Source organism: Desmodus rotundus, chromosome 1 (genome assembly GCF_022682495.2).
Source record: "Desmodus rotundus isolate HL8 chromosome 1, HLdesRot8A.1, whole genome shotgun sequence".
NCBI classification, from domain to species: Eukaryota; Metazoa; Chordata; class Mammalia; order Chiroptera; family Phyllostomidae; genus Desmodus; species Desmodus rotundus.
In genome coordinates, this window is record NC_071387.1 from 27,948,703 (window position 1) to 28,070,598 (window position 121,896).

Sequence of the window (121,896 nt, forward strand, 5' to 3'; positions counted from 1 at the left end):
AACATACCAGTTCTTACACTGTAGCTCCCAACTATCGATTGCACTAAGAGTTGGGGGGCCTTGAGAAGGTCTCCTGTTTGGTTTCTCCATAATCGCATGGCTATTAAGAACCTGCAGCCCCAGGTAGGATTAGGACCCTGGCATCCAAATGTCCAGCCCTTTTAAGCTGTACAGACACTGGGTCATCTGTAAAACCCCAGTAGGCACCCAGTGATCAGTAAATGTTTGTTGAATGAATAAACATTAAGCTTTTTCTAGAACCAAGACAGTCTCACACAATGAACAAAGCTCAGAAGCACTGAAATAGAGAAATCAATTCCTTCTGTGGAACGGAAAAGCTCACACTAAAGCAGTGCACCAAATGACTGGGTGGCACTTTCTGGGAACTGTTATTTTTTCAAAGTTGCGTTGTGGAACCTCTAATGTTGTGACACCCCTCCCTCGCCCTCACACCAGGTACCAACGGTCTGGAGGTAGGGAAGTCAGAGATGTGGAGGCAAATCCCAGCTCATTCACTTACAAGCTCAAATGATTTCAGCTTCGGCTTCCTCTTCTGTAAATGGGGCAGAGTAAATTCCTCATTAGATGGTCGATTACATAAGAACCCTATATCTCTACAATTATTGAGAATAAGCAACTTACTGTTAGCTAATTAACAACACACTGTTGGATCATTCTTCTCATTTAATCCTCCTATTTGGCAGAATTATCATACACATAGTCATTTACATGTAAGAAAATCGAGACCCAGAGAAACTGAGCCCCTCACCCCACCCCCGCCTTCTCACAACTGGTGAATTGCAGGGCCAACAGCTGAACCCACGTCAGGCGCACGTCCCAGCCTGGAAGATGGGTGGGAAGTGCAGTAAATCCGGAAGTTCTGCCAGCACACCAGAAGAGTCCCACACACTTGGTCCTGGCCCCTCCCCACTCCTGCAGCATCCAGGGGAGGGGCGAGGCAGCACTGAAGCTCCCCGAGGGCAGCTGGAGGGGATCAAAGAGCTTCTACGCACCACGCACCACCCGTAGCAACTCCACACATCGTGTCTTCTGTTGAATGAAGCCAGCTTTGTAGGCCTTCTCCTCCATCTTCCTTGATGCCGGCACTGCATGATTTCAGAATGTCTCTGCAATTCCTCCCATGAGGACATTAGCACCTAGAAGAAAAACTGGAGTCCAGACTAGCACGGTGAGCAAAGCAGCTGTGGTGTGTTTCGCCCAGGAACAGATCCCGTGACCGCGCTTTCATCAGGAGGTGCTCAGGGCACTACTGTGCCCAGAGACCCTGGTCTCCCACCCCCCAACAGTCTCAGGAGCTCGCCCCTTCCCTATGCTGGCTGGTCCCCAGTAACTTAAAAGGCTCGGTGCAAGCTGCATTAAAATGTAATTCATTCCCTAGTTTTAACCACTTAGAGCCTCTGCTCAGCACGTGCTGGCTGTGTCGGCCACTCAGAGGTGGCTGGAATGACAGCCGACGTCAAAGGACCTGGAGGATTCTCTGGGCCAAGGCAGCCTTCGTGCAGGTAAAGATCTGAAAGGTTAGGCTGTCAGACTTACTATACATGGCTCAGGAAACAAGTCCAGCAATCCCTATTTAGAAAGAAAGGGACACAAAGTGTGGTCCACACATACAATGGAATATTATTCAGCCTTAAAAAGAAAGGAAATTCTGACACCTGCTACAACATGGACCTTGGGGACATGATGTTAAGGGAATAAGTCAGTCACAGAGAGAGAAAATACTGCATGATGCCGCTTACAAGAGGTACTGAGAGTCAAGTTTAGAGACACAAAGTGAAATACGTGGTGGGGCCAGGGGCTGGGGGGCAGGCAGAGAGGTTGCTGCCCGGCCGGTTTAGCTCCAGTCGGTAGGACGGAAGCGTACAGGAGAGGGCGGCGGCAGCGGCTGTGCGACACCACGAATGTGCCTGACACCACTGGTGCAAGCACTGAAAACGAGTAAGATGGTGCATTTTATGTCATGTGTATTTTACAATTTTCAAAAATTGAAAAAGAAAGGAACAGCTTGAACACAAAGATTGTATTAGCACTCTATCATCAGAGCCAAAAGGACATTTCTGCCCAACCCCCCCGTTTTCCTTCTGCTGAACGAAGCATCTCCTCGCTCTGCCACTACAAAATAGCACTTCTTATAAATCACGAGCTCAGAGAACTCGGCGACTTTCCGCTCTCAGTCCACGAGAGACCACTGCTAGGCAGGCAGGGCTCTGGCAGCACCGTGCAGTGAAGAAAAGGCACCCCGGGCAACCCAATAGCTCCCCCAAGTGGCTTCAGCTCCCCGGGCGGAAGCAGACCCCTCTGGTCAGTGGAACAGATTTCTTTCCCAAATTAAGAGCATAAATTTTAGCTGTTTTATGTAGCACCAACCTGAATATTGGGGGCAGGGGGGGTGGGGAATCCATTATAGAATCTATCTTTCATCTTAAATTTCTTCCAAATGAAATGGAGACATTTTCCCCTGAATTTCAAAATGAAGACACTTATCTCATACAATAAGCAATTCCCAGGACCCAAAGGAACCCATTTTTCATTATTTTTTCCCAGTGCCCCACTTGTCAGGATTTGTAAGAGCACACTCACCCATATACTGCCCTAAGAAATCTTTTTTTAAGATACATACTTTCATTATTTAAATTTGATACTCTGTACCTAATTTACAGCTAGTACTTAAGAAAAACATGATGAAACTGCTTAACTGTTCTAGGAGTTTTTTTTAAACTTTGTTTACAAGAGAGCCATTTTCAGAATTACCTGTTTTTCAACTAATACACCTCTTTATCTTGCTGTGATTCTGCTGGACCACTAAGGGGATTTCACATGGATCTCTTACTCCTCAGAAAATCTGGCTTAGAGCCCTCGACTCGTGAAGTCTGCACCCGTGAGCTCTTCTTGGTGTTCCCTAGGGTCTACCAGAAACTGAATGCTTTTGCCCAAAATGGCACACATGAGCTAAGTGAGACCTCAACATTTTTTATTTTTTGGATGGAATTATATCAATCAGTTTAGAAATGCTGGTATCTCACTCTGATTAGAACAGTCTTTAATTTTCAAAATGAAAACAAAATTTTATTTGAAAAATCCAACTTATCAAATGTATTCTTTCAAAATAGGTTTAGCAACAAGTGATAACTATATGGAATCCCCTGGTCTACACTCACAGAATTAAAAACTGAGAGAGAGAAAAGGCAAAAATATTATCAATGGTTTTAGAGACAAAGAACAGAATGAGCAAACACTTCATCCAAGATTTCTGATTTACGACTTCTAAGACTCTTCCCCTGGGTACCGGCTGCCTTGGAATACAGACCTGCCTGCTGGAGTCAAAGGCACACTCCTTGAAAACCACACAGTGTCCAAAAAAGACAATCACCAGACAGAAAGACCTAGAAGAAAACAAGCCAAGGCCAATTACAGTGCCTTGGGTTTGAATGACTACATGGTCCTATAAAGAATGGCCAACCCAACAAAGGAAACAATCTCCACAAAACATGTTTTCTGCATATTTACTTGTAACTGGAAGGCCCAACAGTCAGGCATCGACAATCACACTTGGTATAAATGAATTAAAAAGTTTATTAGCCATACAAAAAAACTGATTCCTTAAAATCAATTCTCGTTAAGTTCCCTGTAAAACAGTAAACTTACAGAAAATTTCTTTCTCATGAACAGAAAATCACTATGCTTTTGGTCCAAGGTATATTGGGGGTTTTTTTCCTTCTTCAGCTGACAGACAGATGGATGTAGCCAAATCTACGAACGAGTGTACTTGCCCCAAATGTGCAACATAAATACAGAAGCGATGAACAGAAGACTCATAACCAACACTGGAACAGGGCCACTGAAAATAAGAAGAGAAAGCATGCTTACTTTAATAATAACGCATTACTGTACTTCTAATACTAAACACTGCCTGGTGGGGGAGGAAGAGCATCCAAGAATATTATTTACCTCACTCAAAATATCTCCAGAATTACTACTGTGGATATTTTGAAGGTGTGAAGACAGCATTGTGGTTATTTAGGTAGGAGGAATCTTTATCTTTTAGTCAAACATAACTAAAATTACACAAATAAAATGATCTAATGTCTTGAGACACTCTCTCTCTAATTTCACGTATTCAGTATTTTCCATAATAAAAATCAGAACAATTTCCCAAAACTCTTTAAGTGCAAATGATCCAATTTTAAAACTATTTCAAAGTAAGATTTATTTAAAGATAGCCTTCAATGTCTAGCTTCAATATACAAGGCCTGCAAAGACGAGGATCGTAAGTTACAAAGTGTTTTCAAATATAGGAGCCCATTGATAAATTCATGGCACAGGCAAATATTTATCTCATAAATAAGAAAAACTGAGGCCAGAGAGGTTACTACTTGCCTAAGAACACAAAGCCAGAATGAAAGGAGATCTGAACTCAGGTTTCCTGATTTCACGTATTTCTCATTTTACCGCTTTTAGATTCCCATCTCCAAAGAGCAAACATTTTAGACAACACGTATTAAGTCTGATTCATACTTATGAGTTCACTACAGGAAGGAAATAGGTTTTCCTCTCTGGCCCACGGGCCCCGCCTTCTTGACTCTTCCAGCCAACACCAGTTTTGGAGAATTCAAGATGTCACTTCACCTCCCAGGTACAACCGGGGCATGCACAATGGAAAAGACCCCAGAAACCTTTGCAACCGAGGCAGTGGATGAACCCAGCGGCACAGGGGAGTAACAGAGTCCACTAGTGGACGACAAACAATGCACAGAAATCAATGTCCTTGCTACTCTATTTTGTTCTCTCAAAATCTGTGCAATTACAGGAGTAAACAAATTTAAAAATACATGGGAAGAGATCTGTACCCCTACGTTGCAGCAGCGTGAGAGCGACGTCAGCCATAGGCACAAAGCTGAGAGTGCGGCTCCCAGGGCCCAAGGGCCAGAGTGCACAAACCACCCCTGCCACACATGAGCTGTGACTGCGGCCCGTTTCCGACCTTCTCGAAGCCTCAGTTTCCTCATCAGCAAAGCACGGACAATCAGAGTACCTCTCTCCCAGCGTCACGAAGGTACTAAATAAATTAAAGCACAGCCAATGCAGGCTTATAATAAGCTCTCAGGAAATGCTACTATTTTTAACCTGAGAAAAATTCTAAACTCCTACAAAGAGCCAAGAACAAACTCTGAGATGTTACTTGACTGCTCCAAGATGTGAATCTGTGGATACAAATCCTCAGCTGTGTCCTTTTACCATCTCTCTGGTGTGACGACACCACGCTTTATGACACTTCAGGGAACAGTCTCAAGCGATTCCTGGGAGAGCTCCAGCAGCAGCCCCGAGCAGGCAGCACCGCAGCAGAAAGTGCAGGGCCAGCACCAGCCAGGCTCGCCCGCGGGGCAGCAGCTTTACCACCTTCTCAGAAGGGTTTGAAAGGAGTCTCCCGCCCCTGGAGACCCTGAAGAGCAGGGGCTTCAAAACTTCTCTCTGAATACTCGGAAAAATCACCTTTAACAAAGACCAAGAGGCTGTCTGGATGCTGACGACTCATAAATCCGACCCCAAGAACTACTTCCCGAAGGCATTCTCACCTTGCCACGCAAGTCTTTAATTTGTGGTCCAAGCCAAACTATTGGTCAAGTTAATTAAACTAATCCAAATAAATCTAATTTTGTCCCCCTTCTACCAGACAGATGGAAAACAGGATCAAACGGTCAGAATATCTGATTCCAGCCCCTGCTAGCTTATCTTGGACATAGCTTTGCCTCTCTACACCGGAGCTTCTGAGTCTTTAGGTGACTCGAGGAAGAGCTGCCGCCACTCCTCCCCACCCACTGGGCTGGGTTGGGAAGCAGCTCCAGGCAGTGTCCTAGGGCCTGCTTGACCAGAAACCTGTGGGGCTAGGTGTGCCACGCAGTACTAGACTCTGGAAAGTGAGGTGAGCCCGGCACGGGCACAGGCGTCCCCCAGACGCCCCTTTCCCACCACCTAAGGAACACTCTGAGACCAAGAACTTGGAAAGCGATACGTTCACCCCCCAGGGTCGACTCACCAACCACAAAAGGCAAGAAGGCCAAAGAACTCTGGGAAACACAACGTAATGCAGAAACTTCCATCAGGCTGTAACAGCATCAGCTTATGCTTCCAGGAGAGCTTTGAAAAAGCACCCAACTCCTATTCAAATGGTTACTCCTATTTCCCAGTGTGGGACAAGAACACCCACACTGAAGAAGAGCAATTTCATCTAATTAAGTGGTTTTCCCTCCAGTGCTCTCTGCTCCCATCAGTTACCCTGGTACAGCTACATGACGCTCTTCCCTTGCTTTCTCTCAGCCCACGAAGGGATGCCATGGCAGGCCCCAGACTACTCGGGGGACTCGTGGGCAGACCCAGCCCAGCGCACCCAACACAAATGGAGCTGCCCTGTGGAGTGAACTCCATCACAGCCGGCACCACGGGGGGCAGAGGGCGGCAGCGCTGCCACACAGCCCTGCAGTACGGGACAGAAACACAAGGTCTGCCCCCGAGACTTACACTTTGAGGCCAGGCGAATCCTCCGTGTAGAAGCGCCACATCCCCCCAGTGCCTGCTGAGGTCGTGCGGCCCGCACTCCTTGTCCCACAGCTGGCATTTTTCCTGTTAAGGGAAAAAAATGTTACAAACAGCCTTTTTTGGAAACCCTCATACTGGCATTATAACATAGACTACCATCACATTGCTTTTTTTGTTTTTTGTTTTTAATTTTTTAATTTTAATTATTTATTTATTTATTTATTTTTATTTTACATCACATTGTTAAAGACCCAAAACAAAAGGAAACTTTTCCTTTGGTTAGCACACCCCAAACTGCGTTCACGCTACCATGAACTGAGTGAATGCTAGGCGTACAGTAACCCTGGAAAACAGTTACCATTTGTTTTATAGAAGAGGAAAAGGAGGCACAGAAAAGGTTACACGAAGTGCCTACCTAAGACCACATGGCCAACAGGTGGCCGCGCTGGGCTGAGGACCTGCTTCTAACTCCAGAGCCCATCCGGCTGCCCAAACACATGGGCAGTGCACTGGAACCATGCGTTTCAATTTCTCTTCACGTGAATTTTTGTGAAGTCCAGTAACAAACGCCTGCTTTAGAAGGCCCTGAATCTACATACAGCCAGCCTTGGAACAACACAGGTCTGGTTTCAGCTGTGCAGGTCCACTCACACGGAGTTCTTTCCCCCCCAGGCCACAGATGTATTTTCTCTTCTTATATGATCTTCTGAACAATGTTTTCTTTCGTCTAGCTTACTTTATTGTAAGAATACAGTATATAACACATGTAACACACAAAATATGTGTTAACCAACTCTGGTGTCGGTAAGGCTTCTGGCCAACTGTAGGTTAGTAGTAGTTGGTTTGGGGGGAGTCAAAAGTTATTTGTGGAATTCTGACTGCCCCTAACCTCCATGTTGTTCAAGGATCCACTGTAATCTGATTTTTAAATTACTCTAAAATGTTTTAAATTACTGTATTTGCAACAAAAGAGACAAAAAATATCAAGTTTTAACTATAACCCAGGTCCCAAAATGGAACACATGGTTTTTACAAAACCTTATTTGGTAATCCGTTTTCACTGTTGTGACAGGCCGCAGGTCTTGGGCAGAGAGGGAGGGGTGAAAATGCGGGGCACCCCCCTCCAGAACCTGTCTCTCACCAGGGGACTGGGGCTGGGGAGATGGGCTGTGGGACGCAGGCAGTCCTGGCCCGCAGGCACAGCAGACAGCACCATACCGCCGGCTGGGACGGCCCCGGCAGCCCCTTCCCTCCCCTCCTCAGTCACTGCGGGGCCGCCAGCCCGCTGCCCTTCCACCAGGTGCTGCTGTGATCCACTCCTCCTCTCCCCTGGTGCTCCAGTACCACAGCCTGTGAGTAAGTGGTGCGAGTAAGGCGGCAGTCAGAAGAAAGCTTCCTCAGCCCGTCTGTCACCACCCCAGAAACCCTGTGAGGGGAGAGGGACAGCCCTGTCCCATCACTGCCCCTCATTGTTTCCCGAACCCCAGTACGCCCTCCCTTAAAATCCCATTCCGCTTACCTGAGGGCTACTGATTCTGGATTTTTGGTAAGAGAATGGCACACGGGGGGAAAACAGACGTGGAAACCTTACCCCTACCATCTCCTCGCACTGCCCTCCCAAATCGGATCCTAACCCCCCACCTCGCCTTGCCACGCCCTTTACCCCACACCCTAACGCAAGAAGCACCTGTCTAGAGCTGGGGCAGCTTGCCCTGCTGCATGGGGTGGGCGAATGGAGTCGTGGCTCCGCCTGGGGTTCCAGAAAAAGACCTGTGTGAGTTCATGCTAGAACCTTGGGAGCCGTCAGTGTCACATAATGATTCGGGGCTACTGCTCCACAAAGATCATATTTCGGCTACATCAATTACAGGTTACGTGGTGGCCTGGGAACGTGTAACTCACCTGCATGACCATTTGTGATGGATGGAATGGGAAAACTGATTGCAAACTTCAGCAAATATACTGTACAGGGGTTTACAGAGTAACCCACGCACCGGGAAGAGCTTCATACAGATACACACATCCTTTACTCTGGGGGGGAGGTCCCTGAAATTTTCCTCCCTGTTCATGAAAGGGAATTTGAGGACAGTAAGCCCAGTGTGGCCTGGTAAGTCATGGGCTGAACCAGAAGGACTGGGACCCGTGGGCTGCCCACTATTCTCGCAACCTCCCATCCCCAGGTCCTGCCTTCAAAGTCTCCTGGAACTACAGCAGGTCGAAAGGATTAGTCTGGCCTTTTTAAAGATTTCTTATATCTACTAGCACATGGAACACAAAGAGGCTTTGAAAGCCGGGACCCCTAGAAATACCGAAAGTACTCAAAATATCTCCCATACCCCGCACCCCTCCCTCCGCCCACTGGGAAGTAGGCTGAGGTTAATGGAGCCCATTTTAATCCCTACTTGGGGTCTATTTTATCCTTTTTTTCTGGCCACTGTGTAACTGCCTCCCTCTTCCTACACCTTAACATGATGGTTTTCATAACCGACCTTTTACATACTTTGTTCTAACGTGACGGCCTCCTGGCTGTTCCTCAAAGCCAAGCTCATTCCCACCTCAGGGTCTTTACATTTAGCCATTCCTTTTGTCTAGGTGGGAGCCTATTCCTCCCCTGACCATTGCATGACTTCCTCCCTGGCTTCTTTCAGGTGTCCACTTAAAGGTCACCTACTCTGAAAACCCTAGCTAAAACAGCTATATCCCCACCCCCAAGCCCCACCGCTCTCTACCCCCCACCCAGCCTTACTTTTCTTCATAGCTCTTCTTGCCTGAAATTACATTGTTTATTTCTTTGCCAGTCTCCCACACTGGGACATAAGGTTCATTGGGTCAAACCCTGACTAGCTGTTCACAGACATATCCTCAGAGCTAGAAAAGTGCCTGGCATGTTCCCTCAATAACTATTCGATGGCTGACTTAATATCCCTGGCCATTCTCTCATTTTAATATCCCTGATTCCCGTTAATCCTGCTTGAACGCTGTGGAGCTTTTTACAGCTTTACAGTTTACAATGCACTGTCGCTGCTTTCCCTCCTCCCAGCAATCTTCTTCTATGCCACGCTGAAAAGAGCAAGGACTTCTCCACCCCCGACCTGACTGAAATCCCTCACCGTTCCTCCTCCAAGGTACTGCCCCTACTGCACCATGGGGCACGGAGAGAGAATGCACATCTGCACACTTCATGATCCAAAGCCTCATCTTCAACTTTTTCAGCCATTAGCTTCAACTTTTTCAGACAGACTTACAAAGCAGGGATGTATTCTTAGACAGCCCACACCTGTTACGTTACACGCATTACGTAACACTTAAAGAGTGTGCCAAAATTGTAGAAGTGAAGGCTGTTGTCTTTCTCAATACCTACAACCATGATCTGTCTAGTGACATCAGTCCCAGACAGACTGGACCCCAAAGGCCACCAACACCCACAACTTGAAAAAGCTGCTTCTGTCCTCAAATGTTGAAGGTTCTCCATTTCATTTGGGAAGCAGCTATTTCACTTTTATCAAGTAAATCTGTTATTTCATTATCTTTACATTTGATAAATATGTGATTTCTCTTTTTTTCCTCTTTAAAAATTCTAAGATGGCCAGGCTTCCCTGCCTTGGTACTACCAGTTCTTATTAGCCAGCCCACTGCCACAGAGCCCTGCACGCAGCACATGTTTTCCATCCCAGCACAAAGGATCCCTGAAATTCAGGTGGAAAGGGGACAGCAACCCAAACCCACAAAACCTAAACTGCGCACAGCCTGGCATACTTCCCATCGGGTCCATCCCGCCTTCCCCTGGCCATCTTAGTGACAAGGACTCTCGATTGCTCGGGATGCCCCCACCATTCCTCAGAGTTGTGTCAGACTTGCTTTCCTCTGAGCACAAATCTGTCTCCTGCAAGTTCAAATTGTTAGTTTTGTATCTACCTACTGGAGCCATCAAGAAGAAATCTCCCCATTCTTCACTTCCTTTTGAAGAGTTTTCATGTATCCCCTCGAGGTCTTACCCTCTCAGGATAAAACCCCACTAGTGCCTTCAAAGGTCCCAAGACAGCATGGTTGCTTGACTCCTCCCTTCCTTCATTCATCATTTATTGTGCCAAGCCTCACAGTGGCACAGAGATTGACTTGGGCAGTTTCCACCAAAGCCTAATACAGAAATAAATGCTGTTGCCACTAATAAATGAAATGCTTTGAGAGCAAAAGGGAAAAGTAGCTACTGCTACTTTTGGAAACAGGGAGGGCCTCAAGAGGAAATAACCTCTGAGCTTAGTCTTGAGAGAATAAATAGAAATTGGGGGGGGGGGCGCAGGGAGAATATTCATAAAACAGTAATAAGTTAAGTATTGCTGGATCACAGGAGAGAGAAAAGAGGCTGTTAGGCTGAAAAAAAAGATCAAGAACCTTGCTATCCTTTTGTTTAATAAAAAGAAACTAACAGAGAAACTAAGCAAATGAGTGACAGAACCAGAGCACAGCATGGACTGGCATGGAAATAACCAGGAGCATTGAAGAGTTAGGGACAAAACGCCAAAGTCTAAATGAGAGAAGTTGAGGGCTAAACCGGGGCAGTAGCGATGAAGAAGAAAGAAATGATGAGCAGGTTTTTGTGTGTAACTTGAAGTCTGACAAATAGCTGGACAGGGAGAGTGAGTAAGAAAAACTCAAGATGCCGCTGAAGTCTTGGCTTTGGGTGACCGAGTGCAGAGCAGTACCATATGGAAGTAAAGAAACGTCACTGGGCGCGGGGCCGGGAGGATAGGGCAAGTCCTGTGAAACTGAGCGTGCATGGGACCTCCAGGTAGAAATGTGAGTGCAAAGCTCAGGGCCAGTGACACCAGCTCAATGACATCAGTTTGCTCAGAGTTGTCTCTGACCCAATTCCAGGTTTAGTCTTTTTTTAAGTGGTAGCCATTACTCCCACGACTACGTACGTCACTTAAGGCTCGTTCGGTCCTTATGAATCTTAATATCCCGGCGTCTCCTTCTCAGAACCAGGGGATTCTTGGGCCCCATCTCTCCCGGCCCACAGCCCAGAGGGTCGCAGGAATCCTTACCTCTGCCGGACCGTGGAACCCGCCGCCCGGGCGGCCACTGCTTTACTAGGAGAGCGTCCTGAGGAGCCCACGTTAGTGCCACTGGGGGTCGGGCCAGGCTGTGGAAGGAGACAAGGAGACAGACAAGTGAGCGCCGCCCGCCGGCCCCCAGACCCCAGGCCCTGACAGCCAAGACGGGTACCTGCACGGGAGAGTGGGGGAAGCAAGGGAGACTCGAAAGAAGGGCAAAGCGTAAGGGAGAAGTCGGGGCGCCTGGGAGAGACGGGGACTAAGGAGGAAAGACTGAGGTCGCCATACCATGCTGGAGACGGGAAGGTGGCACGAAAAGAGACTGCTGGAAAGCGCTGGAGCAGTCCAGAGGACCAGCGGCTGGAGGAACTGGTTCAGGAGCGGGCTCAGGCCCCGCCCCCAGGCCTGCTGGCAGGGTCTCCGACTCCAAGGACGCCTGGGTTGTCCTACTATATGCCTGTAAAAATTTGCTGCAGGCGACTCGGTCAGCGGCTGTGTGGGAAGTGCAGACCTTCCGTCTTCTCCCTTTCGATCACAGCGGCCTTCACAGAGTCCAACTGCTACCAAAAGGAGGCTGTGTACGCCCACGGTCGGACGAGAACTTTCCTCCGGCAGTTACTAGGCGCCCACGGATTTGCGCTGATGTGGCCTAAGCAACTCAGGCGCCGCGGGGCGGAGTCGGGCGGGGGCCAGCTGGCTGACTGGGAGGGAGTCTGCGCGCACGGGCCTGGGGGCGTGGGGAGCGGGCCAGAAATCTGGCCATGGGGACCCACAACAACATTCAGGGTAAAGGGGGTTCCCGTCCGTCGGTGTTGTTCCTGCACCCAGACCTGGGCGTGGGCGGCGCGGAGCGGCTGGTGCTGGACGCGGCGCTGGCGCTGCGGGCGCGCGGCTGCGGTGTGACGATCTGGACCGCCCACTACGACCCGGGCCACTGCTTCGCCGAAAGCCGCGTACTGCCGGTCCGCTGCGCCGGGGACTGGCTGCCTCGCAGCCTGGGCTGGGGCGGCCGCGGCGCCGCGGTCTGTGCCTATGTGCGCATGATCTTCCTGGCGCTCTACGTGCTGTTCCTCGGCGACGAGGAGTTCGACGTGGTCGTGTGCGACCAGGTGAGGTGACTCGGCGGGTCCGTCGCCGCGCCTCCGTGTTTCACTTCGGAGGGCACACTGCTTGACCTCTGATGACTTCTTCCGGTCTGCGGTTCGGAAAGATTGGAACTGATCTGGAGAGATCGGAGCTGGGAGTGATTGTAGTTCTCGAACTTTAGTGTGGACACATTTAAGTTGCACGTTACAGGGCCCCACCCTGAGAAGTTTTCATCCTTTCATCCAGGAGCCTGAGATGGGGCCCAAAATCTGCATTTTTTCACTGGCACCTGGGGTGATTCTGAAGCAGGTGGGCCTTGGGGCTCGCTCTAAGAAACACAGGCATTAGAAGTCAGCCTTCAGTCACCTTTTACTTCTGAGGAACTCGTTTACGCTTTCATTGCATTATCTCTGTTGACACTACTTCTAGGCCACGTGCACCACTCCGTCTATAGCCTTTGCAGCCAGGTCACCCCGCTCCTCAGGGTGTCAGGTGTTAAAATATCAAGCTAAACGTGTCCATGTCCCCATTAAAATTTTACGTGGCTCTTCATTAGTCCTTGTTGAAAAGTTCAAATTCTTTTGCTTGATACAGAATCCCCACCTGGATCTGGGCTGTAACTCTTCCCCTCCCTCCCCCCAAAGAACATTTTTATTTTAAAAAGTAACATTTACTAGGACTAAAAAGTCAAATAGTATAAAAGAACACAACATAAAAGCCCCATCCCAGTTCCTCTCCTTAAAGAGAGCCACTGTTAGTTTCTCCTGTACCCTTGCAGAAATTGTCCATGGCTACACCAGCGTACATGTTCATAGATATGCTGTTTGTAGATCAATCTTATTTGTAATAATTAGGATTATAGCATATCTACTATTGGGCAACTTGGGGGGTTTTTTCCCCACCAAAAATTTCTATTTTGGACATCCTTATATATCAGTATTAGAGATTAACTTCATTCTTCGTAGCGGCTGGAAAATCTGCCTTTTTTTTTTTTAATGTACCATAATGTACCCATTCTTTGACGCTAACATTGTGACCAGTGATTTGTGAATAGATCAGTTTTGTAATGAACATCCTTGTACCTTGTTTTTGTACTTCTGCAAGTGCCGGTATGCCCTTTAGGTGACTCCCCAGAAATAAAATCAGTAGGTCCAAGAGTTCGTTTTAAATGTCAGTCGCTGTTGCCGGGTTTGCCTTCGGAAGGTGTGTGTCACTCTACTCTCCCACACGCAGGGTGGACCTGTGCTCTTGTGCACATTGGCTGTTACCGACCGCTCTAATCTCCACCGCGCTGCAGGGGGAAGTGGCATCACGTTTGTGTTTGTGTTCCTTTAACTATGACTCATGAGTTACTTTTGATCATCCTTGCTTGTGTGAGAGATACTTCGTTTTCCAAACACCCTGTATGTCTGACTAGTTAATAAACATGAGGCAGCTAAGACTGCAGCGGGTAGAGAAAAAACTGAGCTTGGAAGTAGGGGAGACCTAGATTCAAATTCCATTTAGCTGCTACTTTCTCGCTAAGTAACTGTGGATCAGGGGTGTCAAACTCATTTTCCCCGGGGGCCACATCAGCCTCACAGTTGCCTTCAAAGGGCCAAATGCAGTTTTAGGACTGTATAAATGTAACTACTCCTTAATAGTTAAGTGAGAGCTCGGCGCTGCTGCCGGGTAGAAAGAAGGTGCCGGGCTGGATAAAACAATGTGGAGGGCCGAGCGGGCCTTGTGCTTGCCACCTGTGCTGTAGATAAATGCCTCAATATCCCTAAAGCTCTCCTGGTGTTAAATGAGCTGGAGATTAAGTGATTTGTAAAATTACCTAACAGGAAAGTCTAGTAATGCTAGTGTGTAGTTAATGCTCAGTGATGATTGTGATTAATATTTACTGAGCACATACTACATGCTAAACTCTTAAGCCTTTGACTACCCCATTGCATTTGATAATCATAAAAACCATACGGGTGTTTGGTACTACTATCGTTGTGACCATGCTACAGAAAAGGAAGTTGAGGCCCCGAGAGTAGATTACTTGGTCGTGGTCACATGCTAGTGCAGCTAAGGTTCAGACCCGGGCGATCTCGATTGCAGAGCCTGCACTCTAAACTGTATAGTTCATCCAGTCCCTCAGGAGAAATATACTGGAGCTGCTTTGTCCAGCGTGGTAGCCACTGGCCACTGGTGGCTGTTGAGCACTTGACACGTGACTAGTCTGCACTCAGATGGGCTGTAAGTGTAAAATACACACCTGGCTTTAAATATTTAATGTGGAAAAAATGTAGAGTATCTCATTAACTTTTTTAGCATTGGTCACATTTTGCAATGGTGAAATTATAGATAAGTAAAGTATCAAAATTAATTTAACACTTTGAAAATGTTTCGTGTGGTTATTAGACGTATTTCCATTGGACAATATTATTTTAGAGGAAGCACTGCCCTTGTGGCTTTAAATATTTAGTACACATCCAGAAAATGCCTGCCAGCCTTTGATGCTGGGTGAGCATCTGTGGGAACACAAAGCAGAATGAGACGCTGCCCACGAGGAGCCCACAGACTAGTAGGCAGCGTGGGTGTCTGTTCCTCTGATTTAGTTGAGGCTTCGGAGACCAGTCACTAATCTGTTGTTGATTTTTGCCTTGGCTAGGTGTCCGCTTGTATCCCAGTGTTCAAGCTGGCCAGGCGGCGTAAGAAGATCTTGTTTTATTGTCACTTCCCAGATCTGCTGCTTACCAAGAGGGATTCTTTTCTTAAACGCCTCTACAGGGCCCCGATCGACTGGCTAGAAGAATACACCACAGGCATGGCCGACTGCATCTTGGTCAACAGCCGGTTCACAGCGACCATATTTAAGGAAACATTTACATCCCTGTCTCACATCGAGCCCGACGTTCTCTACCCATCTCTGAATGTTACCAGCTTCGATTCAGCTGTCCCTGAAAAACTTGATGACCTAGTCCCCAAGGGAAAAAAATTTCTGTTCCTCTCCATCAACAGATACGAAAGGAAGAAAAATCTGACTTTGGCACTGGAGGCCCTAGTAAAGCTGCGTGAAAGATTGACATCCCAAGACTGGGACAAGGTTCATCTGATCATGGCTGGTGGGTATGACGAGAGAGTCCTGGAGAACGTGGAGCACTATCAGGAATTGAAGAACATGGTCCAGCAGTTTGACCTTGGCCAGTCTGTAACCTTCCTGCGGTCTTTCTCGGACAAGCAGAAAATCGCACTCCTCCACGGCTGCACATGTGTGATTTACACACCGAGCAATGAACACTTCGGCATCGTCCCTTTGGAGGCCATGTACATGCGGTGCCCAGTCGTTGCTGTTAATTCAGGCGGGCCCTTGGAGTCCGTTGTCCACAGGGTCACGGGGTTTCTGTGTGAGCCTGACCCAGCACACTTCTCAGAAGCAATAGAAAAGTTCATCCATGAACCTTCCTTAAAAGCCGCAATGGGGCTGGCTGGCCGAGCCAGGGTGGAGGAAAAGTTTTCCTCTGAAGCATTTACAGAACAGCTCTACCGGTATATCACCAAACTGCTGGTATGATCAGACTCTTTATGCTACGTTCATTAATGTCATTTTTATAGATTGTAGACTCAATTTTGAAACCATAAAAGAAACTTAGAATTTAGTGCAGAGGAGCATTTTAAAAATGCACTTACTTTGAATCCGAGCCACCTTCCTATATACCACGCCTTTCTGTCTTGTTTTCTCAGAAAAACAATATCTGATGCTATAGTAATTCTGAGTCTTGTCAGTGTTAGGATATAACCCATAGCCCTGGCTGGTGTGGCTCTGTGGATTGAGCGTCAGCCTGTGAACTGAAAGGTCGCTGGTTCAATTCCTGTTTGGAACGTGCCTGGGTTGCAGGCCGGGTCCCCAATTGAGAGGCAACCAATCAATGTTTCTCTCCTTCCCTTTCCCTCTCTCTAAAAATAAATATTTTTTTAGAACGATACGATATAGTCCCATGTGTTGATTTTATTTTCTCTAGATTATTGCTGCTCTGCCTATAAAAATGAGTCATATTGTGCCTTAATTGGTTTTGACAGTTCGTGCATCCTCATCCAAGTTGAAGAATTTGGCTTCATAGCAGACTGAGAACAGGGTCACTCTCGTTCCCAGCATCAGTGCCCCTAAGTGTTCCTTGTCCTCTGCCGGGGAGTTTCGGTTACTCTTACCTTTGCCCGGGTCCACAGCAAGAAAGTTCTGGGTTGTTTTTTCATAATAAAGATGATTTTATTGCATCATAGGAAGAGGCAATAAAATATTAAATTTTGGCTTCCGTGATCCATACGTAGATGAGGCAGCCAAGCCTGAAGTCGGAAACTGGGAGTAAACCAGCTGTTGAAGTCACACATGCAGCGTGTGTGTTGCTTAGGGCTTATTTTGTAATGTCCCCCAATTTGTCAGCTTTCTTAATATTTGTGTTGTGTTAAGTAAGATCCTACTAAGTATAAGGCACAGTGCTTTTTACCCTTCAAGGCCTGCCTCACGCCACTGCTGTGGAGCTTTCCCGACCCTCCACTCGCCTCCCAAAGTGGAAGTGATCCCCTTCCACATAGTCATCCCCTTTCGTGGCGCTGACCAGTCTCACAGTCCATTCTTTACCTGTTCATCTAAGTACAAGTAAACACAGAGCACTTTTCCACAAACCTTTAAAGCTAAATTCATTTTTTAAAATTTAGCAAAGATCACTGGCCGACAGTTCTATGTTAAGCCACTGTAAGAGCACAGACCTGAGAGCTTTGGTCAGATTATTTAATCTTTGCCTCCACTGCTTCATCTGTGAAGTGGGATAACTGTACTGGTCTACTTTTCTCATAAGGTGGTTGTAACGGATTATAATACCAAAAAGGAGTTCTTTCAAATGAGAGCGGCAAATACATTGAGTCTTATGGAATATGTTGAGTGTTTTTCCCTTTGGCGTTGTGAAATCTTAACCATCCATTAGAGCAGGCCACCCCCATTCTGTGGCATGTGCATGTGATTCTCAGGGAACCGCAACCTGAGAGAGGCGTGGCGGCTCCAACTGCTGGGTTTAGCACAGACAGACCCCGTTCTGATCCGTAAGTGATCGTGCCCTGATTCACAGCCGGTGCTTACCCAGTCCACGCACTAAAACATTTGCCTGTTCGACCATTTTTTGCAGATCCTTCCAAAACAGGCTACCTGGGTTCGTGGGCCTCAACTTCCCCTCCGCTGTCCTAAGCCCTAACAGGTGACAGTAAGACCACAGGTCTGGGAGAGATGCAGGGCCCTGCCTGCCGGGAGCTTCCAGCCTCTGGTGCACTGACCCCTGGCTCTCAGGCCTAGGAAGGAACTTTGTCCACAGGAGGTGTTTACAGCTGCCAAAATTAAGCTGAAATTAGGGAAAATGGAAGTAGGAAACACTGAAGGGAAATGTCTGGACCTTATCAATAGTAATTCTTCTAGCACTTGATTGTGCTGGGCATGATGTAAGATGCATAGCAGGCAACTCACTGAATCCTAGCATTTGTATGAGGGTAGGTGGTCTTCCCTTTACATATGAGCGTGGTTTAGCACCTTGCCTCTGTCACACAGCCTTGGGAGGTGGGCAGTCTCAAGTCTCTGATTGAAAAGTCCATCCACTTTTCCTTTCTTCAGTCTGCATGGGTTCAGTCTGCTGTGTGGTGTTCAGGGAAACCCCATCCACAGCACTGCAGTTGCACCATTTAGGTCCCCAGACTTAAAAGGGCTTTGCTATTCATTGTCCCTTTCCATCTTCACAGCAGTATTGTGAGGTGGGTATGATTATGCCCCATTTTATACACGAACAAAGAAGCTCAGAGATGAAGGACTTGCCCAAGAGCACCCAACTGAAATGTAAGTGAGCCAGGGTTCAACCTGACCCATCCAGGACCGCACGCACCAGAATTTCTCAGCCTGCACCCTTTGGATAGCGTAAATGTTCTTCAGTACTTGATGAAATTCTAAAGTACAGCCTTGAGCCAGCAAAGTGAGCAGACACAGTGCTCATCTGTCTTCAGATTAGTACCCTGATCCTAAAAGATGCTAATGCCCCACACCCACCCCATTGCTCTATCCCAACCCCGTGAGAATCACTGCCCTCCCTGGAGCAGCCATTGGGTCATTGAAAGTCCCGGTAGTTCTCAGGGCCATTTATTTGCACAAAGCAGAAGTTCAGGCTAGCTTAACTGAAAAGGTTTTCAGTTGGGTCTTTGAAAAGGATTCAAGCCAGAAAATACAGTCACACTCTATCCTTGTCAAGAGGACTGGGGATTGGGTGGGGCTCACAGTAAGGGTGACCCCACCTCGTCACCCAGAAACAGTGCCACAAAGCACATGGTGAAATAGCTTGCAGGAAGCACTATCACTAGGCCAGTCACAGAGGTCATCCGAGACAAATAGAGTCTAGAAGAGCTGCTCAGGGTGTGTGTGTGGTGGGGCGGGGGAGGGGGGCGGAGGGTTGTGGGTTCAATAGGCACGAATGTGGCACAGGTGTGACTGACTGTTGTGGCCTGCCACTCTCCCCAGTTTGTCAGGCAGAATTAGAGCAGTCTGCGAAGAGGATGAACTCAGATTGGCCTTTGGTTTTCTGTTACTTAACCTAGAATTCCAACTTTCGAGAAGGTGTCCTGATGCTGATAATCCTAAAGTCTAAGTTTCCTCCTCTGCCTGAATGGGTATAATCAGGTCTAAGTAGCCCGCCCCACGGGGTGCTGGTGAAGAATGGACAGAGAAAAGAGTGCAGGAGAGGCACTGAATCAGTATGTGAATGACTGAGACAGAGGAAGGGAAGCCGATTTGGAAACTCAGAGGGTCATGAACTTGTGAGGGAGGGAGGCAGCCTTTCACGGGCCTGGATGGATTGCTCCCATCTGTGGGCACCCAGTGAATGCAGCAGTGGGGGGTAAGGAGGGGAAAGTCGCACCGTGGGGACATGGAAGATGGTCTGAACAACCGGGACAAGGAGCATTTCCCTCTCAGCGTGTGCATGGCTTCGCTCAGCATCAAGAGGTTTCCCAGCCGTCAAGACGGGGGCCTGAAATAAGGATAAACAGAGAGACCAAGCCAACAGAATAGAGCCCCAAAGTACATCTGCACATAGGTGGTCAACTGATTGTCGCCAAAGGTACCAAGGTAATTCAATGGGGAAAAGACAGTCTTTTCAAGAAACGGTGCTGGAACACTTTAATGTCTGTATGGAAAATAATGAACCTCAATGAACATGAAGTGGATCGTAGGACTAAACATAACAGCTAGACTGCAGAACTTAGAGAACAAAACAGAGAAAAACCTCCACAGCCTCAGGGTAGGCAATGATTTCTTAGAACACAAAAAGCAAAAAGCATAAGGGGAAAAAATGGTAAGTTGAATTTCATGATGTTTCTCTCTCACATCCCATGCTTCTCTCCCTTTCTTCCTCCTTTCCCCTCTCTCTAAAAAAAATTTAAAAATTTAAAAAATTAAAAATTTTTAAAAAGACAAGCCAGACTTGGAGAAAATACTCATTTTTAGTATATGTGATACAGATGTGCATCCAGGGTAGGTAAATAATTCTCACAACTCAAAAGAGGACAAACAACCCAAATTTTTTAATGGGCAAAATATATGAAAGGCCACTTCACAGAAGACATCTGAACAGCCAAGAAGCACATGTTAAGACGCTCAACATCATTGGTGACCAAGGAAATGCAAATGAAACCCACAATGAAATACCAATACACACCCATGAAATTCAAGACTCTAAGTAAAAATGTCGATGAGAATGTGGAGCAGTTGCAACCCTCACACATTCCCAAATGGTAGAACCACTTAGGAGAACAGTTTGACAGCTTCTTCCAAAGTTATACATAGCACCTACCACCCAACCCAGCAATTCTACGTCTAGGTGTATTGCTTAAAATAAGGGAAAACATATCTAAACAAAAACTTGTATGTAAATGTTCATAGCAGCTTTATTCATTAATAGTCAAAAGTTGAAAACACCCATCACCCATCACCCCAAGCACCCATCGAGCAGTGAAGGGATAAACCCAGTGTGGTGCGTCCGTACAATGGAACTCTCCACAGTGAGAGGGAGGGAACCCTGACCAGCACACTGACACCGATGAATCCCAAAAACACACTGAGTGCCATAAATCAGACACGGAAGAGTCCATATTGTATCATCCCGTTAATATGAAACTGTTGAGGAAAAAGCTACCTAATCTATAGTGACAGAAAGCAGATCATCCTTTGCCTGGGGCCCCAGGCGAGAGAGAGGCTGACGGCAAAGAGCACAGGGGCATGTTTCGGATGATGGACGTGTTTCACGCCTTCATCGTGGCGGGGGTGAAACGGTGTGAAGTTTGTCAGAACTAATTAAACGTATGCTTAAAGTGAGTGCGCAGTACTGTATGTAAATTATACCTCACAAAGCTGAGGGTCTTCTTAAAAATCACATGTGGCTCACTCCCATTTTTATAGGAAATCAAAGATTTTTTAAATGAATAAATGTCCATATATATGTAACTATATAACTATAAAAGTTTGTAAGAATATATACCCAGGTGTAAAAGTCTTTTAAGCCTTGAAAGCTGAGTGCAATTATTGGTATGGATTAAATTCTTTTGTTCGCTTGTAGTTTTTTCACATTCCAGTAGTTGGTTTTCTCATCAGAAAAAAAAATTGAACATAAAAGGAAGTACAAAGTAATCCTATTGGTCACATACATTTTGACGAGATAGTTCTGGACATTTGTGTTTCCACCTCTTGTCACATTTGCTTGGGATGTATAGTTTGTTCTAATTAATATATTTAGATTACTCCAAATCTTTGGTACTACAGAAGCCTAGATGAAAAATAATTGACTTTAAATTCTAAAAGCAAATATTTAACATTTTAAAAAAGAAAATTTAAAACAGCACACAAAAGTCCTGGCTGGCTCTGGCCAGTGAACCTGAGGGTCACCACTTGGATTCCCAGTCTAGGGCACATGCTAGGGCCACGTACCCAGTAGGGGGCGCGTGAGAGGCAACCACGCGTTGATGTTTCTCTTCCTCTCTCTCTCCATCCCTTCCCCTCTCTAAAAATAAATAAATAAAATCTAAAAAAAAAAGAAATACAGTAAGTAGACATATGGAAAGGTTGCAAATTGCCTAGCAATACAGCAAAATATATATGTATATATAGTGATTTTTTTAAATCACTGATGATGTTTATTTTCAAACCAAATTGCCGTGTTGATCAGCTTGTCATCAGGTAAATTGTATGCCCTTTGCATCATAGACCCCAGGAACCTGACTTCATACTTCAATTCAATAGAGTAAATACAATATCATAAGTCAGGACATATGTACCATTCAAATTTTTAACAAGGTAACTATTAGTCAGGACTCTTGTGGTTGCAAGCTAGGGCTGGGTTTCTGAATAATACAGTTTATAACTGTAAAAGGTTAAAAAGCATAAAAAGAAAATTCTGCGGAAGCTATAGGAATGAATCACATCATTCAAGGAAAAGTTGCATAATAGAGACAGGGAAGTGCAGGGATATGGTGAGACTTGAGGTTCAAATTGAACCAGGAATTCGAAAGCCCCCAGAGCAGCATTTTTTTTTTAAATATAAGAGTTCATTTTGTACACTAATATCTTCCTCTTGCCAGGAACATGACCTCCAATAGCAACCAAGACCTCCATCCTACTGTTTGTAAGAGGAACCAGCCCTCTTCCTCAGAGTTTGAAAAGACATCAGTGAAGATTCTTCCCTTAAATTAATGAAGCAAGCCAAGGGGCAAGGTACTGTAGTTCCCCTGGCTGAGGTCGGCTCCCATCAACCATGGCCAGGATCCAGGATCACACGTAGTGGGAGGAAAGAGCCCGGGTGCACAGAGGAAGGAAGAGAAAGCAGTCCCCAGAAGAAGGTGAGTGAGGCAGATACAGGACGTGTCCTCCCCAGCGTTCAAAGAAGAGGTTCCTTAAAAACGTACACCCAAGGGGCCCTGGCAGACGAGCTGTCCCTTCTCACACACCATTTGCCCCTTGCTTCCCCCTCCGCATTAATTCTTGCTGTATCTACTTAGGACCTGCCTTGGGCAATTGACTGGGGCTAAAGAAATGAAACTGCTAACAGTTGAATACTCTTTGACTTGTATAATTCTACATTGCTTGATATTAGTATTCCCAGACCTTTTCGTTTACATTTGAATAATCATGTTTCATCTATGTTTTAATTTTGAATATGTCTTTTGGGGGGGATGTCCAATTAATAAGCAGAGAAACCTTGGGTTTATGGGGTTTTCCTCACATCTGTGAGTATCGGCCACTAGTGCTTTATTAGACATTAACAAAGATTACTGGGGTTGCTCTTCTACCTTTGTAGATGGACAGATATCCTTTCTACGTACCTTCCTTTTTTTTTCTTAAAAAAGACACTTTCTCTTCCCTCTTTATTCTTTTGATCTGCACTGATATATGCTGGTACCCCATTGTTTCCATATAAATAACTTCACCCTGGCCACTGTGGCTCAGTTGGTTGGGCACTCCCATAAAGCAAAAGGTCACCGGTTCCATTCCCAGTCAGGGCACATGCCCAGGTTGTGGGTTCTGTCCTCGGTGGGGTACATACAAGAGACAACCAACTGATGTTTCTCTCCCTCTCTTTTGCCTTCCCTTCCCCTCTCTCTAAAAATAAAATTAAAAATAAAAAATGTATATAAATAACTTCTTTTCAAATACTTTAATCATTTGATGTCAACTTAGACAACGTATTTGCCTCCATTGTTTAAACTTACTTAAATACGACCAACTGGTCCCACTGCTTCCTACAAGTTCTTAGCTGCCCTTTGCAAGTTCCTGCTTTAGCATCATCATCCTCTTCACGTGGTATACACCTCTGAGCAACATTTTTTTCACAGAGAATATATGCATTTGCATAATGCATCCCCACTGCCTTTACATACAAATAGCGTGACTGTATTGTATATATCATTCTTGAATCCTATGTTTTTCTTTCAAAGCTTTGCAAATGTCGTGTGTTGTGTATCACCTTCTAGAGGAGCTTTTCTGAGAGTACGTTCTGGGGTAATGAGCTGCAAAAGATGCTTTAGGAAAAAGGCTTCTGTGGTCTGGAAAGTCCAGGAAATGTTCCACACAACCAGAAATGGACCACGCACCGTAGCGTAGGAAAGGCCATGCAGGACACATCCCGAGGTAATGAAGATGCCTTATTTTACTGCTAGTGTATCCAAGCTATTTGACCACAACAATATTGAAAGAAAGCAAATGACCAATAATACAGTAAGAGTTAGCATCCGCCGAGCGTTTGTATAAGGCAGGCATTCTTCTGCGACTTACTCTTTTCTGTCAACTCATTGGACCCTCACAGCAGCTCAATATGATCGATAAAAGTTTTCAACCCATTTTTAACACATGAGAAAACTAAAACACAAAGCCCTTCAGAGAACAAGCTAGAAAATGGCAACTTCAAACCCGAGGAGTCAGCTCCGCAGGACTCACAGCCCCGCAAGTTGGCAGGTAAGAGTGCCATAAAGGCAACTTCTGTGCCTTGCCCAAGAATGAAAAACATAACGAGACATCTTATTGTACCAAAAAGAAAGGGGAACTTTCCACCCAACAGGTCTCTGTAACAGAATTTGCCACAGAATTATGGCAGAGGCACTTTGCGGGCGGGGAGGGGGCGGTCATCAGATTATCGCCAGCACCAGTGCTCAAACCCTGCCGTTGGCCGAGGTCCAGGACCTGTCACTGAATGCTCATCAGCCCATCATTGCAGCTCCTGGGCTGACGGGCAAAAAAAATACAAATATTCATCGCACATCTGTGCTGGGCAGATTATACATTAGCAATTCAAATCTGGCCTGTGTGCAGGCCGTTCCTGAAAATGCGTCTGTTTGGGTGAGATGCCTCGTTGTCTGGGACGGATAATAAGGCAACTCGGTCCAATCTTGAAGAACAATCAACCCATCTTTCGAAGGTGACTGGCTGTGTGTGTTCTTGCCCTGGCAGCATTGGAACAATGGCCCCATAATGCACTCGACTCAGCTGGCAATGAAGTCCCGTCCTGATTAGTAGCCCTGGCTGATGTCAATCACTTCGAGGTGCACCATTGTCCTCTGGTCCCCAACACAGTTTATTTACAGGAAAACAAAGGCTTTGGGGAGCTATGGCTGCTTCCCAGAGATTGCAAAATAGATTGAGCTGTCAAGCGCACAAAGTAGATGAAGATTAATGAGTTGTGCGGACAATAAATATGAGGAGATGACCATGAATATGCTAATGGGCATTATCCATATACACCGTAATTGCTACCAAAATTAAAAGGTGGCATGAAGGAGATGGGTCATGAGGTGACAGGGAGATAATCTTGGATGCTTGAGGCCGCTCACCCCAGATAAGACCCTCTACAGGTTTCCTTTCTCCATTAAACCATCCCGAAGCATCATTGTTCACAAGCTGTCTGAATAGGCTCCTTTTAAACAGGGATGTAAGAGGTCGGTTGAGGGGGGGTGGGTGGAGCTGGAAAAGTTACTTTAGGGAAAGGTGTAATTAGAATAAGAAAGGTGCTTATCAAAGGCAAGAAGTGATCAGCTGTCAGGTTCCCTCCTCATCCCCAGGGACAGAACTGATGAGGGATGTCACTTCAAACTTCAGGCCCCTTCCCACCCCAGAGCTACAAGGATTAGCGTAACTATGAGGATGTAATTTAGAGCAGTTGCTCGGAGGACCGAGTGACGTTTTTCAAAGTATCCTGATACTCTGATGGTTTTTTAAAAAATAAACATCATCAAGCAATTTGAAAAAAATAATGTTTAAAAGGAGAATGACATTTTGTCTTCATGGATGATTTGATTTGGGAAAACCTATATCCTGTGGGAATCCAGCCTGGCTGTGGCATGACTGAGTCCCATCCGGGCTTGCAGCCTGTTGTCCTCTGACCCCAGTCACCCCCGTTCCTCCTGCCCACCCTCATGTCTGTGGGTGGCGGCTAAGTTAGCATAGTGATACACTGAAGTAACGCTGGAAAGCCACCAGTACTAGAAAGAGAAAGGATTTCTTGTTTCATAGTTTCTCTCCTCTGGAGGGACTGGGAACTAGGGCCTCATCCCCTGGACGTCTGTGGAGCATCACCCCCTGGTTGTAAGGACTCGCCTTTGCTCCTTCAAGGACAGAGACCAAACACATACTCTTGGCCTCCACCTAGTGAAGGGAAGCAGGATGAAGCCGGGGTTTCAGAAAGAGGACGGAAGGGTGAAAAAGAGGAAGGGCAGCCGGGAGCAAGAAGGGGTTGTAGAGACTACCTGAAGCTCTACATGGGCTGAAATCCACCTAACGGGGAAAAAAGAATTTGGTCTAAATCTATGAAACAACCCCACAGAAAGGAAGAAAAAGGTGCCACCCTAAGTAATTGTGCAAATTAGTGTCTGTCAAATTAAAGGCAAAGGAATGTCACATAACACTTTATTCTAGCCGACAAGTTGTTTCCCATGGGGCTGAGGACTAACGGTCTGAAGCCACTCTGCATGTGTACCAGAATCGAACAGTTAAATGTGCATGGAGAGCAGACGGCGGAAGGCAGCTTTCTTGTTGTTGGAGTGGGAGTTTACAGGCGAGCCAGGGGGTAAGGCTTAGAGTGATCAGTGTGGGAATGGAGTTAGTCGGAGACAGCAGTACGAGTCCATGCTGAACTTAATATAAACATGGATGGTTTCCCGTAGAAATAATTACAGCCATGTGTATGTGCACAGGTTAGCGCGCACACATATGTCCTTAGCTTCCTGGCTGGCAGGGCCTACAAGATGGCAACGACACTTCAGTAGCAGCAAGCACACCCAGCACCCAAATCTTGGTTTCTAATACTATTCTCCAATAGAAGGAACCAAGGCTCCCTAGGGAAATGGCTGATTCTAGGATGGCACAGAAAATACACGAGAAACCAACCCTGAGAGCACCTCGACCTTGGATTCCCAGCCACTGGGACTGTGAGACAGTAAAGGTCTGCTGTGTAAGTCCCCAGGTCTGTGGCACTCTGTTATGGCAGCCAGAGCTGACTAATACAACCAGTTTTCAGGGAGTTACTCTTTAAGCTCTTGTCATGGTGTCCGTGGGATGTGTGCGGAAAGTCATCAGCATTGAGAAACCACCTACCTTGAGCGGGGTCCGTTTCTTGCTTAGGTGTCAGAGTTGCTCACCTGGTGGTGGCTGTGCAGGGCAGAAGGTGCAGGGGAAGAGGGGCAGAGTTCCAACTTTGTAATCAAGCAACTCAGATTTTGAGTCTCTGCTCTGCCACTTTCTAGGTGGAGACGCTGGGCAAGGTGACATTTCTGAGCCTCAACTGTTCACGCTCCTCTTCTGCTCTCACACACCAGCTCCATGGAGCGCTTTCCACTCCGTACCTGTTGATGCATCCGTGAGCCCACGGGACTGCATCCTCCTCATTCATCTCTGGACCCCTGCTCGGCACACAGCAAGCACTCAGACATGTTTGGATACGTGTGTGCATGGGGATGGTGGCAGTTATGTGCCTTATCAAGTGCCCTCAGTTAATAAAAATTGCTAATTTAAAAAAACCTGTGTGACCTTGAAGCCAAAAAGATATGGATTTAAAGCCTTCTCTTCCACTTAGCAGGGTGACCCTTGAGCAAATATTAACTATGCAGAGTCTCAGTTTTCTTTTGTAAAAGCGGGGTGGATAAAGAAGTAGACATTGTTAAATGACTGCCCCGTGGACATTCCCAACTCTCTTCTCTCTTCTTATCACGGCAGAGGCTAAAAAAGCTAAATACTCAGTTTCCCAGCCTGCCTTGGGGTAGTAGTGGCCACATAACTCCTTTTAGGCCAAGGAGTTGAGAGGGGTAAGTTTGCAGGTGAGTTCTTTGGAAAGACATCTTTCCCCTAAGGATAAGTGCAGGAAAAGAAAGGCTCTCACCACCCAGCCCCTGTCCTGCTTCCTGCCTTCGAACAGAGACTGAGCATCCAGTAGCCGTCTTGCCATCATGAAGGAGTAAGTCCAAGGGAGGACCACAGAGCAGAAGGCTGGATCCTTGATGTGACCATCAAACAGATGAATAAGAACAGCAGCATCCTCCTGCCGACATCCTGTTAAGGAAAGGGTGAAGGTCCTAGTGGTTCACACCACAGTGGGTTGGGTTTCTTGTTACTTGCAGCCTAAAGCATCGTAACCAATCAACTTGCCTCGTGTGGTCCCTGTGAGGACTGATTAGAACCCTCCATGTGCCTGGTGTGTGGTGAGCACACAATGAGTGGGAATTCACTGTTCTGACTGAGGACAATAGCTCTATTGTTAGGGAGCTCAGTGCAATTAAGAAGACAGAGGGAGGGGTGAGGAAAAGGGGTGAGGGAGGGAACAACAGAGGGTAAAGGGAGGGCACAGAGGGTGTAGTGGGGAGATGGACAAGCGCAGAACTGAAGAACGGAGAGGAAATGAAAGAGGAAGGAGGAGAGACAGAGAGGGGGTGGGGAGAGAAGAAGGAAAGGAGGGAAGAAGACAGAGAAGGGGAACCCTACTAATAACTGAAGCAGAAAGATAAAATAATCACAGTAAGAGAACTCAAAGAGTCAGAAGTTGACTGAAAGGAAATAAAGAACAGGACTGTTTCATGGACACCTGGATTTCTGGACTGAGACCCGTAACCACTCTATTGCTCTGCAGAATTTCTGTGAACATGTAACTCTATAATAAATGGGACAAGACACTTAGTAAGTGTTTGCTGAATCGAATGGTTTCAGTGTGAAATTGGCAGCGGCAGAAGGAAGGGTCCAAAGGACCTGATTGGTCGCAGCCCATTTCCTCCTACCTGAGTGAATACAGCCCAGGAGACCAGAGCCTGAGCTCTTGCTGTGGGAGAGAGGATCCCAAAGGGGCCAGCTCTCCTTACAGAAGGTGGTACTTGTTGTCACTTAACAAGAAGGTGCAGGGCAAGCCCCGCAGAGCCTGGTGGCTCCTTTCCTAAAGGGCTCTGCAGCACAAGGAATTACTGTGTGAGGAATGGAGGTGCCACGGGCTGCACTGGTCCGAGGTAAATAAACAATAACACCCACCAAAGCAGAGCAGACTGAAACCAACTGGCTTTAAAATATCCGTGTTGGAGGCATTTGAATTCAGACAGTATTAGACATCACAGACTTTTTATTAATTTTCTTAGTGATAACGGTATATGGTGATGTCAGAGTATGTTGTTATTCCTAGGAGACTTCTGCTGAGATATACAGGGGTGGAGAGTCATGTCTGGACATTCCTTTCACATAGTTTTGCAAAATAATTTTAAAAGAAGTGGAAAGCAAATAAAGCAGGTATGGGAAAATGTTAAAGTTCATAATAAACTTATTAAAATTGGTGACCTTGATTTACTCATTGTTGTGTTTCTCTTCAACCACTCACCACCCCTCAGCCAAACCCATTCTCTAGTCTGCCTGGCACATGGGGGACATTCAATATATTTGGTGAATTAACATTAAAAAATAAAATTCACTTTGGCTAACATTTGTGTAACTAAGTAAAGAGGTGGTTTCCAGCCATTCTCAAAAAAATATCCACAACTAATTGCTTTCTTAAATAAACATAACCTGCTTAAAATCATCATTGAACATAGATTTTTCCTCCCAGAGTCTAGGAGCAAGCAAGAGCTTACTTGTTCTCTGTCCCAAGACGCTCCAGCCTGCCCCTCCATCCTCAGACGGTCGGACCCTGCACCCCACACCCCACAGCCCCTCCCCCAGGGCTGCGTTCCTGCTGCCTGCGCTGAGTCCCTTCCACGTCAACACCTTGGTAGCAAACCATGTGGCCAAAGGCAATCTGATGGAAAACAGTGCACATGTTGTCCATTTTTTAAAATGTTTTAAAAGAACTGGCAATGGAAACCATTTCTTTGCAACTAGGTTGAAAAAATAAAGTAATGAAAACATTACCCAAAAAGCAATGAACTCTAGCTCACTGTTTAAAAATGAATTAGACAGGGTTTTTTTATCCTCACCCAAGGACGTTTTTCCATTGCTTCCAGAGGAATAGGAAGGGAGAGAGAAAGAGAAACACCCATGTGAGAGAGAAACACGGACTGGCTGCCCTCTCCTAGGCGCCCAGGCTGGGGAACAAACCCGCAGCCCAGGCGCATGCCCTGACCGCAAGTCGAACCGCTCTGGGATGACGCCCCAACCAACTGAGCTGCACTGGCCAGGGCTGAAGTAGGTGTTTTAGAAACCACGTTTCTTATTCCAAAGGAAATTTTGTCCATCATAGAAAAATCAGAAAACGAGGATGTGAAAAACGAAGTCCTTCTCCCCCTGAGGTGACCGCCATATCGTTGTAGGTCCTTTTGTATTAAACAATAACAACAATAATTAAAAGTAGTAGATATTACCATTCAGTGGGTGCTTACGCTGTACCAGGCATATTTTAGTCCTCACAACGAGAATGTAAGATACAGATGAAGAAACTGGGGCTTAGAGAGGGCATGGCCCCTGCCCAGGATCACACAGCTGGTGAGCGTCCACCAGAGTCAGACCCCCGGATCTGGTTACCCCCGAAGCCCAAACTTACAACCACAGCTCTATACTCCCGTCCATAAATTTCTGTCATTTTATACAAAAACAGGAGTCGATAACACACAGCCCCTGTTGTTGTATCATTATATTGCTTTCAGCTGTGTTCATTTTCTGCTGCTGCTGAACAAATGACCGCAAAATCAGTGGCTTAAAACAGCATGTTTACTCTCCAGGACCGTGTGTGTCCTCACCACTGCAGGGCATCCTGGGTCGGGGTCTCCCTGGGGGTGGCTGGTCCTGTGTGGTCTGGGGGTGTCAGGCTGATAACTGAAGACCTTCCCTGGTCTGAGGTCCCAAAGGCCTGAACGTTGTAGCTTCCCTGTGCTGATCTCTAACCTATATAAACCCCAGAATTCTCCCAGCGCAGCTCTGCCCCCAACCCGGCATGCGAGAGACCTAGATCTGTGTGCGAGAAGCAGGCACGCATCCAGGAGCACTGGCTCCGCCTGTGTCTCTAGCCTGCTCGTCCGTCTGGTGCAGCCCCATCTCTTCTGTGCCACGTGAGACACGGTGGGGCGCCGAAGGTGGATTCTCCGAGAGGCTTTAGTAGTCTTTAATTCCTCCGAGCTTAGTAAGTAGCTTCCTCTCCACACTGTTCCTCTCTGAGGTTGAAGCCCAAAGCGCGATGGTGTGTTTGCAGGCTCCTGCCACACTGACGCCGCATAACAAACCACCTCAAAGCTCAACGCCTTCCGATTTCTGTGCTTTGGCTGAGGCGGCTCTGCCTCCACTGAAGGGCAGCTGGGGTTGGCTCCCAGGTGTGGGTTAGATTCAGATTTGCTCCATGTGACTCCATATTCTCCTTGGAATAGCAGCGGTCAGAGACGCATTCTTCTCTGGAAAATCAAAGCAACACCGGATATCATAAAACACACATTGCCTTTCAAGACCTTGGCTCTTCCATTCACATCCCACCAGTCTAAACAAGCTCCTTGGTCAAGCCCAACACCAGTGAGGCAGGAAAGAGGTTCTATCACTCTGTGCTCTGTGAGGTCCTAAGACAGAAGGAGAGAGCGACGTTCAGGGTGTATGAGAACATCAGAGGAAGGAGAAGGAACCTCTCTTCCCAGGAGCCTTGAGAAGACTTCATAGAGGTAGCTTTTATTGCTATTTTGTTTAAAAATAGCCGTTGTTTACCCAATGGCTCCAAGAGGAGGGACATTCCTGGCAGAAGTTGCAGGTTAAGGGCCCAAGATGTAGAGAGCGTGTGTTGAGTTACAAAAGCCTGGTGTGATTGGAAATGAGCCTGGAGACAGGGGCAGAGTCAAATCTTGGAGAATTTTAGAGGCCAGGCTCTGGACTCTGAGGGCTGCACTTTGTTCCAGAAGCCAAGGGGGCGGGGTCCGTGACGGAGGCCTGACCACTTCTGCGCGGGGCTGACAGGCAGGAGGCGGACGTGGGTCTTCTCCCCTCTAAAGCAATGCTCTTCCCTTGAGGGTCCCCCACCCGACTTGCAGTCATGCCAGGCTCCAAATACCAACACGTCTTCCTCTGCCGCCCTCACGTTCAGCACCCCCACTAGTTCCTCCCCTTAATGGGGCACGAATAAGGGAGGAGAGGCCACTTCCAATGACCCTAGAAAAAGGAACTGCCCCACTGCACATGACCTACTTACAAACTTGGACGGCTGTAGACCATCGCTACAAACGCCAGTCTTCCCCATTTATTTTAGTGGGCGACTAGGAATGTTTGGGCAGCATGCAAATTTACGGCCAGAAAATATTAGCTCCTAAACACTGCAACCCTGTCCCCAGATCACCTCTTTAAATTCAGACTGTTTTCCCATTCCATCGTTTGCAATCAGTTTCCATCACAGACAGATTTTTACAGGTCAGCCTTAGACCAGGGATTTATTTGTGCCCATAAACAAAAATGATATTAATCGCAAACTATTTCTGATTCTTGGTTAACACTCTTCAACATCTTGCATCCCAGGGGGCTCTTTGCCCTGTCGCATGAAGATGATATTTCAAGATTTATATTTCCCCGAAGAAGCGAGGAGACCATAAAAGCTAATGTATTCCGTGGTTTGGAATGATAATTTGGCCCAGAGGTGAGGGAATGTTTCACCGTGGATCATTACAACATCCATGTAAGTTGTTAATATACTACTTACTACTTCCCTTTAAATATTCATCCAGCTCCTGTTTATGGAACGGCTCCCGTGCCCGGAGGGGGCTGTGGGTGGCATATATATTAGGGACCGGGGACTGGCGAGGTCAAAGCTGTGGACAGCTCCCCGACTTGAGGTAGGAGGGATAGGGATGGAGATAGACGGGAAGAAGCTGTCAGAGGCAAAATGACCAGTCATGGGCAGTGTACAGGAGACCAGAGTGGGGAGAGCTTTGGCAAGAAGTAGGGGGAGCAGCAGGGTCCAGGACTGCTGAATGTGGCCATAGAGATGTCCGTCCTTGACGACTTGGCCAGCAGAGGCATGTGCAGAGCCCAGACACAGAGAGGATGAGGAAGAGAGTAGGGAAAGAGGTGTGCAGTGCAGGGAAGCTACTGGGATGGAGGATGATTCAGTTTAACCAACCTTTTCTGTGTATCTCTCTCTACCTTGATCCTGTACTTGAGTTGCTTCCAATCTAGTAACAGAGCAGAGAGGCACAGAGCAAACTGTCTTCTAGGGGGGACCTTCGTAAGGGAACCTGGCGGCAAAGATGAGACCTTGAATTCTGTCCCTTGGGAAATGTCTCAGACAGTTTCTCAAAATGATAAGGCATTCAGGGACAGCCTTTGAAGCCAGGGTTCAAATTCCGGTATTCCCCTTCCTAACGAGGTGACTTTCGGACCTGGGTCTCTTCTCTGTGCTTCAATTCTCCAATCTGCAAAATGCAGATAATATGACCCACCTCCTTGGGAATGCAGATTGGTGCAGCCACTGTGGAAAGCAGTATGGAGTTACCTCCAAAAATTATGACCCAGCAATTCCACTCCTGGAAATACACCCAAAGAAACCTGAAACACTAAAGAATATGGGCACCCCTATGTTCATTGCAGCATTATTTATAACAGCCAAGATTTGGAAGCAGCCCAAGAGCCCATAAGGAGGTGAGTGGATAAAACAACTGTGGTACATTTACACAATGGAATAGTACTTGGCTGTATAAAAAAAAAAGGAAAGAAAGAAAATCTAATCTTTCACAACAGCATGGATGGACCTGAAGAATATTATGCCAAATGAAATAAGCCAGTCAGAGAAAGACAAGTACCATATGATTTCACTCATATGTGGAATCTAATGAACAAAATAAACTAAGAAACAAGATGGAAACAGACTCATGGATAGAGAACAGACTGACGGCTGTGAGGAGGGAGTGGGGGTGCAGGGCTGGGTGAAAAAGGTGAGGGGATTAAGCAAAGAAAAAAACCCTGCACAGACACAGACAACAGTATGGTGATTTCCAAGGGGTAGTGGGAGGTAGAAGAGGGTAAAGGGGGGATAAAGGGTGATGGAAAGAGACTTGATTTGGGGTGATGAACACACAATACAATATACAGGTGATGTGTTATAGAATTGTATCCCTGAAACCTGTATAATTTTATTAACCAATGTCACCCCAACAAATTCATAAAAAATTAGGAATAATAAGAAAAAAATATGATCTCCCTCTTGCAATGAGGATGGCATAGGATAGCAAACACACCACACTTAGCGAAGAGCCTGGCGCAGAGGGAAGCTCAGTAAGTGTCGGTCTTTGCTGTCATTCCAAGGGGAGCTGCCCAAGGGCACGGATGCCGGGGTTCACTCACAGGCCCGGAGGAGCCTTCTGCATCTTCAGGAAAGGGAGAGTCAGCCTGGAGGCAGGTAGGCTGGTGTCCTAGCTGGGACAGGGCAGCAGGGTCATATCCTGATCAGGCACAGTGGCCATGGAAGGATTATTTGAAGGGGGGAAGAACCGCACCTGTATAAAGCAAAGAGGAGGGAGGTGGAAATGGAGATCTTGGGAGAGCAGTGGGGGCGGGGCGGGGGCGATCACAGTTCCATGTGGGGAATTTTTGGATGGATCCTCCTTTCCTACACTCCAGAAACTTTAGTTGGCTTTTAATGTGCACTGCAATGTAAAAATCAGTGGTGGCGTTGGAGGGTACACATGGGCTGCACAGGGCATCCTACTGGCAGCCCACACGTGAGCACCCCACGTGTCCCACTGGCCACAGCAGCTGCAGCAGGACCATGTGGCACCAGGGAGCTGCCCAGCCCCAGGCTGCTGGAGATTTAGGACACCAAAGGCTGGACCGGGGGGGCCCCGGAGCCAGTGTCGGGGAGGCAACCAGATCCTGGACCCCAATGCCCACCTGTGTTCGTCCTGATATCTGCAGGGTTGAAGAATTGACCATCCTTCCCCGATGCACAGTGCGGGAAAGGGCCACGTGGGCATCCACGGCTATGTTCTCCAACCATGACACAGCTGGGACACTTTGGGGCACCATAGGGGTCAGAAACGGTCAAAGGGTGACGTGTTTCCTTGTTTAACAGAATCCGGATCAGGAAACTGTAGTGCCCCCGAGGGCTCTGTGTGTGCTGATTGAGACACGTGGGGAGGAGGCAGTGCTTAGAGATCACCTAGTCCAACCTGCCCACTCACTGGAGAGCAAATCCACACCACAGAGCGAGAGGCATGTCCCACAGGTCTCCTGTGGATCGGGGGCTACTCTTCACCTTCTCCTGTCCCTCCGGCTCCCCATGTCAGCGATCTTTCTCTCTCAAGTCAAAGCAGCTCGCAGGACTCTGAAGGCTGGGAGATTCTGGAACGGCAGAGCTGGAAGGGCATGGAGAGATCCCTTCTCTTGCCCATTGTACAGACAGCAAGACACACCCTGGGTCACGCAGGGAGGCGGCGTGGGAACCAGGCCGGAGCTCTCAGTCTGTGAATGGCCACCAGCTCTCTCCCAGCTTCCCCACCTGGCCTCCCTCTTCTCCCCAGGGTCTGAGATGTAGGGATGCTGCTCTCTGCCTCTGACCCCAGCGCAGCCACCTTCCATGACAAGAGGCAGCTCCACCCTGAGAGCATCGTGGGCTCCTCAGTCTCTGCCTACCCCCATCCAGACGGAAGGATGCTGGCAACAAACACCAGCAGAAGTGGCTTTGATCAAAACCTCTTGTCTTCCTGCACTCTGTCTCCCAATACAATAATTTTTATAAACGCTCTTGTCTTTACACACTATGTCCTTTAAAGTTCCTTCACTTCCTTGTCTCACTTAAACCTCCACAGACAAGACAGGATTGAGGCAGTATTATTGCATTTTACTGGGGGGCAGGGGGTGCTCACAGCCACTGAACATCCCAGCTGGAGTTCAAACACAGTTCTCTTGGCGTCCCAAATCAAGTGTCCTTGTACCTAAGCAGCCATCTTTAGACTGCTTGCTAGGATTGGAAGATGACACTTTAAAGGCTTTAAAAACTCTGTTTAAGTGGGGGGAATCCTTATCATCTTTCTTTTAAAAAGTTGCCTTTTACCACTTCCCAGATCTGCCAGGCCCCTATCCCAAGCTGTCTCTACAGGAATATCCCATGTGTGGGTGACCATCGCCCTCTGGTGGCCAGTGAACAAAGTGCATTATAGTCTTCACACCCAGAACAAAGACCCAGCAGCCGTCACAGCCTCCTGTCACTGGCTGAGATAGTGACAGTTCTTTACTCTGGGGACCCAGACTGACGGGCTCGACTGACTAATGAGATGTACAGTAGCTCACGAAAGAGCTATTGAGAGCTTGGCTGAGCCACTGCGTCTGAGGGTCTGAGGTGAAAATCTAACTTGGTCGGTTCTGCCAGCAGGTGTTTGAGCTGCGCCAGTGCCCACGAAGGTGATGCATGAGTATTGGTTCCCCCGCAGAACCCACCCCAGCCCAGCCCACAGCTGCTGCTGAAATCCAGCCTCAAGGCCCAACTGTCTCACCCTCCTGCAGAAAGCCTTGCCTGCTCCCTGCTGCCCTCCTGAAGCTGGTGACCGCCCTGTGCCCTGGAGTGAGGCCCCTTGTCCAAACAAGCCGGGACTGTGGGGGATGTCTGCTCAACTTTTACATTTTTAAAAGCAGACGCCGTTCTGTTCCGGTCCTGAAGTAAGGCCAGGCCCGGCCCAGATCCAGTGAGTGAGTGAGTTTGCTGGGTCAGAGAAAATTGCAGCGCAGCCAGCGTCTCGCAGGCCCACAGTGGGAAACACAGGCTTTGTAGGTCTCGTACCAGTTCGGTGCTTGGCTACAGGTTCAAGGATGAGGCCAGCGAAAGCCCTTCTGGGCAGAGTGGGGCGGAGTGAACCCCCCACTCTGCCCAGAAGGGCTTTCGACCTGCAATGCTTGTCTCCTCATGCACTTTTGCAGCCTGCACTTCTCCCAGGAGTCCTCCCAGCAGAGCCTGTTTGGGGTGTGTCCCCCGGGCAGGCCTGGGGCTGATTCTGGGCAGTCATCTCAGCACCTCTACTTTCTCATCTATACAGTATGAGCAAACACTATGGGGGAACCGTTTTCAAACATAAAATCGTACAATTGACAAAATCCTGTTTGCACTACAGTCTTTCTAGTTACTTCTGGGTCCTGAGCCCCCTGGGTAGGCATTTCTACCAAGTCATTCATTCAGTCACTGCGGCAACAAGACAGGATAGTGGCCCGGAGTCTCGGCGCTGGAGCCAGACGGCCTGAGTTTGAGCTCTTGCTCTGACACTCACCAACGTTGCACCTCAAGCATTTTGTCTAATTTCTGTGTCCGGACAGCGCGTCTCGAAAAGGGAATGACAGCGGCATTTCCATCAAAGGAGTATGGTGAGTGGTGAATCACTGAACGCATATAAAGACAGGAGAACAGTGACTAGCTCTTAGGAAACACTCAGAAAAGCAAGCTCTTGCTGCTTTATTGTGTAGAAGCTGCTTGTCAGGAGGTTGGCTCAGCCTGGAAGGGTGTATCTCAAAGATGGAACTGAGCTGCCATTTACATAAAAATTGATCTTTCTAATGCACACATTTGGTATAAAATTCTTTACCCTGTGGTCAACATGCCAGTGCTGTGAGAGAGAAAACAGAATATGCCGTAAAGACATCTGTTGCTCTAATGTTTATTGAATTAATTAACAGGTTCTATTTTTTTCTGCATAGATTTGCACACCACGCATGGCTTTGTAAATGAGGGAGCGATAACATACAATGGAAATGCTGGGCAGGATCTCCAACCCCTGACTGCACCAAGCAGAGGCCAGTGGCCGAGATGGGAGCCATACATCTGCCGAGAGCCCTGAAGACCTTCATGCCAACCCAGGACCATTTAATATTTTCATTAATGACTTGAAGGATGGAATTGAGACCCAGCTAATCAGATCTCTGCGTGATATGGAGCTGGAAGGGATCTTAGCTACTTTGGAGGACAAGAATAAAATACAATCCAAGCTTGACGAATTGTAGAGATGGACCTAAATCAATAAAGAGGGTGGCAATAAAGATAAATGCGCACTGCTCTGAACAGGGCCCAGCAAATTACACAGCTTCCAAACGGTGATGAGAGGAATGAGTTTTGAGGAGGCTGGGAGGAGCTACCTGGATGTAAATGCATCAAGTATTTGTAAAGTGGAGGCTCAGCTCCGTCACCCGGTGGATCCCAAACTCCAGTGAGTGTAAGAATAACCCAGAGAACTTGGCAAAATCCACACACTCAGGCCACAGGCCCAGGATCGTGATAAGTTGGTCTGGAAAGGGCAGTACTTGGAGAGAGCTAAGCACCTAGCAGGTTAGGAAGCAGCCTTGACCACACTGCGATTTCCCAGATGTTTACCCTGGGATGCTTATTCCATGGGATGCTATGCAAGAATGAACGTCTGTGGTCACATAAGCTCAGGAATGCTCCCTTTCTGAAAAACAAAAGAAAATCATAAGGAAAGTGAGCATGTTCGTGACTCCAACCTTTTCTGCCATGAAATAAACCTCTTAATCCCAAATTTGTTGACCAGGGATCCATTTCTTCATGTAATATCCAGCAGCGTCTTGTGGTACACACTTGGGAAACTGTGATCCCACACGACCCTCTTCCTCTGCAAATGCTCTGGGATTTCTCAGTCTTCTCACTGACTTGTGTTCAAACTTATCCACGGGGCTGGAACTTGAAATCATCTTAAATGCTGCTCTGCCTCCTCGACTTCCCTGGATCTGAACTTCCCTCTAACATTTAAAGAGAAGGTGGAAGCAAATTAGCTTGAGCTTCCAGGCTTAGGTTTTTCTCTTGCCTGGTAACAGTGCGTCATGTATCCCAGGTTGGGGAGGGCAGGGAGAGTGCTTTTCCTTCTTTGCTCGCTGCTGCTCCTTGCCTCCCCATTGTCTGTTCTCTCCTCTCCCTTGGTAACATAGTAACAGAATCCCCTGTTATTGAATGTGGCCCTGGGCCCCATTACAAAACCTCACTTCTCAGCCTTCTTTGTAGATGAGGTGGAAAGTCACAAATACATGGAAGTCATTGGGGGATTTCTGGGGAATTACTCTGATGGGGGCTGATACATTCCAAAGGCACCCTTTTTGCACCCTGCTTCCTTCTTCCTAGTAGGGGCTCCACAGCCATGTCGGGCCAGGAGGCGAACTGCAGAAGGGAATCATTCACTGAGGAGGGCAGAGCTGGAAGACTCTGAGCGCCTTGTGAAGCCACCACAGCAACCCTGCACTGCCTGAAAGAAAAATGTGCAGCCCTCTTTGGTTGAAGCCATTGTTTCTTCAAGTCTCTGCTGTCAGCCGTTCAATGCAATTTTGAGCTCATACAGAACAGAACTAGCAAAGCCTTTCTGTTACTCTTCCACAAATCTCAGCCGTGCTAGGCTCCCACCCTGACTACGCCCCTACATGTCCTTGCTGTGCTTCCTGCGTGCGTGCGCGAGTATGTGCGCATGCGTGCGTCCTCTTACCCCCTCCTTGGCGTAAGACAGTTTTGTCGCTTGAGCCCAGCCCAGTGCCCGCACAGCCACACCTAGGTCTCTGCCTGCCTCTTTCTCTTTTTCCTGTCATTGCAATTAACTCAGAATGACTTTTTTGAGACCCTGATATGACATGCCTCTAGAATGAACTTCCCTTTTGAAGTCTCCGTCTTTAGACCATTTTTCTCTCAAGTTCTGCAATCTCCATTTTTGTCGGAAACCAGTGAGTGGCTCCTGAGAAGTGGGTTGTTGAATGGAAACTCCATCTCAAGAACTCCCTTTACATCAGCGACCAGACTTGCTGGACAGGAAAGAGAAATCATACGATTGCAAAGAAAAGCAAGAAATGAGCATCATCCGAGTCAGGAGGGTCCAGGTGACTCACTGCAGTGATGGGTCAAAGGGCAGAAGGGTCTCCTCTGCAGGGCAGTCCCCCCCCCCCCCCCCCCCCCCCCCCCCCCCCCCCCCCCCCGCTTGGCCGCCTCCCAGCTCCAAGGGCCCGTGGAGATTCCGTCTGAGATGCTCCACCCTGTCAGGTGTCCCTCCTGGCCCGGCCAAACGTTGCCACTCGGGTACCTGCCAAAGAGAAGCAGACTCACCGCAGTGTCTTTCTGCTTCTGGCCCTGTGGTCCCAGAAGCAACACAAAGGTCTTTGACCTTTCCCCTCCAGTTCTTTGACAGGGAGCTTTTCTTCTTTCTTTTTTTTTTTTTTTTTTTGCAAGGAGGTTTTTTCCAAGTTCAAACCTAGTGAGGCTGTTGCATTTTCTGAGAGATTCGAATGGGAGACTTTCCTGGGAGAAGGAACCTGCTTCCACTGAATGCCTACCCGCTGACGGTGGGAACCCGTCACTGCCATCTTCAGCTCCGCCCCTTCTCATCATCTTCCCGCTCTCCGCGCTGGCCGCAGTGGCTTTCACCGAGGTGCGCACTAGCAAACCTGCTCAAAGCATCTGTTTTTTCCCAATAATACAGGTGGCGTGTATGTGTTTTAGAATGAGCAGAAGCCATGTGCCATGCGCTCTCCATCCCCAGTGCCTCCCGCGACTGAATGAACAAATGAATGAATGCTGAATCAACATTGGACAACTTAAATATTTATAAATATGTGCACACCGTGTTACTCCCCTGGGGAAGGAGTTTAAGGTGAAACTCACAGGATTTCACTTGAGAATAATTGGACTCTCACTCCCTGATACACTAAACAAAAACGACACTATTCTTTCCTGAATAGCTCCCAGATGACATCCTCTCCTTGTAAAGAAAACTGTTCCCCAGAAAACTTCCTGACATAGAAGAGGTGGGTGTCTGTAAAATGTCAAGTCAGTTTTTCCATGTTCTCCCTGGGCTGCCAACCCGTGCCCGGTGCCTGGTGTTTCATCTTCCCCTGCCTTTGGCCAAACAACCAGCCAGTGCTCGATTCTCCAATTGACTGGATGGCTCAGGGAACAAACCCTCAAATCTGATTACAGGAAAATTCATTACTTGAAGTCCTCCCTTAGGGTTCAGAGCTCATAAAAGAAACCTCCAGAGGCCCCTGCTTAGGGGAAGAGCCCCCCTCCCCCCAACCAGGCTGTGAATCTGCAGATGGGCAATAATTAACCTGAACTAATTATGGCCAAGCCGCAGGTCAGCCTTCCCAGAAGGAGGCTGCCTCCTGACAAGCGGGTTTTCAGAGAAGAGCTTTTCCCTCAAACGCCAAAGGAACACTGAGCAGATTTTAGCATAAAGGAGCCTCCCTCGAATCGCATCCTCTACCAAGCAAAGATGGAACTGCACTGCTGGGGAGGTTCCGAGTTGGGGTCCCAATCACGCGAATGTGCAGGGCTGCTCCCCCTGGAACCTGCTCCCAAGATTCTTAAGGACTTTGAAACAAATACAACCACAGATATCAACACATAAAGACAACCAGCAAGCTAAGAAAGCTGCGTTTGATTTAACATATTAAAAGATGACATGGCAAGGTAAGGGGAAAAAGTGAATAAAAGGAAAAGGAGGAAATTTTAAGGAAAGATAGTTTGCCACAGAAACAACAGCCAGTCAACAGAACATGGTTTTTGAAATGTTCAACCTCATTCTAGTAATTAAAAAAAAAAAGAAGCAAACAACAAGAGAACTTTTTGTTTCATGAGATGGGTCGTTTCTTCTGTTAATGGTAACACTTGTGTTCATAGGGGTGGTGAACTGGGCCCTTTTATACACTGTTGGTGGGAGTAGATCGTGCAACTGTTGGAAGGTGAAAGATAACAAAAGTCTGAAAATATGCATATCTTTTAACGTTTTCACTTAAGAACTTTATTCTCAGCGCAGTGGTTCTCAAGCACGGGCCACGATGCCACCTAGGGACGTTTGGCAATTTGGAGATACTGACAGGGCACGGGGGTTGGAGGGGTGTGCTGCTGGCATCCTGTGAGTAGGGGCCAGGGATGTCGCTAAACATCCTGGGTACACAGGACAGCCCTCCCTCCAAAGCAAGAATTGTACTGGTCCGAGTCATCAAGCGTGTCACTGTTGAGAAACCCTGCCTTCAGGGAGGAAGCCAGGGGGGTCACAGGGCTAGAGATGGGGGACATCCAGGACAGCACTGCAGAAAGGGCGCCAGCGGTCAAAATGGCGCTCATCAGTAGGGGGCTAGTTAAATAAGCCACACTCCATCCTACACCAGAGTACCACCGAGCCACCAGAAACTACACAGCTCCGTGTTTCTTGATACAGACATGCATTCATCACGTGGTGCTGAGTGAGCGTATCTGGTTCCAGAATCGTGTGCCTAACGGGATAGGATTTTTCATGTGCGAGTTTGTACAGAAAAGTCTGAGCACTTCGAACCACCATCTCACACATTCAACAGTGACTTTCTCCAGGTGGGAACATGATAGGTGATGTTAATTGTTCATTTTTAGCTTAGCAGTGTTTTCTATTTCCCTTCCAACAGTGGGGCTAACAGGGGCCTTGTGACGTACTGCTGAAGACTAGTCAGACACCGAGTGTTCTGGCTCTGTCCTTTCCAGCAATACGTAAACAGAAAGCTCTGGAACCAGGGAGCCTGTATTCCCACTGCCGAGCATCTGGGGCTGCCCCCTTAGGTTAGCCCCAAACCCCATAAAGTCACCTGACAGCATGATGTCAATAGTTCCCTTTCCCCTCCCTGGAAATCACCCCAAAGGAACAATTTTTATTGGAAGGGCTGCCCAAAGCAGTGGTAATAAAGCGGGAGCCTGGACAAGGGAAACAGGAGAGGAAGTGGGGAGGCTAAGCCCCCAAATGTAACTGAAAACTGAGGGCCACCCCATGACACGCAAAACTGGAGCCGCTGGTTTACACAGTGGGAAAGGAGGGCTATGGCCCAGCATGAAGACATTTCCTGGACATTGTTTGGTTTTAAGCAGCAAGGGGAGGTGGGGCTAAATGAGAGATCACCCAAATTAGCCATATTTGCAGGAAGCAGCCTTCCTCTGAAGTAACTGAGGAACATGAATTTACATGGCAAAAACAAGCCATGTAAAAACCACCCCCACAAAATATCAAATAAAAACCAGCTTCTCACTGGCTTGGGAGCACCAAAGGCTAAACAAACCACATACAATACCTTGTATCATTTTTGTAAAAAAACCATTGTGATGGGGCCGTAATGGTGGAGCTTGCAGACATGCCTCCCCCCGGCTGCAGAGCCCACAGTCGGGTGGGGGAGCCAGAAAATAGTCAAATGATGCCACAACTTGCAAATGCAATATTGTGGGAAAGAGCTTCAACTTGGGGAGGTAGATAAGCCCCGGATCTAGCCCCTACTCCCCAGGAGACTCTTTGCAAATCTGCCAAATGCAGAAGGACTGTTGTGGGGTTTACCAAAGGTACTGTATGCAAGTACTTAGCACAGTGCCCCGCCCAAAGCAGGTGTTTGCTATTGTTGTTATTAATACGGCTGACATTATCCACAGCAGCAGAATAGTAAGAGAAGGATGAAGGGAGAACAAAAGTTGTAAGGACTCACAGTGCGGTGGGGGTGGGAGGGTCCCATGGAGAGGCGGATCACGAAAGCTTCTCTGGGGAAGAGCTAGAGGAAACACCAAAGCACATAAGTCTCCAGGAATTTACAGAAATCTTGGGGATGATTTGGGTTCTGCCAGTGCGCAGCACTGGTATGATAGCCGAGCTTAGCTGGATCTCTGGGGCCAGGAGACCCCGGCTGTCACCTGAGCCCATTATGGCACAGAGGGCCTCCTCCCCCACCCCATTCTGCCTCTGCTGACAGCAGGTGTGAGCAGCCTGGCAGGAGCTAATGAAATGTTTACTGAAAAGATTAGCTTGTCAGTGGAGCCTGGACAGATGGCTATTGATCCTCTGCTGTCCGTGATCCCTATTCCATCTGAAACTAGGTGTGGGAGCAAGTTCCCTCTGACCCAGAACTCAGGATGGGGGCTCAGGCTTCAGGCACAGCCGCACACAGGAAGAGATGTTTGCAATGTGAGAAAGTCTCTTAGACTGTGGTGTGGTCAGCGGGGTCGCTGAGTCCCTACAGCGCTCTCATGGATTCTCTAACTGTGGAATCATGGGCAGAGCAAAAGAAATATCGGACTGAAGTTCAAATCCTGCCTTTATGATTTTGTGGCCTTGGACTCTGGGAGACTCAATTTTTCTCATTTGTAAAATGGGGACAATAACACCTACTTCATAGAAGTGTTTAAAGACAAATCAGAAAGTGGGTCCCAAAGTTCTAAGAACCAATATTGTTGATGGGATATTTGTTTATTTTTAAACGAGAAAATTGAGGCCAAGATGAGAACTCTTGTCCTAGTCCATGAATTTTCCTGAGGTGTACTGTAATGCCAGTTGCGGGTCTTGAGAAGTGTCGCTTGTGGGACAGTCCAAAAAGTGTGACCTTTAGCACGTGGGCAATGCTGAGCCACTAAAGGGTGTGACTTGATAAAATATGAGTTTAGCAAGATCACTCTGGCTGTAGGGAGGTAAGACTGCAATTTGTCTACAGCTAGTGCAATGGCAGTGGGAAGACAGAGGCTCCTTGGAGATTGCAAGTGTAGGGCTGAGAGATTGATTGATTGATTGATGGGACATGAGAGATGGGGGGAGGGATGACTCCTATGAGCGTGGCAATACTTTCAACCAGATGAAAGTCCTAGAGGAGATGCTGACAAGGGGAGGGCGATGAGCTCGTTTTGAAAGCAGTGAGTGTGGGACGCATGTAAAACTCCCAAGTGAGGTGACAGCCTGGGGGCTGGGTGGGATCCTGCTGCTTGGGGCCATATCTGGACTCAATGTAGAGTCGGGAGCCATCTTCTTCATCTTCATCATCATCATCATCTAGTTGGTAATGGAAGCCACCAGAGTGGCTGGGGCTGTCCATGGAGGAGGCATGAGGACAAGAGAAGGGGCCTGAGGGAACAGGCAGGAAGCAATACCTTCCCATAAAAGGAAGAGTGGTTTCTTGGAGGCCAGAGGAGAGTGAGTCCCAGGAAGGAGGGAGAGAGTGATCAATAGAAAATTCTGGACTTCTGGCCAAGACAGAGGCATAGGTAGACACACTGTGCCTCCTCATACAACCAAAAGAAGAACAACAACAAATTGAAAAAGAAAAAACAACCAGAACTGACAGAAAATCAAACTACATGGAAGTCCAACAACCAAGGAGTTAAAGAAGAAACATTCATCCAGACCAGTAGGAGGGGCAGAGATGGGCAGCCAGGTGGAGAGGACTCGTGGCAAGGCCGTTGTGACAGCTGGAGGACCAGGACAGGAAAGGTGGCAGCTGGAAGAATGGGCGGTCCCGCATTCACATGCGGATAAACTGGGAGGAACAAGTGGGGAGCAAGACAGACCGCACAACCCAGGGCTCCAGCAGGGAAATAAAACCTCAAACCTCTGACTGAAAACACCTGTGGGGGTTGAGGTGGCAGCAGGAGAAACTCCCAGTCTCACAGGAGAGTTCTTTGGAAAGACCCACAGGGTCCTAGAATGTACACAAACCTACCCACCAGGAAGCAGCACCAGAAGGGCCCAATTTGCTTGTGGGTAGCGGGGGAAGTGACTGAAAACCAGCAGCGAGAGGAGCAAGCGCCATTGTTCCCTCTTGGACCCCTCCCGCACATACAGTGCCACCAAGCAGCCACGTGGGTTGCCCCATCCTGGTGAACACCTAAGGCTCCGCCCATCACTATGTAACAGGTGAGCCGAGAGAAAAAATATGGTCCAAATGAAAGAACAGATCAAAGCTCCAGAAAAAAAATAAAACTAAGCGACGAAAAGATAGCCAACCTATCAGATGCACAGTTCAAAACACTGGTAATCAGGATGCTCACAGAATTGGTTGAATATGGTCGCAAAATAGAGGAAGGAGTGAAGGCTATGTAAAGTGAAAGAAAGGAAAATGTACAGGGAACCAACAGTGACGGGAAGGAAACCAGGACTCAAATCAACAGTTTGGAGCAGAAGGAAGAAAGAAACAGTCAACCAGAACAGAATGAAGAAACAAGAATTCAAAAAATAAATAAATAAATAAGGAAAGCCTTAGGATCCTCCTGGACAACTTTAAATATTCCAACATCCGAATCATAGGGGTGCCAGAAGGAGAAGAAGAAGAGCAAGACATTGAACACTCATTTGAAAAAATAATGAAGGAGAACTTCCCCAATCTGGCAAAGGAAATAGACTTCCAGGAAGTCCAGGAAGCTCAGAGGGTCCCAAAGAAGTTGGACCCAAGGAAGCACACACCAAGGCACATCATAATTACATTACCCACAATTAAAGATAAGGAGAGAATCTTAAAAGCTGCAAGAGAAAAGGAGACAGTTACCTACAAAGGAGTGCCCATTAGACTATCAGCTGATTTCTCAAAAGAGACCTTGCAGGCAAGAAGGGGCTGCAAAGAAGTATTCAAAGTCACGAAAGGCAAGGACCTACATTCAAGATTGCTCTATCCAGCAAAGCTTTCATTAGAATAGAAGAGCAGATAAAGTGCTTCTCAGATAAGGTCAAGTTAAAGGAGTTCATCATCACCAAGCCCTTATTATATGAAATGTTAAAGGGATTTATCTAAGAAAAAGAAGATTAAAACTATAAACAGTAAAATGACAAGAAACTCACAACTATCAACAACTGAACCTAAAAAACAAAAACAAACTAAGCAAACAACTAGAACAGGAACAGAATCACAGAAATGCAGATCACATGGAGGGTTATCAGCGGGGAGGGGGAGGGGGGGAAAATGGGGGAAAAGTTACAGGGAATAAGAAGCATGAATGGTAGGTACAAAGTAGGCAGGGGGAGAGTAAGAATAGCATAGGAAATGTTGAAGCCAAAGAACTTATATGCATGACCCATGGACATGAACTAAGGGGGGGTGATGTGGGTGGGAGGGGGGTGCAGGGCAGAGGGGAACAAAGGAGGGGAAATGGGACAACTGTAATAATATAATTAATAGAATATATTTTTCAAAAAAGAAAAAATTCATTTTAAAACCCCCAAACAAAAACGTCATTTCTAGATTTGTAACAGGTGATTTTGAACTTAGGAGCATGTGAGAGTAGGTGAGAGGTGAGGATATGCGATGTAGATGGCCATCTGGAGAAGCTGGCCACCAAAAGGGAAGAGGGAAAGGGAGGGAGGGAGGGCAGCTGGAGGGCTCCGGGGGAGGGCAGGAGCATTTCAGGATGGGAGACACAGGAGAGTATTCCAACATGTGGGAAGAATCCAGGAGGGAGTGAAGGGCTATGTCAGAAAGGAGAGAGAGAGAGGAGCAAGACCCCTGAGGAGGTACAGACTCAGAGCCCAGGTGGGGCACTCAGGCACCTCTGTAATTAAGGGCAGCAGGCGACAGGGGAGCTGAGCTTCCGCAGGGAGGAAGGGAAGCTAAGCAGAAACCGTTGATGGTCTCTCTTCTTGGGGAGGGAGGTGATCAGGACAAGGAGGGACGAATTGGGGCCTCAGGGCAAGTCAGGAAGCTGTGTAACAGTGGCGGGAATGGAAGAGAGAGAGAGAGTGGGCCTGGGCCACGGAAAGGACTGCCAGGCTGGAGGAGGCCCAGTGTAAGTGGAGGACCCGCCTTGCGACCCTGTGACCCTGGGCGCTTCTCTTCCTTTTTCTCAGCTTCAGTTTCCCCAGGTGGACAGTAAGATCATTTCCAGGAATCTCTAAGGACCCCAGTCAATGACTTCTTCAAAGTGCAGTTTTACTTTTGAGTGAGTGAGCTTTTTATAACCTGAAGTGCTGGGGCCAGGTGAAGGCGGGCTGGGGGCGGAGCTCAGAAACGACAAACACACCCTTGCGGGCCAACCTGCATCTCAGCGAGATCTGAATGCACAGCGTTTCCTCTTAATTAATGGCTTCTTTTGAGGTTATTAAGTTAGACTGAATAGGTGTGTGGCCTTTCTTTCTACTGCCCTTCCAATTAACAGGCACTTTGCTTGGTAAATGTTAATTTAGAGTAATTGGCGTTCAGAAGAGGGAAGTGCAGGCAGGGGAAAACAATGATCCCTCCACCGTAGGTTAATTGCTAGTAAGTGTTGTTCCCACAGCCCTGGTCGCCAATGATTAATGGCCTTGGAGTCCAGGCTGAAACCCTTGAGGGTTGGCGGAGGCCTCGCAGGCTTAACCCCTTGGTGACTGAGAGGAGAGCAGAGCAAACCCACCGCGGGTCTCCTGGGACCTGGGAGCAGGACTTGCACGGGGCTCCTCCCCTGTGAAACAGGCCAGTCGATCTCCTCCTGCTGCGTGTTATGAGAGTCAGGTAATCCATCAGCGCAAAAGCGCTTCCTTCCACAGACACGAAGACTGGCTAACTGGACCAGTGGTCATCTGCTCTCTGTCTGTCCGTCACTTTCGGCTCAGTCAACCTGTGTGGGTCAGCTGGATGTGTCCACTTGGCTTGGCCACAGTCCCGTTATTCAAATGCTAATCTAAGCATTGCTGAGCAGGGATTTTGTAGATTGGATGAAGTTTATAATCAGTTGACCGTGGTAAGGGAGATTATCCTAGGCATTCTGAATGGGGTTGAATGGAGTAAGTTGAAAGGCTTTAAGAGTGGAAAAAACCCCACAGTAAGGACAATTGGGATGACACAGATTTCACAAGACTGTGGTGGCCAAGGCCCCACAGGAAGCAGCCCCCGACACCCTCCACTTGTACCTATTTGCTCTGAGACAGGTCCCATCCTTCTCTTACTCAAGAACCTTCCCCTGCTCCCCACCAGCCTAGCCGGATTCCTGGCTTCTCCCTCCTTTTTAGGAAGGGCAGGAGGTTTGGAGGAGATGCTGTATAATCTCCAGTGCCGTCTCTCACAAGATCAGTCCAGGGCACTGGCACCCACCATGGGGACAGGGCAGTCGGGGGGAGGGGAAGACAGGGAGAGAAAAGAGGCCGCTCAAGAAGGCTTTCAACAACCAGGTGCTTTCTTCAGCCACAGTATCTACATTCGGGGAGTCCAGAGTTCGCACCGGGCTCTGGGCACACGGTGCATCCACCCCAGGCACCAACTCCTGGTGTGTAGAGACCCCAGAAGGATACGAGATGGGAAAAGAATGACTTTACTGGAACTTCTCACAAGCAGATTATGCTGTGCAGCTGTAACATTTCAATAAATCCCTTTTAGGGGTGGAGAATTGAATCCTCGGAGGGACTTGGCTTGAGGAAGAAATTGTCTCAGGGTGGAGTGCGTTGAGTTGTTCTCACGAGGGGGCAGCGCACACATTTGGAGGCAGAGCTCAGCCCGCCAGCACAGAAGAGGAGGAGCCAGGCAGAGGGCTGCCACCAGCAGCCCTCCTTCTCAGACAGAGCCTGCCTCTTCTGTAGAGAACAGCTGGTTGGCACAGCACCATTCAGGTAAAAACGGAGTGGGGGCTACACACATGTATGTGTGTGTGCTCATGTGCATATCTACATGCACGCACTCATGCATGTACCTATCTATGCATGTGTTCATCTCTGCAGGAAATAGCCCTGGAAGGGTCCAGTACCATGTTCTCATTAGTTACCTCCAGGGAGGAGAACTGAGTAGCCCAGAGACTGTACCAGGTGCAGACAGGATAGGCTGCTGTAAGCAGAGACCCCAGAATGCAAGGCTTAAACAAGAAAGCATTTCATTTCTCTCTCACGAGCAGGGCTGGTATAACGGCAGCAAAGTGTCAGGGACCCAGGCTGCTTCTGTGTTGCATCAGCCACCCCTACAGTGTGGCCCTCCTCCGGATAGACAAGGATGGCTCTCCTTCTCCCCGCCTCCCGCCACTGCACTCCAGCCAGTAGGAAAGGGGAAACCCAGGGAGCAGAGGCTCATCCGCGCACCCTTCAGAGGTTGAGCAGACTGCCTCTGCTCGCCTACCACCGGCCAGATTTCAATCACCTGGCCACACCTAGGAAGAAGGGTCCTCCTTAGCTGGTCAGTCAGGAGCCCAGTTACAATCTGGGGCTTTCTTTTTAAAGGAAGAAAAGGAGAGTAGATATAAAGGGACAACTAGTAGTCTTTATCTGGAATAGGAGGAAATGGGTATTTTCACTTTATTGATCTTATACCTTTTGAACCACATGAATCAAGAAAAAAAATTAAGTTTAAAAACATACAGTACTGAAAGTCCCAAATGGGGCACATACATCCACCTCCTCCCTATACCACAGGCCCATTAGAATAAAATATAGAATATAAGGTTTTTGAAAAACATAATTAAAACATAGCAGTGCTAGAAAACAAGAGAAGGGACCAGTAGATCAGAAAGTCTGAGAAAATAGCCCTGGCTGGTGTGGCTCAGTGGACTAAGTGCTGGCCTGAGAACCAAAGGGTCGCCAGTTCAATTCCCAGTCAGGGCACAGGCCTGGGTTGCAGGCCAGGTCCTCAGTTGGGGGCTGCATGAGCAGCAACCACACACTGATGTTTCTCTCCCTTTCTTTTTCCCTCCCTCCCCCTCTCTCTAAAAATAAATAAATAAATGCAATCCTTAAAAAAAAGAAAACAATGAAAGAAAATCTGAGAAAATACAGGAAGCTAGAACGTAGATGGGATCAGATTGAGAAACACCAAAGGTAAACCACAACCCCAAATGCCGGCACTAGGAACTTCAGTTCTCTAGGGAACTCCAGGAAAACTCCAAACTCAGAGCCAAGCAGCAGCAAGCAAGAGTAGGCCACGGGGCCACCATCAGAATCACTGAGCAAAAATATTCATATATTCAGTGACAGGCCAGTGGGGTTCCCACCTTTTCCCTCCTCCTACCCCTTAATATACCCTCAACCCATCAGGAGCAACTTTGCCCAGGACCCAAAAATTATTCTACAAAAAATATGGGTAATCTATCTAGGAAGAGATCCCAATATGGGTGTTGAAACTCAAGAGAGAAGTCGATTAGAGCTTAAAATTGCCCTAGACATTCACGGCAGACTTGTACGGCAAGGGGGGAGGCGATGGCTCTGCTCCCGTGGAAAGCGCAGTCAAGTGCTCTAGTCCGGGATTTAAGCCTCTCCTGCGGGGATTTAAGCCTCTCACTCGCAGGTGGCGAGTGTGGGCATCCTCAGGCCACAGAGGTGAGTCTGCTAACACGACCCAACAGCCTGTAGGAGCCTGGAGCCAGCCCTCCCCTTCCCGGGGATGCTCTCGGGAAAAGAGGCCTTACTGACCATCTAGATATATTAATCCAGTCCTTCATTTATCGAGGTGGATAAATAGCCCTGGGTGGCCAAACATCGAAGGAAAACCAAAAGCATGGAAGAGGCAAGGAAAGATGAATAAATAAAAAGAGCCACCCTGGAAAAACCAGACACAGTGGGGAACTCAAGAAGAAAACTGAGTATCTTTGGAGAGATCTGAGAGGACGTGAAGCCCCCGGAAACAAGGGCTCGCTGCCGTTAAAAAGGGAACCATCATGAATTCATTTCAAGAAATCAAGAAATCATGTCTGAAAATTTAAGATGATTGTCAAAATTAAAAGAAAAAAATTCAGCAAACAGGATGAATGGCCAAGCCTAAAAACCAGACCTGTTATCTGGAAGTCGAGGAAATCTCCAAAAACACGGGGGAACCACAAGGCAGTGAAGAACGTGAGAGAAGCCCTGAGACAAAGGAAGAGCCAAGAGGTCAGCACCCACTCATTCAACAGGAGTTTGAGGAAGACCAGAGAGAGGGGGTGAGAAACATTTTCGGGGTGAGAAACATTTTCTGCGCAAGGGAAAACACATTTTCAGACAGGCCCACCAGGTTCCAGGTGGAATAACTAAAAACAAGAGCCCTACCCAGACATCTATAGAGACTGCAGAACCCCAGGAACAATGAGAATCTTAAAAGGCTTCCAGAAAGGAAAAAAAGTAGGTCAACTACAAAGTAATGAGATTCTGACATGACTTCCCAGCAGAAATGCTTCTAAACCATGCCTTTAAAATTCCAACCATCTAATCTGGAATAGGAATTTGAGCCTGAAGTACACTCCAGGCCAAACCAGCAATCAGTAAGGGGGGGAGGTATCTTCAGCTATGCAGAGGAAGCGACGCCCTCAAATTTACAAACGTACTTGAGCAGAGCAAAAGGAATCTAAGAATGAGATTTCAAGAAACACGACATTAAAACCAACTAATAAAAAACAGTGATAGCTGAGTAAAAGTGAGGAAAATAAAAATGAAATTAAAAGGCAGCTTTGAACCCCCACAATTGTGGGGTAAGGGTTGAGCACATGGGAGTATCTTCATTTCTCTATAGATCTGACCACATTTTGTTCGGCAGTGATGGGCACTTCCATAACCACAATGCGGTAAATGCTATTTTTATTAGGTTTAGGTGTTCAGAAGTTCACCTACAACACTTGACTATGGTTCCAGAACAGAACATAGATGCTGTAAACCGTGAAAGTAGGAAGAATGTAGATCATGTATGTTGCCATGGGGGGAATGCACGTGACAGAGAGAAGCTGCGGAATAACATGAATGACCTGACCCTATTCACATGTTTTATGTATGTTTCACATACAGAGTAAAACAGCTGGCAAACTTTCATTCCCTTTTACTTTCTACACTTCCGTATAGTTTTGTTTCTTTTACAAGCATGACAGCTTTGGTCATTAGAACACTTTAACTAGAACACTAGTTCAAAGATGTACTTACTCAGCCTGCTGAGGGGAGGTAGGGTTTGGGCAAGGCCCTGACAGCAAACTGACTGAGTTTCCATTTTGTGAAATCCATCCCCTCAAGAGAGACAAAAATCTCAGCTGTCTAAATCTGGCAAAAACAAAGCAAACAAGAAAAACACCACGCTCCCCCCCCACCCCGCCCCCCACCACACACACACCAAAAAAAATCAACAGAAGATCAACACTGCCATCTGCTGAGGATTTCTTGGAGAATGGACTGAGTTGGGAAGGCTTTCTGTTATATCGCCTTTTGAGACCTCAGATCTGGTTTATCTCCCCCCAGCAGCAGGGGTTCCTAGCGATACACATAAGAAAGCAGGATCACCCAGTTTAAGACGTGGGGTTTGTTCACCCTGGTCAAGAACTGACCCGAGGGACATGGTCTCAAATTTCCGACACAGCTGAAGGCCTGGTGCGGGGATGAAGAGATGACAGGGTACCAGAAAGAACCTTTTAGTAAATGCTCTTTCCCAAAAATAACTTGTCCTATGAAATAGTGAACACATCCCTGGTCTCTGAAAATGCGGGCACAGGCAGTGTAATCCTCTAACCTGGAAGTTACAGAAAGAATGTCTGTGTTTCTGAGGAGTTAGATCACGAGGGCCGTGGCATTCAGCTGATGTTTTGGAGAGACTTAAATGTACCTCAGGCACCAGAGCCTATGGGGAACGGAGCTGCCTCTGCTGTGCCCTCCTGCCGAACCCAATCTGCTTTTAGCAAGCAGGGATTTGCGTATCACACTGATCCACCCTTAGGACACAGTCCCTAAAAAACCCAGGCCCTGAAATCTAATCAACCAAACTCTTGTTCCTTTTTCCAGTAAAGGTTGTAGATAGCAACATCCCAGTAAGATCAAAGCAGACTCCACTCACTGGGTTAAACACATACACACACACAAAGCAAAGAATATATATGTTAGAATTACAAATTTAGTAAAACTGAAAAGACTTCCAAAATTATCTGGTTCACTGAGCTCAAACGGGGCTGAGGTCGGGAATGCTGTATTTAAGAACTCTCGGCTTTAAGTTGGAAGGATAGTGCAACAAAGAGAAAGAGACGAGTGGTATGTACAGGATTGGTTATATAGTCAGTGCTCAATAAAGATTTATTGAAAATGTAAACAATGTTTTCACATTAAATAACTCCAATCCTGAAGGCACCAAGGTCCATCTTACTAAAAGGTGCTGGGAAAAAGGGAAAAGGACTCATGGACATGAGGGAGAGGGGTATAAGGGGACTAAATGATAATGGAAAAAAATACAATAAAGATTAAATTAAAAAATAAAAGGTGCTGGGCTCAAAGAAGAACCCGTTTTTTGTTTTTTGTTTTTTTTCCCAACGACATTATGTATGAGACAAGTACAAACTAATGAAAGGACAATAGAAGTACTAGATGGAATAAGTAAAAAGAATCAATAGGGAAGCCAGAGACTGGCGGGGCAGGGAGTGAAGACAGGAAAGGGTCTCCACGGAGACCTGATGGGAAGCTGGGGGCCGACCAGCTGGTGTAAAGAGCTTGCAGGGCCCCCTTTGGAGAGCCCAGGGGGAAGGACTTTGCTTCTACAAAGGAATTACCCAGCTCCATAGCTGCCTTCCGTCTGACCGGTTCGTGTTCACTTAGGATTCCTTTAACTGGATGGTCATTCACTCAAAAAGCTCTTCTAGGGACCTGCGCTGAGCCAAACCCTGAGCTAGGCAAGAGGTTCACACAAATGAATGAGAGGTGGTCCCCACTGTGGGGTATTCATTTCCAGCTGCAAAGAAAGGCCTCAGAACCATTCAGGGACACAGTTTGTGTAAGGGCTTAAGGGGAAGCATGCCTGCGACAGGGCACAGCTTCAGTCAGAGAGGACTCCACTGAGAAATGGATGACTTCGTGCTTCTGACAGGGCACCCCAGAACAGCCACGCTCCCTGGAAGACAAGGGACCAGCAGGGTTAGCAACCGTGGAACTCTGGGAACCTGTTTTGTTAGCTCTCACAGGAGGTGTTGGGAAAGGGAAAGGGGTGAAAACATCTGCTTCCTTCAGGGTGAAGAGGGCGAGTCCTAAAAACCCCTGAGGGGGGCTAACGGGGGAGTGAAGTGGACCTGGAGGCTGTGCTGAAGTGATCTGGAAACGGGGGGCGGGGGGGGGGGACCAGAGAACTACACAGGCGGCAGGAGTGCAGGGCGGAGGAAGTGACCTCTGAGCGGTTCCTGGGGGATGGGTGCCTGTAAGCAGGAGGGGCGGGAGGGTGTGGGGGAGGCATGCAGGTCTGGCAGCCAGCAGAGCCCCAGCCAAGGGGCCAGAGGGGTGCTGGGAACCCAGGGAGTGATTCGATGACTGGCAAAAAAAAAAGTGCTGGGTGGGAGGAGAGGCACAAGTGAGGCGTTTTTATTTACACTCTGTATTTCACCCATTTCGTGTGTACAATGAATGACTCAGTAAATCGATAGTTTCATATCCACCACCAAAATCCAGTTTTAAGGACTTTTGCATCATCCCTAAAAGTTCCCTGCGCCCATTTGCAGTTTTTTCGTCATGTGTATTTTGCTTTAGCATGAAGGTTTGGGAGTTCATCCCATTGCAATGTGTACGTGTGAGTAGCCCATCCCTTCTGTTGCTGAACTGTAAACCACTGACTAGGTAGCTGTCACGCCTGTAGAAACTCAGCTGGCCAGCGGGCGGCCATCACGATTGCTTCCGTTTGGGGCTATGATGTACTATGCTGCTGTGAACACGCACCCTCAATTCTCCTTGGGGGCGGGCGTTTTCGGTTTTCTTGCACGAGGGTTGCCATATTTAGCAAGGTAAAATGCAGGACTCCCGGTTAAATTTGAATTTCAGATAAAAACTTTCCTGTATATTTCATGTAATATTTGAGACATACTAAAAAATTATTTATCTGAAATCTACATTTAACCAGGCATCCTGTGTTTCACCTGGCCTTCCCAGTGTGTGCAGGTACATAGAAGTGGAATTGCTGGGCCACGTGGTGAGTTTACATTGAACTTTTTAAGAAACTGCCCATCTGTTTCCCAAAGGGACACACCTCAGCCACACATGGAGATTCCAGTTTTTTCTCATCCTCACCAACACTTGTTTTTTACTGTGGCCATTCTAGTGCATATGCAGTGGTTTTCCACTGTGGTTTTAATTTCACCAATCGTCTTTGAGAAACTGTTTATTAGCCATTGGCGTCTTCTTGAAAAAATATCTATTAAATCTTTTGGCCATTTTTAAATTGGATCGCTTGTCTTGGGATGTTCTTTATGCACTCTGACTAGTCATTTATCAGATACATGATTTGTGAATTCTGTCTCTAGCTCATCTCTGAACAGTTATTTTTAAAGCCCAGATTTTAATTTTGATGAAGTCCAACTTACTAACTTTTTAAATGGATTTTGCTTTCAGTGTCACACTGAAGCCTTTGTCTACCCCAAGGTCATGAAGATCCCCCTGGCCGCCCCCCCCTTTTTTTTTTTGCCACATTCTTCTTTCACTTTTTGCTTTCGTTTTTGAAAGCTAGTTGTACCCACGTCTTGTAATGCTCCCACCCCAGCCTCTGAAGCTTCCCGGAGGTACAGGACCAGCCCTTTAGCAGTCAGTCTCTTCACTGGTCTTCAGTCAGAGTTCCCAAGCAGGTTTTAAGATTCGATGCAGTAATGTCAGACACGCTGGCGCCCAGTGGGGAGAGAGGAAATTCACTCCAGAACGCTCTAAGCCTGAGTCACAACCCCAGGGCGCTCAGCCTGTCTAAGCTGAAGGAGCTTCCTGTACACTCCTGAGAGACCAACAGTTGGAAAAGGAAGGAAAGATCTGAATTTGGCACAGAAACATCTGCTATGATTGCACCCAGGTACCCTCCCTGTTCGGGAACCAGAAGGAAGCGCACCTGCAGGTCATCCATAGCATGTTCAACCCGTAGCACCTGTAAGTGCTCTAGCCCGTTTCAGATCCAGGTAGGTCGGCTACACATGGAGAACACCTGGATTGGTCAGCTCCCCACCCCCACCCCGCCCCCACTATGAAAAGAGAGAGGTGTCTGATCTCACTATCCTCAAGACAGAGGTGAACACTAAGACTGACGCTGGGGCTCGGCCAGCTGCCACTGGTCTCCCAAGCTATACAGCCTCCCGAGCTGGAATTCCCCAGGGCACATGCTGAGCTCCGCCTTCCCGGTGAGAGCTCACAGCTAGAATGGCCATCCAGGGAGAAGAGGCCGCCTCTGAGCCTCCCGTGCAAAACCTGCCCTTTCTGGCCTCACCCTCTATCAACTCCACACCCAGGTCACCTTCAGGCATTCCCTGAAGGAAGGGCTGCCAGGCTCCTCTCGATCCTGGGTACCCCGGTACCCTCCTTAGGACACCTCCCAATTGGTCAACATCCATCCTAATTGCAAAAATCAGGTGAGATATAGAAATAAAGCCCTTGGAGAAAACTCAAATGCTAGGTTAGTGCATTTAATCCCAAACTCATCGAGTGCCCATCTATTCCAGCTTCTGAGTCCAGTAGCCACCTGAGTCCTCGAGGGTCTCAGGAATGCCAAGCAGTAGTTCTGACTTCACTTCAGTGTTGATGTCCATATCCTTTCCCACATCCTTCCCCTTTTAAAGTGTCTATCATTACCAGGTAATCTGTCAACCCACACCTCCCTTTAAACATAGACCTCCCTGCATACCATCTATTCCAATATTAAGATCCCCAGTGTTTAAGCTGCTTTCCACAACATGTGCACATTTTATTACTGATCCGCACCAGCACTCCCTTTGATCTATTTTCATCTTCCTTCCATCACTTTCTTTGGAGAGAGAAACGTTGATCGGTTGCCTCTCGTACGCATCATGACCAGGGACCAAGACTGCAATCCAGGTGTGTGCCCTGACTGGGAATCGAACCAGCAACCTTTCTCTTAGTGAGACGATGCCCAACCCGTGGAGCCACACCAGGGAGGGCTGGAGCAACTGCATTCCATAAAAGCATGGCTCACTCTGATATACACACTTTATTTTAAATTATGCCACTAGCACTGGGCGAAAAAAGTAATTTATTTGCATTGCTTTCATTTTTCTACTGTAGTGTTAGGACTTGACATAGTATCACTCTTCTACTTCCTATTTACAGCTCATTCAGAATATGACTACAAACACGATATACATATTTTAAAGACTGACGGGGAACTGCAGTTTTTGTTTCTCTCTCCTCTTTACAGGTTTTTCAAAATCATTCAACTTAAAGGAAAATTTATATGGACATTTTCTGTACACATCTAAAAAGGCAGAGATTACACTGATAAAGCCAAAAGAATTTTGCACAAATACAGTACAATACAGAAAACAAAGTATAGCTGATGTTATTTGGGGTACAAATATAAACAATACAGTACCATTTGAGTAATGTAGCAACATAATACTCATACTTTACAGAAATAAAACTGCAAACCCAGAGAATGCTCTGACAAATATTAAACATATATATACAATGAGGTAAATGTACCTTGGTCTCTTGAGAGGTAATTTAAGTTTAAAGCAATTGATATTTTGAAGCATCTCCTTGACATATGAAGAGACATCAAACGCCCCGTTCCATTGGCACATGTGAAAGAGGGATATCAAAACATGGTTCACGGCATCCAATCGCCAACCTTGTTAGGAAGTAAGAACAGATTCACTGTAGTTCTTGTTAAGCTTTAAGAAACAGGTTGGATGTTATTAACCACCTTTTTAGAGTGTACAATTCCAAGGATGATTGCATCACGGGGCTGAAAGTGTAATGAGGCGACAACCCTCAACCCCCAGCACCCCGCAGTCCCAGGCAGAGGGCCCACGGTCTGAATCAGACACGAGGAGCTGCAGTGCGTGTCCAGGGCGATTCCCAAGGCTCCCAAAACTGTAAGAATGACATTTTTTTGCCAAGTGGTAACAGAACCATAATTTGGAACCCCTGCATCTCAGAGCCAACACACTGCCACAGTCAAGAAACCAAAACTGGCTGGCTTGCCGCCGCTCTGTCAGGGCCAGGGCACAAGGAAGCTTTTGATGCAACGTGCCTGATGGGACACCGGTTGTGTTGTGCATTTTAATGAGCACTCTGCCATCTTGTTTTATAAAACGTTCTACCTGTGACAGTTCTCAGGTGTAGAGCAAAAACGGTAATTCATGCATAAACTGCAAAGTGGCCACGCAACCGCTCCGAGTGTGGAGTAAGAACCGGCGTGTGGAACCCTTGATGGCCACAGCACATGCGCCGACTCAAGGCACTTCTTGAGCGCTGTTCCTACAGCAGAACTTCAGGCTCGGCTCTTTGGGCCTTACCCTGTCCTAGGGCGGGGAGAGCTGGCCACTGCTGCTGGCTCACCTCCCGCCGCCACGGCCGCCAGCGGTCAGCCAAGGCTGGAGTCGATGCAGGGCGGCCAGCAGGGCCTTCATCTGCCCAATCTCTAAACTTGGAGACCCCTCCCAGCAACATTCAATGAATCAAGGAAATGAAAGTATGTCCCACAACTTCCAGCGACCATTTTGCTCCAGATATCAAAGGCAGCTATGCAGCCAAAAGACTGCCGGGGGAAGGGCACTGGAGGGAGGGGACGGTTGTCAAGGCTATGGTCTCTGAGTCCGGGATCAGCAGGAAGGCAGGGCGGGAGACGCAGGGCTGAAGTCAGGGAAGGAAGGACCAGGGATGTCCGTGCCCCAGAAGGTCAGACCTCCCCGGCCCCTCCCCACCCCTCCGGTGTACTGACAAAAAGGATGTGGACAGGTAATTTGCCTGAAGGTATATTTTAGCCGAGTTAAATGTTGGAAGGTGAGCATTTGAAGACAGGCGGTATTAAAAAAGCCTGAGTTTCCGAGTTTCTAAATGACAAAACACTCTGGTCAAATTAAACTGTGGTTGATCTATTTCATCTTTTAAATTACTTTCATTTTCAGTATTAGCCAATTGAGTTTTATCAAACAATCATTAGCCAAAAAAGGAATTAGCTGCAGTAATATGTAAACCCAATTTAGAATTAAATTCCAACTTTAAAAAATTCCCTGATTCATCAAAAGTGCATTTTATTCACTTAGGAAAAGTGTAACTATAACTCAATCTTTGATTTAACAAAGAACATCTTCAGCAAAAATTGATTACCTTGTATGAAACTGAAAAATCATGTATCACAACTTTAAATCAGACAAGAACTTTTGGTATGTTCTTAAAATTATATAAAAATAGTTTTAGTGATAAAATGCATTGGTCCCCTGGATTTCATAAAGAAGATCTGGTAGGCTTAGAGATGGCAAAGGAAAAAAAACAAGAGTGCCTAATCACAGAGCTAGAGATTATGAAACAGGAAATATAACACAATTATAAAAACAACCCTCTCAAACTCATATATTTGCTTTGATGAAATCACAGTAACTACAGAAAAAACTCTCAAATTTGGAGTCAAAATATTAACCTCTAAGCACATTTTCCCCATGATGTTTTAAACACATGAAATCGACACTAAATTCCTACGTAATACTATTCTTTCTAAGATTACTTTGGTTTTAAGACCAAATAGTCTTTCAAATTTATTCTATGAATGAGAAGACATTTCAGAATGCAGCTCAGCCGGTGCAAACGGCCGCTCTCTCCCGCCGACCTCAGCGCTGGAAAGGCCGCTCTGACCCTCGCACAGGGGACTGGCGGCACTGTGCCGTCAGCGTCCCGCCTCACAGCTGAGACAGTTTGCCCCTCAGAGTAAGATCACAGTGATAAAGAAAACGCCGAAAATTGTACAAGTCCTGCAAAGAGCTTTAGCACTAGAAGTGAAAACCAGTTACCGTAAGCTGGTTTCCACTTAATGGGAGAAGACCATAACCAGTTTATTTGAAACATTTAACCTGACCCAAAACATCTGTGAATGGAGAACCTATACTCAGGATATGCTTTAGCTACCACTCTCCCAAATATCCAGAGTGTACTGGATCTATTGCATAACCATGTAAATTAAGCCGTTAAAATATCTGCACACGGAAGGAAAGACGGAATTAAAAGCTGCCTTCCTCAAAATGTAGTGAGACCTCAAAGCTGCACTAAATCTAACCTGGTTACAAGGACAGAAAGCGCACCGGACAACGACCCCACAGGACAAATGTGACTCCTGCGCACACCGGTTATCAGCTCCAATTATTAACTACCTTAACCCTCCTAGAAAAAGGCCTGCCATTTAACATTACCCATATTCTAACCTCAAACATAATTCATTTCTTAAGAAAATAACACTGTCTTTGACCAGATAAAGAGCGACGTGGCTTACAGAACGCCACACAGCTTCTCACAAGCAGCTAGACAAACTCTCCCTTTTAGAAAAATCAGTCTGTATGCTACAAATTTTAAATTAAAGTACTAGAAACATCTAGAGTGCCACTTGATGTTTTTAAAGTACACGCAGACGACACCACCAACCTGTAAAAACTTGACGTGAGACTATTCAAACATGACCGTGATGACTATTTACCAATTAATGCCCCTTCGCTTCTTTAGTGGTTTAAGCACATTCTGGTAGGAGAAAGGCATTTTCCAAATGGAATACCAAATGACATACCACAAAACCTCTTCCAAAAAAACAGAACAGAAAAAGTCTGTGTTACCAGATAAACAAACTTTTTGAATTGCAACACGACAGGTTTTAACAAGCACAGGCTTTAAGCAATTCCACTTGTTTCATGAGAAAGACACGGCAGTGGCACTTACTGGTGTAGTACAATCCCATTTTGAAGGCATGTAATGTTCTGAACATGGGAAAGAACAGTAACAGTGTACAAAACACGATTGCATAAATTACGTTCCTCACTACTACATGAGGTCATTTTTAGACTCAAGATAAGAGTTTTATAAGTGTTAGCTTTAAGATCCTGAAATTTATAGAACCGTACATTCAAAGTCTGAATCAAAGAAACTCTTTAGTGGTTCAGAATCCTCTGAGAATGTACCAACCAGGAGTAAATCACTTTCTTTAAAAATAAGAAATGCTTCGTACGACTCAGCAATCCAGCTCCTTTACCCTTACGATGATCTTCAGCACAGCAGTTACTAAAGTTAAGACCAGCAATCATCTTTCAAAAAAGGCTTGTGTTAATGAAAAGTAAAGGCAGACTACACATCACTCCGGAACCGTCCCGGGACAGAGGAGCCACAGTGCACAGGAAGGACCCACAGGGCTGCTCCTGGGTCCACAGCAACCCTGGGAAGCTTTAAACTGACCTCATCACACTGTTTCAAAAGGAAGCGACACCCTTCTATTCCCTCAGTGAGGTAGAACAATTGACCTCCCAAATTAGAACCCTGGAGCAGATCTGAAGAAGAGCAGAGTTCCGGCAAAGCCGCGGAGTTACATTTTGATGCCTTCCTGTTGACTGAGTTGCGACAAAGTTTTCTTAATCCGCAAAGCTGTGAGCCGAGCTGCTCCGTTGGCGTACCAACATTCTCTCATAATTTTGGCCATTACTCTCAAGGCCTGCAAGAAAATACAAAACAAAATAAAAACTGTAATTCATGCATGCACCACTTTCCACTGATTGGGATAAGAATGTTTACCTGGAAGTTTTCTTTCTAAATGACAAGACTTTTGTAAGCAAGTCTTTTGTCTGTTTGTTTGAGCATTATCTGTAATACCACGTGACGAGAAATAACCTAAACTCCCATCAGTAAAGTACTGGTGCCAGCAGCTGGAAAGCAGACAGCAGACCTGAAAAAGCCAAGCCCTAAGCCAGAGCTGTGCAGGGAAAGAAGGAACTTGCCTTACACTGAAACACCCCCTTAAACTGAGGAATTAACTGTGTCAAGTCCCTCTAGAGTGAAGTTGAGGTAAAAAATAGAAGCATCAGCCAAAAGAATTGGAACCCCTGATACCTGGCCCTCCCCTACACCAGCAATAAGCTAGAGGTTTGTATCTGAAAGGGTGCAACAGAAATTCCTGACTCAGGGAACACAGAGGAGAACGTCCATACTGACAACGCACTCAGTGCTGAGGCCGTAGGCCTTCTCCACAAAACACGGGCAGCAAGACACACACCCTCCTCCAGGCAAGAGACCAGCAGAGTCTTCCCTGGGGAGTGTCAGCCACCCAAGAGAAAAGACCTGAAGGGACTGATATTGGTGGTTCCCCAAGGAAACGACCCTGTCGATCAACGTCCAGACCAGTCAGAAAGCTCCATTCGTCTGCATGAAGCTTCCTGTAAGCGTGCGGGGCCCTGTTTGCAAACAGAGAGTATGAGTTTGGTCAGGCATTTGGGAAAAGTTCATAAAATGAGAAGCTGACAGAAACAGACAAAAAGCAACTTGGAGAAAATGGAAGCTGTACACAGAGAAAAAATATCATTAACAGTCTCAAAGAGATCAAAGAAAATATGGTAATAGCTTTTTGTTTCTTTCTTGTTGACCTTGAAAATACTTTACGGAAGTGGGAGATAAACCTGATTTTAAAAAGGTGATAAACCTTTCAGAAAGTGGAGAAAAAAAAACAAAGAAAGGGATAATAGGAGGGAAAACATAAGCAAATTGGGAGGAGGTCTAACACTGATAATCAGAGTTGAAAAAACAGGAAAATGAGAAGAGAACAAATCAAAGAAATATTTCAGAAACATTTCCTGGAAGTGAACATTTGTTTCCAGATTAAAAAGGACAAAGTGCCCACCACAGGCATATATTCATTCAACAAACATTTACTGAGTGCTTAACATGTATCAGATACCATCCTAGGTGCTGGGGCTACAGCAGCAGACAGACAGACAGACAAAATCCCTGCCCTCATAAAGCTTGCACTCTAGAGCAGCAGTCCCCAACCGTTTTGGCACCAGGGACCACGTCATGGAAGACAGTTTTTCCACAGATTAGGGGGTGGGGGGCAGAAGCAGGAGGCGGAGCTCAGGTGGTAACGTGAGTGAAGCTTCGCTGGATCGCCCACCATCCTGCTGTATGGCCCAGTTCCTAACAGGCCATAGGCAGCTAGCAGTCTGTGGCCCCGGGGGGTGGGGACCCCTGTTCTAGAGGACTAAAGCATAAAATTAATGAGAAAGCAACCCACGCAGACTGTCAGCAGTAAGCACTAAACAGAAATGTCATTTAGGGAAGGAGAAAAAACGAGGTAGGCAAGAGGATGGTATTTTAAATAGATGGAGAGGTAATGTCTCACTGACCAGGTAACATCTGGGCAGAGGCCTGAAGGAGGGGAGGAATTAGCAAACCGAGAAGTGGGCAGACGTGAGACCCAGGAAGGACTCGCCACCAAGGAGGCAAAGGGAAGGCGAGGGGGATGTCACCAGAGGAAGGCCGCGCCAGTCTGACTAGGGAAGGTCGGGAGCTTCTGTAAGGCGCTTCTTTAGTCAGTTTCATGTTCTTTTTTTTAAAGACTGTGTTTCAGCTATTGAGGGGAGATTTACAAAACCCTAGAAAAGTAAAAAACTGAATCGGTGATAAATACATAGAAAACTAACAAAATGGAGAAAAACCGAAATGACAACGATGGCATTGATTCAGAATAGTGTGACAGGGACTGCGAGTGGCAGGTGTGGTCTTAGTGTTAACTTCTGACTTTCACTCATGCTTGAAAAGCCACCTGGTCAAGAATAACCTGCTCTAAGTACTGAGTGCGTAAATCCTCAAGTTTGTACTCGGCAGTATTAAGACCAAATTTTTAAAAGACAAAAATCTAGCCCAACTTCATTTGTTAAACAGGCCAAGTCTTCGCATCCATGAGATGTGCTGTATCTGGGCCTGAGTATGGGATTTCGTCAACGGTAGCTAAGGAGCTCTCTGGATGTCAACGGTTCTACTGAGTCCTATGTTATTTTTATTTATTTATTTTATTTTATTTTAATTTTTTTTATCCTCACCCAAGGACATTTTTTCATTGCTTCTAGAGAGAGAGGAAAACATTGATGTGAGACAGAAGCATCGATTGGTTGCCTCAGGCATGTGCCTGGACCAGGGATCACACGTGACCCGACTGAGGATTGTACACGCCCAGACAGAGGTGGAGGGGAGAGGGGACCTGAATCTGTAACCTACGTATGTGCCCTGATTGGGAACTGAACCCTCAACCTTTCGGTTGCAGGACAACACTCCAACCACTGAGCCACACTGGCCAGGGCTGAATCCTACATTATTTTAAGATGTAAAATCAACTACTTAGTGGCTAGCTTTTTATTCCCCCTAAAGTACGAAACTTCAAATCTGGAGGGGAATACTCTGCCTCACCATTATTATAATTAGTAACAGCTAGCAATTAAAGGCAGACTATATAAAAGTTGTCTGATGAATTCTTTAAATTTACAACCACAAAAATATTTCTAAAACCTTCTGCAAGAGGTGGGGTCGAGAAGCTCAGACACTGCTGGGAAGCATTTCCCCAAATTCCTGGTGAACGATCACACAGGCAGGCAGATGAGTAAGATACAAAACCACCTGAACCATCTTCACAATCATCTCACTCGAGCCCCTCATTGCACAGCGAGTCCTGTCAGAGAACTGAAGGGATTTACCCAGAGGTCACCCGGAGACAGTGCCAGGCTTGGTCTGGAACACAGGGCTCCCGGGTGCCGCCAGCACTCACCCCCACTCGGGGCTGCCCCGACAGAGGGGAAGCACGCACTCACAACGCAGGCGCTCTGCTGACCGGCAGGCCTACGCAGGGTGCTGAGGCCGCTGCCAGTACGCCACGGCCCCTTCAATGTGCGCACACATCAACATAAAAAACAACTTGTTCTGTTTTTCTCACTGGTTCAATTGCCATGGAAAAGAAAGGAAAGGGAATTCTCGTGTCTGTTATTCTCAAAGAAAAGTAGCAAATTCCCACTTACTAAGCAGAAGCAGTTTAGAAAGCTGCATGGTATCTGAAAGAAATACTCACTTCACAGCTCTGCCATCTGTTTGGGATATTTGGCCTCAACTTCTGTTCACAAACCACCTTTCTCATTTCTTCAACGGATGGATCAGAGGGTACAAGATCGTAATAAGGCAGCTGGTAATCTTCGTGAATTCCTACATTGGTTTAAAAAGAAAGGAAGGAAGGAAAAAGAAAATCAATTTTAGAGAATTTACTCCAGACCATTCTTCGAACAGACAGGAAAGAAACACCAAGCGTCTTATCACAGGGCCCCACTACTAAATCAGAAATCAGGTACGTGGATCGGGGCCTGCAGCTCGCTCTACCTCATCCCCATCTGTATCGACAACCCACCTCGCTGAGTTGGTTCTGGGCCCACAGCTCGAAGGTCAGTATTACTGTGGGATCACAGGGCTGTTCTAATGGTAGTGAACCAGGAGCTGTGAGGACGAGATCGACATTTTCCTCTAGAACTGTGATGGGCAAGAAATGAGTTTTTATTCTGCCAGCGCACAGCCCCTCACTTGGTATGGGGATATGCCCTGTATCACTGAGCTGTGAATCCTACAAGACAAGCCTGAGGTGCAAATACCTTCCTCTACCTGCCTCTGTCCATAACCTGTCCTCTTCGCTACAATACAGAGACATACTCTGCCCCTCACAGCCTCAAAAACCCGAGACCCTAGTGTTGGCCCAGCGCGGGGCCCCAACAAGCAAGAGCCTTTCTCAAGGACACGTCCAAAGTGCTCAATCTGAAACTAAACATAAAAATTAAAGCAAACTTACTGTAAAGAGTAACGTAATGGCTGTGTGACTATACTGTACTCTGTATATCTATATCTCATTTCCAAGCTGGAGAAAATAACCACCATCTCGGGGGCTGGGGAGCGGGGGAAACCAGTTTGACTCAGGTCCATGTTCGAAACAGCTTCCTGGGTGGCCATGGAAGCATTCGCCCATTCGAAATAACTACGTTTCAAGATAAGGGTTAGTTTCTGATGTATTCCACGATTCAGGAGGAAACAGAAAAAGAGTACGTTAGGGTAGGCTGTGCACTGGGCTAAAGCACGCCGCCGTTTTTCCCCGCTACAGGTCCGCGCTCCTTCGTGTCTCTCGGCCCTGTCCAGGTCGCCCGAGAACACAATTTCAGTCTGCGGACATGCGCAGTTCTACTCCACACCAGGGAGGGCGATTCTGTCTAACAGCTCTGCTCGGGGTGACCCGCTGCGGAAAGAGGGGGAGCTTACCACCAATGGAACATCTTCGGGCTATTTCCCAGAACACTAAGCCCATTGCATAGATGTCGGCGCGCTTGAAGGATTCAAAGTGTTTCATATTTATGGAATCATCTAGGACCTCGGGGGCCATGTACCTAAAAAAGAAGCCGGCACTTTATTTTGCTGAATGGTGGCCATGTGACTACTGAACTCTTTCACATTGAACATTAAAAATAAAAAATCAATATTGAGACTTTTGCCCTCTTTCAGCACAGCTCTTTTTTTTCATGACTCATACCCGGTACAGAAAGTTTCCCAAAGTACATAAAGTGCGAAGTGAAAAACCACTCCGTTACCAGCACACTGTTAACATTTGACAATCGTGCTTTCGGACACCTCTCTGTTTGTGCAGACCAGGGCTCCGTAACTGAGGTCATCGACACGCCAGCTAAACCCTCACTGCTGCCTGCCTCACGACCTCGGTCTCCTCAGAAAGCCACAGGTAACAGCAGTTCTAACTGCTGAATTTCGTAACGTTCACCACCTCCTTCGCCATGTACTCTGCAGGGACTACATATTTCTAGAAGTCTCACTAAAATAGAATGGAAGGGCAGGGACAAATTTCAGGGAAGAAAATAATAGATTAAAATGAATGACAGTCTTCCTATTGATGCCACACTAGGGAGCCCTAAAGTTTTAAAAACCCTGCTAAGGTTACAGATTGGGACCTACAAAGACCTGCAGGGGGGACGGGGTTGACGGCAGGGGGGTTGGGGGGGAGGAGAGCGGACCCTGCACAACCCCTGTACTATAACTCAGAGCTCAGAGTTCTGAGTGCCTGTTGAATCCAGAAATCCTGAATAGAACTTAGGTAGAACAAAGCCTGGCTCTATCCAAGGCCAAGGCAGTGGTCTGAAAATACGTTCTGGCAACATGCTGTGTTCACAGGTTCAAATCTCACCTCTTCGCCTCTAGCTTGCTATCCACCCATACGAGAGGTTGGCCACATTACAAAACCTCCACGAGGTGCATTCCTCATCTGTGAACTGAGTAATCACACCTACCTAGTTAGATTCTTTCGAGGACTTGTGGATTCAACAAACATTCACTGAGGACCTGCTATGTATTAGGCATTGTGGTGGATGCTGGAAATACAGACTGCTTTCGAGCAGCCTGAAATCCAGTGGAATATACAAATAAGTGGACAGTTACACCATAATGTGTAAAGTGTTTCAATGGTCCAAGTTCAGTGTGCTATGAGAGCTCTTGGCAAGAACACCTAACAGGCCAGAAAAGCCTTCCTAGGAGAAAGAAAGGGTGCATACAAGTTAGGGAAACAGTAGGGGAAAGTAGGCCTTAGGACATAGCACACGCGAAAGTTCTAAGGAAGAAAGAAAGGCATATTTTCAGGAACTGAAAATAGTTGGGATAGCTACCATATGGCACTTGAGTTGGGCATTAAATGAGATAATATATTAAAAAGACTCAAAATGACTGGCACATAGTAGGTACATAGTGATTGATACCCTATAAACATTAGCTCTGGTTGTCATTGTAATTAACATAACAATGACATCTTCTGGAAGGACCACCTTTCATCAGCAGGCATCTTTTCAAGTCACGGAACCTTGGTTTCAGAGCAGGCAAAACCTTAAGATCTTCTACCTGTGGCTCATCTAACAAAAGTCTGAGTTTCAGAGGAGATACATATACAGATGAGAAGGGAAAGAAACTGCTTTCAGAACATACTAACTACTACTTATGCACGTGTACCTTTTTGTTCCCACTCTGTGGTTTGGGGCGATATCAATCGTGTCTGTGGCTGAATCGTGCCTTACTGCCAGCCCCAAGTCTGCAATACAGCAAGTTCCGTTCTTTTTTACCAAGATGTTTTTTGATTTCAAATCTCTGTGAGCAATGGCTGGTTTTCCTAAAAACAGAGAAATAAACGAACAACTGCTTTTTAAAAGGTAATACCAATCACAATTCTTTCTTTTAAATTCAAGTCTCTCCTCCTGTCCCGGCGTCAAAGCATTTCAGCCCCCATCGCCCACAACACCCAGGCCATTACTTACTAACCTCCAGTGCATCAGGTCATAAGTGGATAATCACTAGAGCAGAGAGAGAGTTTGGTATCTGAGATCCTACATGGCACAAAAATCGTACCATAAAAAATTCATAACTAAAACTGAGTATTTAATTTTCCAACTATAAAAGGCTGTCACACAGTCTCTTTTGACATAAGTCAAACACAATTTTGTCAGATAGCCAGATAACATTTATACAGCATGCTGATGTTTACAAAGCATCTTCACATGTCATTTGACACTACACATAAAAAAAAATACGGTCTCTTAGACTTGAATTCTAAAATCAAGATCCTCAAAATCACAAGTGGGGAACTGAACTCACAAAAACACCAGTGCTGTTACAATGACCACAGGACCTCTCAAAAACTCCCTGATTCCTAACTCCATCTGAGCTGTTCACCAGAAAGGTAACACCTCCAATGAGGTTAACTTCTTGCGAAACTCTCCTGAGCAGGCCCCAGCTCCACGGGATTTCAGAGCTTCAATAACAACACTGCTTCGTGTTACCTTGGGTGCCGACAATCTCCATATGAAGGTGAGCGAGTCCACTTGCTGTGGACAGAGCGAGTTTTATCATTCCTTCCACAGTAACCGTGTATCTGTTCAAATAATCAAAGAGGGATCCATGCTCGTGATAATCTGATACCAACCAGAGCTGAGTCCACGTCCCATTGTCTGCAAAGGACAGCGACAATATTTCAGATGGGCTGCAGTACATTTACAATTTACTTGTTCAAAAACTGTCACTTTACTCTCTGTCCCAAATCCCACAACTGCAATATGACAGAAACTTGAGTCTGTATATATTTCCTTCATATTTTCTGGTATTTTCAGTCTGTCTTGTACTTTTGTGAATGGTATCCTTTAGGTCCTCAGAGTAAGCCCCCTATTCTTGAGATAAGGCAGGATGACCAATCCCATTTGAGAGACAGGAATCACAGTTCAGAGATGGTAATCTTGAGTCTACACAGAGAGTGGCAGAGCTAGAAACTCTAATGCCTAGAAAGATGGCTGGTCCAGGTTAGGTGCTCGGCATTGTTTCTGGAAGGATAGAGGGAAACCATGAAGGAGGGAGGCAGGAGAAGGAGAAGTGTCAGGACCCCAGTGTGGCCACAGTGGGGATGGAGTAGGATGGAACAAAACTCAAGGTGAGGTTAAATGAAGAAATGCAAGTTTTAATGACAGACTCCATATATAATTCACAAAGAAGCCAGACTCCGAGGTTTCTAGCTCTGGAAACATAAAAAGAGTGGCATCACTGACACAGGGGAAGCTGAGGCAGGAACTGCGATGTCAGGAGGAGAAAAAGCTCGACTGAACCCAGTGTTAAAGGCGACTCTGATCCTCAAGAAGTAGGAATGCATGTGCCAAAAGTTCGCTTGGAAGCTGATACATGAATTTGCAATGTGTTTTCCCATGAGAATTAAGGTAAAGGTTCTGGCCAGGCTGGTCTACAAAAGCCTATTTAACCTAGAAGTAGCTGGAAATAGAAGAAAAACCATATGTTTTATAAAATTGGGGGTGGGGGGAGTATAACAATACTAGGGGGCAGCACAGCTCAGTAACAGGGAGCAACCTGAGGCCATGCTGACCTGAGCTGAAAACCAGGGCTGCTCCTCACTAGGCGACCTCAGACAAGTGTCTTAACCAGTGAGCCTCTGCCTCTGTTTACACAAGAAGAAGACCTTACTTCGCAAGAGCACTATGAAGATTTAAAAGAGAGGGTAACAGGTTTCTTTAAAACACATAGTAAAATGCATGGAACATTAGGGTTTAAAATGCACTGCTTCTTTTCTCATGAGTTATAAAACAAAAGAAAAAGCCCAGGCTGACATAAAACAGCTGCTATATTTTAAAGGCTGTTATCTGAAGGAAAACAACCCTAGTTAGAAGAGATTAAGGAAGGTGTTTTCAGAAGATTCTGGAGGGGATTTCTGAGTCCTTTCAAAAGGATTTAGAGATTCATGATATGAGTTATTTATAAACTTGTTCTTCATCCTTTCTTTTTCCTTGTACAGATACACCACTAGCTTTATCTGCCTGCTTATTAACTATGATTGAATTCTGAAAGGCTCACAAACATTTTTTAAAAATTAAACAGGACCACAGGCAGATGAAGAAAGAAAAGCTTTTATGAGGTAATTGACAAGAAAGGCAGAAGGAAGAAGGGCGTGTAAGAGGCTGTGCATATATAAAAGGCTATCTGGGTAGAATTAACTCAATCAGGAGGTTGGAGATACAGGAGAAGGGAACTGGGGTGGAGGAGCTGGGAAAGAGCCAGCAAGGCCAGCTAGTTCCCATGGTGACCACCAGGTGACAGCACCAGCTTGGTTGCTGCCAGGGCAAACGCAAAGAGAAAGCTCCAGGCAGTGTGTGTGTGACTTGGAACATGCCGAGAATATGCTGGGCCTGGGTGAGGTTTGAGCCTCAGAAGGCTGCAGATTTGAGAGTCACCTCTACAATAGAGTTGGAGGCCACGAATGTGGGTAAATTCTTTGAAGGAGCAATTACTACTTGTAGAATTAGATTCTTCATAGAAATCAGTAAGAAGAGTTTCAAAAAACAGAGACAACTATTAAGAAATAAATAAAGTCTAGAATCACAGAACATAATAAAGGTTGTTTTACAAACTGAAGCTAAATGGTGTCCAAGACAGAAGAAAAGGAAAACTCAGGACTTGGTCAGACTATGGTCACTGCTTTTGTTTAAGTTTCGTTTTTAAATTAAGTAACATTGAACTGGGAGCAGCTACTGATAATCACTGCCTACACCCGTCACTGATGCTAGGTCACAGAAAAAAGATAATCAAACATCATGTGTCTTCTGATGTGATACAACAGGAAATATACAATAGATAGGAAATATTTTCAGGAAACCAATAAAACGTAATCAGATTCAGTCTCTCATTCTGACTACCAGTTTTCAGATAATACAAGGAGCAAGTTCAGAGGTACTACAGGCCTTCAATTAGCAAAATCCAGAATGTAATAAGCCCTGTAGAACAAACAATCCAGTTTCAAGTAAACTGCAACAAGAAAAAGCCTAGAGATTTCAAGGGACTTAAGATAAATACCAACCAAATGCAATGTGTGGACTTTGGATCCTACAGGGAGTAGCCAATTGTTAAAAAAAAAAAAATTAGGAGACAACTGCAGAAATTTGAAGCTGAACAGGTATTTGATGACATTTTAAAAAATGACAATGGTAGTATGGTTATCTTTCATAAAAAGGTCTTTCCTAATCTAGAGATACAAACTGAGAATGTTTATGCGTGAAAAGATACGTTATCTAGGATTGGCATCAAATAACTTAGCTAGGGAAAGTGTAGGTGAAATCAGAGATCATATATGATTGGCAGTGAGCTACTAATTACTGAAGGTGAGTGCTGGAAGTTCCTTATGTTATTCTTTTCTGTATATGGAAAATTTTCCCTAAGTAAAAGTTAGAAATATAAACAAATGCCTGTTGTAAATATATCTGAAAATACAGAGAAGCAAAAGGAAAAATTATAAAATCATTCACAGTTACCAACTGAGATTAAACACTGTTAACAGTTTGAAGCAGTAAGTACTGTTGAAGAAAATGGGAAGGCACAGAAGGAAAAAGATGACTGTGCTTCTGGCCGCCGCATCTCAAAGATAATGACAGCATTTTTAACAAAACAGGAAATCGGGAAACGTCTGACTCAGGGTGGGGATGATGAGAGTTGAGTTGTAACATAAGTCTCTGACAGGGGCTGTGGAAGCAGGAACTGTGACAAAAGCTAGTAACTGAAGCCAAGAAAGTGGGTGAATACCGTGCGAAGTCACTGCTCGCAGTCACCACTCACTCTGACTCCCCACGGCCATGGCTGCCTTGCTTCCTCAGCATCTGGTCTGACCTGGACCTTAAGCACCTGCTGGGCCCCAAGCCCCTGAGCAACAAGCAAGGACGTGTCAAGGTGGTTTGGGAGAAACCATGTCCCTGTTTAACTGAGGTTACTTAAAAGATTAATCTGCTTAGCCCCTGGCAACTTAAAACATAGAATAGATGGAGAAGCTGTTTTTACTCCCCCCATGAACAAGCTCATTAGCAGATATCGGACGGAGCGCCCTAGCGGTCAGGAAGAGACGAAATGGAAACACGTATCTGGGCTCTATCCTACCTCAAAATTTTGAGCAACCTGAGTTTATCATTTTTTCTGTCTTATGACTGTACTTAGTAACTAACTGTCCAGAAGCAAAACAGCAAAAGCATGCGGCTTTTTAAACAAATTGCTCTTTACATTTTATAAAATAGAGATTTAGGAACATGTTGTTAAGACTCAAGAAAATCTTTGGAAGGCTTCTAATATATTCCATTTGGCCTAACAGGTCTAACCTATATCACACACATCTACTTTTGTCATTAAATGTGACAATGCTTAGCAGCCATATCTGTAAAAAGGCTTGATTAAGTAGATTTTGTTACATGCAGAGGAGAAGGAAACGTTACTGACCTTTATTGTCTGCTGCTATAAATCCCAAGATGTTCTCATGGCGTAACATCACGGTCTGATAAATCTCGGCCTCACGGAACCAGGACCGTTCTTCTCTGGAGGAGAATATTTTAACAGCGACTTCTTCTCCTCTCCACTTTCCTCGCCAAACTTCTCCAAATCGACCTTTGCCAATACTTTCTTGTAATACGATAGTTCTCGCAATTGTTCTCTGGACAAGCAATGGTAAACCTGAAGATAAAAATAAATAGTATTCAATACAAAAAAATAAAATAAAAACAACAACAGTGTGGGTTTCCAACACCAGGATAGGAAAGTAGAGCTTAACTCTTTTAAACTCTACTTTTAAGGAACTTACAATCTCAATAAGATAAAGACCACATTTGCAAAAGAAGTAACTCAAGATTAAAAGGCAAATAAGAAGTACCGTACATGAATCCAGGAACTCCCGCCCAAGGGTCAAGGCAGCCTTTGTAAAGTAAGTTGAGTTTAGACTGGCCTTTACAGAGGGGTAGAACCAAAGGAGAGGAAGAGGCAAAGTATTCAGGTAGGAGGAACATGCAAGCGAAAGTAGACGGAAGTGACTGATGCACGTTTAGGGAACCAGCCTGGATAAACCATAGGAGACGCAGGAAGTAAAGCAGTGGAAGAGAAGGTAAGCTGTTACCAGTATATGACAAGGACTAGGTGTCAAGCTCAACATGACCAATGACAGCTGTGGGTAAAAGAAGAACTGTCACAGATTTCTGAAAAGAGCCCATGTATGGGGAGGAATAATTTAAACATCTGATTTTGGAAAGAGGAATCTGGCAACAGTTGTAAATGTGGGAGGAGAAAAGTATTGAAAACGAGACACAGAAGTAAATGCTGGCCTCACCTTTAATAAATCAGTAAAAATCATCACAGAAACCATTTCCAGATAGGCAATTTACTTACCAGGAACTGGCTGCCTAGGCAACACGAGCATCTTAAACAACGGTGTCTTGTACTTTACTTTGGTAATGGGACACTGGCATTTCTTTTTTTACCAACTGAACGTGCGATACTCTACGACACATAACTTGAAATACTGCCACACGTATTTCCTTATAGAAAAGAATTTACTACCTACGACATTTAAGTACCACTGTAGTTGGGACTATTACAACTCACTTAAAAATCATATCCCCCACAGACTAAGGAACTGCCGTCTAAAATTATGCTGACACTGATGATTAAAATACCAGTATGTATCACGATGCACACTAGGTTTATTTATACCATCTATTACATATAAATTCGTGTCAGTTATAACCTGCATTCAGAGTTGCTTGCTAGATCAAATTAACCCAGTGACAGTAAATGAAGTCGTCTGCTCTCTTTGGTTCCCTGATGTCAAATGCTTATAAATCCAAATGTCCAATCTTTAAAACTATCAGAAGTTCTTCTCTTTTCACCTCTAAGTTTCTCAAATGGGTCCTTTCCTCCCCTTGCTCTATCTATCCTCTCTGCCTCCTAGAAAGTAGTGTGCAACCTAAACAATTGTTTTTATCTTTATATGCTAGCTAAAAACAGATCTGTGAAAAATCCTTATTTAAATCAAGGAGCTTGTTTATATTATGAAAAACCAACTCCTAATTATGCTGTATTGTAGATACTAATTTGCTGAATTTTCTTAAAGCCTCTGAGCAGGGCCACACCATGTGTATAAAGATTTAACGTACACTTAAGAGTGTCCTTCAGGAGGTTAACCTGGAAGTTGGGAAACTGAGGAATGAAGAAGAAAGGGGGATGGTGAACGGGAGGTCTGCCCATGCCCGACAACTCAGGACTCACGTATATGGCGTGATTGAGAAAGGCTAATGGGACAAGGAAAGCTTTTGTCAGCTCCACCACCCCTGGATTCTAGATGCAGACCTAACACTAAAATCCACATCTAGGTTCATCGTATTATCTATATTTGGTTCCTATAACCTACATGAGTACCTGAACATTTAAAAAATGTAGTAATTTTCTTCTCAAGACAAAAATAAACAGGTCTAATTTAGATCTCTATGTTGTTTTACTCTTCTGTACCTTTAGAACTGCTTGAGAGAAACACAAATAGGGGGAAAGCTTCACCTCAGCGAACAGACAGAAGACCCGACTAGCATGCATTACGAGAGATCATACGCGAGACCGAGACATAGGGAACGCTGGTGCGAGACTCCCTCCCTGTCAAACACCGGCGCACACGTGCATGCTCACACCCCCTCCACGATCTAACGATGGCTTAAAACCGGGCACGTGCACAACCCGTGAGGCAAGCTAGTGCGGCAGGCATTAGGGCAGCATTCAGGCCGTCTCCCCCGCAGTTCCCAAGTTAAAGGCGGTCTCTGGGATAGACAGGGCCTTCCCTCAGTGATGGTCATGGTGTAAGGAATGAGTATGTACACTCACAACATCGAATGTTTAGTTTTACCTGTTTGCCTCAACAAGTGAAGAACGAAAACAGGTATTATGTACAGACAGTTTATTTACTCACAGGCATGAGTCCAGTGCATCAGGTGGCATTAAGGTTTTATAATGAACAGAAGGGAAAGAGCATTTTCTGCTATCATTCAACAGACGAAAGCGTCTGTCTGGATAAATCTGGCGGTCGCTCAGCACACAACGGACTTATGACAGGGAGAGGAGGCCTTAAAGTAGGCTTTTTGTACAATGCGGCAAATGGATATTGTATGTCAGGTTTTTCTTCCAAACATCTTTCCAATCGGTCATTTGGACCCACTTTCACCACCGACCACATGCTCTCACACAAACATCTGTCTCATCTGAACCTCACAGCAAGCCAATTACTTTCATTTCAACGATAAAATAACTCAGGCACGAGACATCATCCAACTGCCCCAAAGCACCACACTAGCAAACACTGCAGACAAGTGTCTGTAGGGCAAAGCGTAAAGGAGAGCGAGAAGCTTTCAGACAACAGGGCTCTGATCTCTGATGGCTCTAGAAATAGGGACAAAATGGAAAAAAGAGTAATTCCACTCTTTACTTCATGTTTATATCTTTATAGTAAATAAAACATATTCTTATTGGAAAATGAACCGCCATCCAGACAGCGATTCCTGCTGACCCTCTAGGCGGCCTGTTCACCTTGCGCTCCGATACACACCCCTGTGCCGAGTGCCGTGGCTGCTCTGAGTTCCCTGGGCGTAAGTTTGGCGACAACAGAGCTGGTTCAAGGGATTAATTAATTCCAAGTGATCTGTAGCCACCTTGATTTCCCGTGACTTTTGGTCCTTGCTTATCACAGTATTTTGGTCCAGAATTACTTCTAGAAAGAGCCAGATCTTCTTTGGGAACTCTGTGGACCAACTCTGAATCCATGGGAAAGCCCAGGGCAGCCCTAAAACAATCTCCACCCCTCCTCCACTCCTGCCCAAAGACGGCCACATCTTCAGTACTAAGGCTGCTCCATCTCATTCCAACGTGTCACTGCCTCCTTCGTCACAATGGTCTCAGGGTCCTCAAAGGCTGCCTACGAGACCTGGGCTCCAGTGCAAGCCTGCCTGTGTCCTAGAAGCCATGGCCGGAACTCACTCCCTGGGGGGTGGGGGAATACATCTATATATATATGTATATATATATATATAGCGCCAAATTCTACAGAAGACTTCAGGTCGTGAAATCAGTTTCTTCATACTTGAATAAACGAACAGACAGGCATATACATAAAGATATATTAAGTTCCTTAAAACAAATAGGCATTTGTCATTACGTGAACCTTATCAGATGTGACTTTGTCCTTCAAAGTCGTATTCTTCCCCAGTCACAATTTCTGCTTTAACATTCCTTTCTTTAGTCACTTGATTTTAAAATTACTGAAATTTTCAAATCTTCACTTTATCCATAAATGTAGCCCTTATCTGAAGTTGATTTATACTTTTCGAAGGCCAGATAGTGTATCTCCTTTAAAAGTCCTAACAAGCCACTTTAAGTCGCATTACCAATCGTATCTGCTCCACATTTCTAATGTGGAGAAGGTTCAACCAAGGTCTCAAAGAGGACAAGGTTCAGCCAAGGTCCGCGAGCCAATCAATGACAGCGCTGGCACTGAATGCCGATCTCGATTCCCACCTGTGTCAAATTACAGTACCACGGAGGATAAGGGTCTTCCTCTTCTAGTATCCTTCCAAAGCAAGAAAGAGTACAAAATAAATCCCCTTCGGTATAAACGTAAAGCACTGCTATGACAAAATCCACTTCGGGGGGTAATGTGGCAATTTGCCAGTCTAGTTCTGATCCCCCAAAATCACCAGACCTGAGAAAAGCGCACATGTCAGGGGCCACGGATCCATACAGCTACCTTAAATAACAAGCTGATTAGACTTTTTTTCGGAAGTGAGAAAATGACTAAAAATTAGTAACTTTAGTGAAAAATTAGGCCTGAGGTAAAGAAACCAATGTCATATGTTAACAAAGTAAACAACCTTCACAATTTGAAACTCATTTTGTCATGCCTGCCTTCAAAAACAAAAGTAAAGCCGTTACACAGCACTACCAGAACGGGTAGCACACACAGCCCCGCCCATGTGGAAATAATGCTCCTTCTCCTTACTACCCCAAGGAGTCGCGAGACGGGGAGAACGCTCTGGAATTCACACATTCACACACACACACACACACACACACGAACGAAGCTGACACACTGACTTATTTCAGTAAAAGTGAGCTCTGATCTGTCCATCCTAAACTTAGCCTCGGTCAGGTGCACGCCGAGCTTAAAGACCTTCCTGAGGCGGAAAGCTGCAACAGCATTTGCACTATCCCAAGTTTGAACAAACTAAGCCAAGTGACTCAGCCAACTAATAATACGGTTAATATTTTAAGGATTCCTTAGGAAAAAGGAAAATCAATTACATTACCTGATCCAGACCCCGATGTCGTCATATCATAAATCAAATCTTTCAGCGTAGTGCCCTCTGAAATAAAAGGACGATCCAAGGAAGGGTCCTCTTCGTTCGGCACTCGATGGTGAATGGCAGCGCGGTTATGGCAGACATAGACCATCAACATGAGGGAGATGCAGACAAAGCAGACTGGCCCGGCAATGACAGCTGCCAGTTCAACGGGACCGAGGCCTGGGGACGGCTTTCCTGAAAAAGGGCAAGTGCAACAGACATCAACAACAAACACACTGTAGGTGACACCCACAATTCTCTAATCCTCCACACTTCCTGTCGTTGGCCACTAATGCCATTAGTCATGGAGCCTCATTACAGCAGCTCACAGGGCTCGAAACCAGAGTGAGTGAATCATGCACTTCCCCCCTCACCCCCGCCCCCGGGCCCTCCTCTTTTACGATCACGAACTCAGTCAACATCCACCTGCTCTTCCTGCATTTTTCAGCCATCTAAGTAAGCAACAGGGCCAGCTACCACCAATACTTAGGAACTCTCTATTTACTGCTCTCAGGTTACTAATAAAAGAACCAACAATCTGGAACAACTCCCATTAACGTCTTAAGTCTTACTCTTTTTAAGTAGTTCTGCCTTGTGTTCTTATTCCAAGGCCAGTATATATATGCTCATAGCCGGGGGAAAACGTATAAACACAGAAGAGCAAAGGTTATAAAACGAGTACATACAGCCTCACGCCCCCAAAGCAATTCACGTTTAGTATATGTATGTGTGTGAGTATCTCCATCAATTTTGTTCAGCCAAAATATATTCTTTTGTTTTATTATAACAGAGCTTGCGTGTGCAAACTTTCTAGTCTGTTTCAATCACTTCAGCTTTTAACTCAAGGGCATTTATTTCCTTATAATCTCTTTGAATAATTATTGTCTTACACTGTTTCAGAAAGCATGAATTACGATTACTTTGGCACCACCCCGACCCTGCTGGGCCACGGCACAGCACCAGGTCTCAACAGCACGTCTCCCCCACTCCTGACACCTTGTTTGAATTGACCCCTTATGACAGAGAATTCTAATTCCAGTAATTTCTTGCAGGAAGAGTAATGGGTCCTTATACACTGAATACTTAATTATCTCAAGGGGCCTGTTGCCCTTATATATGAAAAATCTTGGCCTGTCTAAAGAATTCTGGGTAACAATCACTATTTACAATGTTCCATTGCCTTCTCATTTTTTAAAAAAGCAGAAAATCTGAACGTTTTTCCCTTTTATAGTGAATCAGTGTTAACTTGTGCTAAATGTATATATGTTTTTTCTTTGTTCTTTTTTTATCCTCACCTGAGGATATTTTCAGTGATCTTAAGAGAGAGAATAAGTGAGAGAGAAAGAGAGAAACATCGACGTGGGAGAGAAACATCAATTGGTTGCCTCCTGTACGTAACCTGACCAGGGACTGAACCTTCAACCTAGGTATGTGCCCTGGCTGGGAATCAAACCTGCAACCTTTTAGTGTAGAGAATGATGCTCTAACTGAGCCACCTGGCCAGGGCTTTTTCTTTATTCTTAAAATTGGCATATCTTGCCCTGGCTGGCGTGGCTCAGTAGTTGAGCATGGGCCTGCAAACCAAATGGTTGCCAGTTCAGTTCCCAGTCAGGGCACATGCCTGGGTTGGAGGCCAGGTCCCCAGTGGGGGGTGTGCGAGAGGCAACCACACACTGATGTTTCTCTCCCTCTCTTTCTCCTTCCCTTCTCCTCTGTCTGGAAATAAATAAATAAAATCTTTAAAAAATTGGTGTATCTTTCATTATATGTATTTGAGTAAGTATTTTAAAATTAATTTTGCGTATTCTTATCTCTTCTGTCTGCCCTTCTGTCTTTTTTCTGGAATTTTTGTACTAAGCATATGGGATCACCTAGTCTGTCCTCTATCTCTTAATTTGCTTACCAACTGTCTTTTTCTCCGCATTGTAACACCACTTCTCCAGTTTGTCTTGCCTTAAGCTTGTCTCACACTTGACTATATAATTATAGTATTCAGTCTACTGTTCACTTTCAATATTGTATTTAAAAAAATAATTCATCGATCAAGCTTTTCTTCTGAAAGCAATCTTTCAACAACTGTGAAATGTCTCCTTTCACAGCGAACCACTGGAAACAGACCTGGGTCTGCCTGAAAGTCCTTCCCCATCGTGTGGTAACTCTATTTAAAAGAGTGACATCTACCTGATTTACCCAGTTCAGTTTACTTCTTTTAAACCACTGAAGCTTTTCATTTGGTAATTTTTTGTTGTTGTTGTTTGCATATCAGGGACCCGGGAATGAAGAATTTATGTATTTTTAGCATTAGAAATAAAGTGGAATAAAGGTTTTGTGAGTTTCCATTCGTATATTTCAAGTCCAAACAATGGAAACGGGCAACTCTGGGATCATCATTTTGTCGTACTAGAATTGTAGAAGCTTACCAAAAAAGCCAGAACAGCCAGTCTGACAGAGCCTGGCCACAGAGAGAGATTCCCTATCGTGCTGCAGACTCGGTCCGACCTTGCCGTCACCACACGCGCCAGGGCGAGGACTGCCTCCCTCCCCTAACTGGCGGGACTGGCCCTGTCCTCCGAGCTACAGCAGGGCTTCCAACGCCAATCAGCAAGAAGCCTGGGCCAACGCTGAGCAGGACACCAGCTCTGTGGTCCCCCCCCCCCCCCCCCCCCCCGCCCCAGCACCAACACCAGGTGCTTCCTGAAGAAGGACTGAGAGAGTCTGCCCCGAAAGCCTCACTCCAGCCCCTCAGCTGATGGTATCGGTGGGTTTGGTAAGAGGTCCTTTCACTTCTCGTATAGTTAACTCTTCGCTCATCTGAGGTCGTCTGCTCTATAAAACTGCCAAGTTCCTCACAAGTGTAGGCTTGTGGGTGGCACTATTCCATCAATTCTGCTAGCATTAATACTGGCCCCCCTATTTTTATATTTCTTTGATTATTACAGCAGAAATTTGGAATTCAAGGAAAGTGACAAAAAGAGTTAAATAATGTGCTCAGGCTGATATCTTAAACCAGAACCTCAAAATTAATTTAATCCTAAGAGTTCATCCTGGAAATTCCTGCTCTGCCAGGACATTTTAAAATGTTAACTGTGGTGAAGGACCGAACACCTAGATATCATATATAATAATTTAAACATAAAGATCATAAGGCAAGGTAAAAGCACAAAATGCATGCACCTGCACCGTTTGGTGCTGCTTTCACTCCCCACTCGTTACTGACTGCCTTAAGGGGCTGCAGCATTGGACGAGGAAGAAGAAGCTGTGCGGACGAAGTATCTGAGGACTTGCTGCTGCGGGGGCTCTACCAGAACTCTCGGAAGAGGCCACCAGCAGGCACAACAGACCTCAGAGAAAGCCCATCATGGAACCACCTTCTCAAACAACACACCCGGGAGACAGGACCTTGGCCCCTCTCATAATCCCACAGCTACGGACAAGTTTCTTCTTGCCTCTAAACAGAACAAGCAGGGGTAGACAACTTCGAAGATCCCTTCCAGGTCTCCAGTCAAAGTCAGAGTCCAAGGGCCGTTCTCGTGGTATCGAGAGAACGTCTTGCCCACCAACCTACCCGCGGTGGGGAGTTCTATCTTGTTGCAGTGGTCCTGATTGCAGCAGTACGGCGTCGTGACGGACCCGGTTTTCGTGGACGGTGCGCACACGAACGGCCTGTCTCGAGGAATTAAGTCGATTTCAGCTATGCACATGCTGTTGTGTATAATCTTGTCTGTGGTCTCTGTGACAGAGACAAAGCAGAGCCCGTCTGTGACACAGGTAAAATTGTCTTTCGTGCAAAGGTGGCAGAAGCACTGTAATGCTGGAAAAACAGAACGAGATTTTATTAGAAAACATTCTCAAGGTTAACACTTTGAAATGATCCCATATTCACTGTATGACATTCCCCATCCTATTAATTTCTTCGCTCTGTTTAAAAAACAAAACTCTTTGTTCCTCTTAGAAGTTCCAAATCCTGCTCAGAAGCACACATATGTCAGAGCCAAATACGATGACATTTCAACCCAGGTTTCTTCTAAAACTTTTTTGCTTCCAAGTACAGAGAGGTTGTTACGTGCAATTTCATCAAGGTAAAGGCAAGGATTTGCCCTCCCATTTAAACAAAGCACACTTGAATTTTTACTGGCTATACTTATTCTTATTAGTCCAAGTCTATTCATTCTTACACTCCCCCACTGGGAAGCGCCGTGTGAAAACACTACAACCTGCCACTAAAGGTCGGAATTGTCATTTGGGTGGATTTATGGTAAGGGAGTAATCGAAACAGACTTGTATGAAGCCACTCCTTTTTCTCGTACAAACCCTGAGAAAGGCATGTATCTCCTAGCCAGGGTTAGGGTACCCCTTCCGTAGGCCAAGGAGACCGTACAAATAACGACGCACACGCGCTCTATCGACACAGGCGCCTGGCTGCAGAAGTGACTGGGGAAATGCCAGCTCCACGCCCACCTGCATCTCCCAGCCATCACCAACACCTTTCCGTGCACAACAAACATGCCTTCCACCACCCCCTCCAATGGCTAACTGCTCCCCAAAGCACACAATGCTTACCAGAATCGCTACTTTGGTTTTTTACTGCCTTATGAAACTCTAGGCTCCTTGAGGGCAGGGACCCATATTAATCATTTCTGTAAATCCAGTTCAGCATTGAATCTTGTACACAGCAGCATTCAAAAATACACATTGAATGAACAACAGATAGGCACTTATATTTCACTATAATTTCATGAAACTGTGATGCCCATTTCTCAACACCAATCGAACTTACCAATTACTTGTTGGCAAGAAAAAAGGAAGAGTCCAGGTACGTGGAATGGCCCTCTATGATGAGACCACGGAAGTCTACTGTATCTAAGAAGAGTGGCTAGGCGGACAGGCAGCCAAAAGAAAGCTAATTCACTGTGTAGTAGGCAGGGGTTAACTCAACAGGCCTCAGTCGCTCAAACCCGAGGAAGTTGCACATTCGCGAGAAAGGCTAGTCTTCATTCAGGGCTGGCCCTTGCCATTCCTAGGAATTGAGCTCTGAACCCACGAAATATTCTCCCTTAGGAATGCTGCAGGCCTGACTGGGCCCCAGCAAAAACCGTGGATGCTAAGGCCAGGGTGAGCTCCCCTGGCTGGCAACACCGTCACGCCGTTGCTGAGCTGTGGTGTGCGCCTGCGTTCCTGCACTGGGAGACACCGCCGGGGGCTTGCAGTTTCTCCTGGACCTCACCCCATGCACCATTTCCTCTGATTTTAGTGTGAATCTTTCCTCTGTAATAAACACAACCATTAGTATAACAGCTTTTCTTAATCCTATGAGTCCTTCTAGCAAATCATCAAGCCTGAGGGTGCTCTTGTAGACCACCCGACTCACTTGCTAAATCCAGATTTAGGAATGTCAGGATCTCCTCAGGCAGCTGCTCCTTGGCTGCTGGCTTAATTAGCACACTTGCCTATCATCTATACAGATGAGAAAAGTTGTATCTTAATCATTATTAAAAGATTTGTTCTTTCTTCATAGACAGTTCAGCTGTTTGAATTCTCTCTCCTCCAAAATGAAGAGAATTCAATAAAAGTGTAAGAACTGAAAGACTGTAAATACACAGTGGTTACTCATGGTGAGGCTTGGTAGTGATTATGGGCTCCTCCAGTGTCCTTTCCTAAGGAGCAGTTCTGAACCAGGAATCTGTGGACTGGCTTCAGAGGGACACGAATGCCGGAAAACTGCAGGCCAAATGTGTGTACCTGCATTTTCTTTTCTTTAAAGATTTTATTTATTTATTTTTAGAGAGGAAAAGGCAAGGAGAAAGAGAGGGAAACATCGATCGGTTGCTTCTAGCACGCCCTCAATACCAGGGACTGAACTCCAACCTAGGCATCTACCCTGACTGGGAATAGAACCAGTGGCCCTTCCCCCTCGTTTTGTGGAGACAACACCCCACCAACTGAGCCTCACAGGTCAGGGCTGTGTTGGCATTTTCTCGGAGATGGTTTACAGCTTTCAACAGAACTACAGAGGGGTCCGTCGCCCACAAAAGATTACACCACCGCCACAGCAGACTGTCATCATTCTCCCGTGAATCCTCTTTACTCATAAGCAGTCATTCAACCAAGGTTTCCTAAGCATTAGCTTTTTTATCAGTTACCCTGCCAAAAGCTTAGTGTACAAAGATCAGTAACTCACAGTCGCGGCCCCTGAAGAGCCCCAAAGACCAGTGAAAGAGAACATTACAATATAATGTGGTGATCGCTATGTATAAAAATTCTGCCGCGAACACTCTCCGAGTTCTAAGAACTTTACAGCTCCCTATGAGTGCATGAATAATACTTAAACGTTTGGTGTAACAATTAAACACTTTACTTTTGGGTTCCCCCTTACCACTCACATCACAAATGCTCATCACTATGACAATCATGTCTTTCATGGCCTTGGTCTTAACACATGCCATTTCTCTGCCTAGTTTAAACCCACCCTCTCACCCTTTAACACCCTGTTCCAACAAGATCTTTCCCACGATGTGCTCTAAACCCCTAGCTTACCCTTCAGATATCTGGGCAGCTCCTTCCAGTAAGTTCCCACAGCCCTCTTAGCATACCTTTAGGATGACACAAATCAAACTATTTATAGTTCATTATTAAAGTGTCTCTCATTACATTAAGAATGGCCAATTTTTTTTTGTTTGTGTTTTCATCTTTGAATCCTGGATTCCTAGATAGTGATCAGAAAACTACTTGCTCAAGCAGTGTTTCACAAACAGGAGGTCACGAATATGTCAAGACAAAAATGGGAGTCTGAGAATTGTATACATTTCTTTTTTAAACATTTAACTTAAAAGAAGAGATAAACATTCTGGATCATGAGTGACTACCACCCGAACAAGCACTGCCAGTAGGCTTTCTCCGCTGCTGCTCCAGTTGGACAGAATCTCCTTCAGGCCAAAGCCTCACAGCGCACTGTGCGAGCAAAGGTTTAACAGTAACTGTACTCGAAAGAGGGGAGATCAGAGCATGCAGCAATACGGGCATGGTGTATGCAAACGCCAACGGCTGGCAGCCAATACCACGTACACGCTACACACATTACATGAGCCCCACCTTTGCAGCACAACCCGCAGAAGTTCATTAGCAGTAAATGTGGTTGTAAGTATGAAACGACGTTTTTCCATTCTCACTCCAGCATTAATTGGTTTAGAGAACCACTTAATAAAGATTTCACTAATGTCATAATGTTAAACTCATCTTCAAGACAGCAGACAGCTCATTAAAACTGGTATTTGAGGAATGCTTGTTGGCCAGTGTTTTGCTTAGGTATGGGGTCTGATTATCCTAAACTTACAAACAGCCTTGAAGTCATAGATGCCGCCTTGCACAACATGACTAATGAGACTGGGCACCTGCAGCTTTTAGTGTCACTTAAGCCAAAATACAGAAACAGGTTTCAAACAGAAACAGACCTAAGGCTATTTTTTTAAAATTGTATTTTATTGATTATGCTATTACAGTTGTCCTAATTTTTTCCCTGTGGCCCCCCTCCACCTAGCACTCCCCACTCCCTCAGGCAGCCCCCCCCCCACCATTGTTCTTGTCCATGGGTCATGCATGGAAGTTCTTGGGCTGCTCCATTTCCTGTTCTGTACTGTACATCCCCTTGGCTACTCTCCTGACTACCTATTTGTACTTCTTAATCCCCGCACCACTACACCCATTCTTCCCCTCCCCCTCCCACCTGGCAACTTTCCAGTAACTAACTTCTTTTCTCTTGCTTTTAAGAGTCTCTTTATCTTCAACCTTTGGCCTCTTAAAGATGTATCTTGGAGTGGGCCTCTTTGCATCCATCACAATTAGAGGAGACTCTGAGCCTCCTACACTTGCCTATTTCCTTCATCAAACTAGTGAAGTGTTCTTTCATTATTTTCTCAGGTAGATTTCCAACTCTTTATCTTCTCCTTCTGGCACCCCTATGAGGTGAATGTTGGACCACTTAAAGTTGTCCCAGAGGCAGCTTATAGTATCATTTTTTTAAATTCTTTTTTCTTCTTGTTCTCTGTGGGTTTTTTTGCTTCCTTATGGTCCAAATCACTGATTTGATTCTCAGCTTTATCCACTCTACTGCTGTTTCCCTGTGAATTGTTCTTTATTTCAATTAGTGTATCCTTCATTTCTGACTAGATTTTTTTAATGCTGTTGAGGTCCTAAGTTCCTTGAGCATGCTTATAACCAGTATTTTGAACTCTACATCTGATAGATTGCTTATCTCCATTTCGTTTAGCTCTTTTCCTTCAGTTTTGATCTGTCCTTTCATTTGGGCCACGTTTCTTTGTCTCCTCAATTTGGCAGCCTCCCTGTGTTTGTTTCTATGTATTAGGTAGAGCTGCTTTGACTCTGTGTCTTGGTAGTGTGTCTTAATGTAGTAGGTGTCCTGTAGGGTCCAGTAGCACAGCCTCCCCTAGCACCCAAGCTGGGTACTTGAGGTATACCCTTTGTGTGGGCTGAGTACACACTCCTCTTGTAGCTGAGCCTTGGTTGCTATTGGCAGGTCAATGGGAGGGATTTACCCAGGCCACTCAGCCACAAGGACTGGCTATGACCACTGACCACCAACCTCTGCCCTCCATGGAGGATCAGCTGTGCAGGGGCAGGGTGGTGGCATTCCACCTTGGTGTGTAGCTGTCTACTGGGTGTGTTGGCCCTGGGGTTTCCTGGGTGGTGCAGGCCAAGATCAGCCCCCACCTCTGTTTTGCCTGGGGCACCCTACCTGAGCTGTAAAGCAGTCTGAGATGGCTGCTACCTGTCCTGGGCTTGGCGATTCCCAGGTGAAGCCAAGCTGTGATCTGGCTGCTGCTAGGGCTCACTAAAGCCTGCTGACTGATGCTTGTTTGACAGGGTTTAGGAGCCCAGAGAGCCATTCTTATGGAAAAGCAGCTTGGGTGGGCCCATAAATTGGGTGGGGTAGAGCCTCTGTGGATCTCCACGGTGGGTGGGTCATACAGCGTTAGCCAGGTTGATGGAGTCTCAGATACGGCACCAGCCTACCAGCTCTGTGGGGGGAGGCCTCAGCAAAGGGACAATGGCCTCTGCTGGCCTTGATGCCAGACACTTCAGTCTCTCCCCGTATACCACTGGTGTTCTTCAAGCTGCCACCCCAGTGCTGGAGCTCAGAGGGAGCAAATCTGAGCAGGTGAGTCATCGTGTGGGTTCGCCAAGAGGAAGTGCTTAGGGATCCAGAAGCATTCTCCACCAATTCAATCCCTGCTGGGTTTTGCAGTCAGAAGTTGTGGGGACTTTTATGCCTGGCGCTGGAATCCTGGGCTGAGGTGCTGGTGTGAGCCTGGGACTCCTCACTTCCGAGATATCCCTCTCGAATTTTTATCCACATGGGTGTGGGTGCAGCCCATTCCACATCCGGCCCCTCCTACCAGTGTGGATGGGTGTGTTCCTTCAATTCCGTAGTTGTCAGACTTCCACTCTATTTGATTTCTGACGTACCCAGTGATGGCTGTTCTGTTTTTTAGTTGTAATTGTGAGGTGGTTGTATGAAGAGGTGAGCCGTGTCTGCCCACGTTGCCATTGTGACCAGAAGCCTCTAAGGCTATTTTGTTCAACTGTGAAACCTAAACCTCATCTGTGATACTGAATAACTGTATTAATCTGAATTTTGTTGGCTTTGTAGTTAGTTGTCTTTGTATTTAACTTGCAGACTTGGTTTACAGTGGCAAATGAACCAAAAACAGAAAGCTTTTATATCTAGTTTCACGTCCATACAATTTAAGTATCATTATGATGCATCTGTACTTGTCCCTTCAAAGTAGTCAGTGATATTACGGCAATTTGAGAAAGTCAGTACTAAAGGGCTTTTCGTGAGTCTTTCAATAAGAACAGGTCACTATAAACGACATACAACACAAACTTAACCGGAAAGGTGAGACGTGGTAGCTGTTACAACCTATGTATGTGCAAACTTTGCTCTTCAAGAAAGTCGTTATTCATTTACTCATCACTTTAATTAATTTCCATTGGTACCTCTCCTGAAACTAAATTTTAATTTAAACTTGATCTGTATTAAAATGTCTTCACAAGATTTCATTATGATTCAGCATTGCAATGAAAAGCTACTGCATTCACAGAATTCTCAATCTCATGCTGGGAAATAACATTACTAACAGTAAAAATTTCCAAAGACTGCAGAATAAATCACAGAATTCTCAAAGTTTGAAGGCGCTGGAGAGAGGTTAAGGACCATCAGAAACCAAACATCTAGCTGTCAAAGGGCGTGACGACCGTAAAAGGAGACCGCAGGACCCTGGGGTTACTATCTTCGCTGTATTATTATAGTATCAGAGCAGCAAATAATGAACTCCAAGTTCAGATTCTGGCTCTGGTCCTCACTACAAAGGAAATGTCCACCGTTGCCTCATGTGTCTGGAGGTCACACATCAACACACTAGTACTTCTCTCTTCTCTCATGCCCAGCACTCTACGCCATCTCAAGGAGGCCTGTCCTCTCCTCTCTTCTCCCTCTTCCACCCCTGGGAAAAGTACGTATACCATATAGGTTAGGTTCCCTTTTTTTTTTTTTTTTTTAAATGTCTTTGTAAACAAGGCTAAAACCCTGACAACCAACTGCCTCCAGCCTACTTCCCTGGGTTTTGTTCCTCAAAGGACTCCCTTGGGTAACCCTGCAGCAGCAAGGTCACAGGGAGCTTGTCAAAATGCTGTGCACCACACAGTGTGAAAGTAAATTCTCTGGTAGTCTAGAGAACATTTCACTCCCAAATTTAGAGCATCAAGCAAAAATCTGATTTATCCTGACATTTCTCCAGATAAATTTCATTTACTTCTGCTACCTTTAAAACACTTAAGAAGCATCATTTAGAATTCAACACACACCTTCTTCATCTGGGAACAATGGGGGAGACTCCTACAGGCTCAACTACTTGTTTTCCCACAATACCTCCCTGTAATAGTCTCCCTCCTAAGCTCTAGGGCAGGGGTGTCCAACCTTCTGGCATCTCTGGGCCACACTGGAGAGAGAAGAATTGTCTTGGGCTACACATTAAATACATTGTGACACAAAATCACAAAAAATTTCATAATGTTTTAAGTAAATTTACGATTTTGTGTTGGGCCGCATTCATAGCCATCCCGAGCGCGTGCAGCCCACAGGCCGTGGGTTGGACACCCCTGCACTATGGAATCAGCTGATACAATGTTGACGGTTTCCAGAGCAAAGCACAGGAAGAAAAGGCTGCCTAAGCTGCAAGGTGAGATTTAATAGGGGCGATTCATACAAAGGCCTTCATGTAGGTTCAGTACCTAATAAAATGCACACGTACAGGATAAAGATTTGCTTAGCAGATTTGGGAATCTGTTTAACAACAGGTTTTTTAAAAGTCAACAGCATTTACTGTTAATTGTAGCCATGGTGATGGGGGAGACAGAGGGAGAACTGGGCACAAAATCCCACAAATGTCCGATATAATAAGTAATCAGTAAGTGCTACTTGATTATCAATCTGCCATATAAATGAGTCAGAGATTCAAAGAATTAACTCAACAAAGTTTGATCTGAGCAGTCCCTTAGCCATGGGGACAATCCCTGAGTCAATTATCTTAATCCCGTATAAAATCAAATCCTGAGGTCAGGATGCAGTAAATTTTGCTTCATAAAAAATCATCTCCTAACTACAGCTCCTCCCCACAGCTGAGCTGCCTGCCTCAGGAGGTGATGGCTTCCCCGTCATTAGAGGTATTTAAGCAGAGGCCTAATGACCAACAGAGTTCACGAAGTCGCCAGGGATCTCCTGCACTAAATGAAAGGTGGCTCCGAAACTCTCCAGTCCTTTAAACAGTAGGATTCTGTTATTTTACAAGTTACTTCAAATATTAAACCATCCATGTTTTCTTTTTTTGACAAATTCAACTTAGTATCTTCAAGGTCCAACAATTCGAGCAAAGCACCTCATTTTCTAATTGTTTACCTGTTTCCTCCACTAAACTGTGACCTTCAGGTCAGAGACTGGGTTATCACTTTATGCATTTCTGTACCCCAGGCCCCAGCCCTGGCATACAGGAGATCCAGTAATGTGCTTCTTAATGAAACATCCAAGAAATATCTCTTTAGCACGTGAGGGGTTGCTATCACGAGGGTCCCCAATAAAATGGCCAAGCAAGCACATTTTTTTCTTTTACCCTTTACTACCTTCATTTTTAAAGTCCTTTCAACTTTCCAAATTCAAGCTTACAGATCCCTCTAGCCCATTTGACATAAAATATCCCACTGTCCAGAATAACCTAGCTCTCTCCATAGAGAGGGCAACCCGACACTTTCCAAATTACAAATGAACATACCCTCTGACCCAGAAGGAATGTAGCCTATACACGCTTGTACGTGGATAAGGCGGCTTACATACACGGTTACTAATTTCCCAGTGGTTTATGCTAGATTGTTCCTAATCTTTCCTATGCATCTAACCTATTAATAGAACTGATAAAATAACATGATGTACCATTATAAAATGCAAGGCCATCCAGCTACCAAAAAAAAGTATTTTCTAGGTACTAATGTAGACTTATAAGATGTCTTAAATCAAAGTACATAGTGCAGAACAGTGTATTTGATAGAGTAACATTTATGCTAAGAAAGGGAGGGAGGGAGTGGGAGAGGAAGGCAAGGGAAGGTAAGAAGAGGAAGGAAGGAAAATGCATATATACATATTTGCTTGTACATATTACAAAGTATCTCCTGGAAGAATACTTTTTTAAAAAAAGGTAACAGCGACTTCCAAGGAAGGGAACTGCGTACCCAGAGAATAGGGGTGGGAGACTTTTCACTCTCCACTCATCTGTACTTTCTGAACTTTGGAAAATGCAAGTGCATTGTATCTATTCAAAGTTGCAAAAGAATTTTTGAGTGCCTCTTCACGCTCATTCCCTTTTCCCTACACTGTCTTCAAAACTCCAGCTCAGGGTTTTTACCCTGTGGAGTACAGCCACTTCATGCTGATTTTAAAGCTTTAATGTTCTTTCTGGAAAATAATCTACCAAGATATAGTGAGAGCCTTTAGAAAGCCTGTATCTTTCAATCCATTAATTCTACTGACTAGAATTTTCTCTAAGGAAGCAACAGGAGAGGAGATCAAAGACAGATGCACACAGATATTCATTACAGTGCTGCACGGCTGAAGAACAACCTCCGTGAACGACAACAGGGCAACGGCCAAGTGAAAACTATCGCAAGTGCAACGCTGGAGCCATGAAAGGGACACTTTAGAAGGCTGTTTAAGAACAGGAAAAGGGCCAGGCCGTGAAGGCTGTGTGCAATGCGATCACAGTTCCCTTCCTAGCCAGTGATCTGCTTTTGTTCCACCCTGAGTGGAGGGGTGGATGTTACTGTGCAGAGCCTACTTAACCCATACTCTGAAAACAAATGGAGAAACTTGTATTTCTGATGGTAAGCGCTAAAACATTAACTGAATTTCTTATTTTTCCCCAATCTAAACACATTTTGACACAGTTTCTTATTAGATTCTATGTTGACCAATAGATGTCACAAGAGTATGGTGATCTCATGCAATTCAAAGACAAAAAGGCTTAAGTTTCAATACTATCTGTCAGTCGGCTTCTAAGTAATCCTGAGGAAATTGCTTAACTTTTTTGAGCCAGTTTCCTATATTTGTAACAGTAGCAATCTCAGGAGGTTTGAGGGTTAAATAATATAAACAGAACACGTAGCATAGTGCCTGGCACATAACAAAACACTCAAATATTCATTTATGTGCTCATTTAACAAGTCTTTATTTACCAGCTACTACGTGCCGGTCCTTATTGAGGCGCTGGACAGAGAATCAGGGTAAGCCTGTGTACAGCTCTAGAAGGCAATGTGGAATACAACATAGTGCGCGAATGAGCAGAGACCATTCAAGGTGGCTGTTCTCTCTCTCCATTCAAGACACCCATTCGGAGTTTGGCAATATGACCGAACAGGGTTAGCCCAAGAACCTCACTGCGAAGGCCTGGCAGGCACCTACGGGAAAGCAGATTTCAGTTCCAAGCCAAATGAATGAAGTGTTGGCCCGCATCTAGTGTATACATTTATGTGGGGTACCCCTCCCTAACTAATAAAGAATCACAACTCATTAACCATAAAATGTTCATGCTGGAAGGAACCTGATAATTACCTGATCCTAACCCCTTATTTTATAGACGAGGACACAGAAGTGCTCTAAGAGTTACATCAACATAATCTAGATTTATTCTGAAAGCACAGAACGAAAAAAAGGACTACTAGACAACCTCTGGTATCTCCCCCAAGTAAGACAAGACAAAGGACTCACCCCATCCCTTTGGGAAAGCAAAAGTGGCTACAGACGTGTGACTCGGTTGCACAGATACTGAGGTTTACTGATGAACCCAAATGAAAGCGGCGCATCACTCTGGCTAGGGGAATGAGATAGAAACTGTGGTAAGAAAAGGAAGTAGTAACCGCCCACCAGCTGCCTTTGAATTCAGGGCAGGGAGAGTTACACCTAGGCCGGCAAACAGCAAAAGAAACCCCGGAGTCACAGCTGAAGAAATCAGCGGGCAGCGCTGTGCAGTTAGTTAGTACCTGTAGAAGCAGAGAGCAAGGCCTGATCACCTTTTCCCAGAAAAGAACAGCGTATGCACCCTGTGTAGAGAGAAAGAATGCACCTTTAGGAGGACAGAGATGATGAGGTGGAAGTTCTTACTCTCCAGGAGCTCCCGCGGCAATGCAGAGAAGAAACATGCTGTGTGAAAGGGAAGTGCAGACAAAATGCAGACAGAGCACAGAAAAGGGAGACTTCTTTCAAAGATGAACCCTAAAAACTGACGCTTAAGGAAGGCTAAAGAAAAACGGAAGTTCACTCCAGGAAGATGACGTACAAAGATACTGTACACAGATTCAGCAACGAGAGTTAGACAGTTTAGGAAAATATAAATAGATTATATATTCATCTTGATGTAAGCAAAAAAAAAAAAAAGAAAAGAAAAAGAAAGCAGACAAAATTCAACAAGTCTTCATGATAAAATGAAAGTCATTATGCCAAAAATTCATCGGCTTTTCTTAAACCAGCAATAAATAGAAAACAAAAATGTATCATTTACAAAAGCATAAAAAACCATCAAATCTTAGCAATAAATCTGACTAGATAGGTTAAGCCCGTCACAGAGAAAGTTTCACAGCATTGCTCAACACTGGTATTTCCTGCTCCACAGGAGCAATTGCATTTTCTGTTCCTTTTTTGCACTTTTTACTCTTAACTGAGTCTCCTGGTATTTAGCTTTATGTTGTTCTCACCCCTTTGTAGAACAAAGAAAAAATTATTACCTAAGTGAGAGGTCCTGTCCACTGCTGAGTGAGGAGACAGTGAACTATAAACAGGCTAACAATATAATCTGTCATCCAAACCAAGACTCTTGGAGTATCCAAGTGTCCAATTAACAATTAATTACACTGGAACAACAGGTGTACAAAAAAATTACCAATTTAGCCAAAAGAGGGATGATATTGCCAGAAACCTCACAGACTTGGTGAACCACACATAGAGTTACACAGGCTTCCATTTTCTTGCCTTCCCAGTCTGAAATGTTCATTTCCCTTTTCAAACAAAATGTCACAGCAAGCAGTTCAATCCTGGTGGCAGTCACCTAGAGGGACATAGGGAACTATACCAAGCAAGGGTACTAAAGCCCAGCCAAAACACAGGGCTTTCATAATATTTTATAATATGTATATTTTCATAATATTTTCATATTCTATAAAATGACTAACCACTGAACCCATGGCCTCCCCTGGAGCGTAAGCACACAGGCATCTAGTCTTATCTGAACTCCTTTCAGAGGAACGGTTACCCTTTTCAGCCTCCTGTGTATATAAACACTGGAGCTTGGGAGGCACTGTAGCCAACCTAATAAACTTTTCAGACCTCACAATCTAGATGTCCAGAGACAGCATTAGGGATATGAGTTTCGAATTGCTTGTGGCATTGATGCTGGCATTCTGGTCACTGAAGGCCTCTAGTTGGGGGTGGGGGGTGTTATTAAAAGATTAAGGTGTGCCAGGGCCCGGTGTACTTAGCCTTCAGAAAACTGAAAACATAGCATAGAATTATGCAGCGTATGTATGTGCAGAATGGAATTATGACATCTCCACACAGTCAATAATTACCAGGTCCTAGCTGTGGTTTAGAATGGTTCAGAGGTGATTATACCATTTGCTCCATGAGACTTTTTCCCAGTTCTAGGATGTCTACGCTAAATTAGATGCAAACACGCTATCACTCAGAGCAGCTATTTCCTTAGGGCACACCATCTGCTGGCGACGCACAGCTGATTTTGGGTCTGGTGGTCCTTAAAGAGTATCCCCTGCGTTCCCGCTTGATTCCTAAAAGCCAATTTATTAAAACTCCTCCCTCCTCCTTTTCCCGTAAAGAAAGGGAAGGCTAGATCTGACAAAACTTAAATAAGAGTGGAAAGGCCCTAACTAAAAGAATACTTATATAATCAATAAATATATTTTTTTTTAAAAAGAATATTTATGTGGCCATTTTTTTTTAAAGGGGGGGCGGGGACAGGGATTAGATGGAAGAAACAATTGTGATCTTAGGGAGAAAGACTGTATGAGAACAGAAAGACTCAAACTTAGAAATGCATTAGAAATAAGAAGGAAAGGAACAAAAGTAAAATTTACCATGGGAAAACAGAAAGCAAAACAGGAAGAAAAAAAATAGAGCATGTTCATAAGAGCGTGATCTACCGTGCTAATTGTGCGACCTGGCTTGTCTGTTGGTGGGTTAGGGAATTTCAAATCTGCAAGGCAAATTATCATTTGTAATTTTTTAAAGGAGAGAGAAAAGAAAGAAAAAGTCTAAGCAGACCTGCGGTTCTCAATCCCTGGAGAATGTCAAGGAAAGGCCCTACCTAGCACGTGCACTCCCAGAGGCTCCGGTTCCCGGGGCGTTTTACTTCCTTTGTCCGTAGCAAGTACTGCTTGGCTTGTCTGTGTTTGGATCAGTAACAAACACATCTGGGGTGAACAGATTTTTCAATCCTCCCCCAATTTTATTATGAACATTTCAAACATTGAGAAAACTGACAGAACTGGGAACACCTATATACCTACCTACCTACCACCTAAATTCTATAATTATTACTATTTTGCTACATTAACATTATTGTTATTTATCCACCTATGCATCTATCTGTTAGGGGTCTGATTTGACAGATTCTCCCACAAATTTAGAGGATTTTTTAAAAAAATCATTCTACCTAAAAGAGGCTTGAGTCAGAAAAGGGATGCTAAATGAAGTTCTAACGTGAGGAGGAAGCCAGACGGATTCCTGTTCAGTCATTAGCTGAATTATCCTGCTTACCCTGAAATACCACTTAACTCCTGAGCCCCAATTTCCTCACCTGTAAAAAACAATCAGGTGAAATAATAATCACGATCCCCTTAGTTACGGTTCTCTCCAGTCTAAAAATTCTGTAATCCTATGAAAAACTATTTTTCTTAACAACTATCATTTACTTGGTGTCTTCTACCTGCCAAAGAATGCCACAAGTTTTATGTGCACCATCTCATTTAATCGTCACAGGTCCTTAAAATTTCTGAGACATCACATTCATGAAAATATCAACTGTCTTAAGTGGCATGCAGCCACTCTCCGGTTGCACTTCCTCTCCACATGTTCAGTACTCTTCACTGGCATCACATTTTACATTGCTTTGGTGAAACTAGATGGAAGGAGCAATCAGAAATTAGCCTTCCTCGCCCTGGCTGATGTGGCTCAGTAAATTGAGTGCCCACCTGCCAACCAAAGGGTTGCTGGTTCGATTCCCAGTCAGGGCTCATGCCTGGGTTGTGGGCCAGGTCCCCAGTAGGGGGCGTATGAGAGGCAACCACACACTGATGTGTCTCTCCCTCTCTTACTCCTTCCCTTCCCCTCTCTCTAAAAATAAATAAAATCTTTTTTAAAAAAAGAAAGAAATTATCCTCCCTCATTGAGAAACATGAACAAACTCTGGCCCCTGGTTTGTAATTTTTTCCAAATGTGGAATGAGATAAAATAGCTACAACTACTTTAAGTTGTTTATTTTGGTAAAATAATTACATATAATTATTGTTGAAGGAAATCTACAATACACAATCTTGGTGTTTTTATTTAAATGTGTTGCAGACTGAATAACAAAATTAAAATGTCAGTTTTTCAACTGGAGAAAGTACTCAAATCAACAGCCATGTGCTAAACAAAGAGACTCAATTAGAGCACATTATGGTTCAATTTGGAAATGAATACATCAAGTAAAAAAAAAAAAAAACCCACAAAACTCCACACATATATTGTGTGTTTTTGTACAGATGAAAAGGAATAGTTACTGCTTTTCTATCTCTATATTCCTCTTAAAATATAACTATCTCCTCTAAGTTCAGTGCTCCTGAACATGCGTATTAGTCTTCACTTCTAGTAGAAAAAGCCATTTGCTTTTGCTTTTTTTCCATGGGAGCTATTTGTATTTCAATGCATATTTAAAGGTCTTATATTGTAGAAATGTAACAGGATGCCTGCACAAGGTGTCCTAGAACTATAAATAGGACACTATTATGTAATCAGTGAGGTTCACACCTAGGAAATCTAGATGGAATGGTTATCCTGAAGCAAGTGAACAAAAATAAGGAGGTTCGGCCCTGTTGGCTAGGACAAAGAAACGTGGGAACAGGCCTAAGGGATCTCAATAACTGCAGAATAAGAAAGGAAAGGAATCCACTCAAGTCACACAGAGCGATAACCCCGAATTCTTCACTTTATTTTCCAATGCTCCTTCCACAAAGACTTCTACAATGGACTCTGTTCAAGAGCAGGGAGAAGCCTGATTTTCCCAATGAAATCAGCCCATCTCTAACCAAAGAATGCCCTTCATGGTAACATATGTGGGTATCTTTTATATAAATATTGGGGTTACTATGCAAGCTACATATGGTAGGGGCACGCTTACTGAGTAAACAAAGTCATCATTCCCACCATCCATTACCCACACAGGAGGCAGCTTTTCAAGCAGGAAACCCAAGCAAAGACACTCACTCTCTGGACCTTGCTGTCTGGTGCCTGTTTGCTGAAAGGTGCTGTTCACCTTTGGTTACAGTACCCAGACGAAGACTGCCAGGTGGAGAGAGGCCAAAAGATAAGGACGTGAGGAAAACGTCTTTGTAAGCCAGGTTGAACGGTTTCACGTTTCTCTCTATTCATTATCCTCCAGCTTTTAGCAAAGCTTGATTTAAATGTTCCAGTCTTACATCAGCTGTTCCCTTGGCACTAGGTTAAGACTAGCGTGCTCATACTTGGACCAGAGCCTCAGAGTGCAGGAGAAAAATGGTAGCAGCAGGACTAAACTGAACCCTCAACACGTGTTAAAGAGGAAGCCTGAGAAAACAAGAAATCAGGGCAGCCGGGTCCAGGCACCCCTTACCACTTGCATTGCAAGATTCTCCCTGCATTGCAACCTTCCTGTTTGCGGCTCCATATTATTAAGGACGATGGCAGCCTCGTCGTGAATTCTCTGTAATAGGAAATGAGATCTACGCAGACTATCAGGTTCCCTTCCTCACTGTTAGAAAACTCTGAGCTATCTATTGTGCTCAACTACTAAAGCTTTTTTCTGCTAAAAGTTATATAGATAATGTTCTCTTTCTTTTCCCCTTTTACTTATTGATTCTTATCTTTCTGATCATTAGTTTTGTTCTTAATGTTTTTATTTCAAGCTTCCTAAATCCTGTTTTGAAAAATGGCCAGAGTACAAAAGCCAGTTAATGAATACATTTTCCCCATACAATAAGAAAATTACAAAACAGTGATCATCTCAAAGCCTTAAATGCTGGGGAGGTTGAAAGTCTGTATGCCAGCTAAACACAGTGAGCAAAGAAGCTTGGATTACACCTGGCAGTACAGAGATCTAGAGTAGAAACAGAATTTGGGAGTTAATCAATTCCCAGAAATTCCTTCTACAACTTCTCAGACAGACAGCAATCCAGTCTCTGCCTGACTACTTCCAGTGACAGGGGACAGTACCTTATAATGCTCTACTTTTTGACAGTTCCCATTGATAGAAAGTCCTTCCTTAATACTGAGTGAAATCTGCCTGTCAGTCTACCAATTAATCATAGTTCTTCATTATATTCGATGCATTTCCTCTTCCAAAGACATTCCCTCAGTTATTTAAATATATAATACTTTCCACTTATTGAGTATCTACTGGGATCAGGCCACGTGCTAGGTATTTTATAAACATCACAATACACTACACCTCCACAACTGTCACTTAAGTTCGGTGTTGTCCTCCTTTTAAAAGTGAGTCCCAGAGAGATACACTGATTAGAATCTAATTCCAGACAAATATGTGGGGGTTTCTACATCTACTCCCACAAACAAAGATTTTATTAAATTATTGGAAACCAAGTCTCGTGATCTGAATGCCTTCAAAACTGGAAGAAAAACAGATCAACGCAAAGAGAAAAATAAAGATGGTCTAGAAATACCACTGTACCAGTGTTTGGTCCATGGAGAAAAACAACAGCAGGAAAAGCACTTAACAAGATAGCCATCAGGGAGCTCCAGGAGAAAATCAAGGTTGAGACCTAGGGAATCACAACCATGACCTGAAGCCAGTGGAGTAAATGCCGGCCAGGAGCCAGAGCAGATTCCCAAGAGGCCAGTCATACTACTGCAGAGAAAGCAGCACAGCCTAAAGGCTAATTTCGGTACTACCAGAAGATCACAAATACCAATTCTGACTATATACTTCTTTGGTGTTGGGGGCTGGGGCAGCAGGGACAAAGCATGGACCTGAAATCCAGGAGGGAAGAATATCACAGTGAACTGAGCAAGGTTCCCTATCTAAGCTAGGAGTTCAGGGTCAAAATAAATACTACTCCACTTAAGGTGACAAGGTACTGAATCCAAAAGAAAGGGAATGAGGTGAAAGGTGAATGATGATAATCACTTCTTTGCCTAAGGTTTTCTCCCAGTTCCAATCACGTTCCAGTCTTACATCTGTTTGATTTGAAGCAGTGTCTTCCTTTTATAAATACATTTATAATTAAAAGATGAAACACAAAATTTGACATTTTTAGATAATGTAAGAGAGTGGAAAAGAATCTTGGGTTGGAACCAGTGTCCTCAGAATCTACAGTTACCTTCTAAGCACTGGTCACCTGGACCGAGGAACAAACGGACTTTTTAAAAAGAGTCTTTATATTGCTAAGTAAGAACATAATCAAGCTTTTGTATCATTGTATAGCTACCATACAGGCTTGGTTCTGAGAGTTAAATAAGGCAAGGCAGAGAGAATGCCTGGCACATTCTTAGAATGCTGGGTCTGGCAGAAGTAAGGCCTGCTTGAGTATGGTCGGTAGGGTTACATGAATGTCTCCCCCTAGAGGGACAGCAATTTGAACATTTCACCTAAAATGGCATACGGTGTGCTTGAGTGTGATATTGTTACATTATAGAATCACATGCTTATGATTTTGTAATAAAAGATGTTGTAATACAAAAAGGGGCGTTACTGTGCTGGAGCCAGTATATTCCTTTCAGATTGATAAAATAGCGCAAGGACCACTGAACCTTCAAGAAATGTCAAATGTCAAAATGTGGGTATACCTAGGAAGTCGTAATTTGTTTTGCAAGTCATAATTTTTTTTGAAGTTAGACATCATTCTTTACAATGTGCAATGCTCTCAGATTGCCGAGATGAGAAACCACCTTTACAAAAGGCCAGATCTGATCTATAACATTGGACCCATAAAACCAATCAAACTTACTTCACTCACTACTGTTTGAGAACATGTTTACCCAAGGCAAACACCTACAAGTCAATCAGCCACAGGTTCACATCAAAAAGGGGTAACCATAAGACACCTATTTGCATTATCTGATCCAAAACCATACTGGACTGAATTCAGAGCAGCAGCAAATCTTAATGTTTCTGGAGACTGCCTGGATTTGATATTGAGAAAACTCAGTTAAGAAAGGACATTAAATGTTATCCTAAGTATTCAAGTTAGGCTGGGTAAGATAGACCATAAATTCTGAGAAGATTCCAAAAGTTTTCTTGAGCCAGTTCTGTGGGTCAAAGCATGAAAATCCCTGAGAAACATGCCAGCGTCTGCCCTCGATTCCAGAAGCAGGAAGCAAGGACGTGACCCAATCACATGATACCCAACCACAGTCCATCTGTTCCGAGAATGCGCATTATGTAAGCCACAACCAAGAAGGAACAGCAAAACACAGGAGGTTTGTCAACATGTGCAGCGGGGCTCTGTGCTTCGAAGAGACACCTTCTTTCTTCTATCGAAAAGGCAATGGCATTTTCAAAACCCTTTTAATTAGAGATGAACTTATCTGATGCACCATAATGGTTCAAGAATGGTGTCAAGTTCAGATAACTGTTTCAACTAGGCCTAGAAGAACCTTTGACAAAAGGCCCTCCACACAGTAGCAAGATTTGTCTTCCTCTTGATTATATTGATCATGTCAGTTCTCCATTTAATTTCAATAACAAAGTAGATCATCTAAAATTCTAAACCTAACCATGAGCTGCAGGCCTTTCAATTACATCCATTTCAATGTTTCTCAAAACTGTTTCACCATGTTCCAAAGTAAAATAAGCCTAATTTTCTCAACCAATAAGCACTATACCTTTCACTATACCTAGGTCCTTTCATCAGCAATATAAAAAAGATACTGATATAAAAAAGTTGAGGACTTGATAACTTCCTCCTCCTTCCCACCTACAGAAGTCACTTTTCTGAGGTTCTTTGAAATCAAGATCATTTAGGTAAGTCACTCTGTGGTGTGCAGCTAGAGACACACATGAGCAGAGCAAGAATGATAGGCCAAGTACAGACAGTCCCATGGCTAAATTCCCGGGTGCCTAGCTACGGGCAAAACTGGGAAAACAAGGACCTCACCCCCAGGGTAATCTCTCCTCCCACAGAGTACTGCTGGCCATTGGGTTCAGACCTCTGATCTTTCATATCACTGGTCATGTGGTCCGGACCCTCCCTGACTTTTCCTCCCTTTGCCTGTTGCTAGCCAAGAGGTTAGACCCCCTTGGAGGGGGAATGAACAATGGGGCTGGAGAACAGCCCTTAAGCATTAAGTCCCCAGGACAATGCAGTTCTGACCCGCATCAAATCCATCTAGGCCCCTGTTGTGTTCCAGCTCCAGGCCCAGAAAAGCAGCAAAACCCAAAGCGATGCTACGGCTGACATCAGGACCAGCTGCACTGCCTAACCCTGGTGTTCACCCATCAGTGGAGACCAGGGCCCTGAAAGGACACACCTGGAAAGCAGGTGAATATTCTATTGAGACCCTCTCTTAGGACTTCCCCTGAAATCTCTACCCTTAAAAGCCCTTGGGACAGAGGACGCAGAAGCTCTCCCTCTGCCTCTTCCTCCCCCTAGGTGCATTACCTTCCCCCTTCTCTCGCCTGGGTAATTGGTTTCCTGAGCCCATTCCTTACAGCTCCCTTCTTCTGCCTCAGTGACTTTCTAAATAAACCTCTTCTTATAGTTTGAATCTTGGCCCCGAATTCTTTCTTAGCCAGAACTCAAGTACCAAGGCTGCTGAACCAAGATCCAGTCTGACTCCACCAGTCTAACGCCTGGTACCCTCCTCCCCTTCAAGTCCTTCCTATTTTACAGAGCCATACAGGGCACAAGATTTGGAATCAGAAAATCAAAGTCCCTATCTCCGCCCTGCCTGACCCTGAGATATTCACCTTACCCCTCTCAGTCCTGTTTCCCATCTGTAAACTGAAGTGACTAATGACTTTCACCTTAGAATGCCCAGTCCCGATGGGCATCCCATATTATTCTCCCTCACTTATCCCACTGAGAATGCCTTTCTTATTTGTTTCCAATCACATATTGTAGGGGTTTTAGAACTGCAAAGAAAATAATAATAGTGAATACAGCCAAATCACAGTATAGAATAAGGAACTTAAAGAGTAACTTGCCAGCCAGTCGATAACTGCTGTGGTTTCTGTGCTGTAGGGCAGTCTCGGGGACAGTTGGGGTACACAGTTTGCAAAGAGAGCTTAACACTCATCAGGTCCCCCTCTTTGCCCACTGGGATTCTAGCCACCTTTCAAAGTCAGGTTAAGTCCTAAAGTGTCCAGGAAACTTCTCCAATCACTTCAGTCTACATTAATCATTTCCCTCTTTGAATACTGATGCTTCTGTATGTGCAGGGTGGGGGGCAGGGAGGTGATGCCAAAAATACTTAACAACGCATGCCACAATGGTACCAACCAATCAGAAAGGATGTCTGACCAATCAAAACACACGCGGCCATGGGAATTGCTGGATGAACATCAGACCTACCTACCACTACCAATACCAAATAGCAACCTCAAATCCCAATACAAGTTTCTCATCTGAACTTCACAGTCTCATGAATTAGGAAAAATAGGTATTATCCCATTTTCTGCATAACTAGGGGTGAAACTGGTAACAATAACCAAATCTAATAACCACCTGCTTCTTTTACCACATCATATGACTTGTCCTGAATATACATCATGTTATCAATATTGCATAAACTATACTTATATATAACAGTATACTACATGAACGCTCAGCTCGGTCAAGTGGAATTCACTCAATCAACAAGCATTTACCTAAGTGGAACAGAATATAAAACCCAGTGCTAGGTTCTGAGAGTATAAAGAAAATAAAAGGCATAACCCTGGCCCTCTGGGTAACTATATCATGTTCAAGAGTATAGTTAAATAGCAGTGCAGGATGGCAGAAATAAGCAACAGAAAGTACTGAAGTACTATACAGTTCAGAGGAATAGGGTACAGGAAGTCAAGACTGAGAACGTCCCTCTGCACACTCCCAAAAGGGGAAAAACTGAGTATGGAGTGAAAAGGCTGCAAAGTCAGAAGTGGGAAAACAGAAATCTCTGGAATGGAGGGTTTGCAAGATACTCAGGGATGACTCTAATCATAAGCCTCAAATGCTACTCTAAGTGCTGAATACAAATGGATAATCTTGTAAAACCTTTGTAGGGATGACTGCGGAAGATTAGCTTGGCAGCAGCCTACAGAAAAGCCAAGGAGAGAAAAACACTGGGGAGCAACTAGATTTGAGGGATAATACAGGCAGGGCTAAACTGATGGCTGATGCAAAGGAAGGGAGACGCAGACATTCAAGAGGCATTGATATAAAGAAGAGTTGGGTTTTAGGCATGTTTTCAAAGAAACAAGTTATGAAATGGCAGAAAGGAAGCAAACAGCATTCTCACATGAGATATACATGTAGACACAGTGGTACTAAACTGTACTACAGACAGGGAACCAATTTCCCTAGAGAAATCTATGTTGAAGAGAACAGAAACCAGGCAGAGAAATACAAAACTGATACCCAGACAATAAGGAACTGTAAGCCAAATTATAAACTTAGAAAAAACACTGAGCTTCTTCTGAATGTATGAAAGGATGGACTGGAACATCAACACAACCATCAAGGGCAGGCAAATCAGCTGAGGTAGTCTACACTTAAGTGTATTAGCACCCAAATCAGCTTTGTATTACATGCATGCCACTGGAGTCTGTAAGCTCCTCCAAAGCCTGGCGTAAGCAATGTTCTCTACATCAATTACTCCAATCCCGTTACTGAAATCCATGAAAACTTTGTGTGGCAGGCTAGGTGGAAAAGAATGAACTGTTCTTCAAGTTAATAGTGGTGTGAAAATGTAATTTTTGCTTGAGGCAGAACTATACCGATTCTCCCATCTGTCCCCACATTTATCCTGCCCTCCCTCCTTAGACCAATGTCAAAGATCTACTGTTGTCCCTAATGTAGGCCCAAGGTGAGGGGACTCCAGAAAGGTACTAGGAGTCAGAAAGCCAATCTGATTTTCAAACCAAGGGCAAAATCTAAAAGTGAATAATAAAGATCAATTGCTCACGAGAGGATGGAAAAAGCCAAATAGGCTAAGCCAGACAGTTTGGTGTAATATTAAAGGTGTAAAGGCTTTGGAAACACAACCGCGGGTGCAAATCCTAACTCCAGCTCTTAGTAATTGCGTGGAAAAAAAAAAAAAAAAACCCTCTCCACACCTCAGTTTTTCATGTATAAAATGGGGCAAATGCTACTGGCCCTGAGGATTCAGTTATGAGAATGAGATAATGTACTTTGGTGTACTTTTTATGCCTCTACATCATAGTAAGTTCTTAGTAAAGAGTAACTCTTAGTACTAATTGGCACCTTCAGGCCTGAGTTTTTGTTTTTGAAAACATCTAGAATTTCATTTCAGAAACAGAAATGTACTTTCGCTATATTTTAGTTGCTAACACTTACTCCTCGGTAGTAAGCAGTGACCAAGCACCTCAGTTTTGATTTAATATTTTGGCAAAAAAAGCAACATTCTCCCTTGAAAACCAGCTACACAGACGACTGATTCAAACTGTCACTCAAGAAAAGGAACCTCACTAGTGATGTTCCTTCTAGGAAATGAAAGGACTTGATCAATTTACAGAGCCATTCCCATTCAAACATTCCAAACCCCGTAGAGTGAACAAAAGTTCAAGTTCCCACTACGAAAACAATCTGTAGCCTTCTGGTTACTGGATTCACTTCAACACTTCCCAGACGCACGAAAGAAACATTCCGCTCGTCTTCGTACCTCCTGCTCTTCACACAAAGCTTCTCAGCTCCTCTTCCAAAGCTACCGCTGGCTGCAGAAGCAGCCCGTCTCGGCGGGGTCGGCCCCGCTGACCCAGGGGTCTCAGCCACACATCGCCCCCTCCACCTCCCGGGGAAGCCCTGGAGTCTCAAAGCTCACACCCCGCGCGGGAAGCCTCCTCCGCCCCGGGCGCCTCGCGCACCAACCCACTGTGGGTGGGGTGCCCGGAACACCGCCACGCAGCGCTCTGGCTAAAGCCAGTCCGGGCCAGCCTCACAGCCCTCGCCCACTCCCTCCCCAAAGGGCAGCCCCCGATCTCGGACCGCTCCGGTGACGCCTTCCCCGCGGAGTCGACAGCGGGGTTGGCCGCCGGCTGCCAGCAAGCTCGTCCACCCGCTCTGGGACACACGTCCCCGCCTCGCCTTCCCTCCCCGCCCGCAGATCTCCTGGCGACAGCCCGGTCAGAAAAGCCCGTCCCCAGACCGGGCGCCGCCACCTGCGCCCCCGGCCCCGCGCCATGTTTGAGAAAGAGAAGGAGTGAGCCAGAGGCCGGGCCCGGCCCGCGCGCCCCGCAGCCGCCCGCGCGCCCCGCAGCCGCCCGCCAGCCCGGCCGCTCACCCGTCGCCCCCGGGACCAGCGTCACGGCCGCCAGCACGAGGGGGAACAGTCGGGGACGCGGAGCAGCGGCAACCGCTTCCATGGTCCCGCCGCCACCGCCTGTGGCTCGGCCCCGCCGCCGCCTCGCCTTTGCAAGCCTCGCCTCGCCCCACCTCCCCCGCCGCCGCGGCGGCCTCGCTCCGGCCCTTTGTAACTGCTCGGGGGCGCGCGTCCATTGGCTGCCGGGCTCCCTCCGGCCCCGCCTCCTGGCAGAGTGAGAGTCGCTGAGCGGGACAGAGCCCGGAGCCCCGCCTGCGGGTCTGCTGGGCAACCAATCCAGAGCCGCGGGCGCCTGGCCGATGGCCACGCCCACAGACTCCCCAGAGTTCTTGCTGCGAGACCCCTGCCCCAGCCGGAGCAGCTCCGGGCTTGCTGGAGACTGCGTAGGGCCGGGGCCCAGTCTAGCCCGGGCCTTGCGGTCCCAATAGTCCCACAGGGCCAGGGCTGATGAATGGGTGTGTCTGGGTGTGAGTCGCTTTCGGAAAAAGTCTGAGGCCACTGACGCTCTTTTCCTCTAGCCTCCTCTAGGTACTTAAGATCTGGTACTGATCCCGGCACAACCCCGACACAGTCACCCAGATCCGCAGTGTTAGGCAGGCTTCAACTTCCCCTTCCCAGATCCATGCCTCAACTTTCAACATCTCTGCCAAGATCCTTCCCCAGTGCCCTTCACCTACGACTCGGTCTTCTGTTTCCTCCCGCCGTCAGCGAGTACTCCCAACCTAGGCACCACCCCGCGCCAAATTCCAGGCCCAGCAATTCCCCAAATCTTGGCCTCAGATACCAGCCTCAGGCTTCAGATCCTGAGATCAGACACATCCCTGAATAGCCTCCTGCCTCCCTCCGTAACTCAGAGCAGACCCAGAACGGGACTTCAAACCACACTCTGCCCTCCTACCCCTTTAAGATTCAGGTGGGACAGGGAAGGTCCCCACCTCCACCTCCAGAACAGGAGGACTCCCCTTCTTAGAACGCAGCACCCTGGGGAGGATGGGAAGCAGTCACTACTTTGAGCTGCCTCTGACAAGCCTGCACAATAATTCTGAGGTGTCACTAGAAACCCAAATAAACTCTGCTACGTTTTCATTCTGAATTTCTAATTTACTGTGAGACTGTGAGACGCTCCACCCACCTTCCCTCTGGGACGCCAAAATGAGCTCCAGATTTGTAATTCCTCCTGTCAGACTAGTCCTCTCTTCAGACACAAACACAGAGAACATTTTTTTCCACAGAACCTTTTAAGGAGAAAATTTTATTTTCTGTGCGATTCGAAGATGGAGTGAAAGAAACGTTGGTAGCAGGAATCAGAACCAGCCTCCTGTACTGGTTTGTAAACTACTTGTACCTGCCAGTGAACACTTCCCCCCTGAGCTGTAGAGGGGCGGGGGTGGGGTTGCTGGAGCTGGGATCTGTCACCTGCCCCATTCCCTTCCTGGCTAAGACACGTACTTGAGCAAGTCCGTTAACCTTTCTGAGCCTCCATTTCTTCATCCATAAAGTGGAAGTAATATCTACCGCCCAAGGTTAGTGAAAGAATGTCAGGTATGGGGATTCCTCCAGACTCCTACTTGCTCCTCTCCTCTGGACTGGTAAGGGCCTGGTATGCACTGAACGACCTAACAAGGCATGCAGCTACTGCTCAAACCAAGAACGGCCTGCCTTCTGGGGCTGCTGGAGACCCTCAGCAGCAAGCTCTCCTCTTGCTCCCTGCAACAGGCAGACCATGCCTGGAGAGACCCCTTCTGGAAGGCTCCAGTCCCAATCTGCCATCTCATGTCCAGTTTCTTCAATGGAGACTCGGTGAGCAAGTCAGGGCCTTGTGACAGCTGAAGTCTCTAGACTGCTTTTCCACTGCTCTATTCTCAGTACCATACATAAGAGACATTTGTCTATGAATGAATGGATGAATGAATGATTCAGCTCAGGCAAGTGACTCTGTTTCTGTCATCATTAGGTTCTTCATCACTAAAATGAAAATATAATAGTGCTTACCCCATTTATACATATAAAAAAATGAATCACATGTCTTGGGCCACTTAAGTGACATAATATGTCTGGAACAGTATCTGGAACATAGCAAATATTTAGTTAATGTCATTTCCTTTGCCCATCTCCTTCCAGCTCTGTATGATTTTAATCAGCATTCATGTTCATGGTAATCTGTGCCTTTTCCCTGCAGAGAGCCTCAGTTAATCAGTGTTAGGGTATCTGCTATGACACACTTTCAGTTCCTTAACATTTTCCATGGAATTGAGTGTGTTCACTAGGAAACTGAGGAACAGGAAAAAGAAATGAACTATTTTTAAATTTTATTTTCCTGATATTAGGAGGAAATTTCCATGAGCCACAGATCCACAAATAAACTACATTAAAATGGAACAATAAATTATTAGTTTAACATCATGGTTCTCAAACTATTAAATGTCCTCAGATTACCTGGGGAGCTTTTAAAAATGTAGATACCTGGGAGTCAGCCCTAGAGAGTCTGCTTCAGTTCATCCGAAGCAGGCCCAGGAGTCTGCTTTTGCAATAATAATCCCCAGATGACTCTGCTGCAGGTGTCACCAGGCCACACTTCGAAAGGCACAGTTTAGAAAGAATAACCTTAAAGTTCATTAACTAAAAATGCACCCTTTTGAGAGAGGGTGGGGAACGGAAGAAGCTTCTGGCTTTGGAGGCCTGCCGACCCCAGTTGGAATTCTGCCATTTACTAGACCTGGGGTCTGCACACACTACTTGATCTTTCTGAAATGTCTCATCCCCCGGTATAAAGTGGGATAAAGACTCACATTTAGTTGTAAGAACTAAATGAGCTATTGAACTTGAAGAATCTATCATAAAGGTTAATTCCCTTTAGAGTCTCTACAGGCTCTCAAAAAGGCTTACAGGTGTTTACTCCAACATCTTGATTTTAAGGGGAAAAAACTGAGAACCAGTCCCCAGCTCCTCAGCTGCAGAGCCAGGATTAGGAGGCTCTCACGCCAGTGCCTTGCTCCCTACCCAATACTACCTCTCAGTCTTTATGCCGACTACGTTGTTTCCTTTTCCTTTTGGAATATTCCATTAAGTAAAATGTTTTCTTCCAAACAGAAGGCAGAGACCGACTGCCAGGGCCTAACCTATGTCTATTCCTACATTCATTTTATAAAAGAATTCTCATTTCCTTTGGAAAGCAGTTCACCTATCTAAAAATCTCGATTTCCCAGGCTTCAGGCACCTAGATATGGCCATGTGACAGAGTGCTGGTTAGTGAAACATAAGGAGAAATCTATCAGGTTGAGCTTGTGGGAAAGATATTGTTTTCCTCATAAAGAAGAGAGACCCATCTCCTTCTCACCTTCTTTCTGCCTGGAACACAATTGTAATGCTTGGAGACACAGCAGCTATCTTGTGAACTTAAAGATGATGATGTCCATAACTAGAAACAGTATAGAGAAAAATGGAGAAAGTCCTTGATAAATTCCTTGAGCAACTGTACCAGCTCTAAAATGCTTACCCCTGGAGTTCTTATTATATGAGAAAAATCAATGTCTTTTCTTTAAACTTTAGACTCTTCAATTCTAGTCATATACTAACTATTGTTGTGTATTTTATTTCTCTTATTTTTTAACCCACAAGATATTATTGACTTATACCATAATTATCTATTGCTAACTCTTGGTGCTCCTAACTGAGTGACAAATCACCTTAAAATTTAGTGGCTTGAAGAAATAACCGTGTATTATTTCTCATGAGACTGTGGGTAGGCCGGGCAGTTTTTCTGGTCTAGGGCAATTTACGTTGATGTCAGCTGAGCTGACATATGAGTCTACAGTCAGGTGGTGGGTCACCTGGGAGCTGAACAGATCTATAATGGTCTAGAGCAGTTAGTTCCTCTATGTGATGTTTCATCTTCCAGCTGGCTAACCTGGGCTTGTGAACATGACAGTTTAGGAGGGGCCAAGATAATGAATGGAAGTTCACAACTGGCACAACATCATTTCTGCCATATCCCATTGGTTTGGGCATGAATTGGGTCAAGGCCAAATTGGGTCAAGGCCAAAGAGTGGGGATATAGAGTCCATCTCTTGACAAAATCACATTGCAAAGGGGCATGGAGACCAGGAGAGTTAGTAAGTGTGGCCATGGCCATTTTTGCATACAATTTTTACCACTTTTTGTAATTTTTTTTTAACCTCTATACTTTCCATCTCAAATCACTTTCATTCTGTCTGAAGTATACCCTTTTGAATTCCCTTTAGTGAAAGTCAACTAGTGGCAAACAATCCTAGTTTTTATATTTAGTCCTTATTTTTGGACAGTGTTTTCACTGTCCACTGACTTAGAATTCTGGGTTGATCATTGTTTTCTCTCAAATACTGAAGATGTCATTCCACCGTCTCTGGCTTCCACTGCTGTTTATGTGAAATCAGATATTAATCGATTTCTCCTTTGTAGGCAATCTGTCTTTTCTCTGCTTTTTAAAAATAGACTTTATTGTTTTAAGAAATGAAATATAAATAAATAAGTTAAAATTATAAATAATAAATAAAAATATTTATGTTTCAGGTTCACAGCAAAATTGAGCAGAAATTAGAGTTCCCATATAGCCCCACCCCCTACCCATGCACAGCCTCCCCACCCCATCAATATCCCCAACCAGAGTGGTACATTTGTGACAATTGATGAACCTATATTAACACATCATTATTACTCAAAATCCATAGTTTACATTAAAATTCACACGTGGTGTTGCACATTCTATGGGCTCAGACAAGCGTATGACGTATATCTATCTCGCTAGTATCACACAGAGTAGTTTCACTGCCCTAAAAATTCTTTGTCCTCAGCCTACTCATCCCTCCCTCCCTAACCCTTGTAAACCACTGTTTTGTTTTGCTTTGTTTTTTTACTATCTCCATAGTTTTGTCTTTTCCAAAATGTCATATAGTTGGAATCATACAGTATACAGGCTTCTAACTAAGATTGGCTTCTTTCACGTAGTAATATGTATTGAAGTTTCCTTGATGTTTTTTCATGGCTTGATAGCTCATTTCTTTTTAGCGCTCGATAATATTCCATCGTGTAGGTTCACTACAGCTTATCCATTCACTTTCTGTAGTACCACTTGGTTACTTCCCAATTTTCATTCTGGATAAAACTGCTATCAACATGCATGTGCGGGTGTTTGTATGGACACAAGTTTTCCACTTGGGTGAATACCAAGAAGTACAAATGCTGGATCATCCGATAAGAGTATGTTTAGTTTTGTAAGAAACTACAAAACTATGCTCCAGAATGGCTGTATCATTTTGCATTCCCGCCAGTAATACATGAGGGCCCCAGTTGCTCCATATCTGACCACTTTTATCTATTAAATTTTTCATCTCTAGAAGGTTCATCTGGTTCTTTAAAATTTTTTCTTTCTCTCCTCTCATTAGGTCTACAATTTTCTTTACATCCTTAAGCACATGAAGTACATATATAATAGCTGTTTCAATGTCATTTTTAGATAATTCCATCATCTTTGTGATTTCTGGGTCTGCTTCTGTTCACAGATATTTTGGGCTGTCATTTTCCTGCTACTTCTTACCTAGTGATTTTTGATTGGATGCCAGACATTGTAAATGTTAGGGTGTGGAATGCTTAATTTTGTTGTATTCCTCTCAAGAGTCTTGAACTTTTTCTGGCAGTGAGTTAGGTATTTCAGGTTAGTTCAATCCTTTTGAGGCTTATTTTAAAATTCCCTTAGGACAAGTCCAAAGTAACCATTATTCTAGGACTAATTTTGCCTCACTTACAAGGTATGGCCTTTTCTGGGATCTCTGTTAAATGCTCCATACATTTAACAAGGTCTCTCTACTCTGGCTGGAGAGAACTCAAATGATCCCTGACTCAGTCTGAACTCTGAGAATTGTCTATTTTATAGCTTCTCAGTAACTGTCTTTCCTCCAAAGGTGCTTGTGCTGGCTTTATTTGGTTTCTCTCTGTGCACGCATAGATCAGTGTTCAGCCAAAGGCTCGAAGGGACTCCGGTGCAGATTTCTAAACCTCGGCACAGCTCCTTCCTCCCCAGATCTCTGCCTTGCAAATGCTGGCGGCAGCTGCAGGCCTCCTGAGTGCTGACCTCTACCACCTCGGCTCGGGGGGAGTGGTGAGCATCGTTACTCATTCGCACACCATCTTTTGTGAGTGTCCACTCACGTCGTTTGCCGTAGTCTTTTATTAATGATTTATAGGAGTTATTTACATCATCTGTATTTGAGTCCTTTGCAGATGTGTGTATGGTAAATATTTTTGTTGTGTTATTTTCAAAGAGCAGTAGTTTTATTTTTTATTTAACAGTTAGTTCTTTTGGTGTTCTGTCCAGAACATCTTTGCCCTCCCTCAATCACAAAGATATTCTCCTACATGGACTTCTAGCTGCTCTATAGTTTTAGCTTCTACATTTAAGTCTTGAATTAACTCACATCTTGTGTAAGAGGTAAGATATGAATCAAACAAGGTTCAATTTTTTGCATACTGACATTCAGTGGATCTAACATGATTTGTGGAAAAAACTTTTCTTTCTCCATTAAACTACATTGGTACCTTTGTCAAAAATGATGGACTGTATATTTGTGGGTTTATTTACAGGCTGTCTTTTCCTTTACATTGGTCTATTTGTCTATCTTAATGCCCATATCACTGTCCTGACTACTGTACTTTATGGTAAGTCTTAAAATCAGGTAGAAGGAGCCCGCCAAATTTGTTCTTCTTCAACATCGTTTGCTTAATCTAAGAGCTTTACAGGTCCCAGTAAATTTTATTGATAGTTTCTCAATATCTACAAGGATTTGGGGAAAATTGAAAACTTTATAATATTTATTATTCTAATCCATGAGCATGGTATATTTGTCCATTTATTCAGGTCTTTAATTTCTCTCAACAATGCTTTGTAGTTTTTAATTGGTAGAAGTCTTTCATAATATTTGCTCGTTTATTTCTGAGTAGATTTTATGTTATTGTAATTGAAATTAATTTTTGAAGTTTATTTTCTAATTATTTGTTGTTTCCATTACATTTTAATTTCAATGATTTTAATTTTCATTTGTAGAGTTCTATTTGGATCTTTTCCAAATCTGCTTGGTCTCCCTTTATTGTTCCTTGTCTCTAACATGTTATTTTAATTGGTCCTTTTTAGAAGAAAAACATAGCAATCAGTTTCCATAGTCATGTTTGTATATAAAAATTCCAGCATTTGAATTTTGAATTCCTGGGGGTCTATTTCTACTCTCTGTTGCTTCTCACTTACAGTGCCTCTTTGTAAGTCTAGTTATTTCTTTATCGAAAGCTGTGTCTCTTCTTTGAGGTCTTATTTGTGGAAATTCTTTAAAGTCTGAGATAATGGTAGGGTTCTCTGTTGAGGATTTGCGTTTGTTCTTGAAACCAGTACCACTACTGGCCTTGGATTACTCTACCTTAAATTATTGGCTTGAGTTTTTTGGTTTTTAATTTATTGGTTTATTGTTTAGAACACACAAGGAACATGGATTTAGGCTTTACACTACATAAGGGATAGCTTGTGGCTCTAGATTTTTCGTGACGATGTTATTTTTTCTTCTTTACTCAGCTCCTAGGTTCTTGCAGTCCCCTGGTGGGCGATGCGGTTCATTAGTACTTGTGTCTGGTTCCCCCTTTCACCGGGAGTAGACCTTCAGCGTCTCATTTTTATGCGGGAGGACTTCAGAGGCCTTGGTTGGCCCCTGATCTTTGTACTCTGTGATTCCTTGTACTCTGTGAGGCCAGACGACAGACGCTCAAATTCATCTGGTTCAGTAAATGTCCCCAGAGCAACAGCCAGCTGTAGTGCTCCTGTTACCCCGCTGAGCTCCTTCTTTCATTTAATGTTTTGGCCTGAGAATCTCTTACTTTCTTGCCAGCTTATAAGCACATTTTTAGGAAGACATATTTCCCCAGCATTTTTAGTTTTTTCCCATGGGAGGCTCCATCCACCAATTACCAGCAGTGAACCTCCTACTACCCAACCTCCTCCATCCACAGACATCTTAAAAATTGCCATCAAATTTTCTGTTACAGCAGAACACTGCGTAACTGGTATAGGTGTCAAAAGGAATTCAAACAAAAGCTATTTTGCCAACACAGTACGAGAGAAATTCAGCTGCTGGCATTGTCTCCGCTGCTTCTCAAATGCGGAAACATGCTCACAGTCTGTCTACCCCCACTTGCCTCTGTCAAGCTGCTTTCCCCAAATGCTAGGGTGGCTTTAAGAAAATGTTTTGTGTTTTGTAGTGTTTTTGTTTCTCTTAGACTTTTGTTGTGATTGTCTAATTTTCAACACACTGAGGATACATACTTTCTCTGCTTTGGGGATTTCATTTATTCCCTAATTTTTGATTAATTTATAAATGTCCCTTGGGTACTGGAAAGCAGAAGTGGACTCCTTTTTGTGCATGCAAACTTGTGAGTGTGTGTGTATGTGCATATTTAATCTTGGTCGTTAATCTGCCTAATTTCGAGGGCTTGATTGCAAAGACAGAGAGAGGTGCCCTAAGCTCTCCCCTCTGCTTTCCCTGTTTCCCCGGAGACACGTCCTGCAGCCTTCACCACCCTCCTCACGTCCTCACAGAACTAAAAAGCACCTCTGACTCCCTGGTCCTGTCCGTCAGGGCTGTGGCCAGCAGTCTTGGGCCACCTCCTCTCTGACCCTGAGAAGTAGTCCAGTCCCACAGCTGCAGACTGTGGCTCTGTTTGCACCAGCCCAGCCCTCAGACGGTTGACCTTAACTCGTCCCAGCTGCGCTCTCTGGGACTCAGCCTGTAGGGGCTGACTACAAGGTTTCTGCTGTGTTCCCATGTCTGAGTTGCGGTACTCATCTCAGCTGTGGCCCACAATTCCTCCCTCTTGCCCAGCCTTCCTTTTATCATTTCCCCTTGCAAGACTGGAATCTCTGGCCGGAACTGAGTCCAGACCAACCTCCTAACGTAGTTGTCTCTGTTTTTGAAATGCCCTTTGCTGTTCTCTGTCTGTCTAAAGATCTTGTTCTTTGTTAGAATCTCTGGAGCTGTCTGCCTGCTTGTCATCTGTCACTCTTTCTCCGGTTGCAGCCCGACTAGTCTCTTTGTGTCACTATGGTCATCTTCCTCCTGCTGGCCTGCCCTATCCAGTTGCATTGTCTCAGGGGGGAGCCCAGCTTTCCCCAGACCAGCCAGGAAGGTTCCCTGTGGTCAGGACAAATTGATGGTTTTCAGTAGGTTGCCACTATCCCTTCCCCTTGGCTCAAATTTCCCTTGAATCACACGTTCTGAAAAAGTACAAAGGGAAAAAAAGGTCAGGAGACATCAAATGCGTGCCTATGTGGCCTCTGTATAGGAGCCCTGCACAAGTTTACTTCTACACACACACACACACACATTCTCATGCACATTTAGAATTACACAGCTAAAACAACAGTGTGCACATTTGGTGCAAGAGTTCAAACAAAACACAGCAGCACTGAGGAGAGCTCAGGACAACTATATGGCAGATCCAGCAGTCAAAAAGCAAGCAAGGATAACCTCCAAGACTAAGCACGCGCGTGCGCACACACACACACACACACACACAGGTTCACACGCACAAACAGCAGAGCCCAATTCTATTTTCCAGTGTGCACAGGACATTTACAAAATTGATCATAAAGTAGGAAACCTGAAGAACTTCCTCCAAAGGAGAATGAGGAGAGGATAACCCCTGTGTCCCCAGTGTGTTTGAAGTTGGACATTCCTAACAAAAGTTCAAGTGAAAACCAAACAAAAGAAAATATTCAAAAACACTTAAAAATTCCTGTGGTAGCCCTGCAAAGTGAAAGGTGGCTGGTTTGATTCCCAGTCAGGGCACATGCCTGAGTAGCAAATTTGGTCCCCTGGTCAGGGCGCTACAAGAGGCAAGTGATTGACGTTTCTCACTCACATCGTTGTTTCTCTCCCTCTCTTTCTCCTTCCCTTCCCATCTCTCTAAAACTAAATAAATAATTCTTTAAAAAATTTTCCTTAAGCAACCCAAGCATTTGGAAAAGTCAGCGTTAAAGAGGAAGAGGGACAGCCTGTGAGCATATTCTCACAGTTGGAGAAGTTGAGATAACACCAGAAGCTGAGTTTCTCTTGTACTGCATTGCCAATAACTTTTGTTTGAATTCCTCTTGATACCCATAGCAAATATTCTACTGCAAGGAAAAACTGACAGTGCCTTTTCAGGTTGTCTGTATCACAGGCATGGAGGTGGAGAGTGGCAAGGTGGTGGGCAGGGTGGATAGTGGGCATCCCAGAGGATCAGATCTCCCAAAAGCTCAGGATCAAGGATAGCACTTAATGCAAGTGAGCTCCCCACTGCCCCCAGTGCAGCCTCTGCCCACCTAAGTCAGGCAAGCACCAGCCTTGCACAGATCCTTCCTACCTACAGCGGAAGGGCAAAGGATCCCATATACATCTAATGGTAGTGTCTTGGCCACAGGGAGCCTCTAAAAATTCTCTGGGCCAAAGAGGGATGGCGACTGTCTCCGGATGGTCTTTGCTAGAGGAAATGGGAGATCCTAGAGCACCGTTGTATTACCTAAACTGGAAGAACTAGGAAGAAGGAGGATGAGCCTTAGCAGGCTCAACATTCTCTGCCCCGTAGCTTGGGTGCCTGTGTCCCCAGTTCCACCTGCATATACCACTTTTTAAGCCAAACCAGCAGGATCCAGGATGGTCCTAACCAGCTTGAAAGTTTCTGGAGGACCTGGACCTCCCCTTTGTGTATCTCAGAATTCCCATCACCATTCCCATAATAACACCTCTACCCCAAGGACAAGAACTTCCATTTGATCTTATGAAATGAGAGCAGGCTATTCATTCTGAGCTCCAAGGCAGGAGACCCGACTTCTAGTCTGGTCTTTGTCACAAAGTTGTTCTGTGGTCCTTCTCTGAACCTGTTTCCTTATTTGTAGAAAATAGGGACAAATGTTTGGGAAGAACAGAGAGAGAGAGTTAAAGCTGCTTTCTAAAATCTGATCCCCCATGTCAGCGGTTGGGGAGGAGGAATATGGTCTCTCGAAGCCTGAGAGTGGTAAGAATTCTTTGTGTTACAAGAGAAGGGAACCCAGATCAAAAGAGCTTAAGCAAAAGAATAAGAAGAAGGAGAAGTAAGAGGAGGAGGAGGAGGAGGAAGAGGAGGAGGAGAAAAAGGAGGAGGAGGAAGAAGAGGGGGAAGGAAGGGAGGGAGGACAGTTGCCATAAAAGAGAAGGACAGGGCAGACGATGTCATTGGCCCTCTCACATCTCTCTCTCCATCTTAGTCTTTTCTCTGTGTAGTCCTGTTCTGTCCTTCAGACATCTTCTTGAACGTATTAGGGGGTAGAGGAAATGGCCAATACCTTCTCCTGACAGACATTCTTAAGCAAAATCCTAGGGATAGACTCTGATTGGCCCAGCTGGGGTCAGGTGCCCATCCTTTGGGTCAGGGTTTCTCAATGGAGAAGCTACTGGCCTTTCAAGTAGGACCATTTCCATGTAGTGGGACACTATGCAGGGCATTGCTGATGTTTGAGACCCCTGCATTTTAAATGCCAAAAGTGCTCTCCAATCATTGTGGTAACAACAAAACTGCACCCGAACCCCCATTTCCAGCACAGTGATGCAGGGTTCAGTACCACCTCATGGGGAGAACCACTGCCTTGTATCAGCTGCTGAAGCCAGGGTGCTGTGGCACTGTGAATGGCTCGACCTGGGTCACCTGTGTTCACCTGTCGTGCATCAGGATGGAGAGGACACCATGTTTGGCAACCCCACCAGATGCATATGGCACCAATGGTTGAGGAAGAGTCATTTCCCAGAGGAACTGTCACCAGGTTCCTATGACCAGAAGGGATGATGTACAAAGACCAACAGCTGTTGGCCGCAGGCCTCCACCTTTGTCCCTGAGCAGAGCAGTGAGTGCTCCCAGAGGGAAGGATTACCGGCCTCCTCCCGCCAACCAGCCTCTGGCCCTCAGCCACTCAGCATCCTAAATCTCAGGACTTCAGCTCAAAAAATGATCCTCATTAAGCTGGCATCGAGGCGCTCCTGATTCCTTGTGTTTTTGACCTCCCCACATGCACCCTGAGCTTTGACCCCCAAGGTGCCCTATGTCCCCCATCAGCACCCACAGTCAGCTGGACTAAGCTTGCTAGACCAGACGAGAGCCAGTGAGGGACATTTTGTGAACCAATCACACCCAGGACAAATGCCGGTTTCCACTCATGAGCTCATCAGAACTAGGCCTCATCGTGTTTCCAGGAAAGAGCAGAGAGGCCCAGAGCCCAGCCATCTTTGAAGTTCCGAGAAAAATGGAAGGCAGTACTGTTTCTAGAACCCGGGTTCTTTCATAGCTCCATTTGCTAAGCTGAGCTGAGCTGAGCTGAGCTGAAGCCGCAGGAGTCAGGTTCTGGGAAGCATCTCATGTGACTCAAAAGCAAATTGCAGGGCCTGCTTTTCAGAGGGACTTCAGAGAGCCTGAGCACGGGGCGGGCACAGCTCAGATGGGGACCAGCCTGCACCCTGAGTAGTCCTCCCCAGCTCCCCAGAGGGCACTACTAGACTCCTCAAGCCCCAGAACATAGCCCAACCTCCTTTTTCATTTTCAGTAAAATAGTTAAGACAATTGGGTACTTTCCAGAAGAATTTAACAGTGAAGCTAAGGAAAATTTAAAAAAGAAAACGCTGAAAGTCCACCAAACTTATCTGTGTCTCTGCTTCTGGAAGATTCTGCTCCACACTCTGTATGAGAGTTCCATTTATACGTGACTCCACACCATTTCTGAAGTGGGTTCCTTCCGCCCAACTCCAGCGAAAAGCTGGTGTGCTGTCAGGCGCCTGCATACACTCCCTGCCCTCTCCTTGCCCTCATGGGCAGGGTTGACCGGGGAAGGGCAGGTGCCCCTGGAAGGGCAAGACTACAGCATGTGAGATCTTTCCACTCAACTGTTCTTATTTCCTTCCTCAAACCTGGGTAGGTCACGGCCTCTCAGCTCAGCTCTTTTTTCTTCTAGGAGCTCACCATTTAGTAAGGGAGCTGGCTGCATACGATGAATCACCTCTCATACTATGGTGACCCCAATATAGCTGGGTCACCTCATAAGTCCCTCAATCTAATGTCTCATCAAATCAAACAATCACCTGCCTTCCCCCAAATCACAAAAAAAGTCTTAAAAGTTTTTATTGAAAAGAAAGTTTTGAATGGTGCCACAAAGATTACATTTAAATCTCTCAAAATGAGGCTTGTGTCACCTCATCCTCTTCCACCCTCCTGAGAGGGACCTCCATCCATTCTCACGTATACCCACCAGCCTTGACCCTCTAAGTCTCCCACCATCCTGATCTCTAGCCCCAAAGGCCTGGGAATCTGGTGGGAGAATGTGGGCCATGTCTTGGCAGGCTGCCAGAGAGGACAGGTGGGCCACCTGCTCCTATTTGTCTGGCCATCATGCGACAAAACAAGTGAGGTAGTGGTGTCTTCTTCTGCCACTCTTTCCTGTGTCCATCCCCAAGCACTGTCGCTCCTCGGGATCTGCCCCAGATCCTCCCCCTTTGACTCAATCCACACGTCTTCCCGGACAACCTCCAGTGCTCCCCTGCCCTCCCCTGCCACGGGCATGCAGGTGACTCCCAACTCCCTGTTTCCCCAGGAATCCAGCCTCCTAAGTGCCCCGGTCTTTCAGTGTGTAAGCTACTCCTTGGAGAACTTAGAGCTTGAGAGGAACCTGTGGTCACCTACAAAGCTCTTTTTAGGGCAGCAAAACCATGACTTTTATAAGTAGGTTATTGATGATGTAACTTGGAAATTACCCTGTGTCGTATTTGTTTGTTTTTCGGTCTTTCCCTCTCCCTCCCCAGTAAGTTCTGGTCTGGGGTGGGGGAGGGGTGGACAGTGAATAGCCTTTCTGTGTTTCATACCAGCCTGGGGCTCTCCAAAGCATTCATCTGTAAGGTTTGCAGATCTTACCAGGATTTGGTTGAGTTTTCTGATAGACAGATTCCTGAATTAATTGGGTCACGTTCTCCCCACATGTCCTGGTCAGCCTAGGCCTAGGATTACTGCCCATTCCCGGACCAGTCCTAGTGCCAACTTAGTTGGAACTATGACAATTGGTTTAGGGCTATCATGGACACTCCTAGAGCCCATCCAAGCTATGTGGCTATCCCACTACATGGGACAGAGAGAGAGATGGGAGGTGAGCAAGCAACCAATGTCCCCTGCAAAGTATCTCTTGAGCAGTAGCTTGCAAACATTTTTGGAACTCGATCCATAGCAGGAAATGCATTTTACATTGTGACCCAGTACACACACACACACACACACACACACACACACCATTGGAACAAAACTTTCACAAAATAATATTCACCCATTGCTCCTGGAAACAAACTCTGATATTTTGTCATCTGGCTTCTTGACCAGGTAATACCCAATTCTACTTTCAATTTTTTAAAAAGTGGGTCTGAACCCACTAGATCGACTTCACAACTCACTAATGGGTCATGACCCACAGTTTGAAAAATGCCACTCCTAAGGTCTGCCTAAACTGCTTGCATCATTTAAATAGTTACTAAAATGCATCATAAGTTCTCCAGAAATATAAGAGGGAAGTGTAGAAGGAAGTGGGATGGGGTTAGTGGAGGGTACCGGGTCATTAAGCACATAGGGATGGTGCTTGCCACTTGTGACTTAGAAGAAAGGCCTCAAGAGAAGAGATTTTTGAGCTCCAATGTGGGAGTCCAGCTTCAAGTAGTGGGGCAGTCCCCCGAGACCTGACCCCTGAACAGATGAGATCCGTGGCTACCAAGGACTCCCCTCAAGGGCCGCTATGGACACACGAATCAGCTGGATGCCCTGAGATGTTTTGTCCTGTGATTTTTGTCACCCAGAACCCAACCACCACCTCTGACCAGATTTTTTCTACCCCTTGCCAACCACAATGAGCAGACAGATGCTTTTTGGTCACGCTAGGGCCAGGTTAGCCCAAGCACCTACTGTGTGCAGGACAGTGTCTGTGTATGTGGAAGGTGTGTGTGGGAGGTGTGAGGATAAATAGGCCATGTGTCCCTTTATATGAAGTTAAATGACACATACAAGTAAATACTATATTTTTAAGGATACATTCACATGATAAAGACAAAATTCAGAGTAGCAGTTAGGGGACAGAGAGAGAAAGAGACAAGGAAAAGACACAGTTATGGGAACATTCTATTTCCTAATCTAAGTGGCAGATACTTAGGTTATTGATGCTTTGTTATTCACTAAACATTAAAGATGTAGTGTATGCCCACAAATAGATGTACACACTCCCATTGGTGTGTATAACAAAAATATAATAAGCCATAGACTCCGTGCTTAGTCAGCTCACAGACTCGAGTGGGAGACAGACATAATTACAACTAATGTATTGTATGATGAGATCATCAGAAATATAAAGAAGCAACTTATTTGCTAGTTATATGACCTTGGGTAAATCATTTTGTTTCTTGAAGGCTGAGGTTCTTCAAGTATATTTTATTTTTATTATTTTTAATAGTTTATTTTTATTGTACTTTTCCCATTCAGATACATTGTAGGTGATAGAAAGATAGACACATGTACATCAGAGAGTTATTGTGGGATTCGATCGATAGGAAACACATGAGAAAAATGCCTGACAAACTGTCAAAAATATGAGATAATATTATCACTTTGGGTATCTTTGCAACTGTCTATTTCTTCTGTGAAACTGCCATCTCACGCAGTTTTGCGCTCAAGTGCCAGTCTGAAGGAAGCAGGTTGTTAGTGACTGTAAATTATTCTCAGTCTAACATCTTCGGTGTCTAGCGCGATGAAAGATGCAAATGAAGATGATACCGGCTACTACTGAATAGCGTGTGATTGCCAGAACAGGGGCTCAAAGCTGCAGAGACCCATGGGGTGGCTAGTTGGGGAAGGGGGAAGGCCCAAGGACTTTGAACTAATGGGCTATTGGGGAGGGAGGTCGTTAGTGCTGAGTGGAGAGTAATATGCTTCACCTTCCCTAAGGGCTCTTTCAGTCGTTAGCAGCAGACTGCCATTGCCACCGTCACACTGGGCCCTGGCAGGGACTGCTCCCCCACAGTGTCCTGGCCTAAGTGGACAGAGATCCCTTCCCCCAGCTCCCATCAGCCTAAGAAAGCACAGGGACACTCTGGCTTCTGATGCAGCCAGAGTCCTCTCTCCTTCAGGATTATCATTCGCTACGAGACACCTGACTCCCGCCCAGACAGCCAGCCCAGCTCTGCTGGCTCCTTGCTCAAGGTCCTGATTTTGGGCTCCTTGCCATCTCCACGTGAAGAGTTCCTCCCGAAGGTCCTGGAGGCTTATTCTCAGGAATGAGGTGAGAACTAGCTATTAAGGTTCAAGGACCCTGCACATGAACTGACTCCTGAACTTGGGCTCTAAACATTGTCTCTCTTGGGAAAGCATATGTCCCAGAGATGAGGGGAGAATGAGACAGGTTGGAGCCAGGTAGTCAACAATCAGTTCCCAGCTGAACACTGAAACGGGGTAATTTAATGAGCCTTTAATAAAAGGATTGTTTTTAAAGGGATGCAAGGCTTGGAGAAACCACAAGAGAGCAGGCAGAACCCCAAAGGAGCTATTGGCACCTGGAGAGAGAGTTCTGTGAAGGGGGCTGATGGACAGGAGCTGAACTTTTCAATGGAGGGATGCAGCCAGACCTTGGCGATCCCACAGATAGGGAACCCCGCAAAGAGGTACCCTGCTCTCAATCTCT

The 121,896-nt window shown here is 45.5% G+C and overlaps 3 protein-coding genes across 3 annotated transcripts; 1 reads left to right on the forward strand and 2 right to left on the reverse strand.

The window, feature by feature from the left end:
- Window positions 1-3,576: 3,576 nt before the first annotated feature.
- On the reverse strand, window positions 3,577-12,096 carry SEC61B (SEC61 translocon subunit beta). Its single transcript, XM_024560049.3, has 4 exons — window positions 11,898-12,096; window positions 11,601-11,698; window positions 6,538-6,639; window positions 3,577-3,859 (listed from the first exon to the last, which is right to left on the reverse strand). The coding sequence occupies exons 1-4, from the start codon at window positions 11,898-11,900 to the stop codon at window positions 3,772-3,774; spliced, it is 291 nt and encodes a 96-aa protein (XP_024415817.1). The 5' UTR covers window positions 11,901-12,096; the 3' UTR covers window positions 3,577-3,771.
- Window positions 12,097-12,251: 155 nt separating this feature from the next.
- On the forward strand, window positions 12,252-16,651 carry ALG2 (ALG2 alpha-1,3/1,6-mannosyltransferase). Its single transcript, XM_024560048.3, has 2 exons — window positions 12,252-12,718; window positions 15,337-16,651. Exons 1-2 carry the CDS (start codon window positions 12,371-12,373, stop codon window positions 16,237-16,239), a joined length of 1,251 nt encoding a protein of 416 aa, XP_024415816.2. The 5' UTR covers window positions 12,252-12,370; the 3' UTR covers window positions 16,240-16,651.
- A 42,090-nt stretch (window positions 16,652-58,741) lies between these two features.
- TGFBR1 (transforming growth factor beta receptor 1) lies at window positions 58,742-105,253 on the reverse strand. The gene is made up of 9 exons (XM_053922282.2): window positions 105,087-105,253; window positions 81,336-81,581; window positions 77,735-77,965; window positions 72,846-73,076; window positions 68,876-69,043; window positions 68,052-68,208; window positions 66,309-66,433; window positions 65,086-65,216; window positions 58,742-61,692 (listed from the first exon to the last, which is right to left on the reverse strand). The coding sequence occupies exons 1-9, from the start codon at window positions 105,166-105,168 to the stop codon at window positions 61,567-61,569; spliced, it is 1,497 nt and encodes a 498-aa protein (XP_053778257.1). The 5' UTR covers window positions 105,169-105,253; the 3' UTR covers window positions 58,742-61,566.
- Between the last annotated feature and the right edge of the window lie 16,643 nt (window positions 105,254-121,896).

Coding starts and splice junctions, on each gene's coding strand:
- SEC61B (XM_024560049.3), bottom strand. Junction 6,640..11,600: donor GGTTCCACGGTCCGGCAGAG/GTAAGGATTCCT, acceptor TTCCCTTAACAG/GAAAAATGCCAGCTGTGGGA. Junction 3,860..6,537: donor GATTCGCCTGGCCTCAAAGT/GTAAGTCTCGGG, acceptor TCTTATTTTCAG/TGGCCCTGTTCCAGTGTTGG.
- ALG2 (XM_024560048.3), top strand. CDS start 12,371: ATGGGGACCCACAACAACATTCAGGGTAAAGGGGGTTCCCGTCCGTCG. Junction 12,719..15,336: donor ACGTGGTCGTGTGCGACCAG/GTGAGGTGACTC, acceptor TGCCTTGGCTAG/GTGTCCGCTTGTATCCCAGT.
- TGFBR1 (XM_053922282.2), bottom strand. CDS start 105,168: ATGGAAGCGGTTGCCGCTGCTCCGCGTCCCCGACTGTTCCCCCTCGTG. Junction 77,966..81,335: donor GATAGAACTCCCCACCGCGG/GTAGGTTGGTGG, acceptor GCCCTTTTTCAG/GAAAGCCGTCCCCAGGCCTC. Junction 69,044..72,845: donor TATAGCAGCAGACAATAAAG/GTCAGTAACGTT, acceptor TGTCCTTTGCAG/ACAATGGGACGTGGACTCAG.